We start from the raw sequence: 144,179 nt of genomic DNA, 5'->3' as shown, positions 1-144,179 counted from the left end.
ATCGGGAGTGCCGGGAGGGGTGTCGGGGACCATCAGGAGGGGTGTCACGCCCCAAGGGGTCTCATGGGCTATGGGAAGAGATAAACCAGCCCCTATTGGGCTAGAATAAGTTCCCACTAAGGCCCATAAGGTTTGAGAAGGAAAAAACACAAGGTGGAAAGAGTTTCCAAGTGGGAAGGTGGAATCCTACTCCAAGTAGGATTGGAGTAGGACTCCTCCACCTCCAATTTCGGCCAAACCTTGAGGGTTTGAGGCTGCCTCCTCCCCTCCCTCCCTCCTATATATACTAGAGGTATTGAGGGTTTTTGAGACACAACTTTGCCACGTGCTGCTCGACCCTATACCACGCAGTTTTTCCTCTAGATCGTATTTCTGCGGAGCTTAGGCGAAGCCCTGCCGGAGTATATCATCACCACCACCGGCGCGCCGTCACGCTGCCGAAGAACTCTTCTACCTCTCCGCCCCCTCTTGCTGGATCAAGAAGGTGGAGATCGTCATCGAGTTGTACGTGTGCTGAACGCGGAGGTGTCGTCCGTTCGGTACTAGATCGGAACGGATCATGAGACGGATCCCAAGACGGTTCGTGCAACGGATCGCGAGACGGTTTGTCGGACAGATCGCGGGACGGATCATGGGACGGATCGCGGGACGGTTCGTGGGGCGGTTCGAGGGACGTGAATACGTTCCACTACATCAACCACGTTTCTTAACGCTTCCTGCTGTGCGATCTACAAGGGTACGTAGATCCAAATCTCCTCTCGTAGATGGACATCACCATGATAGGTATTCGTGCACGTAGGAAATTTTTTGTTTCCCATGCGACGTTCCCCAACTGTGGCATCATGATCTAGGTTCATGCATAGATGTTATCTCGAGTAAAACACAAAAGTTTTTGTGGGCGGTGATGTGTGATTTGCTTCCCTCCTTAGTCTTTTCTTGATTCCGCGGTATTGTTGGATCAAAGCGGCTTGGACCGACATTACTCGTACGCTTGTGAGAGACTGGTTTCACTGCTACGAGCAACCCCGTTGCTCAAAGATGACTGGCGAGTGTCGGTTTCTCCAACTTTAGTTGAATCAAATTTGACAGAGGAGGTCCTTGGAGAGAGGTTAAATAGCAATTCATAGCTCTCCGTTGTGGTGTTTGCGTAAGTAAGATGCGATCCTACTAGATACCCATGGCAACCACGTAAAACATGCAACAACAATTAGAGGACGCCTAACTTGTTTTTGCAGGGTATGCTTGTGATGTGATATGGCCAACGACGTGATGTGATATATTGGATGTATGAGATGATCATGTTGTAATAGTTACTATCGACTTGCACGTCGATGGTACGGCAACCGGCAGGAGCCATAGGGTTGTCTTTAAACTAATGTTTGTGCTTGCAGATGTGTTTACTATATTGCTTGGACGTAGCTTTAGTAGTAATAGCATGAGTAGCACGACAACCCCGATTGCGACACGTTGATGGAGATCATGGTGTGGCGCCGGTCACAAGAAGATCGTGCCGGTGCTTTGGTGATGGAGATCAAGAAGCACATGATGATGGCCATATCATGTCACTTATGAATTGCATGTGATGTTAATCCTTTATGCACCTTATTATGCTTAGAACGACGGTAGCATTATGACGTGATCTCTCACTAAAATTTCAAGCTCAAATTGTGTTCTCCCTCACTGTGCACCGTTGCGACAGTTCGTCATTTCGAGACACCACGTGATGATCGGGTGTGATAGACTCAATGTTCACATACAACGGGTGCAAAATAGTTGCACGCGCGGAACACTCAGGTTAAACTTGACGAGCCTAGCATGTGCAGACATGGCCTCGGAACACATGAGACCGAAAGGTCGAGCATGAATCGTATAGTTGATATGATTAGCATAGAGATGCTTACCACTGAAACTATTCTCGACTCACGTGATGATCGGACTTGAGATAGTGGATTTGGATCATGTACCACTCAAATGACTAGAGAGATGTACTTTTTGAGTGGGAGTTCTTAAGTAATATGATTAATTGAACTAATTTTCATGAACATAGTCTAATGGTCTTTGCGAATTACGATGTAGCTTGCGCTATAGCTCTACTATTTTTATATGTTCCTAGAGAAAATTTAGTTGAAAGTTGATAGTAGAAAACTTTGCGGACTGAGTCTGTAAAACTGAGGATTGACCTCGTTGCTGCGCAGAAGGCTTATGTCCTTAACGCACCACTCAGTGTGCTGCACCTCGAGCGTCGTCTGTGGATGTAGTGAACATCCGACATACACGTTTCTGATGACTACGCGATAGTTCAGTGCAAAATACTTAATGGCTTAGAAGCAAGGCACCGAAGACATTTTGTGGAACATAAGAGGTGTTCTAAAGAGATGAAATTGTGATTTCATGCTTCTGCCCTTGCTAAGAGGTATGGGACCTCCGACAAGATTCTTTGTCCGCGAAGTAAAGGAGAAAAGCTCAATCATTGAGCGTGTGCTCAGATTATCTGAGTACGACAATCGCTTGAATCAAGTGGGAGTTAATCTTCGAGATAAGATAGTGATGGTTCTCCAAAGTCACTGCCACCAAGCTGTGAGAGCTTCGTGATGAACTATAACATATCAAGGATAGATACAATGATCCTTGAGCGATTCGCGATGTTTGACACTGTGAAAGTAGAAATCAAGAAAGAGCATCAATAGTTGATGGTTAGTAAAACCACTAAGTTTCAAGAAAGGCAAGGGCTAGAAGGGATACTTCGTAAAACGGCAAAATAGTTGTTGCACTAATGTAGAGACCCAAAATTAAACCCAAACCCGAGACTAAGTGCTTCTAGGGAACACTCACTGAGGCGGAGCTACCCTAGATGCTTGGTAGATAAGAAGGCTGGCAAAGTCGAAAGAAGTATATTGGATATACATGATGTTGATGTGTACTTTACTAGTACTCCTAGTAGCGCGAGGGTATTGGATACCGGTTCGGTTGCTAAGTGATTAGTAACACGAAATAAAAGCTATGGAATAAACGGAGACTAGCTAAAGGCGAGGTGACGATACGTGTTGGAAGTGTTTCCAAGGTTGATATGATCAAACGTCGCACGCTCCCTCTACCATCGGGATTGGTGTTAAACCTAAGTAATTGATATTTGGTGCTTGCGTTAAGCATGAACATGATTGGATCATGTTTATTGCAATACGATTGTTCATTTAAAGAGAATAATGGTTACTCTATTTGCTTGAATAATCACCTTCAAATGGTTTATTGAATCTCGGTCGTAGTGTTACACATGTTCATGATATTGGTGCCAAAAGATACAAGGTAATGATGATAGTACCATTTACTTGTCGCACTACCGCTTGAGTCATGTTGGTATAAATTGCATGAAGAGGCTCCATGCTGATGGATCTTTATACTCACTTGATTTGGAATCACTTGTGACATGCAAATCATACCACATGAGCAAGGCCTTGTTTTCATTGAGATGAAACAAGATAGTAACTTGTTGGAAGTAATACATTTTGATGTATGCAGTCCAATGGGTGCTGAGGCACGCAGTGGATATCATTATGTTCTTACTTCAATGACGATTTGAGTAGATACAGGAGTATTTACTTAATGAATCACAAGTCTGAAATATTGAAAAAGTTCAATTCTGTTTCAGAGTGAAGTTCGTCGTAACAAGAGGATAAACTGTCTACGATATGATCATAGAGATGAATATCTGAGTTGCGAGTTTTGGTACGTAGTTAAGACAATGTGAAAATTGTTTCGCAGTTCATGCCACCTGGAACACCATCGTGTGATGCTGTGTCTGAACGTCATAGCCACGCCCTATTATTATATGGTGCATACTATGATGTCTCTTATCGAATTACCACTATCGTTTATGGGTTATGCATTAGAGAAAACCGCATTCACTCTAAATAGGGCACCGCGTATTTCCGTTGAGATGACACAGTATAGACCATGGTTTGGAGAAACCTAAGCTGTCGTTTCTTGAAAGTTTGGGGCTGCGACGCTTATGTGAAAAAGGTTTCAGTCTGATAAGCTCGAACCCAAAGCGAATAAATGCATCTTCATAGGATATCCAAAACAGTTGGGTACATCTCCTATCTCAGATCCGAAAGCAAAGTGTTTGTTTCTAGAAACGGGTCCTTTCTTGAGGAAAGGTTTATCTCAAGAGAATTGAGTGGGAGGGTGGTAGAACTTGATGAGGTTATTGAATCATCACTTCAACCAGTGTGTAGCAGGGCGCAAGAAGTTGTTCCTGTGGCTCCTACACCAATTGAAGTGGAAGCTGATGATAGTGATCATTAAGCATCGGATCAAGTTACTACATACCTCGTAGGTCGACAAGGTCGCGTACTACTACGGAGTGGTACGGTAACCCTGTCTTGGAGGTCATGTTGTTGAACAACAATGAACCTATGAGTTATGGAGAAGCGATGGTGGTCCTGGATTCCGACAAATGGGTGGAGGCATGAAATATGAGAGAGGATCTATGTATGAAAACAAAGTGTAGACTTTGGAAGAACTACTTGATGGTCGTAGGACTATTAAGTAAAGATGGATCTTTAAAAGAAAGACAGACGATGATGGTGAAAAGTCACCATTAAGAAAAGCTCGACTTGTCGCAAAGATGTTTCTAACAAGATCAATGAGTTGACTATGATGAGACTTTCTCACTCGTAGTGATGCTAAAAGGTCTGTTGGAATTATGTTAGTAGTTGCTGCATTATTTATGGAATATTGCACATAGGATGTCAAAACATTGTTTCCTCGACGGTTTCCTTGAGGAAAGGTTGTATGTGATACAACCAGAAGGTTTTGTTGATCCTAAGGATACTAACAAGTATGCAAGCTCCAGCGATCCTTCAATGGACTGGTGCAAGCATCTCGGAGTTGTAATATACACTTTGATGAGATGATCAAAGCTTTTGGGTTTGTACAAAGTTTAAGAGAAACTTGTATTTCCAAAGAAGTGAGTGGGAGCACTATAGAGTTTCTGATAAGTGTATGTGGTTGACATATTGTTGATCGGAAGTAATGTACAATTTCTGTGAAGCATAAAAGGTTGTTTGAAAGGAGTTTTTCAAAGGAAGACCTGGATAGAGCTATTTGAACATTGAGCATCAAGATGTATGGAGATAGATCAAAATGCTAAACAGAACTTTCAAATAAAATGCATGCCTTGACAAGTTTTTGAAGGAGTTCAAAATAGATCAGCAAAGAAAGAGTTCTTGGCTGTGTTGTAAGGTGTGAATTTGAGTAAGACTCAAAATCCCGACCACGACAGAAGAAAGAGAAAGGACGAAGGTCGTCCCCTATGCCTTAGCCGTAGACTCTACAGTATGCCATGTTGTGTATCGCACCTGATGTGTGCCTTGCCACAAGTCTGTTAAGAGGTACAGAGAGTGATCCATGATTGAATCACTGAACAGCGGTCAAAGTTATCCTTAGTAACTAATGGACTAAGGAATTTTTCTCGATTATGGAGGTGGTTAAAGAGTTCGTCATAAAGGGTTACGTCGATGCAAGCTTTGACACTAATCTGAATAACTATGAGTAGTGAAACGGATTCGTATGGTAGAGTAGATATTTGGAATATTTCCGAAAAGCACATAGTAGCAGCATCTATAAGATGACATAAAGATTTGTAAATCTCACTCGGATCAGAAAGGTTCAGAACCGTTGACTAAAACCTCTCTCACGAACAAGACGTGATCAGACCCCAGAACTATATGGGTGTTGGATTCGTTAAAATCACATGGTGATGTGAACTAGATTATTGACTCTAGTGCAAGTGGGAGACTGTTGGAAATATGCCCTAGAGGCAATAATAAATTAGTTATTATTATATTTCTTTGTTCATAATAAACGTTTATTATCCATGCTAGAATTGTATTGATTGGAAACTCAAATACATGTGTGGATACATAGACAACACACTGTCCCTAGTGAGCCTCTAGTTGACTAGTTCGTTGATCAAAGATGGTCAAGGTTTCCTGATCATAGGCAAGTGTTGTCACTTCATAACGGGATCACATCATTAGGAGAATCATGTGATGGACAAGACCCAAACTATGAACGTAGCATATTGATCGTGTCGTTTTATTGCTATTGTTTTGTGCGTGTCAAGTATTTGTTCCTATGACCATGAGATCATATAACTCACTGGCACCGGAGGAATGCCTTGTGTGTATCAAATGTCACAACGTAACTGGGTGACTATAAAGGTGCTCTACAGGTATCTCCGAAGGTGTTCGTTGAGTTAGTATGGATCAAGACTGGGATTTGTCACTCTCTGTGACGGAGAGGTATCTCGGGGCCCACTCGGTAATACAACATCACACACAAGCCTTGCAAGCAATGTGACTTAGTGTAATTCACGGGATCTTGTATTACGGAACGAGTAAAGAGACTTGTCAGTAACGAGATTGAAATAGGTATGCGGATACCGACGATCAAATCTCAGGCAAGTAACATACTGAAGGACAAAGGGAATGACATACGGGATTATATGAATCCTTGACACTGAGGTTCAATCGATAAGATCTTCGGAGAATATGTAGGATCCAATATGGGCATCCAAGTCCCGCTATTGGATATTGACCGAGGAGTGTCTCGGGTCATGTCTACATAGCTCTCGAACCCGCAGGGTCTGCACACTTAAGGTTCGGTGATGTTTCGGTATAGTTGAGTTATAGGTGTTGGTAACCGGAAGTTGTTTGGAGTCCCAGATGAGATCCAGGACGTCACGAGGAGCTATGGAATGGTCCGGAGGTAAAGATTGATATGTAGGAAGTCCTGTTTTGGTCACCGAAAAAGTTTCGGGCTCATCAGTAGTGTACCGGGAGTGTCGGGAGGGGTGCCGGGGACCATCGGGAGGGGTGTCACGCCCCAAGGGGTCTCATGGGCTATGGGAAGAGATAAACCAGCCCCTAGTGGGCTGGAATAAGTTCCCACTAAGGCCCATAAGGTTTGAGAAGGAAAAAACACAAGGTGGAAAGAGTTTCCAAGTGGGAAGGTGGAATCCTACTCCAAGTAGGATTGGAGTAGGACTCCTCCACCTCCAATTTCGGCCAAACATTGAGGGTTTGAGGCTGCCTCCTCCCCTCCCTCCCTCCTATATATACTATAGGTATTGAGGGTTTTTGAGACACAACTTTCCCACGTGCTGCTCGACCCTATACCACGAAGTTTTTCCTCTAGATCGTAATTCTGCAGAGCTTAGGCGAAGCCCTGCCGGAGTAGATCATCACCACCACCGGCGCGCCGTCACGCTGCCGGAGAACTCTTCTACCTCTCCACCCCCTCTTGCTGGATCAAGAAGGTGGAGATCGTCATCGAGCTGTACGTGTGCTGAACGCGGAGGTGTCGTCCGTTCGGCACTAGATCGGAACGGATCATGAGACGGATCGCAAGACGGTTCGTGCAATGCATTGCGAGACGGTTCGTCGGATGGATCGCGGGAAGGATCGTGCGACGGATCGTGGGACGGTTCTTGGGGCGGTTCGAGGGACGTGAAGACGTTCCACTACATCAACTGCGTTTCTTAACGCTTCCTGCTGTGCGATCTACAAGGGTATGTAGATCCAAATCTCCTCTCGTAGATGGACATCACCATGATAGGTCTTCGTGCGCGTAGGAAATTTTTTGTTTCCCATGCGACATTCCCCAACAATGGTGTTGATTGGGTAGCCTTCGGTGTCTGAATGCCCCCTCCGGCAGGGCACCAAGACGTGCCCGAGATGGGATCTTGCGGAGACAGAAGCTTGCGGCGGCGGAAAAGTGATTACCATGCTCCCCTGATTTTTTGTAGAATTTTTGGGGATATATAGGCGCAAACCCTAGGGCAGACGTGGCCCACGGAGCCCACAAGCCTGGACGGTGCCCCCCCTCGCCTCTCCATGAGGGCTTGTGGGGTCCCTAAGGACCCCCTGCCTTGGTTCTCAAGTCTCCCGATCTTCTTCTATTCCGGAAAAAATCTTTTCGGAAGTTTTATTCCGTTTGGACTCCGTTCAAAATCCTCCTCTGAAAAGGGTCAAAAACATGGAAAACACAGGAACTCGCACTTGGAACTGGATAAATAAGTTAGTCCCAGAAAATAAATAAAAGGCATGCAAAACATCCAAAGTTTGACAAGATAATAGCATGAAACCATCCAAAATTATAGATACGTTGGAGACGTATCAGTTACATATCTCCCCATGTTATAACTGTTGCATGATGAATGTCATCCGGCATAATTATCCATCACCGATCCAATGCCTACAAGATTTTCGTACTAGTCCTTGCTACGTTACTTTGCCGCTACTGCTGTCACTTCTGCTACTATTAACGCTATTGTTGTCACTTCTGCTACTGTTACCGTTGCTACTGTTGCTTTCACACTAGTTTGCTACTGATACTTTGCTGCACATACTAAGTCTTTATGGTGTGGTTGAATTGACAACTCAACTACTAATACTCGAGAATATTCTTTGCCCTCCCCTTGTGTCGAATCAACAAATTTGGGTTGAATACTCTACCCTCGAAAACTGTTGCGATCCCTTATACTTGTGGGTTATCAAGACTATTTTCTCGCGCCATTGCCGGGGAGGCATAGCTATATTCTATGAGTCACTTGGGATTTACGTTTGTTGATCACTATGAGGAATCCGAGAGATCCAATACAAAAGTCTTGCCCTCAACTACAAGGACAGGTAAGGAACTGCCATCTAGCTCTGCACTTGATTGACCTTCAGTTATGAGTAAATTTGCGACACCACCTCCTACTAGAAATTTTGATATGTCACCTGTGCTTGATGATGCTACTTCTGCTATCCATGATGCTTGTGATGATGCTTTGCTTGATACTGCTTTGCCACTAGGTGCATTCCTTGATGCACAAATTGCTAGAGTTGCTGCTGAATGTGATGATACTTCTGAAACTGCTGAGATTATTGAAGTAGAACCTGCTATTTCGCCTGTTAGAACTAGCTCTCCTAGATATGAATTGCCTGATATGCCTTAGGGTTATGTTATGGAGGGAGAGATAGCTGAGGACTTTCTTGCATGTAAGGATAGCTATGATCTTGAGAAATTACTGTGCAAGTGGAAAGAAAAATCTTTGAATGCTAGGATGAAATACGACCCGAAGTTTGCTACTTCGCCTATCTTTGTGACCGATAAGGATTATGAATTCTCTGTCGACCCTGAGTTAATCACTTTGGTCGAATCTGATCCTTTTCACGGTTATGAGTGTGAAACAGTTGTAGCACATCTTACTAAGCTGCACGATATAGCCACCCTATTCACGAGTGAGGAAAAGATCCGCCACTACTATATCCTTAAGTTGTTTCCTTTCTCGCTAAAGGATTATGCTAAGACTTGGTTCACTTCTCTTGCCCCTGGTTGTGTGCTTAGTCCCCACGATATGATCTACTACTTCTCTGAGAAATATTTTCCTGCCCATAAGAAGCAAGTTTCCTTGCAAGAAATATACAACTTTGCGCAAGTTGAAGAAGAGAGTCTCCCACAAGCTTGGGGGAGGCTTGTCCAGCTACTGAATGCTTTGCCTGATCACCCTCTTGAGAAGAATGAAATACTTGACATCTTCTATAATGGACTAACTGATGCTTCTAAGGACCACCTAGATAGTTGTGTTGGTTGTGTTTTCAGGGAACGAACCGTAGAACAAGATGAGATCCTATTGAATAATATCTTGTGCAATGAGAATGCTTGGACTATTCCCGAACCACCTCCAAAGCCAACTCCTAAGAAAAGAGGTATCCTATTCCTTCGTCCTGAAGATATGCAAGAAGCTAAGAAATCTATGAAAGAGAAAGGCATTAAATCTGAAGATGTCAAAAATCTACCACCTATCGAAGAGATCCATGGTCTTGATAACCCGACACAGGTACTAGAGGTAAATTCTCTTCGTAGATTCAATGAGAGTGGTATTCCTTTTGATAAACCTGCTAGCTTATGCCTGGAAGAATTTGATAACTTTGTTGCCAAACAACAAAGTTTCAATGATTATGTTAGCAGACAATTGGAACGGAATGCTCGCATGCTTAGTCATTTAAGTGCTTGTGTGGATAGAAATGTCAATGATCTTAAGCTCTTGAGTAAACATGCCTCTATGGTTACTACTCAAGTAGAACAAGTACTTAAGGCTCAAACTGACTTGCTCAAAGAGTTGAATGACAATTCTGTCAGAGTCGTCAGTAGAGGTGGTAGAATGACCCAGGAACCTTTGTATCATGAGGGTCATCCTAAGATAATTGAACAAGATTCTCAAGGAGTTTGCACCGAGGCACCTAGTAATCCTAGAAAGAAAAAGAAAGATGATAGGAACTTGCTTGCTAGCAACCCCGTTGCTGTTACACCTGAGAACCCAAATGATGTCTCTATTTCTGATGCCGAAACACAATCTGGTGATGAACATGAGCCTAATGATAATATCGATAGTGATGTTCATGATGATTCTCAACCTAGCAATGATAAGGATGTGGAGATTCAACCTGTTGATCTTGATAACCCACAACCTAAGAATAGGACATACGATAAGAACGACTTCACTGCTAGGAAGCATGGTAAAGAAAGGGAACCATGGGTTCAGAAACCCATGCCCTTTCCTCCCAAACCATCCAAGAAAAAGGATGATGAGGATTTTGAGTGATTTGTTGAAATGATTAGACCTGTCTTTCTGCAAATGCGTTTGACAGATATGCTCAAAATGTCTCCTTATGCTAAGTACATGAAGGATATTGTGACTAATAAGAGGAGGATACCTGGGGTTGAGATTTCCACCATGCTTGCCAATTACACCTTCAAGGGTGGAACTCCTAAGAAACTAGGTGACCCCGGAGTGCCCACTATACCTTGATCCATTAAAGAAAACTATGTTAGAACTGCTTTATGCGACCTTGGAGCCGATGTTAGTGTTATGCCTCTCTCTCTTTATCGTAGACTTGAATTGGACAAGTTGACACCCACTGAAATCTCTCTGTAAATGGCCGACAAATCAACTGCTTTCCCTATCGGCATTTGCGAGGATGTGCCTGTTGTGGTTGCTAATGTCACTATCTTAACAAACTTTGTTATTCTGGATATTCCCGAGGATGATGCCATGGCGGTCATCCTTGAAAGACTCTTTTTAAACACTGCAGGGGCTGTTATTGATTGCAACAAAGGCAATGCCACTTTCCGCGTCAATGGTAATGAGCATATGGTGCACTTTACGAAGAAACAATATCGAGTACATTGCATCAATGCTATTGAAAAAACTTCATCAATTCTTATTGGGAGCTTTGAATGCCCTATACCTACTGTTAAGATGAAGTTTGATTTGATTGTTGGGGATATGCACATCCCCATTGAGGTAACCTAGTGACTATTCAAAAAATCTCTGGTTTTATGCGATTCGAAAAAAGTTTGTCGAGGAGACTTGATCAACCTCATTGACAGATTTCTTTTGATGAACATGAGATGGATGAATCTAGGAGTCACAACCCTCTGCTCCAAACCTTTACCTTCGGTTGTTTAGAAGAAAAATGATAGATTTAGCTTTAGTTTCTCTTGTTTTCTGCTTTTTCCGTCCCGTAGAAAAGTGTCCCGAAAATAGAAGTTCTTCAATTGCCCTGAAAATCAAGTATGATTTTTTCTGGATTTTTTGAAAAATTCTGAGATGGAGAGCTAGTCAGGGGGATGCACCAGTGGGCCACAAGCCCAGGAGGGCCCCCCCGGCTCGCCTACCAAGCTTGTGGGGCCCACATGTCCCCCTCCACTTATTCAAGCTCCCATCTCCTTCTCCTACCTCCAGAAAAATTCATTCTACAGCTCAAACCCGTGTTCTTGCTCTTCTTGCTGCATTTTTCGATCTCCTTTTGCAAAGCCCCATTCACCAAACTATTTTGGGGGAATTGTTCCTTGGTATGTGACTCCTCCATTGGCCCAATTAGTTTTTGCTCTAGTGCCTTATTCGTTGCGTATTTTTGCTGCCTTGGTGACCCTGTTCTTGAGCTTTGCATGCTAATTTTAGCTGGTCCCAAGTAGTTTTGATGCATGATATGGCCTCTAGGCACTTGTAGGAGTAGTTGCTACGAGTTTCGTTGGGCCTTGTTCACTTTTCCTTAGAGTCACTAAAAAATTCAGAAATTTTCAGAGAAATAAAAAGGAAAAGATGAGGAGGTTCCTAAGAGGCTCTTCAAGCCGTGACCCCAAGGATGATGAAAATGAGAAGAAGAAACCCAAGTATCTGGTCCCCCGAGTTGCAGAAGTTCGAGCGTGCGAGTGGCCAAGCGATGTGTTCTTACGCGCCGCTGGACTTTATGAGGGCTTTTACTACTTGGTGGAGAACGCGGGCCTTACCGCCTTCGTTGAAGATAAGTGTCTGAAATACCTCCTCCTCACTAATATTTTCGTGCAAAGCTTTAATTTCTATCCAAGGAAGAGTCCTCCTATGGTTGAGTTCAAGTTATATGATATCCCCCAGCGCATGTCACTTTAGGATTTTTGCAATGTTTGCAAATTACCTTATGTTGGGAATATTCATGAACCTCGTCCACGGGACTTGGAGGCTTTCATAGATACTATTGTTGTAGGAGAGGAGAGAGGAGTGTCTTGCGCTAGAGCTGCTAGCATACATTTTCCCATGCTTTGGTACTTCTCATTATTCGTGGAAAAATGTTTGATTGGCCGTGGGAAAGCTGGGGCCCTTAGCTCCCCAGATCTTGCGGTTTTGCGCGAAGCCCTTTATAATGATAAAACTTATAGCTTGGGCGCTATAGTGGCTCAACGGTTGAACACGAACCGTTCTAAAGGCGTTGTTTATGGAGGTATCTATGCTACCTGTCTTGCTAGACATTTTGAGATACCCATTAGACTGCACGAGGAGGAAGAGATTCTTCTTCCTGAGAGATATCTAGATTATGATAGCATGATTCGCCATGACTTTCTTGATAAAGATATAAATAAGAGGATGATTTATAACCTGGTATTTAGTCAGGGTACTCGTGAGACTATTACTTTGCCTGCTCCTTCTTTGTTCAATCTTCATCTAGGCAGGTACATTATTATGCCCTCGGACATCTACGCATATTGGGTCATAGCACCACCACATGCGCCCGTGCCCGAGCTACCAGTCGAGTACAAGACGCCAGTTTATCAATGGGAGCCAAAGGAGCTTGATACGTCCATTTTGCATCATGCTTTAATGTTGATATTTATCGCTTTATGGACTGTTATTATACTTTGTGGTACCATACTTATGCCTTTTCTCTCTTATTTTGCAAGGTTTATTTGAAGAGGGAGAATACCGGCAGCTGGAATTCTGGACTGGAAAAGGAGCAAGTTTGAGTCCTCTATTCTGCGCAACTCCAAATGCCCTAAAAATCAACGTGGAATTTTTTGGGAATATATAAAAAATACTGGGCGAAAGAAGTGCCAGAGAGGAGCTAAAAGGGGCCCACAAGCCTGGTAGCCGCGGCCTGCCCCCCTATTCCGTCTTCATCTTGGTGAACGTCATATGTTAGGGAAAGATCTATATTCATATATCAACTTGGAGATGAGTACTTATGCTTTATTATTGTTGACTTTACCCTTGAGGTAAATGGTTGGGAGGCAAAATTATAAGCCCCTAAGTTTCTCTTTGTCCAACTGAAACTTTGATACCATGAGTACCACGTGAGTTGTAACAATTGTGGAAAACAAAACAGATGATTGAGTATGTGGATTTGCTTTACAAGCTCTTATTTGACACTTTCTAATGTTATGATAAATTGCAATTGCTTCAATGACTATGGACTATTGTTGGCTACTTCTCGGTAAGGTTTTTGATTCATACTTTGCTTTGTGAAGGAATTGTTACTTTCCCATAAGAATCTTTATGATGTAATGATGTTCTATGTATGATCATGATGCCCTCATGTCCGTATTATGTTTTATCGACACCTTCATCCCTAAACATGTGGACATGTTTATGGATCTTGGCTTTCGCTTGAGGACAAGCGGGGTCTAAGCTTGGTGGAGTTGATACGTCCATTTTGCATCATGCTTTCATGTTGATATTTATCGCTTTATGGACTCTTATTATACTTTGTGGTACCATACTTATGCCTTTTCTCTCTTATTTTGTGACGTTTATTTGAAGAGGGAGAATACCGGCAGCTGGAATTCTGGACTGGAAAAGGAGCAAGTCTGGGTCCTCTATTCTGCGCAACTCCAAATGCCCTGAAAATCAACATGGATTTTTTTAGGAATATATTAAAAATATTGGGCGAAAGAAGTGCCAGAGGGGAGCTTCCAGGGGCCCACAAGCCTGGTAGCCGCGGCCTGCCCGCCTGGCCGCGGCTACAGGGCTTGTGGGCACACTGGTGGCCCACTGGCCCCCCTCTTCTGCTATATGAAGGGTTTCGTCCGGAAAAAATTCAAGGCGGAGCTTTTTCGAGGAGGCGCCGCCGCCACGAGGCAGAACTTGAGCAGAACCAATCTAGAGCTCCAGCAGGGCAATCCTGCCGGGGAAACTCCCCTCTCGGAGGGGGAAATCGTCGCCATCGTCATCACCAACACTCCTCTCATCAGAGGGAACTCATCTCCATCAACATCTTCATCAGCACCATCTCATCTACAAACCCTAGTTCATCACTTGTAACCAATCTCCGTCTCGCAACTCCGATTGGTACTTGTAAGGTTGCTAGTAGTGTTGATTACTCTTTGTAGTTGATGCTAGTTGAATTACTTGGTGGAAGAGTTTTTGTTCAGATCCTTGATGCTACTCGTTACACCTCTGATCATGATTATGATTATGCTTTGTGAGTAGTTACTTTTGTTCATGAGGACATGGGATAAGTTATGCTAATAATAGTCATGTGAATTTGGTATTCGTTCGGTATTTTGATATGATGTATGTTGTCTTTTCCTCTAGTGGTGTTATGTGAACGTCGACTACATAACAATTCACCATTATTTGTGCCTAGAGGAAGGCATTGGGAAGTAGTAAGTATATGATGGGTTGCTAGAGTGACAGAAGCTTAAACCCTAGTTTATGCGTTACTTCGTAAGGGGCTGATTTGGATCCACTAGTTTAATGCTATGGTTAGACTTTGTCTTAATTATTCTTTCCTAGTTGCGGATGCTTGCGAGAGGGGTTAATCATAAGTGGGGTGCTTGTCCAAGTAAGGGCAGTACCCAAGCATCGGTCCACCCACATGTCAAACTATCAAAGTAACGAACGCGAATCATATGAACATGATGAAAACTAGCATGACAGAAATTCCCGTGTGTCCTCGGGAGCGCTTTTCCTCCTATAAGACTTTGTTCAGGCTTGTCCCTTGATACAAAAGGGATTGGGCCACTTTGCTGCACCATTTCTATTACTTGTTACTTGTTACTTTTCACCTGCTATGTTTCACCTCACTACACCATCACTTGTTACCGCTACTTTCAATGCTTGCAGTTATTACCTTGCTGAAAACCGTTTATCAGAGCCTTCTGCTCCTCGTTGGGTTCGACACTGTTACTTATCGAAAGGACTACGATTGATCCCCTATACTTGTGGATCATCAAGACTCTTTTCTGGCACCGTTGCCGGGGAGTGAAGCGCCTTTGGTAAGTGGAATTTGGTAAGGAAACATTTATATACTATGCTGAAATTTATTGTCACTTGTCACTGTGGAAACTGTTCCTTTGAGGAATTTGTTCGGGGTATCTTCACCACGAACGGAAGCACGAGGAGTTGCTCCTCAACCTAAGGTACCTGCTGAAAATATCTTTTATGAAATTCCTTCGGGTATGCTTGAGAAACTGCTGGCTAATCCTTTTACACGAGATGGATCATCACATCCAGACTTGCATCTAATCTATGTAGATGAAGTTTGTGGTTTATTTAAGCTTGCGGGTTCACCCGAGGATGAGGTAAATAAGAAAGTCTTTCCTTTATCTTTGAAGGATAAGGCGTTTACATGGTATAGGCTATGTGATGATACTGGATCATGGGACTACAATCGGTTGAAATTGGAATTTCATCAAAAGTTTTATCCTATGCATTTAGTACATCATGATCGGAATTATATTTATAACTTTTGGCCTCGTAACATGGAAAGCATAGCTCAAGCTTGGGGGAGGCTTAAATCAATGCTATATTCATGCCCAAATCATGAGCTCTCGAGAGAAATTATCACTCAAAACTTTTATGCTCGGCTTTCTCATGAAGATCGTACCATGCTTGACACTTCTTGTACCGGTTCTTTTATGAAGAAGGATATTGAACACAAGTGGAATTTATTGGAAAGAATCAACCATAACTCTGAAGATTGGGAGCTTGAAGAAGCTAAGGAGTCAGGTATGAATTTCCAGTTTGATTGCATTATCGAGGAGAAGAGTTTATCGCGTTTTACGATACGGAAGCGCAGCCACCACCTATTCTTCCTCTGGAGGGCAGATCTGGAGTCCGTTCTGGGCTCCGGAGAGGGGAGATCGTCGCCATCGTCATCACAAACCTTCCTTCATCGTCAATTCCATGATGCTCTTCATCGTTCGTGAGTAATCTCATCATAGGCTTGCTAGATGGTGATGGGTTGGATGAGATCTATCATGTAATCGAGTTAGTTTTGATGGGGATTGATCCCTGGTATCCACTATGTTCTGAGATTGATGTTGCTACTAGTTTGGCATGCTTAATGCTTGTCACTAGGGCCCGAGTGCCATGATTTCAGATATGAACCTATTATGTTCTCGTCGATATATGTGTGTTCTTGATCCTATCTTGCAAGTTGTAGTCACCTACTATGTGTTATGATCCGGCAACCCCGAAGTGACAATAGCCGGAACCACTCCCGGAGATGACCATAGTATGAGGAGTTCATGTATTCACTAAGTGCTAATGCTTTGTTTCGGTTATTTATTAAAAGGAGAACCTTAATATCTCGTAGTTTCCATTAGGACCTCCCTGCCACGGGAGGGATGGACAATATATGTCATGCAAGTTCTTTTCATAAGCACGTATGACTACATATGGAATACATGCCTACATTACATTGACGAACTGGAGCTAGTTACATATCTCCCCATGTTATAATTGTTGCATGATGAATGTCATGCGGCATAATTATCCATCACCGATCCAATGCCTACGAGCTTTTCCTACTGGTCCTTGCTACGTTACTTTGCTGCTACTGCTGTCACTTCTGCTACTGTTACCGCTACTGCTGTCACTTCTCCTACTGTTACCGTTGCTACTGTTGCTATCACACTACTTTGCTACTTATACTTTGTTGTAGATACTAAGTCTTTCTGGTGTGGTTGAATTGACAACTCAACTGCTAATACTCGAGAATATTCTTTGGCTTCCCCTTGTGTCGAATCAACAAATTTGGGTTGAATACTCTACCCTCGAAAACTGTTGCGATCCCCTATACTTGTGGGCTATCACTCCCACTCACTTTCTTGTAAATACAGGCTTCTCCATAAGTCTGTACAAACCCAAACGCTTTGATCACCTCATGAGAGCGAATGTTCCAACTCCGAAATGCTTGCACCAGCCCATAGATGGAGCGCTGGAGCTTGCATACCTTGTCAGCATTTTTAGGATCGACAAAACCTTCCGGCTGTATCATATACAATTCTTCTTTAAGAAATCCGTTAAGGAATGCCGTTTTGACGTCCATTTGCCAAATCTCATAATCATAAAATGTGGCAACCCCTAACATGATTCAGACGGACTTCAGCATCGCTACGGATGAGAAAGTCTCATCGTAGTCAACTCCTTAAACTTGTCGATAACCCTTAGCAACAAGTCGAGCCTTATAGATGGTCACATTACCATCCGTGTCGGTCTTCTTCATAAAGTTCCATTTGTTTTCTATGGCTCGCCCATCATCGGGCAAGTCCACCAAAGTCCATACTTTGTTCTCATACATGGATCCTATCTCGGATTTCATAGCTTCAAGTCATTTGTTGGAATCCAGGCCCACCATCACTTCTTCATAGTTCGAAGTATCACTGTTGTCTAACAACATGATTACCAGGACAGGATTGTCGTACCACTCTGGTGCGGAACGTGTCCTTGTGGACCTACGAAGTTCAGTAGTAACTTGATCCAAAGTTTCAAGATCATCATCATTAACTTCCTATCTAGCCGGTACACGCACCCCAAAAACATTTTCTTGTGTTGCGCTACACTCTGGTTTGAGAGGGGGTACAATTACCTCATCAAGTTCTACATTCCTCCCACTCACTTCTTTCAACAGAAACTCTTTCTCTAGAAAGGATCCGTTATTGGCAACAAAGATCTTGCCTTCGGATCTGAGATAGAAGGTATAACCAATAGTTTCCTTAGGGTATCCTATGAAGACGCACTTTTCCGGTTTGGGTTTGACTTTTCAGGTTGAAGTTTCTTGAATAAGCATCGTCAAACTTTCAGAAACGATAGCTTAGGTTTCTTCCCAAACCATAATTCGTACGGTGTCGTCTCAACGGATTTAGACGGTGTCCTATTTAAAGTGAATGTGGCAGTCTCTAATGCATATCCCCAAAATGATAGGGGTAAATTAGTAAGAGACATCATAGACCGCACCATATCCAATAGAGTGCAATTACGGCGTTCAGATACACCGTTATGCTGAGGTGTGCGAGGCGACATGAGTTGTGAAACAATTCCACATTTCCTTAATTGTGTGCCAAACTCGTGACTCAAATATTCTCCTCCACGATTAGATCGTAAGAACTTTATTTTCTTTTCACGTTGATTCTCTACCTCACTCCAAAATTCCTTGAACCTTTCAAAGGTCTCAGACTTGTGTTTCATTAAGTAGACATACCCATATCTGCTTGAGTCATCAGTGAGGGTGAGAACATAACGATAGCCACCGCGAGCCTCAACGCTCATTGGACCGCATACATCGGTATGTATTATTTCCAACAAGTTGTTTGCTTGCTCCATTATTCCGGAGAACGGAGTCTTGGTCATCTTGCCCATGAGGCACGGTTCGCATGTGTCAAATGATTGAAAATTAGGAGACTCCAAAAGTCCATTTGTATGGAGTTTCTTCATGCGTTTGACACCGATATGACCAAGGCGGCAGTGCCACAAGTATGTGGGACTATCATTATCAACCTTACATCTTTTGGTACTCACACTATGAATATGTGTAACATCACGTTCGAGATTCATCAAGAATAAACCATTGACCAGCGGGGCATGACCATAAAACATATCTCTAATATAAATAGAACAACCATTATTCTCAGATTTAAATGAGTAGCCATCTCGCATCAAAAGAGATCCCAATACAATGTTCATGCTCAAAGCTGGTACTAAATAACAATTATTAAGGTTTAAAACTAATCCCGAAATTAGATGTAGAGGTAGCATGCTGACGGAGATCACATCGACCTTGGAACCATTCCCGACGCGCATCGTCACCTCGTCCTTCGCCAATCTCCGCTTATCCCGCAACTCCTGTTTTGAGTTACAAATGTGAGCAACTGCGCCGGTATCAAATACCCAGGAGCTACTACGAGCGTTGGTAAGGTACACATCAATAAGATGTATAGCATATATACCTTTGACGTTACCGGCCTTCTTATCCGCGAAGTACTTGGGGCAGTTCCGTTTCCAGTGACCGTTTCCCTTGCAATAATACCACTCGATCTCAGGCTTGGGTCCATTCTTGGACTTCTTCCCGGCAACTGGTTTATCGGGCGCGACAATTTCTTTTCCGTCCTTCTTGAAGTTCTTCTTACCTTTGCCTTCTTGAAACTAGTGGTCTTATTCACCATCAACACTTGATGTTCCTTCTTGATTTCCACCTCCGCTGATTTCAGCATTGAATACAACTCGGGAATGGTCTTCTCCATCCCTTGCATGTTGTAGTTCATCACAAAGCTCTATAGCTAGGTGGAAGTGACTCAAGGATCTTGTCAATAGTCAAGTCATCTGGAAGGTTAACTCCCACCTGAGACAAGCGGTTGTGCAACCTAGATATTCTGAGTATGTGTTCGCTGACAGAACCATTTTCCTCCATCTTACAACTGAAGAACTTGTCGGAGACTTCATATCTCTCGACCTGGGCATGGCTTGGAAAACCAGTTTCAGCTCTTGGAACATATCATACGCTCCATGTTGCTCAAAACGCTTTTGGAGCCCCGGTTCTAAACTGTAAAGCATGCCGCACTGAACTAGGGAGTAATCATCACTACGCGACTGCCAGGCGTTCATAACGTCTTGAGCCGCTGGGAAAACGGGTGCTTCACCTAGTGGTGCATCAAGGACATACATTTTCTTGGAAGCTACGAGGATGAGCCTCAAGTTACAAACCCAGTCCGCATAGTTGCTTCCATCGTCTTTCAGCTTGGTTTTCTCTAGGAACACGTTGAAGTTCAATGGGACATGTGCGTGGACCATTGGATCTACAATATAGATTGTAAAGACAATTTTAGACTAGGTTCACGATAATTAAGTTCATCTAATCAAATTATTTAATGAACTCCCACTCAGATAGACATCCCTTTAGTCATCTAAGTGACACATGATCCATATCGACTAGGCCGTGTGCGATCATCACGTGAGACGGACTAGTCATCAATGGTGAACATCTCCATGTTGATCGTATCTCCATACGACTCATGTTCTACCTTTTGGCTAGGCTCGTCAAGTCAACCTAAGTGTTTTGCATGTGTAAATCTGGCTTACACCCGTTGTATGCGAACGTTAGAATCTATCACACCCGATCATCATGTGGTGCTTCGAAACAACGATCCTTCGCAATGGTGCACACTTAGGGGGAACACATTTCTTGAAATTTTAGTGAGGGTTCATCTTATTTACTACCGTCGTTCTAAGCAGATAAGACATAGAAACATGATAAACATCACATGCAAATCATATAGTGACATGATATGGCCAATATCATCTTGCGCCTTTGATCTCCATCTTCGGGGCGCGGCATGATCATCATTATCACTCGCATGACACCATGATCTCCATCATCATGATCTCCATCAGTGTGTCTTCATGAAGTCGTCTCGCCAACTATTACTTCTACTACTATGGCTAACGGTTAGCAATAAAGTAAAGTAATGACATGGCTTCATACAATAAATTAAGACAACTCCTATGGCTCTTGTCGGTTGTCATACTCATCGACATGCAAGTCGAATCCTATTACAAGAACATGATCGATCTCATACATCACATATATTTCATCACATCCTTTTGGCCATATCACATCACATAGCATACCCTGCAAAAACAAGTTAGACGTCCTCTAATTATTGTTGCAAGTTTTACGTGGCTGCTATGGGTTTATCGCAAGAACGTTTCTTACCTACTTCAGAGCCACAACGGTGATATGCCAATTGATATTTACCCTTTATAAGGACCCTCTTCATCGAATCTGATCCGACTAAAGTGGGAGAGACAGACACCCGCTAGCCACCTTATGCAACAAGTGCATGTCGGGCGGTGGAACCAGTCTCACGTAAGAGTACGCGTAAAGTCAGTCTGGGCCACTTCATCCCACAATGTCCCCGAATCAAGATAAGACTAGTAACAGTAAGCAAATTGACCAAATCATCGCCCACAACTACTTGAGTTCTACTCGTGCATAGAATCTACGCATAGACCTAGCTCATGATGCCACTGTTGGGGATCGTAGTAATAATTCAAAAAAATTCCTACGTCACCAAGAATAAAACTAGGAGAAACCAGCAACGAGAGAAGGAGAGCATCTTCATACCGTAGAACATCACTACGCGGAAGCGTTACTATGAACGCGGTCGATGGAGTCGTACTCGCGGCGATCTGATCCAAGCACCGAACGAACGGTGCCTCTGCATTCAACACACCTACAACCCGGGGATGTCTCCTCCTTCTTGATCCAGCAAGAGTGAAGGAGAAGTTGAGGGAGAGCTCTGGCAGCACGATGGCATGGTGGCGATGGAGCTTGTGGATCTCCGACAGGGCTTCGCCAAGCGTCGGGGAGGAGGAGTGGTGGAGAGGTACGGTTGTGCCAAGGGTGATGTTCAAGGTCTCTGCAGCCCTCCCAAAACCCCCACTATTTATAGGAGGGAGGGAGAGGGGGCCGACCACCCTAGGGAAATCCTAGGAGGGGCGGCGGCGGCCAAGGAGGAGGGGGCGGTGGCACCCTAGGGGTGGCTTGCCTCCCAAGTTGGAGGGAGACAGCCCCACGCCCTAGGGTTTTCCCTAGGCGCCTTGGGCCCTCATCTGTCGGCTCGCACCAGCCCACCACGGGCTGGTTCCTTTCCACTTTCGGCCCATGCAGCCCTCCGGGACAGGTGGACCCCCGGTACCCTTTCAGTGGTCCCAGTACAATACCGATAAACCCCGAAACCTTTCCGGTGACCGAAAATGGACTTCCCATATATAAATCTTTACCTCCAGACTATTCCGAAACTCCCCGTGATGTCCGGGACTCCGAACAACCTTCGGTAACCACATATACAATTCCTATTACAACTCTAGCATCACCGAACCTTAAGTGTGTAGACCCTACGGCTTCGGGAACCATGGAGACATGACCGAGACATCTCTCTGGCCAATAACCAACAGCGGGATCTGGATACCCATATTGGCTCCCACATGTTCCACGATGATCTTATCGAGTGAACCACGATGTCAAGGATTCACTCAATCCCGTATGCAGTTCCCTTTGTCTACCGGTATAATACTTGCCCGAGATTCGATCGTTGGTATCCCTACACCTTGTTCAATTTCGTTACCGAGAAGTCTCTTTACTCGTTCTGTAACACATGATCACGTGGCTAACTCCTTAGTCGCATTGAGCTCATTATGATGATCTATTACCGAGTGGGCCCAGAGATACCTCTCCGTCACACGGAGTGACAAATCGCAGTCTCGATTCGTACCAACCCAACATACACTTTCGGAGATACCTGTAGTGCACCTTTATAATAACCCGGTTATGTTGTGATGTTTGATACACCCAAAGAATTCCTATGGTATCCGGGAGTTGCACAGTCTCATGGTCTAAGGACACGATACTTGACATCATAAAAGCTTTAGCAGACGAACTGCACGATCTAGTGCTATGCATAGGATTGGGTCTTTGTCCATCACATCATTCCCTAATGATTTGATCCCGTTATCAACGACATCCAATGTCCATGGTGAGGAAACCATGACCATCTATTGATCAACGAGCTAGCCAACTAGAGGCTCACTAGGGACATGTTGTGACCTATGTATTCACACATGTATTACAGTTTCCGGTTAATACAATTATAGCATGAACAATAGACAATTATCATGAACAAGGAAATATAATAATAACCATTTTATTATTGCCTCTAGGGCACATTTCCAACACCTCGGGCAGGCCGTCGGATTCCTCCTCGCAGGTCCTCGCCGCAAGTGATCCCAAGGATGGCTACTGCATGCTCTTCCCACACCGGTGATGGCCTTCATAGTGCTACTGGTGTGTCCGTGGTTGCATTTCCTATGTGTCAGAGCTTGTGCATCGCAGTATTTCAAATATCCGTTATGAGCCCAAGCTTGGGCAGCTACCACAAAATAAAGTCAACCTAACGATTGATACGTCTCAAACGTATCTACAATTTTTTATGGTTTCACGTTGTTATCTTGTCTTCTTCGGTTGTTTTATGTACCTTTTATATCTTTTTTGGGACTAACTTATTAATTCAGTGCCAAGTGCGAGTTCCTGTTTTTTCCGTGTTTTTGACTCTTTTCAGATCTAATTTTGGAACGGAGTCCAAACGGAAGAAAAACCCCGAAATGATTTTTCCCGAACGGAAGAAGACCGGGGGGCTTTTGGGCCAAGCCAGGTGGGCTCCAGGGAGCCCACAAGCCCCCACCCCGCCACCACGGGAGGCGGCGGTGGGCAGGCTTGTGGCCTCCCTGGCCGCCCCCTGACCTAGGTCTTTGGCCTATAAATTCCCAAATATTCCGCAAAAAATCACGGGGCCTTGAAAATACTTTTCCGCCGCCGCAAGCTCCCGTTTCCGCCAGATCTCATCTGGAGACCCTTCCCGGCACCCTGCCGGAGGGGACTTTGGAGTTGGAGGGCTTCTTCATCATCATCATCGCCCCTCCAATGACTCGTGAGTAGTTCACTTCAGACCTAGGGGTCGTAGTTAGTAGCTAGATGGCTTCTTCTCTCTCTTGGATCTTCAATACAAAGTTCTCCATGATCTTCATGGAGATCTATCCGATATAATCTTCTTTGGCGGTGTGTTTGTCGAGATCCGATGAATTGTGGATTTGTGATCAGATTATCTATGATATATATTTGAGTCTTTGCTGATTTCTTATATGCATGATTTGATATCCTTGTAAGTCTCTCCGAGTCTTGGGTTTTGTTTGGCCAACTAGATCTATGATTCTTGCAATGGGAGAAGTGCTTGGTTTTGGGTTCTACCATGTGGTGACCTTTCCCAATGACAGTAGGGGCAGCAAGGCACACATCAAGTAGTTGCCATCAAGGGTAAAAAGATGGGGTTTTATCATTGGTTTGAGATTATCCCTCTACATCATGTCATCTTGCTTAAGGCATTACCCTGTTCTTATGGACTTAATACACTAGATGCATGCTGGATAGCGATCGACGTGTGGAGTAATAGTAGTAGATGCAGAAAGTATCGGTCTACTTGTTTCGGACGTTATGCCTATAGAAACAATCATTGCATAGATATCGTCACGACTTTGCGCGGTTCTATCAATTGCTTGACAGTAATTTGTTCACCCACCGTCTACTTGCTTTCATGAGAGAAGCCACTAGTAAACACTACGGCCCCCGGGTCTATTCACATCCATCGTTTACATCTCTGCTTTTACTTTGCTTTGTTACTTTGTTGCTTTCAATTCTCACTTGGCAAACAATCTGTAAGGGATTGACAACCCCTTCATAGCGTTGGGAGCAAGTTTTTGTGTTTGTGCAGGATCTTGAGATACTCCTCCACTAGATTGATACCTTGGTTCTCAAACTGAGGGAAATACTTACCACCGCTACGCTACATCACCATTTTCGCTTCGAGGGAACACCAACGCAAGGGTCCAAGGCAACGGGGGAAATCCTTTGCATACTTGCCTAGGAAGTCCCTTAAGGCGTAGCCACAGCAGAAAGATCAAGCCAAGTATTCTCCCGTCGACGTGCTTATTTCTGGCGTCGTTGGAAGGTCTTTTGTTGCAGTAGCAGAAGTATTTCTGGCGCCGTTGCCGGGGATACACAGCAAACATCAAAAGTATTTCTGGCCCGTTGCCGGGGAGGAGAAATCAAGATCTATCCAAGTAGGTCTCACAAACTCTTCTCTTGCATTTACTTTTGTTGCCAGTTGCCTCTCGTTTTCCTCTCCCCCACTTCACATTTGCCGTTTTCATTCACCTTTCTCCTTCACCGTTTTCTTTTGCCATTTCATTCTCTCTTCCTGCTCGTTTGTGCGTGAGATAGTCCATCAATGGCTAGACCCACCACTCCAAACGACACCCCTGAAAATGGAGTTCTCAATTTCAAGCAGAATGAGGAAGAAAATTTGAAGGACGCTTGGTACAGGATTTGCAATGCTCAAAGTAGATCTACTCGTAAGCAATCCACTACCGTCCTCCTTCGCGGTTTCTATGTTGGAATTTCTCCTTGGAATAGGTATATCCTTGATACCATTGTAGGTGGGAACTTTTTGGGGAGCCATACTGTTGACTCCTATAGAGCTATCATTAATTTGGTAGGCTCACCCCCGCTCATGGTTAATGGAACTATCTTGACCTTGGAACACGTGATGTAAAGGCTTGACGCTATTGAAAACAAAATTGCCACAGGTGAACTTATTGAGGGTTTGGATAGAAAGATCCACAATTAAATTACTCAGTATGGATCTAAAGTGGGAAACTTTTTGAAAAAATTAAAGGAGAAGGAACTTATAGTTAATGATTCTTCTAGAATTGGCAAATTAGAATATGTCATAACCAACTTGGGTTTCGCTTTTGCCGCTGTGCAAAATACTGCAAATCTTACTCTCAAAAAGACCGTCAAGCCTGTTTTTGTTCCTAAAGCTAGTGGTGAGTCATCTAATAAAGATGAAAATCTTAAGATGATAAATGATCACGCTACTTATGGTTTGAGCACCAAAGTTGACTATACGTGATTCCATCACTTTCGCCTAGCTAAGGGCGTTAAACAATAGCGCTTGTTGGGAGGCAACCCAACGAATCTATCCTTTTTATTTCTGTTTTGTGTTTTCCACACTTTCATAATTCTGTTATGATTGTGTTTTTTGTGTTTCTTTTTGCGTTTCTGCCAAGCAAAACCATTATGATTAGTCTTGGGGATGATCGTTTGGTCATGCTGGAAAAGATAGAAACTTTCTGCTCACGAAAAGTATTTTCATTTTTTTTCTGTAAGATCTTTTGAGTTGATTCTTTTTGCTGATGATTTCTACGCACATTCTTCAGACTTCCGTAATTTTTCAGAATTTTTGAAGTACCAGAGGTATACGAAATATATAGATTGCTACAGACTGGTCTGCTGTTAACAGATTCTGTTTTTGTTGTGTTGGTTGCTTATTTTGATGAAACTATGGATAGTATCGGGGGATATTAGCCATGGAAGATTGAAATTACAGTAACCCAACATCAGCACAAGTAGAATTTAAGTTTGCTACAGTACCTAAGGAAGTGGTGGTTTGCTTTCTTGTACTAATGTTATCACGAGTTTCTGTTTAAGTTTTGTGTTGTGAAGTTTTCAAGTTTTGGGTGAAGTTCTTATGGACAAAGAGATAAAGAGTGGCAAGAGATCAAGATTGGGAATGCCAAAGGCACCCCAAGAGATTCAAGGATGCCGTAAAAGCCTAAGCTTGGGGATGCCCCCCTCTCCCGTCTTCAATCCATCGGTAATGTTACTTGGGGCTATATTTTTATTCACCACATGTTATGTGTTTTTGCTTGGAGCGTCTTGCATCGTAGGAGTCTTTTTATTTTTGTTGTGTCACAATCATCCTTGCTGCACACCTAGAGAGAGAGACATGCACTCACCGTGATTTTGTCGAGCTTCACTTATATCTTTTGGTAGACAATTCAGCTCACATGTGCTTCACTTATATCTTTTGAGCTAGATACTTTTGCTCTATGTGCTTCACTTATATCTTTTAGAGCGCAGCAGTGCGTGGCTTGGTAGTTGATCTATGCTTTGAAAGTAGTCTCAAAAGGGGTAGTTATCCAAAGGGATACGAAAACTTCCACCTTCATGTGGATTAAATAGTTAGAGAAGTTTGATTCATCTCAATTAGTTTTGAGTTCTGGTTATGGTAATATTGAAGCCATGCTAGTAAGGTGTTGTGAATCTAGAAATACTTGTGTAGAAGTTAGTGATTCCCGTAGCATGCACGTATGGTGAACCGCTATGTGATGAAATTTGAGCATGATTAGTATATTGATTGTCATCCTTTGTGTGGCGGTCGGGGTCGCGCGATGGTTTATACCTACCAACCCTTCCCCTAGGAGTATGCGTTGAATGCTTTGTTTCGATTACTAATAGAACTTTTGCAACAAGTATATGAGTTCTTCATGACTAATGTTGAGTCCATGGTTCAGATGCACTTTCACCTTCCACCATCACTATCTTCTTAGAGCCGTGCAACTTTCGTCGGTGCACAAAACCCACCATTAGCCTCCCTCAAAACAGCCACCATACCTACCTATTATGGCTTTTTCAAAGTCATTTCGAGATATATTGCCATGCAACTACCACCATGACATGTGCCACCACGTCTACTTTGCCTTTGCACGATCGTAAGATAGCTAGCATGATGTTTCCATTGATGTCTATGCCATGCTAGATCATTGCCACGGTACACTACCGAAGGCATTCCATATAAAGTCATAGTTGCTCTAAGTTTTGAGTTGAAAGTGTGATGATCATCATTAATGGAGCATTGTCCCATGTGAGCAAATAAAAGAGTCCAAAGAAGCCCATAAAAAAAAGAGGCCAAAGAGCCCACCAAAATAAAAAAAATGAGAGAAAAAGAGAGAAGGGACAATGCTACCACTTTTTCCACACTTGTGCTTATTAAAGCACCATGATCTTCATGATTGAGAGTCTCTTGTTTTGTCACCACCATATAGCTAGTGAGAAATTTTCATTATATAACTTGGCTTGTATATTCCAATGATAGGCTTCCTCAAAATTGCCTTAGGTCTTCGTGAGCAAGCAAGTTGGATGCACACCCACTAGTTTTCTTTAAGAGCTTTCGCATACTCGTAGCTCTAGTGCATCATTTGTATGGCAATCCCTACTCATTCACATTGATATCTATTGATGAGCATCTCCACAACTCATTGATATGCCTAGTTAATGTGACTATCTTCTCCATTTTTGTCTTGCAACCTCCACTACATTCCACACCATCTATAGTGCTATAACCATGGCTCACGCTCATGTATTGCGTGAGAGTTGAAAATGTTTGAGAAAGTAAAGGTGTGAAACAATTACTTGGCCAATACCGGGGTTGTGCATGATTTAAATTCGTTGTGCAATGATGATAGAGCATAGCCAGACTATATGCTTTTGTAGGGATAACTTTCTTTTGGCCTTGTTATTTTGAAAGTTCATGATTACCTTGCTAGTTGCTTGAATTATTATTGTTTTCACGTCAATAGCAAACTATTGTTTTGAATCTAATGGATCTGAACATTCACGTCACATAAGAATAATTACAAAGGACACCTATGCTAGGTAGCATGAAAGCATCAAAAATTCATTCTTATCACTTCCCAACTCGAGGACGAGCAGGAGTTAAGCCTGGGGATGCTTGATACGTCTCAAACGTATCTATAATTTTTGATGATTTCATGCTGTTATCTTGTCTTCTTTGGTTATTTTATGTACCTTTTATATCTTTTTTGGGACTAACTTATTAATTCAGTGCCAAGTGCCTGTTCCTGTTTTTCCGTGTTTTTGACTCTTTTGAGATCTGATTTTGGAACGGAGTCCAAACGGAAGAAAACCCCCGAAATGATTTTTTCCCGAACGGAAGAAGACCAGGGGGCTTTTGGGCCAAGCCAGGTGGGCTCCAGGGAGCCCACAAGCCCCCGCTTCGCCACCAGGGGAGGCGGCGGTGGGCAGGCTTGTGGCCTCCTTGGTCGCCCCCTAACCTAGGTCTTTGGCCTATAAATTCCCAAATATTCCGCAAAAAATCAGGGGAGCCTCGAAAATACTTTTTCGCCGCCGCAAGCTTCCGTTTCCGCGAGATCTCATCTGGAGACCCTTCCCGGCACCCTGCCGGAGGGGACTTTGGAGTTGGAGGGCTTCTTCATCATCATCATCGCCCCTCCAATGACTCGTGAGTAGTTCACTTCAAACCTACGGGTCCGTAGTTAGTAGCTAGATGGCTTCTTCTCTCTCTTGGATCTTCAATACAAAGTTCTCCATGATCTTCATGGAGATCTATCCGATATAATCTTCTTTGGCGGTGTGTTTGTCGAGATCCGATGAATTGTGGATTTGTGATCAGATTATCTATGATATATATTTGAGTCTTTGTTGATTTCTTATATGCATGATTTGATATCCTTGTAAGTCTCTCCGAGTCTTGGGTTTTGTTTGGCCAACTAGATCTATGATTCTTGCAATGGGAGAAGTGCTTGGTTTTGGGTTCATACCGTGCGGTGACCTCACCTAGTGACAGAAGGGGTAGCAAGGCACACATCGTGTTGTTGCCATCAAGGGTAAAAAGATGGGGTTTTCATCATTGGTTTGAGATTATCCCTCTACATCATGTCATCTTGCTTAAGGCATTACTCTGTTCTTATGGACTTAATACACTAGATGCATGCTGGATAGTGGTCGATGTGTGGAGTAATAGTAGTAGATGCAGAAAGTATCAGTCTACTTGTTTTGGACGTTATGCCTATAGAAACAATCATTGCATAGATATCGTCACGACTTTGCGCGGTTCTATCAATTGCTCGACAGTAATTTGTTCACCCACCGTCTACTTGCTTTCATGAGAGAAGCCACTAGTAAACACTATGGCCCCCGGGTCTATTCACATCCATCGTTTACATCTCCGCTTTTACTTTGCTTTGTTACTTTGTTGCTTTCAGTTCTCACTTGGCAAACAATCTATAAGGGATTGACAACCCCTTCATAGCGTTGGGAGCAAGTTTTTGTGTTTGTGCAGGATCTTGAGATACTCCTCCACTGGATTGATACATTGGTTCTCAAACTGAGGGAAATACTTACCACCGCTACGCTACATCACCATTTCCGCTTCGAGGGAACACCAACGCAAGGCTCCAAGGCCACGGGGGAAATCCTTTGCATACTTGCCTAGGAAGTCCCTTAAGGTGTAGCCACAGCAGAAAGATCAAGCCAAGTATTCTCCCGTCGACGTGCCTATTTCTGGTGTCGTTGGAAGGTCTTTTGTTGCAGTAGCAGAAGTATTTCTGGCGCCGTTTCCGGGGATACACAGCAAACATCAACGATCAACCCAACAAGTGAACGTGAGCTGTCATAATCTGAATTAATTTCAATCGACATGGCCACTTGGATTTTTTGGAACAACCCATCAATCTTGTTATAGCCTTTCAGAAAATTAAGAAAATAGATAGTTTTTTGTTACCTAACCTGTAATATGATAGCTTTTTGCTATTTACTCCGGTTTCAAGTGTTCAAGATACCATCAAGTGGATCAAATAGCGGCCACCATCTACCGAGAAGTTGCTTCGACCTAACGGTTTTGTACACTTAACAAGCAAGGAGCTCCCATGCACAGGGGCGGAGCTAGGCCCCGCGCACCCAGAGCCCAGTCCTGGGGCATGAGAAATGTTTTAGACGTGTGCCTATACATATTTTGTAATGGGCCCAGGCGCAACCAAGCACAACCTGGGCACACACAAGCTCGTATGAATTCTCCATCCCTTGCAATCAACCCGAACAACCAACCTAGAGATAGATCGCACGCACGCACCGCCGCTCGCCCTACTCGGTGCTGCTGTCAGTTGTCTTCCTCACGACCACGACTACCCCTGCCCTCCCCTCGGCGCTGCACACCCTTTTCTGTAGTCTTGATGGCAAATCTGCACGATGCGCGAGCCAAACCTTGACACCTGGCCATTGCCGCTCGGGCCTCAAACATCATATTGTTGCCATGTTGTGGGGCGCCTGTCCTTGCATCCGCAACATGCACACGATTCCGCCACTACTGCTAGCATCCCCAACCTAAGCATGGGCCCTTGGTTCCTGTGCTGTTGCTGCAGCCGTCAGGCACTCCATTGCTAGAGCATAATTCTCCATATGTGGTTTTGGTAATTGATGACAATCCTTATGGACAAATTGTTGCCTTAAGTTATATTTATAGGATTTGTCCATAGGCACTTCTAGAAGTCCATCTGTTGGGTTCAAGGAGTTTATATGATGACCAAGGTGGTATTCAAGGTATTATCCAAAGAATGGTCATAGAGACACAAGGTTGATCAGGATCGTCACACAAAGAGTAAATCAAGATGATCAACACACAAAGCGTACAAGATGTACCGAGAGGGATCAAGTGATCCCATGGTATGATAAGCATTGCCCATAACGCTTTTGTGTACTAACCCATGGTCCTTGTGAGAGTTCTATGTGGGGTTAGGTGTGTCTCCATGGGTTCGCGTCAAGAGGAAGATCTCATTCAACCTATGAAGGATGACATCAAGTGGTGATCGTCATCAAGATTGCGTTGTGCAATTTCAAGTGGAGCATCACGAAGATATCATGCTTCAAGCTTGTCTTCCATTGTGGTGGCAATGGACTTGTGAAGATGTGCTGAAGAATGGCTCACCCATAGAGAGTATGGGGGAGCAATCAACTAGTCTTCGTCAAACCAAGGCAATCAAGAAAGGTGCTCCATCTTGAGGAAGCCAAGATCATCATCATCTAGCTCAAGAGTACTAGGTGCAAGGTATAGGTTTGCCCTTGATAGGTTTTCTATTTTAGGATAGATTGTCGTACTATCAAGGGGGGCTCTCAAGTGAGTAGCTTGATCGTATCGTTTGTTGAGAGCTAAAACCATTTGCATCCTTGCATCATATTTCTTGGTTCTTGTTTGGTGTTTCTCTTTGTGAGTTTTCGAGCTTATGGTCATCTTCATTACAAGCTCGAGTTCATCGAAAACGGAGTCCATATGCATCTTCTATGATGTTTTTGATGTTGTACGTTTTTCTCGGTTCTTCATTAATAGAGGTCTCACTTCTCTATACCATTGGCATTTTCTAACTGCATGTTCTTAAGATTTTATGTCGCTGTTGGATAGCTCTTGTCGTTGTGAATTCAACAACCTTGATTTTGCTTGATTCGGAGTTCGTATGTGAAAGTTCGAGCAGTTTTAGTATCGAGCGGTAGTACCGCTCCTGGTGCGAGCGGTAGTACCACTCCTGTAGCGGTAGTACTGCCCCCGGAGCGGTAGTAATTTCCTACTACCGCTCCCTAGCGGTAGTACCGCTCTAGGAGCGGTAGTACCACTCCGTCGGACTGTTTTTGCGCATCCTTTTTGGCCTCAGCATGGTTCGTGAACCTACCGAACGGTAGTACCGCTCTATGCGGGTTGTGAAGCATAACGGTTGGATTATAAAAGGGGGTCTTCTTCCCTATTGAAACTTATCTCTTTAGCTCGTGTTCTTCCCCCATTGTTGACCTTCTTCGAGCTTGCTAACCCTCATTCCTCCAATGATTCTTGCTAGTTCTCGAGGGAAAAGAGAGAGTAGATCTAGATCCACATTTCCACCAATCACTTTCTCCTCTAAGTCAGGGGAACCCCTTGGGTCTAGATCTTGGAGTTCTTCGTGTTCTTCTTCGTTCTTCCTCTCATTTTCCTCCCTAACATTAGTTGCTTTGGTGGGATTTGGGAGAGACGGACTTGGGCACTCAGTGTGCCCTTGCCATTGCATTTGGTGCATCGGTTTGAGTTCTCCACGGTGATACGTGGAAATGAGAAGTTGAGAAGCTTATTATATTACCTTTGGGTACTTGGTACCCCTAGAAGCTTGGTGGTGCCTGCTACGGCAACAACAGTCCTTCCCCGGCAACGCCAGGAATTCTTCTTGCTACTTCTCTTGCTTGCGTCGGTTTTTCCCTTGAAGAGGAAAGGGTGATGCAACACAGGAGCAGTAAGTATTTCCCTCAGTTTGAGAACCAAGGTATCAATCCAGTAGGAGAATCTCGTCAAGTCCAGAGTACCTGCACAAACACAAAGAGCTTGCACCCAACGCTATAAAGGGGTTGTCAATCCCTTCAAGATTGATTGCAAAGTGAGATCTGAAGGCGGAAAGTGCAACGAAGAAAAAGTGTAAGGCTGAAAATATGGTGTGGAGTAGACCCGGGGGCCTTAGTGTTCACTAGAGACTTCTCTCAAAATAGCAAATATTACGGTGGGTGAACAAATTACTGTCGAGCAATTGATAGAACCGCGCAAAGTCATGACGGTATCTAAGGCAATGATCATACATATAGGCATCACGTCCGGGACACGTAAACCGATACTTTCTGCATCTACTACTATTACTCCACACATCGACCGCTATCCAGCATGCATCTAGTGTATTGAGTTCATGACGAACAGAGTAACGCCTTAAGCAAGATGACATGATGTAGAGGGATAATCTCAAACCAATGATGAAAACCCCATCTTTTTACCCTTGATGGCAACAACACGATGTGTGCCTTGCTACCCCTTCTGTCACTAGGTGAGGTCACCGCACGGTATGAACCCAAAACCAAGCACTTCTCCCATTGCAAGAATCATAGATCTAGTTGGCCAAACAAAACCCACAACTCGAAGAGAATTACAAGGATATGAAATCATGCATAAGAGAGATCAGAAGAAACTCAAATAAGATTCATAGATAATCTAATCATAAATCCACAATTCATCGAATCTCGACAAACACACCGCAAAAGAAGATTACATCGGATAGATCTCCATGAAGATCATGGAGAACTTTGTATTGAAGATCCAAGAGACAGAAGAAGCCATCTAGCTACTAGTTATGGACCCGTAGGTCTATGGTGAACTACTCACGCATCATCGGAGAGGTCATGGTGTTGATGAACAAGCCCTCCGTGTCCGAATCCCCCCTCCGGTAGGGCACCAAAACGTGTCCCAGATGGGATCTTGCGGAGACAAGCTTGCGGCGGCGGAAAAGTACTTTCGATGATCTCCTGATTTTTTCTAGGATTTTAGGGAATATATAAGCGCAAAACTTAGGGGAGAGGTGGCCCAGGGAGCCCACAAGCCAGGGAGGCGCGGCCCCCCTGGCCGCGCCATGAGGGCTTGTGGGGTCCCTGCAGGCCCCCTGCCCTGATTCTCCGGCTTCCCGATCTTTTTCTGTTTCGGAAAAAATCTTTTTGGCAGTTTCATTCCATTTGGACTCTGTTCAAAATCCTCCTCTGAAAGGGGTAAAAAACATGGAAAAACTGGAACTGGCACTTGGCAGTGAGTTAATAAGTTAGTCCCAAAAAATATATAAAAGGCATGCAAAACATCCAAAGTTTGACAAGATAATAGCATTAAACCATCAAAAATTATAGATACGTTGGAGACGTATCAAGCATCCCCAAGCTTAACTCCTGCTCATCCTCGATTAGGGTAGTGATAAAGAATGAATTTTTGATGTGGAGTGCTACCTAGCATAGTTGTCCTTTGCAACTTCTTTCATGTGACATGAGTGTTCAGATCCGTGAGATTCAAAACGATAGTTTGCTATTGACATGAAAACAATAATACTTCAAGCAAACTAGCAAGGTAATCATGAACTTTCAAAATAACAAGGCCAAAAGAAAGTTATCCCTACAAAATCATATAGTCTGGCTATGCTCCATCACCCTCACACAACTAATTTAAATCATGCACAACCCCGGTATTGGCCAAGTAATTGTTTTCGCACTCTTACTTTCTCAAACTTTTTATAACTATCACGCAATACATGAGCGTGAGCCATGGATATAGCACTAAAAGTGGAATAGAGTGTGGTGGTGGTTGTGAGACAAAAAGGAGGAGATGGTCACATTGACTCGGCGTATCAAAGGGCTATGGAGATGCCCATTAATAGATATCAATGTGAATGAGTAGGGATTGCCATACAAAGGATGCACTAGAGCTATAAGTATGTGAAAGCTCAAAAGTAGAACTAGTGGGTGTGCATCCAACTTGCTTGCTCGCGAAGACCTAGGGAAATTTTGAGGAAGCCCATCATTGGAATATACAAGCCAAGTTGTATAATGAAGATTCCCACTAGCATATGGTGGTGACGAAACGAGAGGCTCTCAAACATGAAGAACATGGTGCTATTACGAAGCACAAGTGTGGAAAAAGATAGTAGCATTGTCCCTTCTCTCTTTTCTCTCCTCCTTTTTTTTATTTGGGCTCTTAGGCCTCTTTTTTTATTTTCTCTTTTTTTTATTTTTGGGCTCTTTGGCCTCTTTTTTTATTTCCGCACATGGGACAATGCTCTAATAATGATGATCATCACACTTTTATTTACTCACAGCTCAAAGCTTAGAAATGACTCTATAGGAAATGCCTTCGGCAGTGTACTGGGATGTGCAACGATCTAGCTTGGCGTATGACATTGAAACATCTCGCTAGCTATCTTACGATCATGCAATGGCAATATGAGAGTGACGGCACAAGTCGTGAGACGGAACGGTGGGAGTTGCATGGCAATATATCTCGGAATGGCTATGAAAATGCCATAGTAGGTAGAATAGGTGGCTGTTTTGAGGGAGGCATTTGGTGGGTTTGTGTACCGGCGAAAGTTGCGCGGCACTAGAGAGGCTAGCAAAGGTGGAAGGTGAAAGTGCATCTATACCATGGACTCACATTAGTCATGAAGAACTCACATACTTGTTGCGGAAGTTTTTATCAGTAATCGGAACAAAGTGCTAAATGCATACTCCTAGGGGAAGGGTTGGTAGGTGTTAACCATTGCGCGATCCCGACCTCAACACAAAGGATGACAATCAGTAGATCAATTATGCTCCAACTTCCTAACATAGCGGTTCACCATACGTGCATGCTACGTGAATCACTAACTTCAACACAAGTATTTCTAGATTCACAACACCTGACTAACATAACTCTTAATATTACTAAATCCACGTCTCAAAACTAATTGAGAGGAATCAAAACTTCTCTTTCTACTCAATGCACATGAAGATGGAGGTTTTTGTATCCTCTTTGGGTACCTATCACCTTTGGGACTACTTTCATAGCATAATCCAACTACCAAGTCACGCACCGCCGTGCTCTAAAAGATCTAAGTGAAGCAAATAGAGCAAAATTATCTAGCTCAAAAGATATAAGTGAAGCACAATGAGCAAAATTATCTAGCTCAAAAGATATAAGTGAAGCACAATGAGCATTCTAGCAAAATCACGATGAGTGCATGTCTCTCTCTAAAGGTGTGTAGCAAGGATGATTGTGACACAACAAAAAGAAAAGACTCCTAAGATACAAGACGCTCCAAGCAAAACACATATCATGTGGTGAATAAATATATAGCTCCAAGTAATGTTACCGATGGATTGAAGACGAAAGAGGAGATGCCTTCCCGGGGCATCCCCAAGCTTAGGCTTTTTGGTGTCCTTGAATTTGGATTGGGATGCCTCGGGCATCCCCAAGCTTGAGCTCTTTCCACTCCTTAACACTTTGTCCATGAGAACATCACCCAAAACTTGAAAACTTCACAACACAAAACTTAAACAGAAACTCGTGATAACATTAGCACAAGAAAACAAACTACCACCACTTTAGGTACTGTAGAAATCTTGATTTCTACTTGTATTGGTGTTGGGCTACTATATTCTCACTTTTCCATGGCTAGTACCCCCCGATACTAACCATAGTTTCATCAAAACAAGCAACCAACTCAACAAAAACAGAATCTGTCAAAAACAGACCAGTCTGTAGCAATTTGTATACTTTGTATACTTCTGGTACCTCAAAAATTCTGAAACCTTACGACTGCCTGGGAAAAAAGTATATCAACCAGCAACAAAAATAATCAACTCAAAATCTCTTTCTGAATAAAAATTAAAAATCTTCTCATGAGCGAAATGTTTCTGTCTTTTTCCAGCAGGATCAAACAAACATCACCAAGACTAGTCATAAAGGTTTTGCTTGGCTCAAACACAAAAAGAAGCACAAAAATGCAATCACAACAGAGTTATGATGGTGTGGACGCAACAAAATAGAAATAAAAGGATAAATTCATTGGGTTGCCTCCCAACAAGCGCTATTGTTTAACGCCCCTAGCTAGGCATAAAAGCGATAGAATCACGTATCATCGTCTTTGGTGCTCAAACCATAAGTAGCGTGATCACTTATAATCTTAAGGTTTTCATCTTTCTTGCTGGATGATTCACCACTACTTTTAGGAACAAAAACAGACTTGGTGATTTTATTGTGGGCAAAATTTGGAGTATTTTGCACAGCGGCAAAAACAGACTTGGTGATTTTACTGCGCTGTTGGAGGCCCTGAGCCACGACGAGCCCGAGCACAACAACACAAGATCGACACAACACCTGCAACCGGCCGTTCTCTTCTCTGATCAGAGAAGCACGACGACGAACTTCTACGTAGCATCTATCGAGGGAGAAGGGAGGAAGGGAGCAGGCTCACCCTAGGGAAGAAGAAGAGGCGATCCGATCGGAGAAGAAGCACCTGAAGACGATCTGACGAAGACGTGTTGCAGAACCGAAGCAGGGGTCAAGGCCGCCGGGAATGTGCCGGAGACGATCTCCTTCCCGTCGGTGTGGTCGCTCCCCGTCCTCAACAAGGACGGAAATGGAGCGCGGAGGCTACCCCCAAGCCCCCTGATATGTTGGCCGGCGCCGGAGGCGAGGGGTGCACGGAGGACGACGGCGGCTACTTCTCTCTCTCTCTCTGCTAGCCGATCTACATAGATCTTACCTGGGGAGGAAGAAGGAGATGGAGGAAGGTGGCGGCGCTAGGATGGGGGGACGCGGAACCCTAGGCCAAGGGGGCACGCACACCGAGGATTATATGAGGGCCTCGACGTTCGTGAGCCTCACGGCGTGCTCTTCTCTCTCTCTCTCTCTCTGACGTCTGACAGAAAGCGTGCGCGGGGGGGGGGAGTAACACCGTCAGAGAAAGGAGAAGGAGTGCTTGGGCTGCCGATAGGAAAAGAGAGGAGTGCTAGGCCTCAGGAGGGAGAAGAAAGGCCCAAGCTGGCGCCTGATAGAGGAAAAGAAACCCACTGGGGTTTCTTATTTGAAACCAACACCAGCAAAGAAATAAAATCACAGGCTAAATTGAGATACTAAAAATAAAGCAAAAAATACTCCTGGTCATAAGGAATTATGACCTATTTGAATAAAATATAAAAGGAATATTTGGAGCAACTAAATATTTACAAAACAGAATATAATCCTCTGTTTTGTGAATATTTGCACCTCACAATCAAAGTTTCAAACAGCAACTACATAACTTCACATCCACCACAAAATATACTAAATCATGGACATTTTTAAAACAGGGAAGGAACAAGTGAAACTTGACCTTGAGATAAAAGAGAGGAAGAAATTTTATAAAACCTATAAGCAACCAACATAGCTTCCTACTATCAAACTACATCCACATCACACATGAGCATCATCACACCACAACACACCCCATACATATGATCACAAGACAACAAACACAAAGGCAAGGATGAATGGATGCATGAATGCAAAGGGAGACATGGCAAGGTGACACATGAAATAACACATGCATGGGCTCTCATTGCAATGACAAGATGGACCCACATAGAGAAGGTTCCAATAAAGGCAAGTTACACTCTTGGGGCATTACACTAGGTCTCTCTTTATCAGGTTTAAAGACCTAGAGAGTAAGGATCTGGACTAGGGGTTTAGGCTTCTCTGACACTCTTAGTTTCGATGGCACAAATTTTGATGTTTGGGTAATTCACATGCTTAATCACTTTAGGGTCATGGACCCAAACTTGGAGCGAATTGTAGATATGGTTTTTTATCCTCCAAAGGATTCTCAAAATATATCTTTAGAGGATGAGAAAAACTCTTATCTCAATGCTCAAGCTTCTAATGTGCTTTTTTATGCTTTGAGCAATGTAGTTATATTTCAACTCATGCCATTCCGGGATGCTCATGAGTTGTGAACAAAGCTTCAAGATAAATATGGTATGTCCAAGATTTGGCGGAATGATTGTTCTCCCTCCACCTCCGGTCGTGTGGTCTTCTCAACTTCATCTACTTCACCTACATGTGGATTTCCACAAGGTAATGGTATGGTGAGTAGTGGAGATCATTGCAATGATGATAGTGGGCTTATTGTTGATGATCCTTCATCACTATATTATTGCAATGGTTCATCTTTGGGCATTAACACTTCGAGCACTCTAAATGTTTTACATGCTTGTGTTGATAGTCCTTGCATATCATGTAAAAACTGCTTGACTAAATCTCATGATGATATGCTTCCTATATCTTGTTGCCATGATAAAAATGTATATATTTCCTCGAGTTGTTGTGCTAACAATGTAGAGGAAATTCATCACTCTATGGAACAAGATGTGGCCTTGAATGATGTTTCAAGGGATCCTACATCATCATATATTGTTACTCAATTTTGCCTTATGGCTAAGGCTTCAAAGGTATCTCCTACTTTGAATCCCAATGTATCTCATGATGATGATGTTGATGATAATGAGGATGAGAATAATGATGAAGAGAGTGATATTATTGCATCCTTGAAAATTAAGGGTGAAATGATTTTTAAATTTCTTTATAAGAATAAACTTGCTTGTTCTAACTTCTTGGAAATCATGTCTATTGCCATTGAGGGCAAGAAATATTGAGGAGTTGGAAGCTCATCTCGAGGAGCATGAGGCCACCATTGAGACAATGGAAGGTCATGAGCGTGATTACGCTAACGAGATCGCGAAGCTATCTCGAGCTCTTGAAAATGAACAAACCACCAAGGAATCTCTTGCGGAAACCTTTGCTATAGAATTATCTAGATTAAAGGAATCCCATGATATAGCTCTCGAGGTGGCTAATGATTTTAGAACTAAAAATGATAAGCTTGAAGTTGCACATGATAAACTCGTTGAGGACTATGAGCACCTCAAAAAATGGATCAAGGGCTATTAAGAGTTCGCTAATCGAACTCACCGAGTCTCATGCTCAACTTGAAGCTTCATATGCTAAAGAGCTTGCCAAGTTGTCTTCTCCTCTTATTGTTAATAATGATGCTTGTGCTACTAACTCTACTTCTTGTGAAGCATCCATTTTAAAGGAGAATGTTGAGCTAAGGGCTCAACTTGAGTTGCTATCTAGCAATTATGGGAAATTGGAAGAAAGTCATGTAATGCTCACAAGCTCTCATGATGATCTTCTAGTATCCCATAATGTGCTAAAATTAGCTCATGAGGCTATTACTACCAAGGTAACATCGAGTGAGCCTCATGTGGGCATTAGCACTACTTCTAGTCAAAATGCTATACTGCCATGTGCTAGTCCTCGTAATTCATCTACTCATAATGTTGCTACATCTTGTGATGAATTACTTTCCATGCCTTGTTGCTCTAACAATGAAGCTTATACTTCCTCTAGTACTTGTGTTGATACTAACCATATAGAGGGAATCAAAGAGCTCAAGGCCCAAGTCACTTCCTTGAAGAAAGACTTGGAAAAGAGTCATGAAGGAATGTACACACTCAACAATGTCTTGTGTGGGCAAAAATCCCCAAATGACAAAGATGGACTTGGATTCAACTCCAACAAGAAGAATAAGTCCAAAATTCAGCCAAGATAATTTGCTTCAAGTGCAAAATTGAAGGGCGCCATGTTAGATCTTACCCACTAAAGAAGAAGCCCCAAAGTCACAGGCAACAAGGGAAGCAGCCACAAGTTCAATCACATACTCAACTACAAGTTGAAGAAAGGCCCCTTCCCAAGAAGACCCAAGCCAACACTCCTCATGTTGAGAAATCAATAGGGAAGAAATTAAAGGGTAGATGTTGCTACTTATGTCGTGAGAAGGGTCACTTCGATTCTTCTTGCACGGGAGGTAATTTATCCAACCCAATCATTATTTATGATATCTATTCTCTTGGGAAGGATAAGGTTGGCAATGTGTTTGCCAAGTTTGTTGGTACTCAAAGTGGTGTCAAGAAAAGTACTATTTGGGTTGCCAAGCGTATTGTGACTAACCTCTTAGGACCCAACGTGGTTGGGGACCAACAAGCTCAAACTTGATCGATAGGTGAATGTGGAGGACATTCGAGACTTGGATACATAATTAAGAATTAAGGGGTATTCATCATTCATATTATCTCAAGCCAAGTCATTTGGATTATCGAGTTTCTATCTCATATCCAATGTGCCTCCTTACGGTAACTTGTACTTAAATTGTTTACATTGTTAGTTACTTGCCCCTTTGCATGTTGTGGTTTTGTACCTTGCATGTGTCTGTATATGTTGTGCTTCCAACTTGCTTATCTTGAGTAATCGAGTATGTGTATGTTGGTTTGCACATCATGTACATGTGAGTCCTGTATTGAGCCTTTTTTGCATCTTGTTTGTATCTTTGTTGGCTCTTGTGAGATATTAATGGATTATCCCATTATGGGGGAGTGACGTGCTTTGCACACCTCACAATCCTATAAATGTGTATACATGGGGAATACCACTTAGTATTGACATTTCAAGATTATCTAGTTTCTATGTGGTATGTCCTACTCATGAGAAATTCAAATTCTATATGGTCCATTAATTATCTCTTGTTGGTTTTAATTTGTCGTTTGTTATTATTGTTGGGTTATCACATTATGGGGGAGTAATATGCTATGAGCATATTACAAGCCTAGAAAATGTGTACATTTGAGGTATTGCCACTTAGTGTTGATATTGTAAATTATCTTGTTCCTAGGTGACATGTTATCTCTACAAGTGTCATTTGCTTGCGTTTTAGGGGTAAAAGATGATGTTGGATATATTTGCGATCTACCAATGAGTATTATTTCCAAAATACTTCTTGTCCTTGACAATTGGTATTCCCATCATGTGGCAGAAATTGCTAATCATATTTACATTTGATTTTGTGTTTCATTTGTCTTCCTTGCCTCTCTTGTGGATATATTTTATCATGTCTAGTGTTTTATAGATATAGAGAAAGTGATGATCCCATCTTGTGCATTTTGTACTTAAATGCAAATTCTATATAATGCACATCCCTTGGGGGAGCTATCCTATTTTCTTTAGAACACTCTCTTTATTCGTTTATCATAACATCTTTTGATCCCCATCAAGTACGTGTTTATGGGAGGTAAGTCTTGCTCTTTATGATGCTTTGTGCCATCATGAAAATTTGTTGAGGGTTTGGTTTGTTGGAATCTAGCTCTCTTTTGGAAACTAGATACCTCGTGTTTGTTTTCCTTCAATTGGTATCTTTTTTCCTTTTATTTGGCATGTGTCAATGAATATCTCACTCCTTGAGGTATCTTTTAATTGATATCCTTCAAGTGTTAGTTTTTCGTTTGGTATCTTATTATCACTCGATACCTTGTCTTTTGGTGTCCTATCAACTTTGTGTTGAGTTGATTCTTGAAAGCCTTGAGCATGCATATTTACTATATATAACTTCTTTTGCTTGCTTTCTTTCTTTGACCCAATATACAGGGGAAACTCCACCTTGTCATAAATTGGCTAAAGTGTGCATGAAATTCAAATTCATATCTATATGCACATATGTATGTGGAGTTTGTCCTATGTATTGTTGGTTTTCTAACTCTTTGGTCCCAATGAGTTTGGGCACCATTTTGTTTATTTTGTTGTTCCAGGAACAATTGGAGATGCGTTGGATGCTCGGCTCACCTACAAGGAAGGTGTTGAGACCATGTGATTATTGGAGCCAAGTTAGGATGATTAACGAATAAGTATCTACTACATCAATCCAACGTTGTCTCGGTAACAAGTATCTACTTCATGCATTCATTTCTTGCAAAGGCCTAAACCTCCCTTTTCTTGGCAAGGTTGCATCATGACATGAATCTCTTGATTCGTTCTTGTAGTACTTGTTTCCTTTCTCAAAGCATACGAACGATGATGTCTTATTGCTAGTTGGGATGTCTTTGATGTTCGTATGTTGGAAGTTCATATTGTACAATAAGAAAATATTAGGCCATGTGCTATGCTCCGAAGCAAAGATCTTATTGATATATTTATGACTTCCTTTTGGACATCTTGTTTGTTCCTTCTTGTAACCATGTCGTGTGTACATCCTTCTTTGTGGATATATATCATAATGATTGTATTCTACCTAGAATCTTTTACACATGAGAGAAGTTACATTTCTAATTGATATCCTCTTTTCTTTCACGTCCATCGTTGCATTTCCTTTTTCAGTTTTTGGTGGCTTCGTGAAAGGATTTGTCTTGAGTGTGTATCTTATATTCCTACATCTTGATGCACTTTTTGGCGGTGAAGGTTATTTTTCCCCATGCTTGTCTTGACAAGGGTTTTGCCATTTCGATTGGTATCCCTCCTCTTGACAAGGTTATTTTTTCCTATCTTCACCATGGGTTGTCACAAGCGTTGGTTCTTATTTTGTTTATTAGTAAGCTTGTGAAACCATTTTCTAGTGTGTGTGTGTGGGAATGATATGTCTTGCACTTTCTTTCTCATTTAATCAAGACCATGTTGATGAGCAATGCTCATCCTGATCTTAGTCTTCTCTAAGTGCTTTGCCATGACTCACACACATCAATTTGGTTGAGCCTATCCTTAAGTCACCTCTTTTACATGATGCTCAACCATATGTTTTGTGCAAGTGATATGCCTATTGTCTCATCTATCTTCGTGCACTCGTTGTGTCTTTTTATTAATTTCGGGGGAGCAATGATCCTATTTTGTATACTTGTATCAAATACAAAAAATTCTTATTAGTGCACAAGTCATGGGGAGCTTCTCTAGTTTTGATAAAACACTCGATTCATCATAATATCTTTTATTCATGTGGTTCGAAGGACCATGTGATTGTTTGTTTCATCTGGTATCTTTTGATTGCTTACTTCTATTTTTGTATGTCTTTGTGGCATACGATCCTTTTATTTGCAATCTTTGAGTCCTCGACATAGTTCGTTTTCCTCCAACTTATTTTCATTGTATATGTGTATTTCTCTATACTCATTTGTTGAGAAGTACACACTTTTTGGAGGACCACCTACTATATTGGCTTTCTAAACTTTTTGTCCATTTTGGCAATCGATGCCAATGGGGGAGAAGTTTAGAGAGTTTAGTTTGGTTATGCTTAGAGGGTTTTGATTTTATTGCTTAAGCATTTACATCTTGTACACATGCATTACTTCTTTGTATGTGTGTGCTTGGTTATGCTTATTTCCTTATATAAACTCTCTTTAAGTGGTTGTCATCAATTACCAAAATGGGGGAGATTGTTAGAGCATATTTCTCCATATGTGGTTTTGGTAATTCATGACAATCCCTATGGACTAATGGTTGCCTTAAGTTATATTTATAGGATTTGTCCATAGGCACTTCTTGAAGTCCATCTGTTGGGTTCAAGGAGTTTATATGATGACCAAGGTGGTATTCAAGGTATTATCTAAAGAATGGTCATAGAGACACAAGGTTGATCAAGATCGTCAGACAAAGAGTAAATCAAGATGATCAACACACAAAGCGTACAAGATGTACCGAGAGGGATCAAGTGATCCCATGGTATGATAAGCATTGCCCATAACGCTTTTGTGTACTAACCCATGGTCCTTGTGAGAGTTCTATGTGGGGTTAGGTGTGTCTCCATGGGTTCGCGTCAAGAGGAAGATCTCATTCAACCTATGAAGGATGACATCAAGTGGTGATCGTCATCAAGATTGCATTGTGCAAGTTCAAGTGGAGCATCGCGAAGATATCATGCTTGAAGCTTGTCGTCCATTGTGGTGGCAATGGACTTGTGAAGATGTGCTGAAGAATGGCTCACCCATAGTGAGTATGGGGGAGCAATCAACTAGTCTTCGTCAAACCAAGGCAATCAAGAAAGCTGCTCCATCTTGAGGAAGCCAAGATCATCATCATCTAGCTCAAGAGTACTAGGTGCAAGGTATAGGTTTGCCCTTGATAGGTTTTCTATTTTAGGATAGATTGTCGTATTGTCAAGGGGAGCTCTCAAGTGAGTAGCTTGATTGTATCGTTCGTTGAGATATCAAACCATTTGCATCCTTGCATCATATTTCTTGGTTCTTGTTTGGTGTTTCTCTTTGTGAGTTTTAGAGCTTATGGTCATCTTCATGACAAGCTCGAGTTCATCGAAAACGGAGTCCATATGCATCTTCTATGATGTTTTCGATGTTGGAAGTTTTTGCCGGTTCTTCATTAATAGAGGTCTCACTTCTCTATATCATTGGCATTTTCTAACTGGATGTTCTTAAGATTTTATGTCGCTGTTGGATAGCTCTTGTCGTTGTGAATTCAACAAGCTTGAGTTTGCTCGATTCGGAGTTCGTATGTGAAAGTTCGAGCAGTTTCAGTATCGAGCGGTAGTATCGCTCCTGGTGCCAGCGGTAGTACCACTCGCGTAGCGGCAGTACTGCCCCTGGAGCGGTAGTAATTTTCTACTACTGCTCCCTAGCGGTAGTACCGCTCCGTCGGACTGTTTTTGCGCATTCTTTTTGGCCTCAGCATGGTTGGTGAACCTACCGAGCGGTAGTACCGCTCTGTGCGGGCTGTGAAGCATAACGATTGGATTATAAAAGGGGGTCTTCTTCCCCATTGAACCTTATCTCTTTAGCTCGTGTTCTTCCCCCATTGTTGACCTTCTTCGAGTTTGCTAACCCTCAATCCCTCCAATGATTCTTGCTAGTTCTCGAGGGAAAAAAGAGAGGAGATCTAGATCCACATTTTCACCAATCACTTTCTCCTCTAAGTGAGCGGGACCCCTTGGGTCTAGATCTTGGAGTTCTTCGTGTTCTTCTTCGTTCTTCCTCTCATTTTCCTCCCTAACATTAGTTGCTTTGGTGGGATTTGGGAGAGAAGGACTTGGGCACTCTGTGTGCCCTTTCCATTGCATTTGGTGCATCGGTTTGAGTTCTCCACGGTGATACGTGGAAGTGGGAAGTTGAGAAGCTTATTATATTACCTTTGGGGTACTTGGTACCCCTAGAAGCTTGGTGGTGCCTCGGAGCTCAATCATTGTGGTGTAAAGCTCCGGGCAAGCGTCAGGGTCTCCAATTAAGTTGTGGAGATTGCCCCGAGCATTTGTGGACACCTCGAAGCCATATGCCATTGTGGTGAAGCTTCGTGATGTTGTTGGGAGCATCCAATTAAGTTGTGGAGATTGCCCCAACCTTGTTTATACGGGTTCTCTGACCGTCCTCAAGGGTCCCTTAGTGGAATCACGACATCTTGCATTGTGCGATGGAGTGAGGAGATTACGGTGGCCTTAGTGGCATCTTGGGGAGCATTGTGCCTCCACACTGCTCCAACAAAGATTAGCATCCGCAAGGGTGTGAACTTCAGGATATATCATCGTCTCTGCGTGCCTCGGTTATCTCTTACCCGAACCCTTTAATTATGCACTTTACTTTGTGATAGCCATATTGTTTCTTGTCATATATCTTGCTATCACTTAGTTGTTTATCTTGCTTACATAAGTTGTTGGTGCACATAGCTGAGCCTAGTTGTTTTAGGTTTTGTGCTTGACAAATTAAACGTTAGTTTTATTCCGCATTTGTTCAAGCCTAAACTGTAATTATTTTAAAGCGCATATTCACCCCCCTCTAGGCGACATCCACGTCCTTTCATCCATTCTCCAACATCGGTAGGTTCTCCACGCCTAGATTAAACATAAATTTCATTGAAATTACTGAGTATATGTATTGATTGATCTTGAGTTGATGCAGATTATATTAATTCCATTTCATCTTTCATGTTTTAGAAAAATAGACGAAGAAACTGTTTTTTCATCGGTGCTCATAAGTCATAACAGGAATGTCTATTTTCTTGGATCGTTATACATTGAGTTGATATTCTAGAGCAATTGGGTCATATATTTGTGTGCCTTTTATATACTGTATTTTTTTACGGTTGTGGAGTTTTTCTATGCCATGGAAAGTTTTCATGTTGCCAAAAAAAATTAGGCCCGGGGTTTACACCAATCCTGGCTCCGCCACTGCTAGTGCAACCAGTCCTACTCCTGTATTGATGATGATTTAGATGACCCAAATAGCAAAAAGTATCGCGGGAACAAGTTTCCCGCCGAGAATGAAAATGGGGAAGCAATTGTATGGGAACCAGAATGGAAGCCAGTCGTGAACAACCAGGCAACTCAAGTATGTGCCTCGAAAAGTAGAAATCACATCCGTGCAAATCAGGTAGCTGGTGTAGTTAAAATAAAAAAACTTGAGGGCACTGCTTTAAGTTTGGTGTTATGTTAATCTGAACCATGTGTGGCTGGTGCAGTTAAATTAAGTAGCTTGGAGTGCTGCTTTAAGCTTGCTGCTATGTTAACCTAAACCATGTGATGACGAACATTATGGCTTGATCCTGTCACCGTGATTGTTTTCTTGAAAGATCCAGCATAGCTTGCATTCATTGATAATAATAAAAAGCAACGAAAAAACAAGATGATGTAGGTCATAGGACCAGAAGATCCAAAGATCAAAGAAAAGGAAAAAACGGCATCCCTAATAACCGCATCAGAACACTACATACATTCCATACTAGACAAACGCAGCTTCGACTCCGACGGATGAACTACGTAGGAAACTAGGCAAGGTTGGTGTCACGGAGGACGACCGAACAAACCACCAGTCACATGTCATCGTATAACATCACCCCCTCCCCCGCGGCTTCGACTTCACAACAACGGACAATCGAGGCACTCCCACACACATGCCCTAAAGAGGGGAACGACGTTGGAGACGACGCCACCGATCGACCCTACAGGATCTGGGCCTTCACCCGAAGAAATTGATCCGGGAGCAAAGGTTGTGAAAATTCTCGACGATGCCTCCAAGGAGGATAAATGATGCCCTCGGGCACCGACACCGCCGACTAGCCAACACCGTCCAGACTTTCACCCGGGGCAGCCACTCCCACACAACAGGTCGAGGTTGACCCATGCCTCCACTCGACTGCGCACCCCCACGCAGCAAGCGTGCCACCGCTATGCATGGCCAACAGCTAGCCTCCTTGACGACGGACCTGCAAAGACCAGATCAAGCCTTGAACCCTGCATCCAACCGCGACCAGAGCCTCCCTGCTCCAACGAGCGGCATCCGGACACCACCACCAGCCGGTAGTACCCCTCCCGAGCCGCCATCCCATAGATGACTTGCCAAGCAGCCAAGCCGCCGCGCCACGCCCACCACAGTGACCGTCGTCGCCCTGCCGAATCGCCACCACCGCCCACGCTTGCAAACTGGCCGCGGTCACCACGCGCCAAATCCACGCTGCTTGGAGCACCCCGGCCCACCAGGCCTCCTACGTGCCAGACCCGCTCTTCCCGAAGCTCCACGTGCGCTACATCACCTTTTAAGCTTGGAGGGAGACCAGTGCACTCATTAGGAGTCAAGAGGCAGGGGGAGTATGTCTATGATATAGAGGAGTGAAACCTCCATCCAAAGAAGCATCGACATAAACTCCAACATCTTGAGACTTAACTTCTCTCTTCTCTCTTCATAAAGATGATTTCTCTTCCAATGCAAAGGACGACATATGTGCTACTTCCTTCGTCACGGTTTAGAAGGCACAGTTAAATTTATGTGTATTTCCATAATAGACAAGGTTTAGGACGCATTGCATTTATTTCTAGTAGCTAATTAGTAGGGGCCTGCTACGCATCCATCGGTGGATGTTTACTAAACATCCACCACTTGGAGGACCGTCCAATCTACACGTAGCCGTACGATCTGCTCCGGCCAGGCACCCCATAATTCCTGAAACGATGGCTGAGTTGCAGAAACTTTCGCTTTGTTGCAAGAAATAAACTTTGGATCCGTTAATTCCTGAAACAACGATCGAGTTTCATAAACAATTTGCTTGCTGCAAGATTTTTTTTCTTCGTCTTTCTGCAACATAGGTACTTTTTCGGGAGAATTTTTTACAACAAAGGTCAAGTTGCGGATTTTTTTTGCAACTTTCATGGGCGGCATGGGCGGCTGGCGGCGGCCGGATGGCCGGCCGGCGTCGCGGCCGAGCGGCCACGCTCCCTCTCCGCCTCCTCCCCTCCAGAACCCCACTCCTCCACGCCGCCGCCTTCCTCCCTGCGAGCACCTCCCTCTCCTTCACCGCGCCCGCGCCCCGCAACTGGCGCATCTTCGCCGCCGTCGAGGAGGCGCCCGCTCCGATGGAAGCCGAGGTGGAGGAGGTGGTAGAGGATGCCAAGGTTCCGGAGCGGCGAGGAACGCCTGGCACATGCCCACGTGTCGATCGAAGGAGGTGACGGATGTCCTCTGCTCGATCTGCCGGTTGAGGGACATATTTTTCCTAATTAGTACTCCATTGTACTACTTCTATGTGGGTGTTTCTTTACGGGGACTTTTTGTTGTAGGGACTAAAAAAAGTTCCTTTTAGTCTCATGTGAAAGAAATAAGAGGGACTTTTAGGACTAAAAGGGGGTATTTGGGACTAAAGGAAGAAGTCCCTATGAAAGGGTCTTTTTGGAACTTTTTTGACACTTTTCCAACAGTGCCCTTACTTTTAACATGTCATTTAATAACTTTTAGTAGATTACTAAAGGTAACATGTGCTTTTTGCACGTCATTTAATGACATATAGTCCCTGTTTAGTCCCTGAAAAGAAACGAGTAGGGACTAGGGACTTTTTAGTTGGACACTAAAAAAAGTCCTAGGACTTTTTAAAGAAACAGGGTCTGTATGCATGCGTGGTGTGAATGCTATTTTTCAGTCCATCTCACAGCCAATCAATAACCAACTAAGTTTCAGAAAACTTTCAAATACGCTTTCTAAACCGGAGGTAGTACTAGTAATAATAAAATGAAACAACGAAACAGTAAACAGGGCCCGCATACGACAGGTGGAAGACTCGACCGTACCTTCGTCACCAGGCTGGCCACAACCGTGGATGCTTCTGCAGCTCCCCGTACGGCTCGATCTGAACCGTCGCAGCAACGCGACCAGAGGAAGAAGAGAAACGCGGTGAAGCCTCGTTCGACCCGGCGAAATCCCGACCCATTTCTCCCTTCGTCCCGTCTCCTCGTCACAAGAAAGAAAGGGGAACACCTAACAAACCACCAATCTCTCTCCCCCGTCTCCAGCTCGATTCCTTCCCACCAAATCTCCCATCCCCTCCACCGCGTCTCTCCCCCGCCCTTCCTCCAATAATCCTCGGTGTGCAAAAGCAGCACCGCGACCGACCGAACCCGCCATCAATCCCCACACCCACCCGCCCGCCCGCCCTGCCCCCGAGCCCAACCGACGCGGCGGCCCAGATCCAGATCCGGCGTCGGCGGCGGCCATGAACCCGTCGCGGTCCGCCCCGGCGTCGTTCCGGGACCGCACCAACGAGTTCCGCTCCGCCGTCGAGAGCGCGCGCCGCCACGTCGCCCCGTCCCCGGCCGCCGCGTCCGCCAGCGGCAGCGCCGGGCCGCTCGACGACTCGCGCTCCGCCGCGTCGGCGCACTCCGAGTTCAACCGCCGCGCCTCCAAGATCGGGCTCGGGATCCACCAGACCTCCCAGAAGCTCGCCCGCCTCGCCAAATGTATAACCAGCCAACCGACTCCTTTTCTGTTACATTTCCATTCACTACCATACTACCTTCCTTCGTGTCGGCGTCGCCACGGGTTAGTTAAGCTCATAGATCCCTCCCTCCGCGCTGTTGGATTGGGCGTGTAGACTGTAGAGCTCATGCTTGATTAATTCGTAGCCCGAGGAGATCCCAACGCGCATGGATGACTATGTATATATATATATTTGTACGAAACATGCTTGTTTCTTACCTAGTGCTGTAATGACATTTGGATTAGATGCCTGCTATTTTTATCAATCCCTAAGTGTCTGCGTGCTTCCTGAAGATTGCGCTGCCATGTTGTTTGCTTTGTTAATACCCAGATGGTTGTTCTGCACTTGTTGATTCAGTTTGAAGCATCTGCCTCACTCCATTCCAGTTTATGAATTACTGCATCTGATAGATTCTAGTACTCGCTAGTAAGATGCTTCTTTTGGGCATAACCATGTTTGAAGCTAGATGAGCATAGCAGTCTCAATGGGATTATATGCATCAGCCATGTGCCTGTGTAATGCGGGTGCAAGGGTATTGAATGTAAATACCTTGGTGTCTCAGTGATATATGAAATGTCTGCATGTCTGCCTAACTGCTATGCAGTCAGGACTGCTGATTGTTCCTCTTATATAATCATTTGTGCTAGTATTTATCCCTGTACTACTAATGCTGTTGCCACTTTTAGAGTGCTCCTCTCCGCTTTAGATGTCCTTGGTTGGTTAATACCTTCTCCCAGAAGATTTTACGTCACTTTCTGCATTGCATTGTGTTTGTAACACTGCATGAAGGTAGAAAATGTAGACAGATGAACGCCTACCACAGCCAAATGTGGATTGAACATAGTTGCTACTTATTTGCGCCTTGTTGTTTGTATTCATAAGCACTAGATGCAGCTTACCAATTTTTCTTGCTCGGTTTGGCCTCCCAACAAGAATGTCTTATAGCAGTGTGAGGACTTAGCTGCACGGTCCTTGCAATTTGATGCAAAGATATTGGTACTAAAATTCACAACTATGATCATTTGAACGTGTAAATTTTGATATGACTTCTTGATACTGTTAAATGAGAAACTAATCTTCATAGTTATTTACTGCTGTTTTATTTCACCCATCACCAAGCTAACCATATTGATCTATGAAATATCTGCTGAGGTGCTAACTTGAGATATAGTCACACACACAAGTGTCAATTATGTCAAAACTTGAGTATAAAATATAAAGTATGGATTGATGCTGATTTTACAACATGATTGTTTACAGTGGCAAAGAAGACATCTGTTTTTGATGACCCTACCTTAGAGATACAAGAGTTGACTGCAGTTGTTAAGAAGGATATTGGTGCTTTGAATAATGCTGTTATGGACTTGCAAGTTCTGTGCAATTCACAAAATGAGAGCGGCAATCTTTCCAAGGATACAACAAATCATTCCACCACCGTTGTGGACAACCTGAAAAATCGCCTGATGAGTGCAACGAAAGAATTCAAAGAAGTCCTTACCATGCGGACAGAGGTCAGATAAAAATAGTGAATGCTTACCTGATTCAAATATATTGTCACCATGTTTCCTTTTTCGTTAGATAGTGTCTTCATTATAAATGGTGCACTAAGCGTGTTTCTCCCTGAATGTGCAGAATTTGAAGGTTCATGAAAATAGAAGGCAAATGTTCTCCTCCTCAGCTGCAAAAGATGCATCAAATCCATTCATTCGTCAGCGGCCCCTTGTTCCCAGAGAGGCATCCGACGCTGCCCCCCCAGCACCATGGGCCAGTGACTCTGCAACTACGCCATTGTTTCAGAGGTACCATTGCAAGTATCCAGTTTGATCATTGTGTACTTCCATTGTGAGTAGTTATGCACAACCGCCTTAGCTTAGGCCTTCACATGCTATGCTAGTAAAGATTGCACCGCTAAAACTTGGTGCTTCTTATTGCCAGGTGTCTGCTTTGCAGAAAATGTCACTTTTAATAAATGGCATAGACATGGTTTTGCAAAAAGAAAAGATTGTGATGCCAATACTTTGCTATGACAGACAATTCCCTGCTCCTAATAGAGCCAGTAGTATCGTGAAATTACAGCATTATTAATTCCTATGAGTATTATGGGGTTGAGACCCTGGACCCTAATGCCAATGGGCCATGATGGAACCTCGACGGAATGGTGTCTAAAGAGAAGGAAGGCAGGAAAAGGATGTTGTCACGTAAGGGTAACAGGGTAGAACAGTTCTTATTCCATTTATATATGTAGAAATGCAATGCTCCAAGGCTCATATAACCGTCTGCTAAACAATGAAATACTAAACTAATAACAAATATATACGTGCAGATCTTAACTGCTTAACGATACTAATGTAATTGAATTGGACTACTCTTTAATAACCGTATGAAGCTAAGCAAGTATTGCAGTGTGCTTCATGAGTTCGGTTTTGAATCCTGTGCTTCTGTTCACCAGGAAGAAGACTAACGGAGATCATGGAGCATCATCATCATCGTCGTCTCCTGCTTTCATGCAGCAGCAGCAATTGGCAGTACAGCAGGATAGTTACATGCAGAGCAGAGCTGAGGCTCTTCAAAATGTGGAATCAACCATCCATGAGCTGAGCAACATCTTTACCCAGCTGGCAACCATGGTGTCTCAGCAGGGAGAGCTAGCAATCAGGTGAAATTTACGCAAACCAAGTTTGTTCTATCTATTTTTGGAGTAGGCAATCTTAGACTTGAGTCATATTCGTACAAGTATTTCAATTTGAATTATTTACAACTTCAAGTTGTTGGATTTGATCACACCCTAAAGAATCCCATTATATTTTTTTTCTGAAAATAGTGAAGAATGCTAGTTGTTCTGCATGATGGTCTCACTTGAGTTATTTTTAAATCAGAAGGACACATTGTATGTGATGTTTGTGTAGGCACTTCTCCTGATCTTCTTAATTGACTACTCGTACTTTAGGCTGTCCCCTATCGCAGCATAAGATTCTGTTCCCTGATCTTCTGGTCGAGTATTATTAAGCTTGCTAGGCATACATATTCTTTATTTATTATTCACGGTAAAATCAGTTCATCTCTGTGGACTATGTTTTGTGTGCCAATTCTTTGTTCATGTTTTTTTCCCTTCTATTCCATTGTGTGAAGAGTCTTCCCTTAAATGTGTACTTGTGTGTTATGTATGGTAGAATCGATGAGAACATGGAGGAGACGGTAGCCAACGTCGAGGGAGCGCAGGGCCAGCTCCTCAAGTACCTCAACAGCATTTCGTCGAACAGGTGGCTGATGATGAAGATATTCTTTGTGCTGATGGTGTTCCTCATGATCTTCATATTCTTCGTGGCATGATCCCCACACCCCTTGTAACGCATGCATGTTGTGCCCAAGTACATTCTTTAAGTTTTACCAAACTACATACACCATGTACACAATTTTCACTGGGATGATGATGATGATGATAAGCGGGAGGCAGTCTAGTAGCCTCTGGTCATGTAAATTGGGAGGAGCATCCAGGATGGATCTGTTGTTAGTACCGACCGGGCGGTGATATTATATTTTATTACAGTATGTTTTATAATACTGTCTCATTGCGCTTCATGATATAACTTGCGTAATCCTGACAGAAAATGTTTGTTGCTGATAATAAAAGCCTCCATTGGTCCTGCCCTTGCGCACTCCTGTCTCTCTGATTCCGGCTCTCTATGTGTTCTTTTGTCTCGGAAACTTTTTCTGTTTTTGGTTCAAACGATGTATAGGCATCGCTGGTTCTATCTGTCCCGTCCTGTGTTCCGGGACCCTTTTGCTCTTTCCAGTACGCCCGGTGCCAGTGGAAGAGATTGGTAGCGGTAGCGGTAGGCAGAATTCCCAACAGAAGCAGTAGTGGCAGCCAACACTAGCCTTGCTTTCCTGTGCATCGGAGCACACACACACGTGCAGAGATGCTGCAGACCGTAACGAAAACTCGAGGACGCATCCTACCTAGGACACGGCTCCGGCTCCGGCTCCGGGCGGATAGAGCTCGCCGCGGAAAGATAAGCCGTGCCCGTGTAGGGCAGCAGGCCAAGTACCCAACCCAACCCCCAATCCCCTGACCCCGCTCCTGCGCGGCGCAGACCAGAAACGGCTGCTACCCGTCCGTCCGTCTCATCCCATCCCGTCCCTCTATAAACCACCAACAAAGGCAACAACAACAGAGCACGCCGTTTCGCCTCTCTCGACACACCACCGCAGAGCCCAGCCCAACCCCACCCCACCCTCCCCGTCTCAAAACCCTAATCCCAACGCCGCCGCGGCGACCCCCGATCAGCCGACGACGAGCGACCCCACCTTCCCGGCCTCTCCGTACGCACGTCGCGCGCAGATCGGCGGCCGTCTCCCGGGCCCGTGGCCGCCGCGGGGCTAGATTTAGATTCCGATTTCGGGGGCCCCTAGCCGCCGCCGGATTTCCTCGCGTCTCCGGGCAAGGTAAGAGAGACTATGGTGGGCGGAGGCAGGAGGGGAGGGGCCGCGGACGAGGCCAAGCTCAACACCGGCAACGTGTTCGCGGCGCTCGAGACCCTCAAGAAGAAGAAGAAGGGCGACAAGGCCAAGGGGGGCTCATCCAAGGGAGGGAAGCAGGGGGACGAGCCCACGCCGCAGCAGCAGAAGGAGCTCTTCTGGGCGCCCGCGCCGCTCAACACCAAGTCGTGGGCCGACGTGGAGGACGACGACGACGACGACTACTTCGCCACCACCGCGCCGCCGGCGCCCATCTGGGGGAACGACCACGCCAACGCCAAGACGGCCAAGGAGGAGGAGGAGGACGAGGTCGATGCCGTCCACGCCGCCCTGCCGGAGGTCTATTCTCTCTCCCTGTTACGCACGCACCTGTTTGTTTGTTTGTTTCTGCTGTTCATGATCTGCTTATTTTGCTTGAGATGACCACGGTTTTTGTTGTGCAGCGTATGCCTGCCGATTGATTAGTTTAGGTATGGGGCTAGTGTTGATATGCACATGTTTGGTTGAGTGAGGCAGGGGAGCATCTCTAGTCTATGGGTGTATTGATGCCTGCTAGGTTAATTGTGAACGCTAGCCCCCATCGGCGAGCATTGTTTGCCCAGTGGACAATTGGGCTTTGTGTTATTTTATGGTTATCATTTGAAGCAACGAATCCGAATCGGAAGCGGCTTAGCTGTATTCCGAATGGCCGTGTACTTGTTGGGTTGAGTGAGCCAGGGGATAAGGCTGCTGGATTATTGATAACGGTATCTTGATTGTTGTGTAACGTATGTTCAGTGATTGCGATTATTGATAACGGCATCCCCATCGCTGTGTAACGTATGTTCAGTGGGCAAGGAGTTTCAAGTTAGGTTTTGTTAGGGAAGTGGTGCATCGCGACAAGAATTTGTTAGCTGTATGCACACTGTCGAGTTGTTGGATTGAGTGAGGGAGGCCAGGGAGTATCCTGTAGGCGTGGCACACTAATACCTGCCAGATTAATTTTGTGGACGGCATCCCCTGTTATTTCTGAACGGATGTTCAGTGCGGCAAATGGGTTATAAGTGAGTGTATTTACTTCTGCCTGTTGGTGTATTTACGGCCTGTGAGTTTCTATTTGTGTTGATGTGATATTCCTTTTTTGTCAGTGTATTCTTTGTTAATTTATTATTGCACATGGCAAGTGTGGGCATGGTATGCATTAACGTTGTAGCATTTCCTTTACTTATCACTCATTGATGTGGTGTTCTATCCACGTTGCACACTATGTATGACAAATTTGTGACTAGCGTGTAGAGGCACATAATGCACACACAAAATGCAATGAAAGACCACCTATTTGGTACGATGCCATCAGTATCTCCCTCATTTATTCTTTATTGACAATGTCACACAGTTCTTCTCAATTCTTGTGAACGTACTCCCCAGGCAGGATAGTTAACGCGTTAGCTACAACACAATATGCCATTTAGTCACACAGCACCCAGTATCCATGATTAAGCACCCCAAACACAATGGAAACATATGTTAAAAAATTGATTGATAGTAACTTGGTCCAAAATTCTGTTCAGCTTGTCTAGGCTAGTCATAAGGAACCGCCTCTACTTGCTAGATTCCTACCAGAATTTATCTTTGTTTGAACTTTGTTGGCCAGAGGTTTGCTGATGTTGAATGTGGCAACAGTTGTATCTATGCACCTTGGTGATAGTATTCTTAGATTCATTTGCTTCTACACACTGCAGGAAATTGAGAGTGAGGATGAAGAGCATGATGATGAGGCTGAGGATGGTGCTGAGGATGAACCTGAGCATGAAGTGGAAGCTGCTGATCCTGAGGTGAAGAAAGCTGCAGCAGCACCTAAAGAGACAGAAAGGCAGCTGTCCAAAAAGGAGTTGAAAAAGAAGGAACTGGCTGAACTTGATGCTGTGTTGGCTGAGTTGGGAATTTCTGAAAACGCAAGCGATGCTGCACAAGATGGAAACAACAATGGTGATGCTCCTTTTAAGCGATTCCCCCCTTTCTATATTTCCCTATGTAGCACCGTGGAGGACTAGTAAAGCTGAGTACCTATATGTTGTTTCGTCGCTTTTATAAACCTTGTTCTTACCTGATAAATATTGTTGCAGCTGAGAAGAAAGGTGCGAATCAAGCTGGTGATGGAGATAGAAAGGAAGACGCACCTGCCCCTTCAGAGAGCAAGAATGCCAAGAAGAAGAAGAACAAGAAGGACAAGAGCGCAAAGGAGGCAGCAAAGGAAGCTGAAGTGTCGGAGGAGGCTGCCAGTGCAGAACCCGAGGAAGACACGTCCGCTGTGGATGTCAAGGAGCGCCTAAAGAAGATGGCCTCGATGAAGAAGAAGAAGTCGGGCAAGGAGACGGACACAGCTGCAAAGATTGCCGCAGCAGAGGCGGCAGCCAGGACCGCGAGGCTGGCGGCGGCAAAGAAAAAGGAGAAGAACCATTACAACCAGCAGCCCGTGCGGTAAAAACGGGGCGGGCCGCCCAAGTTTTGAGATGCTCTGAGTTTCGATAATGATGATCCCCTTGTTCGTTTTGGACCCGTGGCAATAAACTTTTTCCCCGTCCCGCCCCCACCCCCAGAGTTGTGTATTTATGATGACCATGGAGCGCCTTTCTGATATTCGGTTTCGGAATTCTGGAAGGCCTTCGTGGTCACCAGAACGGTCGTTGTAATTGTGCTTTGAATTGTGTTGATCCGGTTGAACTTATGATAGACAACAACATGGCCAACAGGGCCTCTTGGGTACTTTCTCTGTGTCTGGATGGTGCTTCATGGTTTTCTCGGATTTTCAGTGCCTTCTTTGGTAGTGTTATATCTTTGTTGTTATGTTTATATATATATGCCTCCTAAAAATTATTCATTCCATATGCTGCTGGTAGGCCATTTGTGTACGAAAAGAGAAGTGAAAGATATGCCTCCTGAAAATTATTCATTCCATATGCTACTGGTAGGCCATTTCTGTACGAAAAAGAGGAGTGAAAGAATAAGCTTGTCTCGTCTTTCGCTTTCATCGCAAAGGAGACAAGAAGGGGCGAAGGAAGGGAAGACAAATCATCTGCGGCAAATCCAAAAAGAAGCGAGCACGGCAAGTAGGCAACGACCCCCAGCGAGAGGCAAGCATCTCTCTCTCTCTCTCGCCTCGCCCACTGCCGGTGGCTACTCCACCCACCCATCCAATCTCTCTTTCTCCCGCCGCACGCAAATGGTCACCTAGGCCGCCAGCCCGGCGCAATGTCGCACTGCCTCCGCGTCTCGCCCTTCCTCGCGCCGCCGCCGCTCCTCCCCTGCCGCCGGCCCCGCCGCGCGCGCTGCCGCCGCCACGCCCCGAGGCCCGTCCTAACCCTCGCGCGCCTCGACCCGCCCCCTCTGCTCCGCCTCAGGGTCTCCGACTCGAGCGACTGCCTTCCGAGCCACGGCCACGACCACCGCCCGCCGCCGCCGCTGCGGGCCCTGATCGCCCCCCTGGCCTCCGTATGGCGGGAGGGCCTCTTCCTCGTGCGCTGCTCCGCCTTCGCCGCCGCGCTCTCCGTCGCCGCCGCGCTCGCCTGGTACGCGCAGCACCGCGCGCGGGCCTTCGTGGAGGCGCGCCTCCTCCCGGCCGCCTGCGCCGCGCTCGGGGACCACCTCCAGCGGGAGGTCCGCGTCGGCGGCGCGCGCAGCGTCTCGCCGCTCGGGATCACGCTCCACACCTGCTCCGTCGGCCCGCGCGCAGACGAGTTCTCCTGCGCCGAGGTGCCCGTCATGAAGATCAGGGTCAGGCCCTTCGCCAGCCTCAGGCGGGGCCGGGTTGTCGTCGACGCCCTGCTCTCCGACCCCACCGCGCTCGTCGCGCAGAAGAAGGATTTCTCCTGGCTGGGCATCCCCGCGCCGTCCGAGGAGGGGAGGCCCAAGAGGAACTCGTTGGAGGAGGGCATTGACTACCGTACCAAGACAAGGAGGCTCGCCAGGGAGAAGGCCGGGGGGCAGTGGGACGAGGAGAGGGACGGGGCCGCCAGGGAATCTGCTCAAAGGGGATACATAGTTCCCAGTGGCCAATCCACTTCACGTTCGGCTGACGAGATGCTGGGGGATGATGGACCTGTCGGAAATGGGAAATCCGGCAGCCCGCCCCTCTGCGCCGATGAAATGCACAGGAACGACCGACACATGGATCCAGGCATTATTGACTCTAGCTCAAAGCATGCGGATTTGGAGATATCGTTCGGTGTGAAATCGCGTATCCCGGGCATCAACTTGTGGTCTAGGATGATCCCGAACCCTACCAAGCGAAGATACAGGAGAAAAGGTCACAGCAAGATGGTATCGGGCATCGACAATTCCTCTCAGGAAAGGATCCTCCGGCGTAGCGCACAGGCTGCTGTGGCATATTTTGAAAACATGGATAGTGGTAATCTTGATAACTCATCCCCTGGGAATAATTCACCTAACGGAGGAGGTCATGCGAATGCTGGTTCTGGCAAAGCCACTTCAAATGATGTATCAATTGTCAGCTCTGATACGGCACCAGAGAATTCTGGTGAATTGCCATCGAATAGTAGTCGTTGTCTGGACTATCCAGGTGAAGGCAAATCTGCAAGTGCAATGCCAATCATCAATGCACATGATATCTATGCGGAGCATTCTCATAATCAACAACCTAGCCAGCATAGTTTGCATCACTCCAGTAACAAAATGTTGGTATGCAACCATTTGGAAGATGTGCAGCATGGCGAGGGCAACTTGTACCAAGGCCACATGTTGGAGGAATTTGAGAGTCTTTCTGAAGATAATATTGGTCAGTCATTTTGGCCTTTCCAGGCAAAGGACTCCCGTGTTAATTTTAATGCACCATATGCTTCTCTGGGTGTTGAAATTCAAAAGTTGAAGTCGCGATTTGCTATCGGTCTTGAAGACGCCCCTGCTGGACTCGTACAAGGGGTTGACCAGATAAATCCTGGTGGGGCTCAGCATATGCTTCCTATCACACTGGATTCTGTTTATTTCAGTGGAGGGAATTTGATGCTTCTAGGATACGGGGATCAGGAACCAAGGTTTGACCTCATCATTTGCCATTTCTATTGCAAGTATATGCTCCTCTGTCCTTTCTTGTGCATTTTCAAAATATATTAGTGTATCACTGTTGGAACTTATATTGAGTTGTTTTTGTGATCATCTGTCTCTTCCCATGAATTTACTGCATTCCCCAACAATTAATTTTCTGTGAACAATAAATATTCTCATAACAGGTGTTCGGATTTATATTGTTAATTCTTATTATCAGGAGTTATATTGTCAAGTAAATTACTGTAATGAGGGCACACTATATTTCAACTTATCTTACTTGTATTATTCAGTTAATTATTATAGGCTCTTCTAAAAGGGGGTTGGGGTGCAACTGCGGCATTCTAAATGAACATCAACTAAGTTTGTAGTCGTTGCCTTACTATTGTAGGGAAATGAAACAGGCTAATGGACACGTCAAGTTCAAAAACTCCTATAATCGTGTACATGTGCATGTCACTGGGAACTGCATGGAGTGGAGACAAGATCAAACTTCTCAAGGAGGGGGTTATCTTTCTACAGATGTCTTTGTTGACATAGCTGAGCAAACATGGCATGCTAATCTGAATGTAGTCAATGCTTTTGCCCCGGTAATGCACCTACTTTTATTATTATGTATACAAGATGCTACACTTCTTAGTTCTTGTGTTGAAAGACAATTTTCATGTGCAGTTGTTTGAGCGTATCCTAGAAATACCAGTTGTCTGGCACAAAGGAAGAGCAACTGGTGAGGTGCTTTTCTAAACTTAATCTTTTACATGTTCTATTTCACTATTAATATCAGCCACTTGTGCATAAAATTTAGACAATACCTGGACATGACTTCCGCATGAATAACTGAACTTGCCACAAGGTTCATGCTACATTTAGAGTTCTAGACATACATGCCTCATGAACTGCTTTTTTTTTTCATGCTTGAAGATACTAAATGCGTACAGCAATATTTCTCTTTTTTCCTTCTCCAGGTGCATATCTGTATGTCGAAAGGTGATAGTTTTCCGAGCATTCATGGCCAGCTTGATGTGAAAGGCCTAGGTTTTCAGATATTAGATGCTCCCTCATCATTTTCGGTATATTTATGCCTTACCTCATTAGTTTTTCCAACTCTGCATGTTTGTAACAAGTAGGGTCTAATGAGGATTCCGTTTTCATAGGCACGGGACAGATTAACATGGCTTTAATGCCTTCTTGTTGATTTGCCATTAACCTGAGCTACCAATATTCTCGTAGATCATTGACCCCTTACTTTACCAATAACTAGAGTGTTGTGTTGCGGGTGAAAAACGAGTGCCTAGTTACTTCTTTAAAAGTAAACACAATTGCTCGCTGGTGAATATTGTTGAAATGACTAGAATCAGGGGTATAGCTAAAAATTCATGAGGATTTCCAGGAATAATAGATGAATCATCAGGTGGGCCAGTTTCATTATTGTTGAATTTCCTGGAAACAACTCCTGTACTATGTGGGTTTGCCTAGCATTTTCTAAAACGTGAAAATTTTATCGACCAAAATTCTGGATTTTGATGTGCAACAATTGGCCATACTTCATTATAAGCAACATTTTATACTTACGGTTTCCAGTATTGACAAATGATATCCATGGTGTTAAGCTTCGGCGAAGTTAGAGTCGTTTGCTCAGAGTGTAGGGATGGTGATGACGCCTGTAGGGGAGGAGTGATGACGATGACGCCTGCGTGCTATCTCGCCAATGCCCTCCTTGGAGCGGTGTGTGGGGTTTCTTTGTGTGCCGCTCAGCGGTTGTGATGGTTTTTTCCCGGTTCTCCATGATTAACTGGGCAATCTGGTTTTCGCTTGGTTTTCCCTAATTAACCGAGCAACTCTTTTCTTCTTAATGAATGCAGGATAACTGCCATTTCGAAAAAAAGTCCGAACCCATGGAAAGGGCTAGGCAATCCACATATACCATGTTAAGCTTCATGCACTAGCCAACACAACCAAAAGTCTGAACTGATGGAAAGCCAGAAAGGGCTAGGCATACACTTCAACACATGTATGCTGGATGTACAAGTTTCTGGCATAATGTATTAGTTAAGGGAGAAAGAGACTGAAGAATGAGGTGTTGGAGAAGCGACATTGTCATATTAGCGGCTGCTATATAGCGTGTTCTCAGGGCGCCTCAGGGTGGGTGCTGTTGATCTGCAGTGTAGTAAGAAAAAGATCAGTCATTAGAATTTCAAATTAAGCATCTAGTTCAGACGCTGACATTTGGCTCTGATGTGAAAACTAGGCCACATGTGCTGAGATGTCTTCCGAATTTCCGTACTTTGATATGCAAACAGTAACTACTTTCCAAATATTACTGCTGCACACATTCCAAGTGATTATAGTTTTTAATGGAAGCCTGAACATATTCAGGAAATACTGGCAACTCTGTCATTCCGTGGTCAAAGAGTATTTCTGCATAATGCAAGTGGTTGGTTTGGTGATGTTCCAGTTGAAACTTCCGGCGATTTTGGTTTAAATCCTGAGGATGGAGAGTTCCATCTAATGTGCCAGGTACCTTTAAGTTGCTAATTACATTGTATATACATGTAGTCCCCTAAACAGCAACTCATACATTTACTTGATATCATTTTTTTTCAGATTCCATCTGTTGAAGTTAACGCGCTTATGAAGTCGGTGAAAATGAAGCCTCTGATGTTTCCGGTTCGACATACTTTATTTGACTTATTTGGAAATATTAGATTCCTGCATGCAGCGAAGTTTAGAAACAATAGACTGCATACTGTTTTGTACTGCCAATTCAATGTGATGATCCATCTGAACTCATATCTGGAGTTAGCTATGCTGAAACCACATATATGGCACAACACAACACAAAAAATAAGTTTGACTTTAATATAAAATGAACTGCACAACCCGACTTATTTATGTAGGTGTATGATAGATGGTTTATTCCACTCATTTTGAATTGCCCGACAATGACACTCGTGATTTATCTTAACATACCAGTTATCATGGTTCTTAGCTTTAAAAATCAACTTGCTTGATGAAGCAAAATGACCACTCTCGTGTGGATAGTGATAATCCCGTTTGTCAGACCAGCTTAATATTACCATTTCTTCAAATCAACCTTTTCTTTTTTCTGTAGCTATTTTCTGCAGTACATATAAAATATTAAAATATGATCAACGCATCGCAGTTCAGCAACCGCAAACTGTGCCTGAAATACCATCTAAACGGTTCTGTCTCATTTCTTTCTTAATAATAGCTTAGGATGATGTATGTGTTCAGAAAAATCTTTTGGCTAAATTTTCATGTTCATCCTTTAAGACTTAACCGCTGATACACTTCTTATCTTATTTAGGTGGCTGGTGCTGTTACTGCTGTATTTAATTGTCAAGGACCTCTTGATGCTCCTGTTTTTGTTGGAAGTGGGATTGTCTCAAGGAAGTCCCTTTCAGTATCTGGTATGCCTCCATCTGCAGCTTCTGAAGCTGTGATCCAAAACAAGGAGGCTGGTGCAGTTGCCGCGTTTGATCATATTCCCTTCTCTCATGTATCTGCGAATTTCACTTTCAACCTTGACAACTGTGTGAGTACAAATAGAGTCACTATTTTTTTTTCCATTATTGAAGTTTGTGAAATTTGGACAACTAATTTCGCTTTGTTATCACTGGCTGCAGGTTGCAGACTTATATGGTATTAGAGCATGCCTTTTGGATGGTGGAGAAATTCGAGGGGCTGGTAATGCATGGATTTGCCCAGAGGTATTGTGATTATTGATTATTTGAGTACACTTCCAGCCAGTCATCTTTTCATGTTTGCGCTAATTGTCAGCAGACCTTTTTCTACATCTATAGTCATCCAAGCATTTGTTCTCTCTGTATTATTGTCAAGAATAAGATGGAAGATCTCAGATCACAATGATATTTGAAAACGTAGAGTATCCATCAGGACTTCGTAAATTGAAAATACATATGGAAACGAACTATGCAAATGCATTCATGAAGAACCTTCCAAACTCTTAGGTCCATTATTCACAACTTTGGCTTCGCCGTAGACATGATAATTACATCCTAGCTAAGACATTTGGTTGTTTATTTCTCTGGGCTTACAATGAATGTCTACAATGGAGCCCCTGGAACATTGGAAATAACAACTACTCCCTTCGTCCCCAAAAAAGTGTCCTTTGTACTAAATCAGTGACACTTATTTTGGGACGGAGGGTGTATAACTTATCAGTCTGTACTTGACGGGGGGATAACCCCAGGGTAGGCTCATCGAGCCTATTCCTTTGCACCCAAGTATAAAGGGAATATTCAGCTTCCTCCAAACGGCCAACTCCTCCTGATCGGCTAGGAAGCGCCTGCCGGCTAGGGGCGAGACGGCCATTCCACCCGCCGGCTAGGGACGGGACGACAACTTCAAGGCCGGCTAGCGAGGCCGCTAGCCGGCTAGAGAGCTCTTGTCACATCCAATCCTAGGCTGTGACGGGACTCTATGATTAAAGGTGAAGACGCGTCAGCACGGGTACAAGGTTGAGGCGCACGGCAGATACAGTATCAGCGGCCATTGCCGCTGACCTACGTCGACTCCGATTCATTAACCCAGCACAGTACCAGCCTGCCAGCACCCACTCCATTACCAAGCCCGGCGTGGTAACAGTGGAGACGGCCGCGACCCATGAAGAATCTCGCAAGACGACGCTGGACGTACCACACGTGTCCTGCGTGTGCCTCACGCGAGAGCCCCATTGGCTTGCCGGCGGGTCCCATAGCCAGATGGGACTTCACAGCCGGCGGGCCCATCCAACGACAAGACTAGACTACGACGGGCCCCCTGACCAGCCGGCGAGGCTGCCAGGCGGGTCCCTCTTATGTACTTTTATCCATATTGTAGGTCGGTGGGTTCGTCTATAAAACCCCCCGATCCCCCTCCATGCAGAGGGTCAGCCAACTATGCACACACACTCACCCACTCATACAGGAGAGGTAGACGCGAGCCGGCTGCTCCTTCTTCCTCCTCCATCGAATAGCTCAAGGAGCACATTGTAATCTCTCTGGTTCATCAACCATTCCGGCAGGACTAGGGGTATTATCTCCCACGGAGAGCCCCGAACCTGGGTACATCGTGCGTCTATCTCGCTTGTACCAATCCCGTTTCCGGAGCCCGCCGGTGTCCTTCGGTCCCACCACTCTCGATTAGCCTACCCGTGAATACTGTCGTGAGTAAACGACGACAGTTGGCGCCCATCGTGGGGCCGTCCGCGGCACCGGTCGGAGTTACGCTCCGGGCGGGACCCTTCGCCAACACCACCGGATGCCTCGCGTCCGGATCGATCAGCATGCCCGTGGAGCCTGCCCTTGCGGAGGTTTTCACGATGCTGACCGATGATCCAGGCCGTCTCACGGACTCTGATGAGGAGTTCGCCAGCGGGCAGCTGCCCAGCGATGTCTCCGGTAGCCTCGCCGGCTGGTCAGGGGGCCCGTCGTGAGTATAACTTCGCTTACGGCTTCACTCCGGCTGCTGATGGCCCCAGTCGGCGCGGCGAAGTCCGCGGCCGCGGCCGGGTCATCGCTGAAATCTTAGGTGGCAAGCAGCCCATCTATGATACTCCCGTGGCCAACATGCAGGCCGCCCAGGCGGCCATGGCAGAGATGTCTGGTTTGGAGGGCGAGGAGCGCGCCCTTCAAAAGAAGCGTGTCAGGGATCTCCTTGACGCTGCCAGCGAGCAGCAGGCTCATTTCGACCCCAGTCACGCGCAGTCGATGTCTCCGGTAGCCGACCCCGAGGCTCACCGCAACCTCAGCGGCCGTCATCACACCCAAGGCTCCTCCATGCATCGCACTTCAGGCCGAAAGGGCGAGGGCAACCAAGACCGGCGTTCCCAACGCAAGAGCGAGCCGGTTTCCAGCCGGGGCCGCAAGGAGGCTGGCGACGAGGGTGATTCGGTGCACGAGGTTCCCCCGCCGAGGCATCGGGAGAAGGCCAAGGCGACCGAGTCCCAGGGCACCCTTGGGATCTCGGCCCGGATCGGCCCTCGCGTCCCTCACATCGACAACGACGCTCGCAAGCGCATCAACCTTCTGGCGCAGTCGGCCCTACCGGAGGAGGAGGGTCCCATCGGCCCGGCGTGCTTCGGCCTCCGGATCCGAGGGGAGCCGTTCCCTAAAAGCTTAACTCTCCCTCGTGACACCCCCAAGTACAGCGGCACCACCAAGCTGGAAGACTGGCTGATCGACTACACCACTTCAGTCGGCATAACCTGGGGTAACACGCGCGTAGCGGTCCGCTACGTGCCTCTCATGCTGACCGGCTCGGCCAGGACATGGCTCAATAGCCTGCCAGCCGGCAGCGTCAACTCTTGGGTTGATTTCGAGGAGGTATTCGTCCGTAACTTCACTAGCACCTACAAACGCCCTGGCCGGCCTCGCGAGCTGGCCATGTGCGTCCAGAAGCCCGACGAACCCCTTCGCGACTACGTCACTCGCTGGACAGAGCTGCGCAACTCCTGCGAAGGAGTTCACGAGGTACAAGCAATTCAGTACTTCATTGACGGCTGTCGAGACGGCACCCTACTCAAGCACAAGCTCATGTGCTCCGAGCCCACCTCTTTGGCGGTGCTCATGGCCAAGGTGGACAAGTACGCCACGGCCGACTCCGTCATGCAGGTCAAGATCACCGCCTAGGACAAGCTTGTCCCCATGCCGTCCACTCCCAAGCCGGCTGGCGACAACCGAGGCGACCAGAACAACAAGCGCAAGGCGGATCAACTTGATTCGTGCTCTGCAAGCAAGCAGGTGGCCAACGTGGAGGAAGAAGCGTCGGCTGCTCAGGCCGGTTCTCAGCTGCAGCGGACCGACAAGAATACCTGGCAGCCCAAGCTCACCTTCGAGCAAATGCTTGATGCGTCGTGCAAGATGCACACCGGGGCGAAGCCGGCACCCATACACTCCGACAGTGCAGCTTCGCACAGCGACTGTCTCGAGGTGAGGGTCTGCCGGCTCCCCCAGCGGCAGCTGCAGCGCCTCGCGCTCCGGCTCCACCACCGCCGCCTCCTAACGACGGCCGTCTCCACGACCAGTACCCCAAACAAGATGGGGCCTATGTCGTCTTCACCAGCGAAGGCGGCGACAAGCACAGCCAGCGACAGCGCCGACGTGAGGTAAACGCCACGGTCCCCTCGGTTCCCCAATTCATGCATTGGTCTAAAAAGCCAATCACATGGAGCCGAGCCGACCATCCCGCGGTGATGCCAAACCCTGGCTCATACGCGCTCGTCCTCGACCCCACCTTCTCCTCCAAGAGGCTCACCTGCCGGTTCTCCCGGTTGTTGGTCGACGGGTGGCAGCAGCATTAACATCCTCTACCGCGACACCCTGCTCAAGCTTGGCCTGAAAGAGAAGGACCTCCAGCCGACCAACACTGTCTTCCATGGCACTGTGCTGGGACAGTCATGCTCGCCGATTGACAAAATCCAGCTGGATGTCCTCTTTAGCGACAAGGCGCACTTCCGCCGCGAACCAATTTGGTTCGAGGTGGTGGACCTCAACAACCCCTACCACGCGCTGCTGGGCAGGCCGGCTTTGGCCAAATTCATGGCCATCCCCCACTACGCCTATCTCAAGATGAAGATGATGGGTCCCAAGGGCATCATCAGCATTGCTGGCGACTACAAGAAGTCGTTCGAGTGTGCACGCGTCAGCAGCCGTTTGGCCGACGCCCTGGTGATCGCTGAGGAGAAGAGGCAGATCGACCGTCTCGTGGCTCAGGCTACCGAGCAGTCGGCGATCCCTACTCCACCGTCCCAGTCGGCCGGCGAAGGCTCATTCGAGCCGGCCAAGGAAACCAAGAAGGTGCCGCTCGACCCTGCGAACCCCAGGCAGTGCATCACCATTGGCGCTAACCTCAGCGCCAAATAGGAAGGCGAGCTCATCGACTTCCTCCGTGAGAATTGGGACATCTTCGCATGGTCCCCAAAGGACATGCCGGGAGTTCTGAGGAAGTATGCTGAGCACAAGCTTCATGTGCGTCCGGATGCCAAGCTGGTGAAACAAGTGCGAAGGCTGCCAACGCTTCAGGACGCAGAGCCACCTGTCGGCTTCAGCCCTCAAAACCATCCCCTTGTCATGGCCGTTTGCCGTCTGGGGGCTGGATATGGTGGGGCCATTCAAGACCGCTCGAGGCGGCATGACGCATCTTCTGGTCGCTGTTGATGAATTCACCAAGTGGATTGAGGCCAGGCCCATCAAGAAGCTTGACGGTCCCACGGCCGTCAGGTTCATCAAGGACATTGCTGCCCGCTACGGCGCCCCCCATAACATCATCACCGACAACGGCACCAACTTTGCCAAGAGTGCATTGGCGCTCTTCTGTGCCAAAGAAGGCATCCGGCTTGACTTGGCGTTGGTGGCGCACCCGCAATCCAACGGTCAGGTGGAAAGGGAAAATGGCCTGATCCTAGCCGGCATCAAGCCAAGACTGGTGGCGCCACTAGTCAGGTCAGCCGGTTGCTGAATCGAAGAGCTGCCGACTGTGCCGTGGAGCCTCCACACCACGCCGAACCGGTCAACCGGCTTCACACCATTCTTCCTGGTATATGGGTGTTGAGTTCGACTCTCCTCGGGTCACCCTGTACACGGAGACGGAAGCGAAGGAGGCAAGAGAAGACGACGTCGATCTGCTCGAAGAGGCACGTGAGCTGGCCTTGAGCCGGACGGCCATATATCAACAGAAGCCGAGGCACTACCACAGCAAGAAGATCAGGCATCTTTCCTTCTGGGAGGGGGACTTGGTGCTTAGAAGAATCCAGCGAACAACCGGCCAGCACAAGCTCTCCCCCCCATGGGAAGGACCTTTCATCGTCAGCAGGGCATTGCATAACAATGCATACTATCTAATAGACGCCCAGAAGCCAAGGAAGCGCAAGAGAGATGACTCCGGCCAGGAAACGGAGCGTCCATGGAACGCGGCTTTGCTTCGCCCGTTCTATTGCTAAAAAGCAAGAAAAAAAGCATGTACGTATGTATCTTCTTCCCTTTTCGGGTTTTTTAATGAATGCAATGGGTGTTTCAAGCTGGTGCTTGAGGCACACCTCTTTCAGATTCATGACAAGAGTTGTTCAATCGACTGTGAGTTCCCCTGTCTGGCTCCACGGGCTCGGGGGCTCGCTAGCCAGCCCGAACAACTTCCTTAGTCATAGACGGACGTATAGTGTACGCCAGGTTGAGCCCTTACCGCCTCGCACAAGCCATAGTCCAGCTCCCGGCTGTCCGCCTAACGAGACCGTGGTAAGGAAGGCCGACTACATCAAAAGTTCGACTACGAAAGAGGTTGCCGGCTCGGGACGGTTTGATCGCTTCCGATCTTACTTTCAAGCCGGCCTCTGCTGGTTCGCTTTGAGTCCAAGTGTCTCGGCGGCTTCGAAAAATCTAGGTCCAATGTTTTCAAAGGCAGAAGCCCCGTCCCAGTCACAGACCGGCTCCCGGCTGTCGGGCTGGCGGGGCGGATGCTAGAGAAAGCAACGTAGCTGGATAAACAGGAGCCAAAAGGGAAACGAAAGACAAAAAGCGAGTCGGCAAGCACAACACTTACAAGTATAATGCAGAATAGATAGCATATATCACATTCAGACCATTCAAAGGCCCACGGCCGGAGTTCATTACAATAAAAACACCCCTAGTGGGTGGAACTGTTGGACTGACAGCAAAATGCAGAGAAAAAGTGGAAAAAGGAGAGCTAGTGGGTGGCGGCTCCGTCTGTGGCCCCAGCAGCGACACTTGAGGTGGTGGCTCCGGCATCGCCGGCTCCGCCTGAGGTAGAAGCACCGTCTCCGCCTCGGGCGCCTCCGGCACTGTCCCTCATGGCCGAGTCCGCGTAGGCCTCACCGCGGAGTCGGCGGCTTCTTCCTCAAAGGCCGTCTCGGCAGAGCTGCCTTCGGCGTCGTAGGGATGCAGATGGAACAGATCCTCAGGGACCACGTTGCCGTCTGCGTCACGCTCCAAGCCGAGCTCGTCTCAGGCGGCGAAGGTGGCGATGCCACTGGCTCTCACCTGTAGCTCGTCCTCCAGGGCTACCGGTTCCTCCTCTGAGCCGGCGCGCTGCGCCGCGAGCTTGCCCAAGTCCAGGTTCCGATACCAGGACTTGGCCAGGCAGAGCGCCATGTACGCTCCAGCACGCGCGGCCGATGCGCGCCAGGCGTCTAGGCGAGAGCTGCCGGCTTCAAGCCAGCGGGATAGCCGACTCATGGACGTCGGCTCCACCGCATTAGGCCACAGGGCCTTTACCATCCCCAACCCCGCGCTCTGGAGCCTCTCCAGGGAGCGCGCCAGCTCGTACATGCGGGCCTTGGCGCTAGTGGCCATTTCCTCCACGGACCAGCCGGCGTTGGCGTCCACCTCTTCGCCAGCGGCGCGATGCTCTTCACGGCTGGTCTCCATGACCGCTTCTGTCGCCTCTCGTGTCCCGGGAAGAGCCCTGGGGGATGGGGGTGTGGTATGAAGGATAAGGAGGGGGAAACGCCATCAAGAATGAAGACAAAATCAAAACGAAAAAGACTCACGGTTGAAGTGGATGTCGGTTTCGTGTGCCTCCTCCAAAGCCTCGTGGTCTCGTGCGACCTCTCTTGAGCCAGGCGGGTGAGCTCGCCCTGGAGGGCCTGGGCCGCCTCGGTCTCCTTCGCCAGCTGAGCCTGCACCTTGGTCAAGGCGGCGTCCTTCTCCTCTAGGGCGGCGTCCTTCTGCTTCGCCTCCTCAAGATGAACCTTCTCCAATCGCTCCAGGTCGGCGATATGGGAGGGATCCTTCTCTTGCAGGGCGGCGCGCAGCTGCTCCAGCTTCGTTTGATGGGCCGTCTCACGGTCCTTCTTCTCCGCCTGGAGAAGATCCAGCTGCAGGCGGAGCTGCTTGTCCTCTTCGCGCAAGGCATCACGCTCCGAGACGACAGCGTCCAGCCGGCTCTGAAGGTCGCTGGTTCGGCCCTCGCCCCCTGGATCTGGGTTAGCAGCGCGTTGTACGCCTGCACCTTGGCGTCATGGAGTTCCTACGACCAACACAAACAAAGCAAAGAATGAGATTTGACCTGGCTAACTCTCTGCCGGCCCGATTCTCGGGGGCTACACCAAGTGGGTGCGCTGGCGCGCCCCCACCAAAAAAGAATCAGCAAGCAAGGCGATAACGAGATTCGGCCCGGCTAACTCTTAGCTGGCCCGATTCTCGGGGGCTACACCCAGTGGGTGCGCTGGCGCGCCCCCACTGACTCAAAAACAAGGAGAAAACGCCAAACCAAATCAACTGAAAGACGCGGGCTTGAAGACTTACTGCGGTTCGTCCTTCGAGGCGCTCCAGGTCACATTTGGCCACCAGGGCCGCCTGCGCCACCTTCTCGCGGCTACGGGAGAATTCTGCCACCAGCACCGGGATGCCGCTGAGAGCGGCGCCTGGAGGTAGGGCTGCGCGTTCGGCGTTGGCTACGCGCCAAGTCTTCATTGGCCGGCTCCCGGAGATGAGGCCGGCTCCGGACGCGGACGAGCCACGGCCGACTACGACAATGGTGCCGTCTCCGGGCGGTGTGCTTGTGGCCGGCTCCTTCGACGCCTCGGCCGACACGGTCTCCGTGGCAGGAGGCGGATCCGCCGCTTCCGACACCTCCATCGTTATCTCCGGCGCGCCGTCTACCCCAGCATCAGGAGCGTCGGGGATCACGTCGAGGTCCACAAATGTGGAGGACGCCGGCTCGGCGGTCTTGGCTGTCCTGGCCGCCTCGGTGCGGTTCTGGGCCGGCTCGCTGGCCGGAGTCTCCACACGTGTCCGTGGGGCGGGGTCGTGCTTCGTCTTTGACCGCCTCTCCTTGGTAGTCGGCTTCTCGACCGGTTGGATTGTGTTTGACCCTCGGCCGCCTTCCGAGCCGCCTCCTCCCACGGGCGATTCTCTTCCTCAAGCAGAGCCTTCCTGGCGGCGTCGGCGGCGGCCCAGGGGGCTCGCTCGGCGGCGGAAGCAGTATCTTCCTCCGCCGTCTCGACATCCCTGCCGGTTGCAAACCGGTAAGGGAAGGTCCTTCATACCAAAAAACCAAAAAAGGGGGATAGGTGTTCCCTCACCCGGCGACGACGGGCACCGTCCTCCTGCCGGTGGTGGCCCGCTGCTTCTTCGTGCCACCGCCTTGGCCTCCAGCCGGAGGTCCTGTTGTGGCACGCTTGGGAGCCGGTTTGGCAGTGGCAACCTTCTTGCCCTTCTGCTGGGCCGCTTCGCCCTGCGCCGCTGTCTCACCGGCGGCTCGACGAGTTCGTGTCAGGGGAGGGCTGGAGACCTCCTCCAGGTCCTCTTGATCCTCTTCGTCAGCTGCGTCACGCAAGGGAGGTGGTGTTTCGTCATCATCTGTCCAATCAAGAAGAGCGGACTTACGATGCTCACCAGGCGGCTCGGTGCCCTCCGACTCCGTCGTCCCTTCCACGTCCGCAGAGGCGGAGATCTGCGGCTCCACCACCCCCTCATCCTCTATCTCAGTCGGGTCCGACGCCTCCACGTGTTAGACCTTTCAGCCTGAGCATTGATAGTTGTGGATGACACTAGGAGAGTTGGGACAATTTTCGTTGGTTTATTTCTCACACAATGCCATGCCAACCTGAGGGGTCGGGGATACATATTTATAGGCTGCTAGCCAGCCAAGCATATGCTAAGATGCTAGTCTAAGATGCTATCCTAACTGCCAGTCCTTGGTGGTCAAGGATTCTATCCTAACAGCCACAAGGACCATGTGCTGCAGCCCTACAAAGGACCATGTGCTGCAGCCCCACAAAGACCCTAGTACAGAGACTTATCCATCATTCTCCCCCTAAGTCTTGTACGTCGTCTTGTGGGAGAGTCGAATCATCCCGATCCTGGAACAAAGTTCAAGGAACTTGATCCTCCCAAGAGGCTTGGTGAGCAGATCTCAGAGCTGGTCCGTGGTGTTGATGTAGCTCGCCTCGATGCCCCCTTCATCCAAACAGCTTCGGATGAAGTGGTACCTCAGTCGAATGTGTTGCTCCTTTCGTGGAAAACAAGGTTCTTTGCTAGGGCCAGGGCGGACTTGCTGTCCACCAGGAGCTGCACCGTTCTGGTGTCTCGGACGCGGAGATCACCATGCAGTCGAGCGAGCCAGAGCGCCTGAGTGCAGGCGGTGGATGCCGCTATGTACTCGGCCTTGCAACTGGACAGGGCCACCACCTGCTGCTTGACCGACTGCCAGCTCACGAGGCACTTGCCGAGGAAGAAGAGGATCCCGCTTGTGCTCTTGCTGGTGTCAATGTCGCCGGCGTGGTCGCTGTCGCTGTACCCGACGAAGTGTGCCGCCCCCGGGCACCTAGGGTAGTGGAGGCCGTGGTCGAGGGTCCCTGCCACGTAGCGGACTATCCTCTTCACTGCCTGCTGGTGCTCCGACGTCGGTCGCTCCATGAACCGACTGACATAGCCGACGAAGAATGCCAAGTCCGGCCGCGGGTGGGCGAGGTAGTGAAGGCTCCCCACAAGGCGCCGGTACTGCATAGCGTCAACTTCCTTCGTCGTGCTGTCGCGGCTCAGCTTCAGCCTCTCCTCCATTGGAGTGAGAGCTTGGTGGTAGTCGGTGAGCCCAACTAGCTCAACGATGCGCTTGGCGTAGGCGGACTGTCGAAGCGCGATCCCGGAGTGATCCTGGTGCACCTCGATCCCTAGATAAAAGGAGAGGAGCCCCAGATCACTCATCTGGAAGGTGGCCTTCATTGCCTCCTTGAAAGCCACCACCTCTGCATCCTTGATGCCGGTGATCACCAAGTCGTCAACATAGACGCCCACCAGCAGGGCATTTCCTTCACTGCCCCGTCGGTAGACGGTCGCCTCATGCGGGCTTTGCTCGAAGCCCATCTTCTTTAGCGTGGAGTCCAGCTTGGCGTTCCATGCTCTAGGTGCCTGCCGTAGGCCATAGAGAGCCTTACGTAGGCGGAGTACCTTGCCCTCCTGGTCGGGGATCGCAAATCCCGGCGGCTGATGTACGTAGACTTCCTCCTTCAAGTCGCCGTTGAGGAATGCCGACTTGACATCCATGTGATGGACACGCCAGCCCTCCTGGGCAGCTAGCGCAAGGAGAAGTCGCACGGACTCCATCCGTGCCACGGGAGTGAAAGCGTCGTCGAAGTCGACTCCTTCCTGCTGCAAGAAGCCTCGGGCCACCAAGCGAGCCTTGTGCTTGATGATGGCGCCGGCTCCATCCCTCTTCAGCTTGAACACCCACTTAAGGGTGATTGCCCGGTGACCACGAGGGAGGTCAGCGAGCTCCCAGGTGTGGTTCTTCTCGACCGCATCCAGCTCCAACTGCATCGCGGCGCGCCATGCCGCGTCTCTCTCGGCCTCTGCAAAGGACCGAGGTTCGCCGTCCTCACACGCGAGTTGTAGCTGCGCCTCCAGGTCGCGGGGCACCAGTCCCGGCACCGGCTGGTCACCGAGTAAATTATCCATCGTACGATACCGCAACGGTTCGCCGCCATGATACGCGTCGATGCGCTCCTCGTCGTGAGTGAGCGGGGAAGCAAACTTCATCGGGCTGTGCTCTGCGTGAGCTGGTGCTGATGAAGACGAGCCCGGAGTGGTGACTACTGGGGCTGGAGTATGCGGCGTTGCCGGTTGTGGTGCCATCGGCGTAGCAGGCACCAGAGTCGATGGAGTTTTGGGGGCTGAGGTAGACGTGCTCGGCGAAGAGGAGCTGCTTGCTCCCCCGGCTTCCTTGGAGTGGACGTACTCGACAATGAAGTCGTCATACGTCGGCGTCGAGCCGTCGTCCACCGCCTTGTCCCATTTCCACCCTCGCCCTTCGTTGAACACGACGTCTCGCGTCGTGCGCACACGCTGTGTCTTTGGGTCGAGGATGCGGTAGGCCTTTGAGCCTTCCGCGTAGCCGATGAAAACTCCCGGAGTGCTCCTGTCGTCGAGCTTGCCAATGTGGCCGAGCTCCTTGGCGAACGCAAGGCAGCCAAAGACCCGCAAGTGGGAGACCGCCGGCTTCCGCCCATGCCAGGCCTCGTACGGCGTCCTGCCGTTGAGTGCCTTAGTAGGCGAGCGGTTGAGGAGGTAGACGGCCGTCAGCACCGCCTCTTCCCAGAAAACAGCCGGCATCCCTCTCTGCTTGAGGAGAGCCCGAGCCATCCCCACAACCGTCTGGTTGCGTCGCTCGACGACGCCGTTCTGTTGTGGGTTGTACGGCACGGAGTAGTGGTGCTGGATACCCTCATCAGCGCAGTACGACGCGAATTCAGCCGCTGTGAATTCGCCGCCGTTGTCGGTGCGCAACACGCGCAGTTTGCGGCCGCTCTCCGCCTCCGCAGCAACCTGCGCGCGCCTGATAGCGTCTGTCGCCTCTCCCTTGGTGCCTAGGACTATCGCCCACATGTAGCGAGAGAGGTCGTCGACGAGCAACAGGAAGTAGCGTCGACCTCCTGGTGTGGCTGGCGTCACCGGGCCGCATAGGTCCCCGTGCACGACTCCAACTTCTCCTTGGCCCGGAAAACCGCCTGCTGGGGAAAGGGGAGTCGCCTCTGCTTCGTCAGCACGCAGATGTCGTAGAACTGCTCCACATGGTCAAGGCACGGCAGGCCTCACACCATCTCCTTGGCACTCAGACGCTTCAGGGCCTCGAAATGAAGGTGCCCAAAGCGCTCATGCCATTGCCACGCCTCGTCGTCCTGACGGACAGCGAGACAGACCGGTTGTGCCACCTGCACATCAAGGACGTAGAGTTGATTTTCACCTCTGGGTACCTTGGCGAGAAAGCGACGCTGGCGATCCCAGATGCGTAGGACCCCATGCTCAATCAGCATGCGTGAGCCGTTCTCATCCAGTTGTCCCAAGCTGATGATGGAGTTCCTTAGCGCGGGGATGTAGTAGACACCGCTGAGCAGCCGGTGCTCTCCCGTCTTGGTGGTGAAGATGACGGAGCCGACACCCTTAATTTCCACAGCAGAGGCATCCCCAAACTTGACGGAGCCTCGCGCGTCGGAGTCGAGCTCAACGAAGAATTCCCTTCGACCGGTCATGTGGTGGGTGGCGCCGGTATCGAGGCACCACCCCGCCGTCTTGTCCTTCCCGGAGCCATCGCCGAGAAGAGCGTGTGCTTTTGGCTCGTCAAGGTGGAGGAGAGCCTTTGCGACTGGTGTCGCTGAAGGTAGCTCGATGCTTGCATGCGCCATGAACAGAGCCGTCTCCTCCTTCTCCGCCTGCGCGACGTGAGCCTGGCCTTGTTGTGGTTGTCGACACTCATTGGCCTAGTGGCCAAGCCGGCCACAGTTGTGGCAACTGTTGTCCTGTGCCGGCTTGGGCTTGCCAGCGGCGCCGTCCTTGGCGCCTCCACGGGCGTCACCTTCGGCACGTCCTTGTGCCTTGCCCGGGGGGCCTCTTCGCGCCTTGCGCTGCTTGCCGCGCTTGCGGCCGCCCTTCGTGGAAGAAGGCTCCCCCTTCTTCCTGTCACCAAGGCTGGCATCCCACTGCTCCTGAGTTAGGAGCAGCTTCCCGCCGGTGGTGATGAGCCTCGAGGAAGGTTGTGGCTCGTGACCTTGAGGCGACCTATCGCCTCCTCGGTCGTCATCGTGGAGAGGTCCAGGAAAGACTCGATCGAGCGAGCCATCTGCTTGTACTTCTCGGCAATGCACCGGAAAAGCTTCTCGACAGCTCTCTCCCCGGTGTAGGTGGCATCGCCGAACTTCACCATCTTCTGCAGCAAAGTGTTGAGACGGAGAGCAAAGTCATCAACGTCCTCACCTGACTTGAAGGCCAGGCTCTCCCACTCCTTACGAAGTGCCTGCAGTGTGGACTTGCGAGCACGGTCGCTGCCGATGCGTGCCGCGGCGATGGCGTCCAAGCCTCCTTGGCAGTCCGCTTGTTGGAAAGTGAGAACTGCATCTCGGGCGGGACTGCGGCGATGAGGGCGTCCAGCGCCCGTCGATCCTCTTGGTGGTCGACGTTGCTGTCCTGGACTGCCTCCCACAGGCGCCGCACCTGGAGCCTGATCTTCATGATCGCGGCCCACTTGACGTAGTTGGTTTTAGTGAGGGTAGGCCACCCAACACTGGGACCAACATCCCTGACCACAGTCCGGACCTCGTAGAGGCCGCGGTCCTGGTCGTTGCCGTCGCCGTGCGCACCTACACCTGGAGCGCGGGCGTGCTCGGCTGCCCACTGCGCCGTCCGCTCTTGCGCCACTTTGGCGCGGTCTGCGTCGGCGCCGTCGTCCGCAGGCGCGGAGCCGTTGGAGCTGCCGGAGCCGCCACGGAATGCCTTGGCATCCGCCGTAGCCTCCGCTGCTGCCTCCGCTGCTGCTGCTGCTGCTTCTACCTCCGCCCTGGCTGCTTCTACCTCCGCTCTGGCTGCTGCCAGCTCCGCTGCAGCTAGCCTCGACACCCTTGCTGCCGCAGCAGCGTCTGCTACAGCCGCTCGCTCATGCTCCTCTGCCACGACGCGCTCGGCCTCCTGCCGGCGCCGTATGCTCGAGGTAGCCGTGTGCTGAGAGCGACCTGCAGACATGGCTCGCTGCAGGGGGCTGTTGCGTGAAGAGGAAGCTGTTTCTGACGAGCTGCTGCTCGACAATCCGGAGGGAGGGAGGTAACCAGGGGCAGTCGGAGCAGCTGCTGCTACCGGCTTGGGCTGCTCAGCTCCTGGTGAGAGAGGTGAGCAGGAAATGCTCAGGGTACAAGATAACGAGGCTCTGATACCACTTGTTAGACCTTTCAGCCTGAGCATTGATAGTTGTGGATGACACCAGGAGAGTTGGGACAATTTTCGTTGGTTTATTTCTCACACAATGTGGTATCTCCTAGTGTCATCCACAACTATCAATGCTCAGGCTGAAAGGTCTAACACCACGTCGGCAGCCGGCTGCCGATAGCCCTGCAAGCGCTCGAACAACTGGAGAATGGAGCCGGCGTCCGGCGTCAGAAAAAGGGAAGAATACTCAAGGAGATAAGAAAAAGACTCTGGGAGGGGTTCACATTCTTCACATAGAAGAACCCCTTCTGCCATTTCTTTATAGAATCCTGCAGCGGCAGCTGCGGGAAGCCGGGCGTCGTTCGGTGGTGCACCAGCGCGGCGCCGCAGGGGGTCATCTGCTTGGTGCCGACTTGTCCGCCGACGCGGATTTGTCCGTCGCCATTGACTGCTGCTTGAAGGAGAAAAGCTTGCGCCATAGGTCCAGGCGGGGTTCAATCCCTATGAACCCCTCGCACAGGACGAAGAAGGTGGCAAGCTGGAGGACGGCATTGGGTGCCAAGTGATGCGGCTGCAGACCGAAGGAAGTCAGAAAGCGTGAGAAGTTGCTCGCCGGAAGCCCAAAGCCGCGGTAGAAGTGTTCCTCGAACACCACCACCTCGCCTTTTTCAGGGGTCGGGGCTGCTTCGACGCCGGGCACCCGAGCCGCCACGAGGTTCGCTGAAGGAAGCACGTGGCGGTGGCGAAGCGCCTCGAAGTGCTCGGCGCTGACTTCGCTGCCCACCCACGCACCTCGGAACTGCCCCTTCTTGGGGGCGCTGCTAGACATGGCGGGGTGGCGGCGAGGAATGAGACGGAGTCCCGACGGTGAACGGCGGCGATGACACGAACAACGGCGAAGGCGAGCAACGCTCTCTTCTTTCTCTGGCTCAGGGAAGGAAGGGGCGTTTGTGCGAGGCGAGAAGGGGGCGAATGGTCTCCTCGACACCCCCGCACACCATTTAAACCCTCCAAAAGATCGTGGGGGGGGGGGATCCGGTGCGCACGATCCCCACCTCCTTCGATTAATGCGGGAGCATCTACGCTCCTCAGAACCCAACCGCCGTGGGGCGTTCCACAAAAGATCCGCGTGCGCGTGGGCTGAGGAGGCATAGTGGCGGGACCCAGGGCGCAGGCCCCATCCCGTCACCCGCGCAGTTAATCATGATGCCGGGCCTAGCTCGTGACGCGGCGGTGTTGCCTATGTCGAAGCCGAGGCGTCCGTTGGAAGCCAGCCGGCTTCCGACTCGGCGTCTCCCGCAACAAGCGACCCTTGAAGATCGTCAGCAAGGAATTCAAGCCGGCGAGGCCCTCCACCTCGAGGCGGCGGACCTCCCCTGCTTCGGGGACTACTGACGGGGGGATAACCCCAGGGTAGGCTCATCGAGCCTATTCCTTTGCACCCAAGTATAAAGGGAATGTTCGGCTTCCTCCAAATGACCAACTCCTCCTGACCGGCTAGGAAGCGCCTGTCGGCTAGGGGCGAGACGAGCATTCCACCTGGCCGGCTAGGAAGCACCTGTCGGCTAGGGACGAGACGACAACTTCAAGGCCGGCTAGCGAGGCCGCTAGCCGTCTAGAGAGCTCTTGTCACATCCAATCCTAGGCTGTGACGGGACTCTATGATTAAAGGTGAAGACGCGTCAGCACGGGTACAAGGTTGAGGCGCACGGCAGATACAGTGTCAGCGGCCATTGCCGTTGACCTACGCTGACTCCGATCCGTCAACCCAGCATAGTACCAGCCCGCCAACACCCACTCCATTACCAAGCCCGGCGTGGTAAGAGTGGAGACGGCCGTACCGGCGACCCATGACGAATCTCGCAAGACGACGCTGGACGTACCACACGTGTCCTGCGTGAGCCTCACGCGAGAGCCCCATTGGCTGGCCGGCGGGTCCCATAGCCAGATGGGACTTCGCAGCCGGCGGGCCCCTCCAACGACAAGAGTAGACTACGGCGGGCCCCATAGCCAGATGGGACTTCGCAGCCGGCGAGCCCCTCCAACGACAAGACTAGACTACGGCGGGGCCCTTGACCAGCCGGCGAGGCTGCCAGGCGGGTCCCTCTTATGTACTTTTATCCATATTGTAGGTCGGTGGGTTCTTCTATAAACCCCCTTCTATAAACCCCCCGATCCCCCTCCATGCAGAGGGTCGGCCAACTACGCACACACACTCACCCACTCATATCGGAGAGGTAGACGCGAGCCGGCTGCTCCTTCCTCCTCCGTCGAACAGCTCAAGGAGCACATTGTAATCTCTCTGGTTCATCAACCATTCCGGCAGGACTAGGGGTATTATCTCACACGGAGAGCCCCTAACTTGGGTACATCGTGCGTCTATCTCGCTTGTACAAATCCCGTTTCCGGAGCCCGCCGGTGTCCTTCGGTTCCCACCACTCTCGATTAGCCTACCCATGGCTACTGTCGTGAGTAAACGACGACAGTACTCTACCGAAATAAATGGAATACTAGCAGCGTATTCCTAAGAGCTTACACACAAATTTGCTGTACCAGCTGTACAAATCCAATAGATATTCTGCTGTTCTTATCATGCAAAATAAATTTACCACCTTATGCAAGTATAATACATATTTAGATCTCTGCAGGGAGAAGGTGATGATTCTGCTATGGATATTAATTTATCTGGGAGCATTTTGCTTGATAAGGTTTTGCATCGGTACATACCTGGAGGCATTCAGCTGATCCCACTGAAAATTGGCGAGCTCAACGGAGAAACTAGACTTTCTGGCCCCCTTATTAGACCGTGAGTATCTTACGTCTATCATCTGGAATCCTAATGGCCATGTAGGCTATGTATTTTCTGGTATTCTAACGATAACAAAAACTTACAACAGGAAATTTGATATCAAATGGGCTGCACCAAATGCAGAAGATTCCTTTTCTGATGCACGGGGCAATATTGTTATTGCACATGATTATATCATGGTTAACTCATCATCAGTTTCCTTTGACTTAAATACTCGTATTCAAACATCATATATTGATGACTACTCGCTGTACAAGGACATGTATCAAATGAAAAAGATTATGCCACTAGTTGTGGAGAGTGTTGATTTGGATTTACGTATGCGAGGCTTCGAGTTTGCTCATATAGCTTCTTCAATACCTTTTGATTCACCAAGGCCATTACATTTGAAAGCATCTGGAAGGGTCAAATTTCAAGGAAAAGTGGTGAAACCTAGCCAGGTAGTTGATGACAAGATTTATGGTGCTTTACAAGGTATCATGGACCAAAGTAAGCTTGAGAATGATGTGTCAAGGCTTGTTGGGGAGATTTCTCTTTCAGGAATAAAACTTAACCAACTCATGCTGGCACCTCAGTCTACTGGTTTTCTTTCATTGTCACGAGATTCTGTGATGGTAAGTTGCCGTTTTGTTGTTTCGTCCTCTGAATTTGACTTGAATTACTTGTATGTGATTTTATAGCCTAATTCAATTTGCTTGTACATGCCTCGGTTGTGTGCACTAAGTGCTATAATTTGGATCATCAATAGTAGCATGCACAGAGCCACAGAGACAGATCTCTAACAGTCTGTAAAGTGGAATTTTGGATTTAAATACTTCCCGTCTTTTACTTCTTCAAATTACTAAAATGTGTGCCCATTACCTTGCAATACAAAACGAGAACCAAATAAAATAGAAAGAATGGATGTCTACTTAATACATTCACTATTTTTTCCAAGGTTTGAGGTCCATTTGTCCACTTAAAGGTACACTTTGCTATCCAAATTGATTCACTTCTGTTACCATTTTATGCTGCTTAACAGATTGCATTGCAACAATAGCATACTCTGACAAATTATAGCAATTTTTTACCCAAGTAACCTATTCTGGCAGCAACTATTTTACTTATGCGAGCAACGGGCATAATTTCAGAAACTGCATGGTTTGACACGATAATTTCAACTCTTTAAGAAGCTTTAATTCTAACTGCACGGTTTGACACGATATAAATATTTCCTGCCTGGATATATATGATGTGATGATTTTCTATGTCAAGCGTGTACCTTCCAAATAATTGAAGAGTGATGTATGCATTTGGTATTTATGTTGTTTTTTGTTACTGTTTATCTGCATAGACTCCATGTTGTTCTATTTCCCTTCCATCTTCCTCTTACTATCTCTATTCCCCTGCAACATAGTTACATGCTACCGGCAGGCCTGATGAAAAGATTTCCATAGAAGTGAACGGGCCATTGTTTTTTGGTACAAATGAGGCCACTCAAGATGAAAGGCTTCTATCAATTTTCCTCCAAAAGGGGCAGCTGAAGTCTAATATATGTTATCATCCTGAAAGTTTGACTAATTTGGAGGTACTCTACTACTGTTAGTGTTAGTGTAGTGTGTGTATTTTCCTTGCCAGCAATCTCTCTTGAGCATTATAAGACTTGTAGAGTCCGTTTCGATATTGTTGATACTTGTCTTCTGGTCGTAAAGGTTCGGAATTTGCCACTTGACGAGCTGGAGCTTGCTTCATTACGTGGATTTGTTCAGAAGGTAATATTGTCCTAGATGAGAGTATGGTATATTCCATGTTTTTTTGGTTAGGTAATCTGTTTCCAGGTTCTGTATTGTTGGTAGCTCTGTTTGGTTGATTCTATGTCTCGTACACGTTGTTAGGAAAGCAACTTATCTGTATTGAAGGCCCAAGGGGCATATATATATATTACACATGACTTGAGGTGCAAGGAAAGTAAACATAGACTAATAAGGACTCCTAGACTAATACTAATAGACTAATAAGGACTCCTAGACTAATACTAATACTTCCTAACACCCCCCTCAAATGCAAAGCGTATGCAATAGCATTGCATTTGAAGAAGTGTAATACTAAAAAAAATGATAATCCAAATCCGCGTCTTGAGAGTGTCGTCGTAGCATGAAGAGTCTTCAAAACTTGTCGAGTCGTCGAAGGAGATAACGAAGAGATGCCACATCAGAGGTAGACACCGCATCACTTGAAGATACAAGATAAGTATCAAGAGAAGATGGGTTGTCAAAAGAAGATGGCACATCAGAGGAATACACCGCATCACTTGAAGATACAACATAAGTATCAAGAGAAGATGGGTTGTCAAAAGAAGATGGCACATCAAGAGAATAAAGCATTGTGCAGAAAATCATAGTCCACGACAACCGACGGCGAAAGAAGCTCGGCGGTTAAGGCACGATGGACGTAGACCGACAATGCAAAAGAAGTCCAGAAAATCCTATAGAAAACAACAAGGGCAAGTAGGCCGCAAAAGTTGCATAGAAAGGATCAGGACCGGAGAAAGGCTGACGGACTAAGGTATGGTGGACTCGCATGGCATGAGAAACACATAATATCGACGGATTTGGTGGACGCAACGGAAAACAAGAAAGCTAAAAGCTAGGAAGCATACACGACACAAAGATGCAAAATCCATCATGTATGCAGAAGACATTGTATTTTTTTTAAGCTAAGCTGCAAAGTAGCAACAGAAAGCAGCTAGCAGTAGCAGCACGTAAGCAGCTAGCAACAGGTAGCACCACGTAGCAGCAGGCAACACCGTAGCGAGTAGCAGCTAGCACCAGCAGGCAACATGGGGTGCAGCGGGAACAGAGCATGCAGATGGAACGGACGGGCGGAAGACTGGCGGCGGGATCCAGCCTGGGACGAGGAGCGCCGAGGCAGAGGGATGAACACGGACGACCGTCTTGCGGAGGTCAGACCTGTAGATCGAGGCCTAGCAGAGAGATGACGACCGGAACGGACGGATTCGGCTGGATTGCGCGCACGCACCAGTGGAACGCCGGCTCGCGCAAGCCCAGCGCGGCCGCCATCTCGCAGTCGGGGCAGGGCGTCGAGGGGCGGGCCGGCCAGCGCGCCGCCGGCCGGTCGTCGAGCAACGGCGGGAGGAGGTACGACTGCAGGCACCAGGGCGCCATCACCTGATCCGATCTGGAGGAGGAGCAGAGCCGATCCGGCGGGAGAGGACCTAGAGCCGTAGTGGGCCGCCGTCTTCCTCCAGCACGGCGCCGTCGAGGCCCTCCGTGACCGCGGGCCATCGCCGAGGCCGTCGACATCCTTCCGTAGTGGGCCACCGTCTTCCTCCAGCACGGCGCCGTCGAGGCCCTGAGCGATTCGGGGCTGCCGCGGCCTGGAGGTGGAGATGCGCGCGAAGGAGCGCAGCCTCCGCGAGGCGCATGTTGGCGCGTGCGGCTGCCACGCCCGCGACGTGGATCGGCGCCTCGATCCAGCGACGAGCCCCCTGCTTCGAGCGAGCAGGGCGAGACGGGATCCAGCGGGGGCTGGAGCGGGAACAGGAAAGAAAAAGTTGGATCGTGAGGACGAGTTGCGGCGTCCGGAGACCTAAACCTAGGCTCTAATACCATGTTAGGAAAGCAACTTATCTGTATTGAAGGCCCATGGGGCATATATATATTACACATGACTTGAGGTGCAAAGAAAGTAAACATAGACTAATAAGGACTCCTAGACTAATTCTAATAGACTAATAAGGACTCCTAGACTAATACTAATACTTCTTAACACACGTGAGTTGTAATTAGTCATGATGCTTGCATACCATTAGATAGTAAAGCACTTTTGCAATTTAAATTTCGCAAGAGATATGTTAGTCCAATTAACTACATGATGCAGTCTAATAAAATGTTATATTATGCTGATGTTAAGTTATGGAGTTTTCGGATTGAAAATGTGCATCACTCATTTTCTGTGCTGCACCTTCTGGTTTTCTGCTATTTAATGCCATGCTATTTTTCCATAGCTTATGTATTCTGTGCCGTATACATTTTTTGTAATTGATGTAAACTTTTTTGAACTAACAACTAAGTAGTCTACTTTTTCCTTTTTCTTTTCTTGCTTTTCATGAGAAGTTGTATATATTGAATGTGGAGGCTCCAATTCTGCTAAATAAATAAATAAATGTGGAGGCTCCAATCTCCAGTATTTGTTGTAGATCAATTGCGATCAATTGCTAAATGGAAAATCCACCAATGATGTCTAATGTAGCAGATCCTTTGTTGTTACAGGCAGAAGTTCAGCTTAATTTCCAGAAAAGAAGAGGTCATGGTCTGTTATCAGTGATTCGTCCCAAATTTAGTGGTGTGTTTGGTGAAGCACTTGATATAGCTGCTCGATGGAGTGGTGATGTTGTGAGTTTTTTTTCTCCCACATATATTTTCTTGTTTTGTGTGGTTGAAGCCATATCTCATATGTTACCTTTAGCAGGTGTTTGGCATTATTTGTAATCAAGAATTTTGCCACCTCTTTGGTAGTTATTTAGTAAAAAAAATGGAGCAAGGAAACTTCAAACACATGATAACTCAGTTTCGTGGTTCCTACCATCCCCCATGTTAGCCTCTCCTAGACGACAAAAATAAAACAATTGATGTATAGGATGCATTTGTTGTTTTTCTTGACACTAGTTATACATTCCAGTGAGGTTATTATCTTATTTTTAGTAGCTAGTTGTGAGTCCTCGTTGTGTTGACTTACTAGCTATTCTTTGTATTGTCAATACCCAGATTACAATGGAGAAGTCAGTCCTAGAGCAATCTAATAGCAAGTATGAGCTTCAAGGGGAGTATGTGTTTCCAGGAACACGTGATAGATTTCCTATGGAAAGTCATGGTAATGGGTTCATACAGAAAGCAATGGGAGGGCATCTTGGTAGCATTATGTCTTCAATGGGCAGGTGGAGGATGAGACTAGAAGTTCCCGATGCTGAAGTAGCTGAAATACTTCCCCTGGCAAGACTTCTTTCACGAAGTACAGATCCAGTTATTCGTTCTAGATCGAAGGTGTGCAGTTTGTTCTGTATTTGTGATTCTATCTTTCTTTTCCTTTGTTGGATATAATATTCGTTGGTGTTTATGGTCTGCTAGATGGTAGTAGCCATTTGATCCTATATTTGTTTGCAGGAACTTTTCATGCAATGCTTGCATTCTGTTGGGTTCAATGCTGAAAGCTTACGTGACCAGATAAAGGTACTAATTGTTAGGAAGTATTAGTATTAGTCTAGGAGTCTTTATTAGTCTATGTTTACTTTCCTTGCACCTCAAGTCATGTGTAATATATATATGCCCCTTGGGCCTTCAATAAAGATAAGTTGCTTTCCTAACATGGTATTACAGCTTAGGTTATTTTTTTCGGGCGCCTCAACTCGCCCTCCCGATCCAATCTCGCGCGTCGGCGCTGCTTTTCTTGCGTGGTCGGATCTGGTTGCTCTCCCGTCGCAGTCCTCCCCGTCGTGCTCCCTCACCCCGGCCGCGTCGGCTCCTCCCTGCCGCGCTGCCTCGTCTCCCGTCGCTGGTCCAGGACCCGCCGCCGCAGGTCGCGCCGGTCTCCTGCCTCATATCCAGCCGCCGCCGCCCCCTCATCAGATCCGGTCGCGCTGCCTCACGCCTTGGATCCTGACGCCGCCCCAGTCCACCCAGATCGAGGCGGCCCCAGACGCGGACGCAGATCCGGTGCTGCTCCAGATCGAGGCGGCCCCTCATCAGGTCCGGTGCTGCTCCAGATCGAGCGACACCGAGCCATCTTGTCAGCCTCCTTGCTCTCCGCTCAGGCCAGCGCTCGGCTGCGCATGAAGGCTGCTGCTCCAGCCGAACAAGATTGATCTGGATGGACACGGGTAATGCCCGTGGCTGCTTCTCGTCGTTCCACCAAAGCGCTGCTGCCTTACGCCTGTGCCTCATGCGTCCCTTTTGCCACGATCGTGCACAAGGCTGCCTTCTTCCAGCATGTATTTCTGCTGCTACCTCTGCCCAGTGCTTGCGTTCTGCAGCTACAACGCATGGTTGTATGCTGCTACTAGCTGCTTACAGTTGCTACGTGATGCTGCTTGCTGCTGCTATGTGATGCTCCTGTCACTTGCCGTTCTATAGTCTATTATGTGCTTTTTAGTTTTTCTTTTTTTGTTTTCCGCCGCATCCACCAAATCCGTCGATATTATGTGTTTCTCATGCCATGCGAGTCCACCATACCATTGTTCGTCAGCCTTTCTCCGGTCCTGATCCTTTCTATACAACTTTTGTGGCCTATTTGCCCTTGTTGTTTTCTATAGGATTTTCTGGACTTCTTTTGCATTATCGATCTACGTCCATCGTGCCTTATCCGCCGAGCTTCTTTCGCCGACGGTTATCGTGGACTATGATTTTCTGCACAATGCTTCATTCTCTTGATGTGTCATCTTCTTTTGACAACCCATCTTCTCTTGATACTTATGTTGTATCTTCAAGTGATGCGGTGTCTTCCTCTGATGTGCCATCTCTTTGGTGTCTTCCTCTGATGTGCCATCTCTTTGGTGTCTTCCTCTGATGTGACATTTTCTTTTGACAACCCATCTTCTCTTGATACTTATCTTGTATCTTCAAGTGATGCGGTGTCTATCTCTGATGTGCCATCTCTTCGTTATCTCCTTCGGCGACTCGACAAGTTTTGAAGACTGTTCATGCTACAACGACACTCTCAAGACGCGGATTTGGATTATCATTTTTTTTAGTATTACACTTCTTCAAATGCAATGCTATTGCATATGCTTTGCATTTGAGGGGGGTGTTAGGAAGTATTAGTATTAGTCTAAGAGTCCTTGTTAATCTATGTTTACTTTCCTTGCACCTCAAGTCATGTGTAATATATATATGCCCCTTGGGCCTTCAATAAAGATAAGTTGCTTTCCTAACACTAATGATAGTGAGTTTAGGAATATTGTATCACAAGCATAGAGTTATGGTTTCCCTTATTAGCAGGTTCCCTTGTTATTATGACATGCTACTTATACTAACTTCATCCCATTGCTTGCAACAGGCAGTCGAAATGTATCATGACTGGTTGGATGATGATACAGTTGAAGATATAACTCTTCCGGCCTTAGCTGAACTGAGAGGTTACTGGCGTGGTTCTCTTGATGCCAGCGGAGGAGGGAATGGAGATACTATGGTGAGCATGTTCAAATATTAACTCTATCAGACTTTTGTCCCGGTAATTATTGATGAACTCCTAATAGTGGTCTTTACACTAACACTTATAGCATTTTGGTCGAGCTACAATGCCCCCCCCCCCCCACCCCCCCCACCCCCCACCCCCATTTGCACCATGTTTATTTCCTTCAACCTTGTCTCCTATTTGTGCGGGTTATTTCCACTACATCTTTTGATATGTTGGAAGAAATATTTACAGAAGTTTGACTTCGTAAACGACACTATCAGCAAGACAATCTTCTCTGAATTATATGTAAACATGATTCCTAATGGCTTTATGTATACAGGCTGATTTTGATTTCAATGGTGAGGATTGGGAGTGGGGCACATACAAGACACAGCGTGTTCTGGCATCCGGTTCTTATAGCAATAATGATGGCCTGCGTCTTGATAAGTTATTTATTCAGAAGGATAACGCCACCCTTCATGCTGACGGATCGATTCTTGGCCCGCTAACGAATCTTCACTTTGCTGTGCTTAATTTCCCAGTTGGTCTTATACCAGCTCTAGTTCAGGCTCTAGAATCATCAACTACAGATTCAATTCACTTTCTGAGGCAATGGGTGACACCAATAAAAGGTATTTTACACATGGAGGGAGATTTGAGAGGCACTCTCGCAAAACCAGAATGTGATGTTCAAATTAGACTTCTTGATGGCACCATCGGAGGCATTGATCTGGGAAGAGCTGAAGTATTGGCTTCTGTAACCCCAACAAGCCGTTTTGTTTTTGATGCAAATTTCGAACCAACTATACAAAGTGGACATGTAAACATTCAAGGGAGTATTCCTGTGACTTACGTCGACAGCAGCTCCACGGAGGAACATTTGGAAGCTGAAGATGGTAAACAGGGTATTATAAGAATCCCTGTTTGGGCGAAAGACAGAGGATCATCTAATGATATCAGTGACACAAGAATCGTGAGGGACAAGCCAGAGGATGGTTGGGAATTTCAGTTAGCTGAAAGTCTAAAAGGTTTAAGTTGGAATTTGCTAGAACCAGGTGAAGTGAGGGTAAATGCAGACATAAAGGATGGTGGCATGATGTTGATAACTGCACTTAGTCCTTATGCAAACTGGCTTCAAGGCTATGCTGATGTGCTCCTTCAGGTGGCCCATCCTTTTTTAATTCCCATAATTCCACTAAGGACAACGTAACATATTGCTCTTTTTCATAAAAAAATTCATAGATTAATTGTGATTGATGAAAATGTCTGTTGATTTAAACTATGAAGCATAATGTTGTGTTTTATAGGTAGTTCTCTGTTCCACCTATGCAATCCACAGCTTTTTTTTTATTTGGATCTAACATGAAGCAGTTGATTAACATTTTCCTCCTGTTTTGTTTGCCATTTGGATGGAAGGTTAAAGGCACCGTTGATCAGCCTGTTGTTGATGGGTCTGCATCATTTCACCGAGCAACTGTGACTTCTCCTTTCCTTCGGACGCCGCTTACAAATTTCGCTGGCAATGTTAATGTTATATCCAACAGACTATTCATCAATTCCATGGAAAGCAGGGTTGGGAGGAAAGGAAAATTGTCAATGAAAGGGACCCTACCTCTGCAAAATAGTGAGCCATCAGCCAATGATAAGATTGAGTTGAAATGTGAAGTTCTGGATATACGAGCAAAAAATGTTTTAAGGTAATTATTTCTACTTGTATCCTTTTAGATTTCTGTACTATATGTTGAAGCTTAATTTCTGACTAGCGGCTTCTGAGTGATGTAAAGCACCCCACGATCTGGTTGATTGTCAAAACAGTTAACAGTACCAAAACCTGAAAACCATCTCATAAGTTCATATTGAACATGCAATATGTAGGATCCCAAATTATGTCTTCTTATCATTTGCTAAATTGTTTTTGTTTTGATTTGTACAGTGGCCAAGTAGACACCCAGCTGCAGGTTACAGGCTCAATATTGCGGCCGGATGTCTCTGGGATGATCCGGTTAAGCCATGGTGAAGCATATTTGCCTCATGATAAAGGCAATGGTGCTGTTGCGACTAGGTTGGCTTCAAACAAGTCCAGCTATCTTCTTGCTGGCTTTGGTCAAACAACTACTTCGCAGGATGTCTCACGTTTCCTGGGTGCACTGTCAACTTCTCCAGACAGTACGTATTCCATTAATTTGACATTGACTAATTATTTCACAGCAAAATGTTCTTGACCAATACATGTAACTTAACTAGTTAACTGGTTACATGTGACAATTCGTTACATTTGATGTGAATATCTAAAAGAAGCGTATGCTTCTCCCTTTCTCTGTCCTGCTGTTTTTCTAAAAAAAAAATTGATGCATTTTTTCTAATTTTCTTTATGGGCTTACTGGAGCTTTCAATTTTTTTGCATCGTTGGTCAACAAACAGAAACAGAAAGGACTCTTGAGAATGGAAGTTTTAAGCCAAACATTGATGCCCGACTCAATGACTTGAAGCTCACGCTGGGACCAGAATTAAGAATTGTTTATCCTTTAATTCTGAACTTTGCTGTCAGTGGTGACCTTGAGCTTAATGGCATGGTACATCCAAAGTACATAAGACCGAAGGGTATATTAACATTTGAAAATGGTGAGGTCAACTTGGTAGCTACTCAGGTAAGCTTTATAGTGTGACTCTTGTTTGGCACAGGTTCTATTTTCTTTTCCACTTTGAAAATGGTTTATGATAGGTTGTTTCACATTTCTGTACCTAATTGCAGGTTAGACTTAAAAGTGACCATTTAAATGTAGCAAAGTTTGAGCCTGATCTTGGTTTAGATCCTGTTCTGGATCTCGTCCTTGTTGGATCTGAATGGCAATTCAAAATCATGAGTCGAGCCAGCATGTGGCAAGATAATCTGGTTGTAACGTCAACACGCTCCGTGGACCAGGATGTTCTGTCACCTAGTGAGGTGAGATACATCTACAATTACAGCTTAACTTTTCTGTAGTCCTGATAATCTCATGATTTAGTTTCTTGTCTTAAAAAATTGAACGGTTTCGAACCTTTTGCTGGTTGTTTGCCAGTTCTCTACTGGAATAAGGAGATTAAAACATTGACTTAACTGAGGCTGAGTTATTTTGTTTTTTCTATTTTGTGTAACTCTTACAACTCTGGTTTCTTGCTGTACTATAGGCCGCAAAGGTTTTTGAGTCGCAGCTTGCGGAATCGCTATTGGAAGGTGACGGACAGCTTGCATTCAAGAAGCTCGCAACTGCAACGCTGGAAACTTTGATGCCAAGAATCGAAGGCAAGGGTGAGTTTGGACAAGCACGGTGGCGGATGGTTTATGCTCCGCAGATTCCGAGTTTGTTGTCCGTAGATCCAACGGTTGATCCACTCAAATCACTGGCAAACAATATCTCTTTTGCTACGGAGGTTGAAGTGCAGCTTGGAAAACGTGTTCAGGTATGGTTCTTTATGTCTTCCTGAAAGCTTAATAAACAATTTGAGCCGAACTGCACACAATTTGCTGCGGGAATAGAACCTGATCTGAATTACCACCGCTGTTATGCAGGCCTCTGTTGTGAGGCAAATGAAAGATTCAGAAATGGCGATGCAGTGGTCGTTGATATACCAGCTAACCAGTAGGCTCCGTGTCATCTTCCAATCCACACCGTCCAATCGGCTTCTCTTTGAGTACTCGGCAACGTCGCAGGATTGATCGATTTTCCCATTTTCTTTCATTGCACAGAGCTAGGGCTGCTGTTTTAGCCAAAAGGTTCCGTGTCCCCCTAACATTTGTTTCTGTAGATAAAGCAAGTATTGGCAAGCTACACTTGCTGCGTTTTTGTTTCTTGTTGGTAGCTATATTCTTTCTCTCGGAAACAAAGTTTCTGAGGATGTACATATGTAGCAAGTTAGCTCTCTATCTTAGCGTCAGATGTAAATTTACACCCGTACAAAGGACAGCGTTTTCCCATCATCTTGGTTGAGTGGAATTCTCTTATGTGGCTAATAAATGTAGTAGGAGTAGCAATGTTGCCTATCGCGGGTGAAGGAAATCGGTTGACAATTAGGTGACTCCCAACTTGCTAGCCGTTAAGGCCTTTTCGTAAAAAAAAAGGGCAGGTGACTCCCAACTCCATGACTAGTAGCAGATCGTTATTTTTTGATTGATCATTTGCATATTCGAAGTTCCAAGCTCCATTCATACAATTTGTTTTACACACAAAAAAGGTTTTTGTCACACGAGCAGTTCGTCAAATCGGCCCATGGAGAGGTTGTAGGCGTACGTGTCACGGGAACAACTCCCTCCTATTGCCTGTGATAGGCAAAAATGAGAGCTCCTACTCAGCGCGCTGGGCGCTGGGGGGAGATTTTTTTTTTTAGGGGAGGGCGCTGGGGGAGATGCAGCGTGCATCCCCTGGCTCCTCCCACGCCCCCTCAACGTCCTAGAATTACATGGGCTCGCGAGAGGTGTGGGGGGGGGGGGGGGGGGGGGGGGAGGGTGTTTCTTTTTTGGAAGGCACATGGGGACCGACTGCATTTTTTAAGAATGCCTTTTCATTACTAGTAAATATGCACGTGCAATGCACGTATTATTATCAATGTTTTTAATTACTGGTTATAGCACCGATATAGTCCATTATAATGCATGATTTGAGCAGATGGCGCTAGCTACGTAGTATTCATATACAATTATCTACTAAAGTTATGAAATAGTCGATTATAGCCTTATTGTAGCTAATTTGAGGCATCGCTATTTGACGTAGCACGCTATTTAAAACTATGATTATTATGTGAAAAATAAATACATAAGACACCCAAGAAAGAAAACATAGCAATAAAGTAAACAAAAATATAATAATGTACTAACATAAGAGAGGCCATAGAGAGATGTTTAACAATGTTGTAATATAAAATAATGTTACTCAAACTAAATATTTGTTATCATTTTGTCATCAATCATTAGTGCACCAACTATGTTTGAGTGATATTTTAATAAAAAAAACTATCCTCGTTTTCTTGATCAAATCCTGCCGAAGGTAGGCTAGGCAGGCTATGTTGGCCTTCTTTTATCGCTTTGTAACCTAAGTCGATGGGGAAGCAAATAGTTGTTTTTCTTCCTTTCAGGATGCAAACGGATTTGTCTAATTCAAGGTAAACAAAATTTGTTGCAAGGTGCTCAAAAGCAATTAGGTTTAGGCCTCAGTTTCCTTCTTTATTTTCTAGCTTTAGGTTGGGAAACTTTTGCGAGATGCTTTTAGGACTTATTTTTCTTTAGAAGAAAAAAATGGAAAACTGAGAAATGAAGGAAGTACCGATGAACAATAGTTAATTTAAAGATTTGATGTTATATATGAGGATCAAAAGTTTCATGTGTATACAAATTAACGTGTTTTTTAAAAACAAAACATCACACGAGCTATTGATAATAATTTGATAAGAAGCCAAGAGGCTGCATTCTTCACAATCTTCCAAAGAATGACGTCTTTTTCCCTAGAAAAATGAAGGAAAGACTGATCTTGTTGTTTTTCTTGCTATAAAATACCTGATAGTAATATTCCACCATACAGACGGACTTGAGTGACCAAGATCACACATTTTGACATGAAATGATAGTAACTTAAAATGTACACCAGAAGTATAACAAAACAGCAGGTAGCAACTCAAAAAAGATTCAGATGTTTCTTCATGCACTTTTTGCACTTTCTCTTGAACTCAACCATGTCTTTTCTTTTTATACCATCAATGCTCCGAGGAACTTAAGACTTCAGAATGAGGCCTAGGCAGTCATATGTGCATCACCTAAATGAGAGAACAGCTAGAGAAGCATGAGGAGCCGTTGCACAACCTTGATCAATGGTGCCAAAGTGTCCGAGAAGCCTCATGATCAGTACACCAGCGACGCACGACATCCCGGACAAGCTCATGACGATGGTAAGGTAGTAAATGAGTCTTGAAGTATGTCATGGCTCTTGTGTGGCCATAACCTTCCCGAGCGCTAGCAGAGCGATGCAGGCGAGCGAAGCACCGGCGACGTCCATCATCTCGTTCTCCCTGTCATAGCTCTCACGGAACTACAACCCACAGAGCACTGGTGGAAGTAGCCTGAACACCATGCATGAGAGCGGTGCTAGGACCATGTAGAGCCTGGCTTTCGACCACCTCCAAGCTTGAGTGAGTAGTGGTCGAACTTCTCATTTGTCATCATTCATGACTCGGTTGTCTCGCAAATCAGTGATATGTTATCCACAAGAAAATGACATGTTAGTTTTTGGAGTTTTGGATACCAGTTTTCTGTAATGGTCACTAAAATATTTTGAAAATTCAGCCAGGAGAGAAGTTCTTTACATTGTGAAAAATCAGAGGAAGTCCACCAATAAGGTTGGTTATGCCAAAGATGAAAGTAACTCACATGTTTTGGCGCCACTTGATGTTGCTGTTTAAACAATGAAGATGTTGGTGACTGACTGTCTGACTCCACTAAGCCTCTGTATACTGACTTTCAGTATCCCAATCATCCCTTTGTTGTAGTCTAGGAGCAGACGGATTCACATCTTCAGAGACTGACAACACTACATTTGTTGCTCCAGGAATCCGAGACTTTGGTCTGTCGCCCATTCACATGATACATGGTATAGGAAAAAAATGGTGTTCACATACACAAGAGAGATTTAGACGGCACGGAAAATAAAGGCAGCAAGTTTCATAGAATTGGTTGTTCTCGCAAGTTTGTTTGTTCAGTACATTCATGTGAAACTTATATTGATAAACTTATTAATGACATGCAGTGCAGAACTGTGGAATAATAAATCTAAAAGGAAAATAATTTGGCATGTTACAATATTGGTCACAATTGGGCTGAAAATGAGCCATTATTTGCAGTTCTGTGAGCATCTAAGCAAATTAAGTTACTACTGTCAGACTGTATCTCTGAATAACAGTCAGTAGCTGATGTATTCATGTTGATCACTTAATCGGACCTACCTTTGTGGCCAATTAGGTCGTGAGTTGGATCCATGATAGCTTCACCAGCAGGCATTTCATCGATTACCACTTCAATCACCTCTTTCTTGAAGATTTCTGCATGCAATGTTTCTACTCTCTAGAAACACTCTATTTTAGTACGGGTGTAAGGTGGATTGACAAGTCCCTTCGTAGAAATTTAATGGCGAATAAACCTGAATGTGACAGTAGGTCTTAGCACACTTGAAGAATTTTCAAGCATCATCAGGAGCATTTTAAGCCAAATTCATGGTCAGGATTCCAAGCATCATCAGGAGCATTTTAAGCATCATCAGGTGCAGGTGGTTCTTGCCTACTTTCATAGTTTTGTACATCTAAATGCCTAAAGCTACCACGACACGGTCAACAAACATAATTTGCAAGTATTATTCTACAGTTAGTTAGCACAGGGTTTTCAATAAAAAATGCAGGCAATAGTGCAATTAGGATCTAATTCAGGCTGGTAGTCAGAAGATTTCCATAGCAAATTGAACAAGTAGCAGGAAGAAACAAACAAAATGTAAATAAAGAATAGCTAACCTTGAGTACATGATTTTCCTAAGAAGGAAGGCGAGATGAACACAATATGTATACTCAGTATCCTGGCCTAATAAATTAACAACCTAACATTAAAACAAAAAAACACATTGGAGTCACAAATCATCTATTGTAGCAAGCCATGAATCCAACATTTGAATGATCTATCAAGGATAACGACAATAACAACAACAACATACATTAGAGTCACACACTCACACACCACGAACTGATGCATAGGGCTAATTAGTTTATTCAATCCAACACACTCAAGTAAGTATAAAAAAATCTACTTCTCGGATAGTAGTGTCATACAGCAAACTTCCGAATTTGGTACATCTCTGATATCAGGACATTCTCATAACATAAAATCGGTTTCAGTCTCATTATTCATGGATGAACACTTGTATAGCATTGATGGTTAGTATAATATTGAGTACATGCCAGATAATAGTGTCGTAGAACAAATAGTTGGCATCTTTCCAATCACACGTATGAGTAAATTAGTTGAGAGATACAGTCTGTTGCTTGCTATCAAACAAAAGGGAAACCATATAGCATACAGTCAATTGCTTTCTCTGAAACACAAGGGAAACCAAAATAACATCACTCTCAAAGCTTTAATACCTGAATAATCTTGAGAACATGAGGAGCCTTTAATGTGAAGATCCTTCGCAAGGGCCACTAAAACATACAAAGATCATCAGCATCATCTAGTACATGTGCAAAACATTCTCATATGAAAGTACTCTATATCTTACCTGCTGCATTTCTTCAATGCAGTAATTGGTCCACCTTTATCAACATCAATTGTACCGAATTGGTACTTCAGATCCGGTAGATTTTCCTCATTGATTGTACTTGTTAATGCTTGAACAGGCAATGATGCAATACTACAAGAAATCAAATATGAGTATGAATCATAAACTGGATAAACAGAAATTGTCTTGTCAATACTGAATCATAAACCGAAAAAACATAAATTGTCTCGTGTATGTGTATGAATCATAAACTGGATAAACATAAATTGTCTTGTGAGTACTGAAACATCAAATTGTCTTGGGTATGTGTATAGTACCTCACCATTCACCATGAATGATAGGGAGAGGTTTGGGCCTCCAGCAAGCCTTGGCTTGGTTGACCCATGACACCCGGGCGGCGCACAGAGGGAGGTAACAGAATTGATAGGAGAGAATAGGGTTTAGTCAGCTCACTGGGGACCAGCAACACGCCAGGATACCACCTAGCCCGCTCCCTGTTTTACAATTTCAAGATAATAGTAATATACTATGTACTGCACAAACTGCCCAAAAGGTGATATTCAGGTCTGACCGCCTTGAGATAAAGAATGCTGTTAGCCGAGTTATAGCTACATTTTTATTTCATGCCACAAGTGGTATTTGTTCACAAGGTGTTGCAGGAAAATTACCTTTAGTTTCTACAAAAGGACAGGGGACTCCTTTTACAGAAAAAAAAACTGAGTAAATGTGTTGCACATAATTCAAAGAAAACAAAATAATTGGTCAATCCATATGATTTTTATCATCCCCGATTTAAGTTAATCAGTTCTCTATCACGTTAAAATACAATGTGGACACCAGGATTCAGTGAAATCCTTTGGCAACTGAAACATGAACGAGACAGCGTCTTCTGGGGTGGCTAGCTAGAGCGGGGTGAAGTGCTCGCAGCCCGCCGACCCGTGTTCGAGGCTCAGCCTCCGAAGGGTTAGTGCCCGTCTTTCATTTTAAAAAGAATGCCACAAAAGGCTACTCCTGGTTGATCGAGTTTTTTTATGGTGAATCATTAGCCGTCATATCTGATACCAGAATTCATTTAAAACTATTGGGAAAACTTCAGGCAAGCGAAAAATTCTAAAAAAAATGCAACACATGCCATCCAAATTTGTGCCATAAATGGAATTTTTTCCCACACTCCATGTTAATGTTTTGGGTATTGAGAAAACACAGTAGTATTTGAAATCATGCAAACTTCAGAAGAAGTTGCAAACAAAAGAAAAATAAGAAATAAGTGGCAGCTTCAGAAGGTCCAGTTTTAGGTGTAAACATACATTATGTGAACAGGTTTTCTTATGTTTTTTTCTACACAATGCCAGAGTTCCCCAAATTGTGCGACATCCCTAGAACTCAGAACAACATATGCAAACAGATTCCTCAGGACCTTTGCCTTTATGGCCTTGGAAAAAATTAGCTGTATCTTTAGTAATCAATGAAATCCTTAATGGTGCCTGGTATGGTGAATGATGGCACCCGCTATAGTGAACCATGGACAAGACCGAGCGTCTGCTTGGGTAGCTAGCTAGAGGAGGCTGAAGTGCTCGCAGCCTGGCAACCCGCGTTCGAGGCTCAGCCTCCGCAAGGTTTGGTGCTCACCTTTCTTCCTAGCAAAAGATGCCACCAAGGGCTAACCTGTTCTCTTTTTTTACAGTGAACCATGAACCACAATTGGATATGAGAAGTTATTTGACACTATGTTGATAACTTCATTCATTTTGTTCAAGATCAATCAGGCAAGCAAAAAATCCCAACGCAAATCATTTGTGCTACAAATGGGTATTTTCTTGCAAATTCCATGTTAATGCTTTGGATATTGAGAAAAAAAATACTATTTGACATCATGTAAATTCAGATGACTGAAACTATGGCCACAATGAGTAAGTGGTAGCTTCAGAAGATCTTTCTAGATATGAACACATACTATGTCAACAGGTTTTGTTTAGTAAAACAAGACTTTTACACAATTCCAGAGTTTCCCCAAATTGACCGACATCCCTTGAACTCAGAACAACATACGCAAGACATATTTCCCAGGACCTTTGCCCTTACGGCCTTAGAAACAGTGAACCACATCTTTAGTAAGCAATATACGTAGCAAGACAAAAAAAAAGTTAAGGCTTGTTTCATTTACAGAGCTCTGCGCAAGCTGAACTGCAATGCAACTTAGCACCGGTGCCACGTGTCGTGTGGATATTGATCGACCGCTCTCTAGAAAAGCAAACATATTTATCATGCCCCAAAAGGTCATAACTTTTTTAGAACCAGACAGACAAATTAATTCACAGCGGCATATAAAAAATAATAATGGGACCACCAAGCAGGCATACGCCGAAATGGCGCGAAAGATGACATTTTTTTTCTTCCAAAGCACGTACCTTGACAGTAACCTTGCTCTTCACTTGGTTTTCCAGCGCCTCCGTCATAGACTGCACACACGATAAACACAGGCAAACCACAAATCAAATCATCCGCAAGATACGGCAAATTATTATGTTCCCCACTCTGAAGGGGAAGGCCAACTGGACGGTAACCGAAGAGAGAATGTGGCAGCAGAGCGGGTAGAGCACCTTGTCGAACTGGACGAGCACTTGGATGGTGAGCTCGGGGCTGAGGGTGCCGCTGGAGACCATCTCGTCGAGCGTCTCGGTGAGGCAAATGCCGATGGTGGACCGCCTGTAGAGCTCGAAGGTGGCCATATCGCCTCGCCTGCCGCAAACAAGCACGATTTCATCAGATGTTACATACAGTCTAAGGCTAGTGGTATAAGCACCAACAACCAGAGCACAACAAAATATCAATCTTGCTGGGAATCAATAAGAAGATGTCTTGTGAGGAAGAGCATCCACATATTTTGTGGATAGAAGCGGAGCGTGCAAATTGTGAATTGAAGTACCAGCTGAAACACACGTGTATAAAAATAGACCTAGAGTCCAACATGGCTCCTATTGGTGGGCCAAGAAAGAACTATTACCAAGTATCTTATTTGAGTACCAATCCAAGTAATCTCTATGGATTTGCCTTGGCTCAACCTACTCGAGAGACGTTAGGAGCAAGAAACAGTAAATATCTCACTTATGCTGGTGACATCACTCGGTCAGGAGGTGATGCTTCCCTTAGCTGTTCTTCAAGCACCAGAGGGTACACTACTCTCCTAAAGAATTTACAGCATGGCCATGTCCTAACAGGCTTGGAAAAAATAACCACGCATCGCCATGCGCATCTGCCATATGTTGATTTACTGATAGTCATGAAAACAATGGGCATGGGAATAAATGATGCCCAATCCACAAGAGAAAACTTCTACAGAAATAAATATATTACCTGCAAGACATCTTAAAGCAAACATGCCATGAAGTTATAAGATGGATAAGTAATTTCTAAATGAATATGAACATTTGATGCTGGATCTGCACATGTATATGATGCAGACCCATATAATGGATCGACAAATGTGAAAAGAAGTAGATGCTAACTCTACTATTTAGGTAGAGAGCAATTGCCATCTGTGTGAGTAAAATAAAAATGTAGGATCCTCACAAATGTCTTTTTCTTCACCTCCTTCTCTCTTGCCAGTACATGTTTCAGGATTTGTCGTGATCATGATCTCTAGAAATATATACTATTTACAACGGTAATAAATAAATATTCGATCAATAGTTGCACATTCTAAATATTTGTAATGGTAGAAAGAGATGCAAGTCCAACCTGTTCACACTGCTTTTGAAGTCATCTCTTCTTATGTCGTACATTTTTCTCCTCCCTCTTTTCTCTTCTTAATTGGCTGAACCATTTGGAGAAGCGCTAAGAAACTTAATCAGAATGAAGAAGAGATCAAATAAATCAATTTGAGATATTGGAAGGAGCAGAAGGAGGGATTTCCTGCTTATTGCTGTACAGGTACCCCCAAACATTCCGTAGCAAGATCATGGTCAAGGCCAGCACAAATCCTACAGATAAGGCCATGTACATGACCACTCGCATCGCGAGCTTTGCTGCTTCTGGGTGGCCTGCCCCAAGTTCGTTTGAGACGCGCATGCTACCGACGAGAAATTATGATAGCAAGAATCAGCTGAGTAAATTAGCAAGATTCCGAATCGGTCTTTCTTCTGTTGAGGAATGACAAACTGACCTGATAGAAGAAGAAAGGCCAAGTGGTACCATGTACAACAGAGCACCTGTGTTAAGGCTGCAAAAGGGGGCAACTAAGTACAGAGAACACGCTATATAGGTGTGCTTAATTTGTGAAGCTGAAATCACACATGACATGAACATGTAACACATTACGCTTACCATATTGACAGCACTGATGTCTCTAGCTGAGGATTGGGCAGAAGCCCAGAGAGAAGCACAAGGACCTCAAATGACCACCACTCCAAGCTGCACACAAGCAGTAATTAATTATTGCAACTTGCAAGTGAAAAATAATTTGCACCAGAGAAGAAACGGAGATAAAAAAAATTCTCTTTTGTTTTGTATATACAGTATATGTATACCGACCAGATCATCATGGCGGACGGCATGGCGAGCGCGGTGAACTGGCGCAGCTCCTTGAAGGCCTCCCGGGAGAAGCCGCTCCAGGTGTTCTTGCACGTGGTGGACAACCTGACGTACAGAGCCAGTATGACCAGATTGATGCTGTAGGAGACGGCGTTGCTGAGCGCGGCGCCCTTGCTCCCCAGGCCGGCCTTGAACACCAGCAGCCAGCACACGAGCGGGTGGCAGAGTGCCGTGGCGCCGGAGCTGGCCGTCACGGGCAGGACGGTGGTCTGCGACTGCAGGAACCGTATGTGGCACTGCAGGGGCACGTACACGAGGAGCGACGGGATCGTCCACCGCGCGTACTCGCCGGCCACGGCCGATATGGCCGGGTCCTGGCCGAGGAAGACGAGGATCCTGGTGGTGTTGACCCAGATGAGGACGATGGGGACGCAGGCGAGCTAGAGCACCACCATGGCGCACTGCTTGTAGACGCCGAGCCGGTGGTACATCCGCGCGCCGTATGCCTGGCCGCAGAGCGTGTCCATCGCCGTCGCCATGCCCGCCTGCAGCCCGCCCGCCCACCCACCGGCCCCGAGATTAATCAATCAGGCCGAGGGCAAGAAAAAGAAACCGATAAAATATATGGGGAGTAGGAGGAGGACGTACGAGGAGGCTGTAGCCGGTGACGTTGGCGAGGGAGGTGGCGAGGGAGGCGCCGGCGAGGGGCAGCTCGCCGAGGTGGCCGACGACCATGACAGACACCATGTTGACGACGTTCTGGAGGATGCAGCTGGCGACGAGGGGCCCGTCGAGCCGCACCAGCCGCTTCACCTCCGCCGCGGCGAGGCCCTGACGCGCCGCCCCGTCGTCGTCCTCGGCCGCCGCCCCGTCGTCGTCCTCGGCCGCCGCCGCCGCCGCGGAGTCCTTGCCGGGCCGCGCCGCCGCGAGCAGCGGCTCGTGGACGGGCGCGCTGGGCTTGGCGTCCATGGATGGGTCCAATTAGGAAATCGGGTGGGGGGCGACGGGAGGGGGGTCGGCTGGCCGGCTTCAGGGGCGGAGGGGTTGGAGGCGGGGATGAGCGGCGGGTGCGGGAGCGCCGAGGTCGTGAAGGAGAGGGAGGCGGGTGCGCGAGCGGTTCGCCAGGCCATGACGTGCGGATGAGAAGAAGCGATGGGATGGAGATTAGCGTTTCGTAAGTGAGCTTTGTTTCGTTAAGTACTTTTTTAAACCGTTGATCATCTATCTACATCTACACTATAAAAAGGACGAATAGGCAGATCCAACTCGCCATTTTAGCCGTCTAATCATGTAATCAACGGTCTAAAAATGTTGTTAACGAAATAACGAAGCCTTCGTTAACGCTAACGCTAATCCTAGGCACGTTTTTTCGCCATCCACTCAGCCACGTCCCCCTTCACGTCGCCCGCCCCGCCCACCCTGCACTCTCCGCTCTGCCCCGTCTCCACCTACTCGCCCCGCCCGCCGCCTCCCCTTCACGCCGCCGCTCGCTCGCCCCGCCCGCCGCCTCCCCTTCACGCCGCCGCTCGCTCGTCCCGCCTGCACCGGTTGCCGCCCAGCTCGAGCTTCTTCTGCTTCTTGCGCCGGTCGCTGGGGCCCGACCAGCTGACGAGGCGCGCGGGCAGGGTGGGCGCCCTGGACACCGTCTCCTCGCCCTCGAACGGGGTCCGCAGGGACAGCGCCTTCCTGGCCTGCTCGAAGGGGTCGACGCCGCCAAGGGTCGGGCCCTCTGGCGAGCCCTCGGCGCCGGCCATGCCCCGGGCGGTCATGCGGGGGAGGGGCGCATCGCCGGGGGAGGCGCCCGCGACGGGGGACGGGGCCTCCGGCGGGGCGGGACGGCGGGGCGGGGCGGGGTTAGGGTTAGGGTTTCGTTCCGAGCGAGCGAGCTCTGCTCAGTTACCCGACCGCGCCTTCGATTTCTCTCTCCGGCCCGGTATTTTCAGTCTACTCTGGCTTCGATACTCGAAAGTGTCAGAAGCAAATGTTATTTATGCGTGTTAGCTTCCGTCGTTGCTATTTAGTTCGTCTACTGCTATAGTTTTTCTGGGAAGGTGACTCGCTCTATGGGGGTTATGCTTATTCATCTATCACCTATCTGTCTTTGTGCTGGTTTGACTTTGGACATGCCTGCTTTTCTGTACACTCTCATGTCCATCTTCCGGTGAACCAATGTATCATAACTGTTCTAACTGGTGAGATTTGTATGCTTTGGAGAAGTGTTTTTCTCTTCCTCTTTTTTGTCTTGGAAGGATGACTAAATGAGTATTAATGCTTATTCGTCCACAAAATAGGTGTGTGTGAGTGTGTATATATATATATATATTGTTGGAAATATTCCCTAGAGGCAATAATAAATTAGTTATTATTATATTTCTTTGTTCATGATAATCGTTTATTATCCATGCTATAATTGTATTGATTGGAAACACAATACTTGTGTGGATACATAGACAAAACACTGTCCCTAGTAAGCCTCTAGTTGACTAGCTCGTTGATCAAAGATGGCCAAGGTTTCCTGGCCATAGGCAAGTGTTGTTACTTGATAACGGGATCACATCATTAGGAGAATCATGTGATGGACTAAGACCCAAACTAATAGACGTAGCATGTTGATCGTGTCATTTTGTTGCTACTGTTTTCTGCGTGTCAAGTATTTGTTCCTATGACCATGAGATCATATAACTCACTGACACCGGAGGAATGCTTTGTGTGTATCAAATGTCGCAACGTAACTGGGTGACTATAAAGATGCTCTATAGGTATCTCCGAAGGTGTTAGTTGAGTTAGTATGGATCGAGACTGGGATTTGTCACTCCGTGTGACGGAGAGGTATCTCGGGGCCCACTCGGTAATACAACATCACACACAAGCCTTGCAAGCAATGTGACTTAGTGTAAGTTGCGGGATCTTGTATTACGGAACGAGTAAAGAGACTTGCCGGTAAACGAGATTGAAATAGGTATGCGGATACTGACGATCGAATCTCGGGCAAGTAACATACCGAAGGACAAAGGGAATGACATACGGGATTATATGAATCCTTGGCACTGAGGTTCAAACGATAAGATCTTCGTAGAATATGTAGGATCCAATATGGGCATCCAGGTCCCGCTATTGGATATTGACCGAGGAGTCTCTCGGGTCATGTCTACATAGTTCTCGAACCCGCAGGGTCTGCACACTTAAGGTTCGACGATGTTTTATGCGTATTTGAGTTATATGGTTGGTTACCGAATGTTGTTCGGAGTCCCGTATGGGATCACGGACGTCACGAGGGTTTCCGGAATGGTCCGGAGACGAAGATTGATATATAGGATGACCTCATTTGGTTACCGGAAGGTTTTCGTGCATTACCGGAAAAGTTTCGGGCTCATCGGTAGTGTACCGGGAGTGCCGGGAGGGGTGCCGGGGACCATCGGGAGGGGTGTCACGCCCCAAGGGGTCTCATGGGCTATGGGAAGAGATAAACCAGCCCCTAGTGGGCTGGAATAAGTTCCCACTAAGGCCCATAAGGTTTGAGAAGGAAAAAATACAAGGTGGAAAGAGTTTCCAAGTGGGAAGGTGGAATCCTACTCCAAGTAGGATTGGAGTAGGACTCCTCCACCTCAAATTTCGGCCAAACCTTGAGGGTTTGAGGCTGCCTCCTCCCCTCCCTCCCTCCTATATATACTGAGGTATTAGGGCTGATTTGAGACAACTTTTGCCACGGCAGCCCGACCACATACCTCCACGGTTTTTCCTCTAGATCGCGTTTCTGCGGAGCTCGGGCGGAGCCCTGCTGACATTAGATCACCACCAACCTCCGGAGCACCGTCATGCTGCCGGAGAACTCATCTACCTCTCCGTCTCTCTTGCTGGATCAAGAAGGCCGAGATCATCGTCGAGCTGTACGTGTGCTGAACGCGGAGGTGCCGTCCGTTCAGCACTAGATCGGAGCGGATCGTGGGACGGATCGCGGGACGGTTCGTGGGACGGTTCGCGGGGCGGATCGAGGGACGTGAGGACGTTCCACTACATCAACCGCGTTTCTTAACGCTTCTGCTGTGCGATCTACAAGGGTACGTAGATCAGAAATCCCCTCTCGTAGATGGACATCACCATGATAGGTCTTCGTGCGCGTAGGAATTTTTTTGTTTCCCATGCGAGGTCTGACAGAGAATGAACTTCACCTTTTGTAAGGTTTCCGTCCTCATACTTGGCGGAAACCTTACAAAAGGTGAAGTTCATTCTCTGTCAGACCTCGCAGCGGTTGAAGCACTCCATGCTCATGTTTGCAAAAATTTGCACGGCCAGGCAGAGGCAGGAAGACGCTCAAGCCACTGGTGGTCGTGTCGATCATCGCGATACGCTTCGTCATCCTCCCCGCCTGCGGAATCGGAGTGGTGATGGCCGCCAGCGAGCTCGGGTTCCTGCCAAGATCGCCCCTGTACCGCTACGCCCTCCTGCTGCAATCCACGGTTCCCCCTGCCATGACCGTCGGTCTTGTCGGCTTACCACCACAGCTTATTCGGACATAGGGGTGCTATGCTCTGAGGTGTTGGTTTCTCCTCTCCTATGTTGCAGGGACGATAGCCCAGCTGTTAGATGTTGGGGAGGAGGAGTGCTCCATCATCTTCCTCTGGACGCACCTGGTTGCAGCCCTGGCGCTAACACTCTGGTCGACTGGTGAACGCAAAGCAGCAGGGTATGATAGATTTTTAGCATCAATAAAGAGATTTTTACACAGCTCTGTAAAGAGGAATTCCAGACTGATTTGACAATATCATAAAATCACCAAAATTTGTTGAATTGAAGAATGGACCCTGGTACAATGCCGTAGCGGAAAAAGGGTGAATGCACTAATGTTGCTCAAACGTAGTACAGAGAAAACTTCACTCAGAACGAGACTTCAGAGTTGATTCATACAGAACCAAATGTGTGCGGAAGAACTGAATCAAAGCCTAGTAGTTGACAACAACCATGAGAATTTGAACTAACTAAGAAGTTTGGAGCTGAGAGAAACTAAGCGAAATATATACTATGAGCTGCAGCATGCAAAATTGCGAACACAAGGTTCAGAACAATGATAATAGGAGCAGGAACAACAACAGTTTTAGTAGCGTGCATGAACAAGTGCAAGAGTACTGCACTTTATCAATCACAAAACTTCGGTCTGGCCTTTTATCCTCCTTATTATTTGAAAATTTTGTGACGCACGAAATGCAAAAACTTTTAGCAACCTAGATGTCTCTCCCCTTGATGTTATTAGGGGTATAGTCGCGGACCTAACGCCGTGGTCTCACCGCCTTAACAAGGTGGGTGAAAAAGTTCACGCCGGCTTGTGGCGGGACTACTTTACTTCTCACCTTGTCTAGCTTGTTTCAAACCTTTTGAAATATATTCAAGTGGGGAGCCTTTCCCGCCGTGATAGTTTGAAAAAAAAACAAGCTAGTTTGGCTAAGCATCGATCAACCTGCAAGTTATGCAATAGAACAAAGATAATGTCCATTTGGCAAGAACGTTCTGGAGGCATGGGAAATTTCTGAGGCCTTTTTGGTACCTCTGACAGAAAAGAGAAGCTGTACAAGATCATGTATGACCAAGTCATCATATTTAACTATGCTAAATGATGTTCACAATTCTGTAATACTTAAAACATGATCTTATAAAATAATGAGCAATGAACTATATACAATTGGTGATGGACCAGAACATACGATAAAGCACTCAAGCAAGCTGAGATTGATTCTACGACATTGACTGATTGTGAAATAAAAGTTGATATATGCGACAACAGTTTGCAGGGAGCTATACGATTCTTGGTAGAAAACTGAAGGCAATTACACTGCTAAGGCTATCATTGTGAAGAGATGACGAGGATTATTTTTTATGACATTAACTGGGTATGAAGGTTTTCTGAAATACACAGTGCGGATTTTTTAACAGTTACCCCGCCTTTTCAGTTAAGCTATTGCACAGGTTTAGAAAAAAAGTAGCAATCACAAATTCATAGGTACGTGTACATCTGTTGTCACATCAACTTTCATCCAAATTTCCATCGATGATGTTAACAGTAGAAGTAAGCTAACCGTTGCTTCAGTGCGTGCAAAATGGATCAGCCTAGTGAGAACAAATTAGACAGCGGGGAGGATTCCATAAGAAAAGGGTTTATTTTTTATGGAAAGTAAATCTCGAATGCGACCAGAAGCGTATATGTATTGAAAATGATGTGTAGTAAGAAAAGATGCCCTTTTCTATATACAAGGGATTTTCTAAACCAGAGAATGGAGGGATATGTCGTGGTATTCTTCAACAAAATTAATCTAGCAGGAATAAATCCTGGATTGTGGTGTTGATGTATTTGAAAGGGTTTAGCTTCCAAAGCGTACTGCCTCGTATGGTGCATGTCAAGACTTACCTCGTATGGATTTTGTCTTGCCTAGGAATCTGCCAAAAGCCTTTTGGTATTCTTGATGTATGATATCAGTCTAGCAAGATAGCTTGAATTAAGTCGGCAAACCTGCACAATGAAAACTTTAGTAGGAAAAGAACAATCTTTATTTTCATACCGCTTTGCTAGAGCATATCTATGCTTGACCAATACACCATACCAAAATTGGTAAAGGGAGACGTGATAAAGCCTGTCTGAAACTGGAATATGATGTGGAGTATATAAAATATATCTGTGAAAGAGCATGGGACACTTGTTGTGATTTCAACATCTGATTCTGATCCAATACCATTTGATGTCTCTCCCAGTAATTTAGTTAACAAGAAAAATGAAGAACAAGAACTTTAAGAACGTTGTGCCTTCTATGCACATATATATATATATATATATATATATATATATATATATATATATATATATATATACACTCACACACACCTATTTTGTGGACGAATGAGCATTAATACTCATTTAGTCATCCTTCCAAGACAAAAAAGAGGAAGAGAAAAACACTTCTCCAAAGCATACAAATCTCACCAGTTAGAACAGTTATGATACATTGGTTCACCGGAAGATGGACATGAGAGTGTACAGAAAAGCAGGCATGTCCAAAGTCAAACCAGCACAAAGACAGATAGGTGATAGATGAATAAGCATAACCCCCATAGAGCGAGTCACCTTCCCAGAAAAACTATAGCAGTAGACGAACTAAATAGCAATGACGGGAAGCTAACACGCATAAATAACATTTTCTTCTGACACTTTCGAGTATCGAAGCCAGAGTAGACTGAAAATACCGGGCCGGAGAGAGAAATCGAAGGCGCGGTCGGGTAACTGAGCAGAGCTCGCTCGCTCGGAACGAAACCCTAACCCTAACCCCGCCCCGCCGTCCCGCCCCGTCGGAGGCCCCGTCCCCCGTCGCGGGCGCCTCCCCCGGCGATGCGCCCCTCCCCCGCATGACCGCCCGGGGCATGGCCGGCGCCGAGGGCTCGCCAGAGGGCCCGACCCTCGGCGGCGTCGACCCCTTCGAGCAGGCCAGGAAGGCGCTGTCCCTGTGGACCCCGTTCGAGGGCCAGGAGACGGTGTCCAGGGCGCCCACCCTGCCCGCGCGCCTCGTCAGCTGGTCGGGCCCCAGCGACCGGCGCAAGAAGCAGAAGAAGCTCGAGCTGGGCGGCAACCGGTGCAGGCGGGACGAGCGAGCGGCGGCGTGAAGGGGAGGCGGCGGGCGGGGCGAGCGAGCGGCGGCGTGAAGGGGAGGCGGCGGGCGGGGCGAGCGAGCGGCGGCGTGAAGGGGAGGCGGCGGGCGGGGCGAGCAGGTGGAGACGGGGCAGAGCGGAGAGTGCGGGGTGGGCGGGGCGGGCGACGTGAAGGGGGACGTGGCTGAGTGGTTGGCGAAAAGACGTGCGTAGGATTAGCGTTAGCGTTAACGAAGGCTTCGTTATTTCGTTAACAACATTTTTAAACCGTTGAGTACATGATTAGACGGCTAAGATGGCGAGTTGGATCTGCCTCTTCGTGCTTTTTATAGTGTAGATTACCGGGGTTTGTGGTTTAATATGGCATTGTTCTTTAATTTCACCCCTTTTCTTTCATTTCTTCATGAGAATCTTCACCTTTCGATCTTACCAAATTTTGTGATTTATGCCACTGTCCTTTAATTTCGCCCTTTAAAATATCATACACTGTACATTTGACTACCTAGGATCATCCTGCTAGGGATACACCTCGGGAGTTGAAACACACCTTCCACATATTTGATAATTTCAAAATTCGGTAACGACTGTTTGACCTCAATGAACATGTATGTCTAAGTTTAACAGTAACAAAAATATACTGAATTAAACCATGCAAGTCACACACCATATATAATAATGATATTTCTAAGTGTATCAAGAAAATTACATTGTTAACCAGAGTAACCACACAGGAAAATATATAAAATCACGAAGATGCACACTATTACAATAATTCTGTTGTGATGAAATTAAAAACAAATAATTATTGTGCAATTGGGAGGAAATGAGAAAGATAACAACAGTTTGATATTGTGCATTACATTTGACTACCTAGGAAGATATCCCTTTGATCTGCAGGGAGTATCTTTGTAACTACTCTACCATGAAGAAGCTAGGAAAATTATTAAAAAAGGATACTGTGTGAAACGCACGTGTAATATAATCTTAAAAAAAGGATTTGCATTAAGTTTATTCAAAACCCTAAACTTGTAAAGAAATATGTGCAAACATTAGTAGCTACATTCTGAACGAAGATTCTGTTTAATAACACACGTCTCAAACATAAGTGCGGTGGGCGAGCGGCACGGTGGCCCGGGACAACCGGCGCTGAACCGGCGCGACGAGTGGGGCAAGGGGGCGACGACCTTCGTTGCAAGTGGGGCGAGGGGGCGGCAACCTTCGCGGCGAGCGGGCGGGGCGAGGGGGTGGCGACCGGCGAGCATGCTGCACTCACACACTACAGAGCGCATATTTCTCCTCCTCGACCTCCCAACACTGTCTCCAAGCTCCAGCCCTCCACCATTCCAACTCGCATACCTCTCCTCTTCCTCATAAACTTCCGTCGAAGCTTGGACGACCCCGACCTCCCTCCCCACCGTGACATTGGGCTACGGCCGGTCATACCACCACGGCTGCATCGTGGGCATGACGGACGCGGGCATGGCGGAAGGTCCGTTGGTGGGGAAGCGCAAAAGTAATATGTAGGAGGAGAGGAGGCGCGAGGGTGGTCACTGGAGAGGTGAGACGTAACACCTTAGTTTCTGCACCAAATATAGAACAACATCGAGTCAGGGAAACAAAACAATAAGAGCAGAGTTAGAATGTAGATGTAAAATCAGCTTCCCATATGGTCCAATTCCCATAGAACTGCAAGAGCTACACCCATGGTCCTGAATGATATAAGTTTTGTATGCTAATATATTCATGGATTAAGGAATACGACAATACCATAGAAAATTAAAATGGAGGACAGTGCAAATGATTTTCTTAGTTTGATAGTTTAGAAAAAAACAGTCGACGGGTTACACAAGAGTGTCCCCATGTCCCAGCTGACCCTTCTGCTAGAAATAACAGTAGTGTTAAGTAAGACACATAACAAAAATTAAGCATCGACTCATACCTCATTTCGACCCGACGAGAAACAACAACTGTCAGAACTGAAAGCAAGACTGTAGCAAGCCCCTGGCAAAATACAGGAATCCATTAGAAAAATCGATATGACCATAACTCAATTTTACTACTTGACAACATTCAAGAAACACGATGACAATCCAGTAATACTTCCGCGCATAAACTGGACGACTTTCCATGCCTCCTTATATTAGATGAAGAAATACAATGGAGTATAGTAAGGAACTCACGAAGGAGGAAAGTAAGGACGCCGAAACGGATGTCCAAACCCACGAGCCACGAGAGGGCACAACCGTGTTGGGGACATCAGGTTGTAGGCGCTTACATGTATAGGAGCCCCTGCTTCCAATGTTGCATGTACTTGAACACTGGAAAAATACCATCACTCACTTTAGAATATAGCTGGCACCCGACGACTGATTAGGCACCGATGCAAACGAAAATCCTAGTCCCGTCTAGGAACACGGCCAGGAAAAGTAACAAATCACCCCGGAAGATAAAGCTGGTGCTTGACATGGCCTATGGCATATGTATATTCACCTCCCATGTTCGTCAGAGACATGTTTCCATAATTTTCCATGTCTAAAAATATATGAGGTGATCATCAATTCTCAAAGAGGAAAAGTGAAACTACACATCATGAGAGGAGAGAAAAAACTAAACTTCCCTAAAAAATGAACACCCAATATTACGTCAAGACAGGAGTACTGCCCCGATTCCTTCATTTGATTTTCATAATTCTCCATAATTTTCCTTGATTCGTCGTGGACTCTTTTACCACTCCGGTCCATATTAATTGTCGCTTATCTAGTAGGAAGTTGGTATATGCATCAGAGGGACCAAGGGAGTACTTCTTAGTATTAAAATTTTCTAACTCTGACTTAGCATATTCATATAAAAAAGTAAGGGTCGATCAAGAACACACTGTTCTAGATTCCACTTCACACTTACTTTCAGTTGTCGAGCATTAGGCAGTAATTGTTCTAGAGACCAAGTCGGTATGCTGCACAAGTAAGGGCCGATCAAGAACACACTGTTCTAGATTCCACTTCATACTTACTTTCAGTTGTCTAGCATTAGGCAGTAATTGTTCCAGAGACCAAGTCGGTATGCTGCACAAGTAAACAAGAGGACGCAATGATCATCATGACAATAGTGACAACACAATAGAAAAAAATAAGAGCACATGCTTGTAAACGTCAAGTGGTTGTTGATGTGTGGCATCCAACAACAGCGATAGCGATGGAGGAGGATCTTATGTGTTCTACAGCAAAGAAGAAAAGCCTCAGTAATCTGAAACCCAGCCCACTGGCTACAGAATGCCTACAATCTCTCAGCCATAGAACGGTGAAAGCGTGCATTTGTGGAGATCAAAACAAATTGCAGCCAACGGAATGGTTAGAAGCATATGATGGAACGAGTGAATCACCTGGCTGGGAGAGCGCAAGATTACTTCCCCAATTCCTATTCTGCTTCAGATTGACTTCCTCTTGATCACGGCTTCTGCTTTATCTGCCTCCCTGATTTCCTGTCAATTTTTGTTTAATGGCTTGCCGATGCCGGCAAACTTGGCACCAATGGACCCCAATGCCTGTAGTGTTGTGCCTGCAGCAATGGGAAGCCCGGCACCGCCAGCTGCAGAAACCTCAGATGGCCTTCTGAGAGTCCACCCACCTTCTATAACAGCAAACATATTGTCACATCCATGAGCTAAACAGGTTTAATATCGGACAAATAAGTGAAATTAAGAAGAGCGCTGCTGCAGCGCTACAGCGGTAGGTTGCAAGAGCATCACAATTATTTTTCATACTACCAAATAAACCAAAAAATCTTTAAAAGAAAGTTGAACAGCAGGGTGAAGCAGTTCCATACCTTTAACTCAGAGTCATCTACTCCAACATAAACAAGTTTTCGTTGTCTTCTCTTCCTTTTTCCCAAACGTAAAATTTGTAAAATCTTCAACCTGTGGGATGACACGACATAAGCATTGCCGCCGAAAAAATTGGGGAAAATTTGAATAGGCTGAATAATAGATCCCCTAACGTCCTGAGTCTGTGTGGTAGAAAAGAGAACAGTTTGCCTATTCTGCATAACAATTCCAGGATCTTTCATTAGAAAACAAAATTTAGTATTGGTGATGGCTATAGAAAAACAAACAACATTTATAGAATAACAAACTGTAATTAGTTCCCGCTAAATTCGATTTAGAGAATAACAAATGACATTTATATCCACTGGAGTTTATATGTATCATCTGAGTTTTTCGTGAAGCCTGATAAGCAGATATAGTGACTATGGGTAATATGAAGAAATATGTTTCACTTGCTCCATCAAATATGGGAATGGTAAATTACAAAACTTGCATGAAGAGACCTACTACTCGGCCAATCAGTACCAAATCTTCCAGATCCCAGGAATGGCTATACATCATCAGTCACGCCAACCTGCTGATGGTTCAAAAAACGCAAGCATGCAAATCTTAGTGATAGCTACAAGATTAGAAAATAAATTCAAATAGAACCGATGAACTTGTAGCATCATCAAGTGGGGATTATAAAGAACAATTCACTCATGTAAGATCATTGAAACCAGTATAAGGCAAATTCTTACAATAGATGGCCATTCCAAAGTTTATATGGATAAAAGTGGACATGCCTTGCATTGGGACTTACAGCATCACAAGCGCCCTAGTCGTCATCGGGACATAAAACCTTCTCCCGCCTGCTCGGTCGCCATGGGCAAGAAGCCAACAAGGGCTAGCGTTGGCGATGCTTCATGAACAGAGAGATGTTCCCCTGCAATAGAGAAGAGAGGGAGCTTCAGGAACAAAGCACCAACTCGAAAATTCCAAATCAAAAACCAGAGAGAGAGAGGGAGAGAGAAGTGCTGGAGAAGGCACCTTTTCCATGGCGTTGACATAGGCAGTATGAATCTGACTATGTTTACTTCTTTCTGGAAAGCCACTTAAATTGTGCTCTGTGTTTTGGTTTACAAATTTCTGACGATTATGTATGGCTTAATGTTTATACCTGTCGATTTCAAGGGTCTTCTGAACATATCGGTTCTTGATCTTGCATATGCATGCATCTATTGAAGATAAATAAGGCTAATTAGTCTGCCCCTGCTCAAACTTCAGTTATTCTGTCTAATTTCTAGTTAGCCTCCTTTCAACCAGCTACGGACTGTTGAGCAACTTGGGTATATAACATATCTTTCTCTGAGGTACGTCCTTTCAAGAGAAACATGCACGGTTCGGCTGACCTCACAAAGCGTGACACCAAACTGAGAATCAACGAATTCATCACAGTGCTCCTGTTTGGCTGGCCTCCTGTACTTATTGCCATTTTCTATAAAGCAAGTGTAGCAAAAGCATACTGATAAAAAAGAAGGTTCATCACTTTTGGCAACACATGCACTTTAGTTTCCCATTGGAGTAGGCAGCCAAAAATATGTTTTGAAACTGAAATGGAACTAATAGCAAATAAGACCATAGTTGCAATTCACAGTGTGTGTGTCTTCTAGTAAGTGCAATCTCAGCTATCATTCAGCAAGGCTAACTGTTGTTAGCATTGCAACAACTGTCAGACAGGTTATCCAACACATTAGAGATATATGGCTGTTCAACCAAAATATCATACTGAACAACAGAAGTTCAGTGGTAAGTTACAGATCCCAAACGCATACTCTTGAGTATTTTTTCAAATGTCATCTACCATAAGAGACAAGGAAATGTTTTTAGAAAATATACTTGAGGGTCATCATAACTTCCAAATAGTCAATCAGAGGTATGCTCCAAGAATGTAATAGCACCACCAAGATTCTTCTCATTCACACTCATCTGATATCACTTCCTCCTATATATAAATGTTATCAACTGACATTGTATCTTTAGTTTAGATTACTTAACAGACAATAATGTTCCATTTGCATGCCTTTAGGATACAATTGCATGCGATTGTTTTAGTATCAGCAGGCAGTCATGTATAAGTATTGCAGAAAATGCAACCCTGAACTCCAAATGTTCATATGTCATGAATCAGAGAAGGTGAAGTGTTCCAACCTTCACTAACAAGTCCAAGGGTCTCATACTAGATTGATGAATCTTGGGTGCACGACTTCAGATCCTCATCTCTGGTTTTCTTACTGCTACCTTTGATATTTTCATGCAAAACAAATTTATCTTTCACCCATACACACTCCAGGATAGTACCGGGATCGTTGCTGGAGGGGTAGTACTCTCTGAAAGCCTGTGACACAAAGAGGCAAAACCAAGGAGTTATGCACTGAGGTAAATGCAAGGTCCAGCTACTGCACTTCTGTGTGAAAGCATGATCTTACGCAATACATATTTTTCCATGATCAATAAGGATACAAGTTACCTAGGCCATCGTCGGTTGCCGTTGCCGCTGCACCATCATGCTCATTATCCTCCCCGCATTGAGCACCTGCTGGACTGGGTGAACAATAAATGAGATGGCAAGCGACTCCGATCTAGATCGAGGTCGTCGTATGCGAGGAAGGTCGCTCCAGGTCTCCGTAGACGGGGAAGGTCGATTGGATGACGACGACGGCTGGATGAAATTGTCGAGGAGGAGATGCCGCCGATGGCTCCGTTGAGAAGGCAAGTGGATCGGGGACATGTCCCTCTGGATGGAGAATGGAACCGGGGCAGGTGTTGACGATCAGAAAGCTAGATCCCATGGGTGAGAGGAGAGAAGGGGGGCCCGTCAGAGGCCTGCGCCAACGCGACCGCGGCGCCCCACGCGCCAGAGCCGAACACGAAGGTGTCATCGCCGACGACGAAGTTGACCTCGTTGGGCCCGACCACCTCCTCAACTGCGGGGGCGTCAGGGCGGCTCCAATCGACGGCCCCGTCGGAGGCCTGCGGCAGCGCGACCGCGGCGCCCCCCGCGCCGGAGTCGAACATGAAGGTGTCATCGCCGATGACGAAGTCGACCTTGTTGGGCCCGACCACCTCCTCCACCGCGGGGGCGACAGGGCGGCCAGATGGAGGTGGCCTCTTTCCTCCCGCGCGAGCATGGCCGACGGCGGCCTCCCTCCCCCCGCGCGAGCACGGCTGGCGGCGGATCATGAAACGGCTTCCCTGCCTGGCCGGGTGGGAAGAAGAGAGGGGAGATCGTGGGCATCACGAGATGGAGGGGATCGGGATCGAGGAGGTTGGGAGAAAACGGGGTCATGGTCTGTGGATGCGGCTCTTTCGTTTTTTTCTAGTATCCAACCGAGGAAACGAGAAGGGTTAGCAGGAGCGGGATCGCTAGACTGGGAGGTACATGTTTTGTCGTGGGCTAACCGGTTTGGTTTAAGGAGGGATAAAAAAATCGATTGGTTTAAGGAGGGATAGAAAAAAAAATCAGTGGAACTGTGCTGGTACAGACGGGGGATCACACGAGGTCAAACCATCACGACGACGGCAGATCCTCCTTTAATAGTAGAGATGATAGAGAAGCTTGATCGCACCAACGGGGCACCAAGCGCTGGCTAGCCGCTTCCATAATTAATCTGCTCAAAGTCCGTGATCCTTGCCTCTCAGTGTCATGTCTTCAAATCTACTCATACATGATGTATTTAGATGGGTGGTATACACTTCGGAGATTTTAAGGTAGAGTTTTGTTTCCGATCAACAATACAATCTTAAGGTTTAAATAAGACTATGTGCCAAGGGATTACATTAGTACATATCTCCGCCATGTTTTGTACTGTTGAGTTCCGGGATGTAGCATGCTCTAAAATCTTTAGATTGTGTGAACGCCCCTCCAGTACCAGGGGCGACCGACAATATCGACAAGGAGGACCCACACGGCAATGACTCGCTGCGCTCGTCTGTTCTCCAAGGCCGACGCAATCAGGAAGCCCAACCTGCGTGTGGTTGGGCTGGAGTGGGCATAGGAGGCCGAGGAGTGTCCAACCGCTACTTAAGGGCAGGGGCAACGATGCGCACGTCATCGAGTGGATCACGAACCCGACGGCGGCTGCACTTGTACCTCTCTTCCCCTAATACCCTTCTCTCTATCCATGTAACCGAGCTTGTAATCGAGATTGCTACCTGAATTTGTGAGTGTTGTTGCTAGATCGAGAGATATACCACTGGGTTCCTAACATCTGGTACCAGAGGTCAGTCCACTACCCTTTCCTCCCTTCTATCTGGCGCAATTCATGGAAACTAGGAGTCTGCGTCAAGCCCGATCTCTCCTGGAAGCTATGGACGTGATACGTGTCCAATGTATCTATAATTTTTAATTGTTCTATGCTGATATATTATCATTCTAGGATACATTTTTGGTATATATTTACCAATTTATATTACTGTTGAGCACTAACCTATTAACCGAGTGCCTAGTGTGAGTTGTTGTTTTCTGCATGTTTTTTCACTTTTCAAGTTTTCAATACCAAACGAAGTCCAATTGAACCGAAACTTTTTGGAGATTTTTTATGGACCAAAAGAAGATCAAGAAGTATCGGAAGAAGGTGGGGGCCTCCGAGGGCCCCACAAGCCAACACAGCGCGACCTGGGGGGCGCCCTGATGGCTTGTGGGCCCCTCGAGGCTCTCCCTACTCCGTTCTCTGGCTTATAAATTCTCATATATCCCAAAACCCTAGGCCCGAAACACTTTTTACGCCACCACAAGTCTCTGTTCCGACGGGAGGCCATCTGGAGCTTCGTTTCGGCACCCTGCCGGAGGGGGATCGATCACGGAGGGCCTCTTCATCAACCTTGCTGTCCTCATGATGATGTGTGAGTAGTTCACCACAGACTTACAGGTCCATTGGTAGTACCTAGATGGCAATCTCTCTCTCTATCTATCTATTTATTTATCTATCTCTCTCTCTCTCTCTTGATCTTCAATACAATGATCATCGCATCTTTGCTTTGATCCATATGATGCAATCCTTTTGTGCGGTGCGTTTGTTGGGATCCGTTGAATCGTGTGTTTATGTTCAGGTTATTCATGATAAGTATTTGAGTATTTTCTGAAGTCTAATATGATTCTTATGTGTATGATTATGATAGCTTCATAATTCTCTCCCATCTATTGAAATAGTGTGGCCAACTAGATTCATATTTCTTCGATGAGAGAGGTGCGTTGTAGTAGGTTCAACCTGACGAGTTTCTATATCTCAGTTCTAGAAGGGGACAAGATGCGTCTTTGTGTTGCTGGTACTAAGGGTAACACGATGGGGTCTATTCATATTGCTTGATTTTACTTTGTCTACATCATGTCATCGTTCTTCATGCATTACTGTGTTTTACTTAATACTCTAGATGCATGCTGGATAACGGTCGATGAGTGGAGTAATAGTAATAGGTGCAGACAAGAGTCGGCCTATTTGTTTATGGACGTGATGCCTATATACAAATGATAATTGTCGTGAATATCGCATAACTATCCGCTTTTCTATCAACTGTCCAACAGTAATTTGTTTACCCACTTTATGTTGTTTTTCACGAGAGATGCTACTAGGGAAAACTATGTCCCCGGGTCTATTCACCATATATTTACAAAACCTTCAATACCTTGCTTCCATTTACTTTTATTTTATTTTATTTCGCAACTTACAATTATCTACACATCTCACTTGCTTGCAAATAACGAGACCAAGGGGATTGGCAACCCACTTGCCCACGGTGGGTGCAAGTTATTTGTTCTTTTCTGTGCAGCTGCTGAAGACGGTTTTTGTTGATATTCCTATTGGTTCGATAAACCTTGGTTTCATAACTGAGGGAAATATTTACCCACATCATGCTGCGATAACCCGCTCCTCTTCACGACAAACCAACGCAGATCACAAGTATGAGGAAAGATTTGTGGCGACATTGCCGGGGAATATCATCACCAACTACCAAGTAACTTCACACAAATTTTCATTCACCTGCTCCTATTTTTATTTGCTGGTATATTTAGTTTGTCTCATAAAAAAATAAAAATAAAAAAATATTTACCTTTGCTCGCTTAGCGTGTCACTAGTTTGCACCTTTACTCTCTAGTTTACTTGAAAGTTGCTATCATGTCTCAGTTTGAAATTAGTGATGCCTCCGCCTCTACTGCGGAAGCCCTTGATTTTCCAACTTCACCTTGCGATGAGAATGGTAAAAGAAATTTTCATGAAGTTTCTAATGCAAATTTTTATAATCTTGCGGATGATGATTCTTCTAAGGTAGAATCTATTGTGCAAACTAAGAAACTCCGCATAGGTAGTGGTAATATTATTCGAAAGAGTGTGATTCAAGATTTTTTCACTTGTGCGGGATCATTACCATTAATAGGAGGTTCTATTGTTTCTAGAACTACAAGTTATGTGGATGCTATATCTTTGCTTATAGTACAATTGGAAAGACAATTTGTGCACATGCATCCTTTCGTACAATGGTTCTTTCTAGAATTCTCTAATATCCATGAAGCTTCCACCAAACGTCTAGCTACTATATTTCTTTGTCAAGAATTTTGTAATATCGTACAAGAATCTAGAGATATATTTGCTCATTATAGGGTTAACGGTGAGTGCCCACCCATAGAGGGGATTCTTTATGAGTTGGAAGAAATAATAAAACTAAGATTCACGGACTATGTTGCTTATGATGAGAATCTTAGAAAGAAGGTTCCGCTTAATATCTTAGTTGATAAGATTTTTTAACACAATGATCAATTTTCTATACCAAAACTTGGATTGGGTTATGAGCTTGAAATAAAATTAGTAAAATACCTTTATCGGAACTTATACAATGGGGAGCTAACTATCACTTATGAAAAACCTAAAGAAGAGCCTCATGTTCCTCCTGAGGTAGATCTTTCAGATCCTAGTGTTGTGTTATTTAGTCCCTTAAGTTATTTTCCGCTTAACTATCAAAAAAGTTTGCTACTAAAAGGAGGGAATATTATTATAGCATGATGGGTGATTCTCGCAAGGATGACAACACTTGAAACTATGCAATATGCCTAGCTAGGGGCGTAAAACAATATCGCTTGTTGGGAGGCAACCCAATAGTTATGTTTTTTTTTTGCTTTTTTTTTGATAACATGATTGTTGCTACTGTAATTGTTGTGTTTTTATATTTCAATTAGTTTTTGTGCCAGGTAAAGCCTTTGAGATGATTTGTATGATGAGTAGAATTGATACAGTGCAAAAAACAGAAACTTTGACATCCAGTGGAGAATTTCTCTGCTTTTACTGGAACGTCTTTTTAAGCTGATTTTTTACACATTACTGATATACAAAATATTCAGGTTGTCCTAAGGTTTCAGAATTGTTTGAGTTACACAAGTATGGAAACTAAATGTATCTTCACAAACTGTTCTGTTTTAGGCAGATTCTATTTTTGCTTACATAGTTTGCTTGTTTTGATTATGCTATGGATTGTATCGGGGGGGGGGGGGGGGAGGTATATGCCATGGAGAAGTTATAATGCATTACCTTATGCTAAAATAAAATAAGAATCAACTTTAACAGTACCTATGGTATTTGATATGTTGCTTATACTAACGGATCTCACGAAGTTTTGTTGAGTTTTATCTGATTGAACTTTTCAAGTTTTGGGTATTATCCCGATGAACAAAAGAATGAGGACCAGCAAAAGCCTAAGCTTGGGGATTCCCAAGGCACCCCAAGGTAATATTCTAGGAATACTCAAGCCCCTAAGCTTGGGGATGCCTCGGAAGGCATCCCCTCTTTCGTCTCAACCCATCAGTATGTCACTTGGAGCTACATTTTTATTCATCACATGATATGAGTTTTGCCTGGGGCGTCATTTGCTTTTGTTTACTTCTACTTTTAGTTTGCCACAATCATTGTTTGATCGACATACTTATTTGAGAGAGACACACCATCATCATAATTTGTTAGAATACTCTATGTGCTTCCCTTATATCTTTTGAGCTTAGCAGTTGCTCTAGTATACTTATATCTTTTTGAGAGCGGTGGCGTGTAAATTTTATAGAAATTTATGTTCTCATTCTCCACTTATATTTTTCGAGATTTAATTAAATAGTGACAGTAATTTGCATGGGTCATAAGACTAGACCAAAAATAATAGGTGTTCAATGAGTGATAATTAAAACCATCATGTAGCACATATAGAGAAGTTATGGAGTAGTGATATTGATGTGGTGGTATGAAAAAGGTGTGAGATCATTATTATTAATTCATAGAGGTGTCGGTATTAAGAGATGTTAATTTCTTGTTCGTCTAAGAATTAAGAAAGGCATGGTGATGATGTGTGAGCATTTCTATTCCTCGTTGAAATCCTAGTGTTGTTTCGGGTCTGGGCGCGCGATGGTTAACTCCTACTATCCCCCTCCCTGGGTCCCTCGAGGCATGCAAGTACTACTTTGATTTGTGATAAAAATAATAAAACTTTGCAATAAGTATATGAGTTCTTTATGACTAATGTGAAACCATGGACATACGCAATCTCATCTCCTCATATTTGCTAGCATCTTCGGTACCGTGCATTGCCGATTCTCACCTCAAGGATCGGTGCAACTTTCGCCGATGCATCCAAACCCCGTGACATGACACGCTTTGTTGCACATAAGCCTTATTATATATTCCTCAAAACATCCACCATATCTACATATCATGGCATTTTCATAGCCATTCTGAGATAAATTGCCATGCAAATTCCATCATCACTTAACATGACTACTTCGTTCATCATCATATTGCTTTGCATGATCATATAGAGATGACATAGTATTTGTGTCAAAGCCAACATTCATCATATTTTTGATAGATGTCATGCTAGATCTTTGCACATCCTGGTACACTGCCAGAGGCATTTATACAAAGTCGTACCATCTTATCAGCCTTCATATTGAGTTGTAAGTAAATAAAAGTATGATGCTCATCATTATTAGAGCATTGTCCCAATGAGGAAACAAAATAGGGGGGGGGGAATGAGCCCACCATAATAATAATAATAATAATAAATGAATGATAGAAAAAGAGAGAAGGGACTTTTCTACCATCCTTTACCACACTTTTACCTCAAAGTGGCACCTTGTTCTCATATAGAGAGTCTCATGTTATACCATTCATATGCTAGTGGGAATCACTTTTTCAAAAACTTGGCTTGTATATTCCGATGACGGGCTTCCTCAAATGCCCGAGGTTTTCATGATCAAGCAAGTTGGATGCACACCCCACTTAGCTTCAGTTGAACTTTCATACACTTATAGATCTAGTGCATCATTTGTATGGCAATCCCAACTCCTTGCATCGATATCTATCGACGGGAATCTCCATAAGCCGTTGGTACGCCTAGTTGATGTGAGGCTATCTTCTCCACTTTTTAACCATTTGATACCTACCACCATATTCTATTCCACCTATATGCTATGTCCAATGGTTCACGCTCATGAATTGCGTGAATAATAAAAAGTTGATGCACATTGAAAAAGTACGATCCAATTGCCTGACTTGGGCACCGTGGTGCTTGACATTTGTATTAATATGGTGAAGATGGGGCCATGACTTACTGATATAATAAGATGAATGGGGTTAAAACAATCTTTGAGGATCGTATACTTTGAAATATTAATAATTTTGTTTCTAATACTTATAAGTATTGGTATGTTAATTTTGTTAATTCATCGTTTCTGAATAAGCATACATGCATAAGGTTACATAATGGGTAGCATGTGATATGTATTCATCGTATCTATAATTTTTTATTGTTCCATGTCAACATTATACAACTTTAACATATCTTTGGCAACATTTTATATGATTTATTGGACTAACACATTGATCTAGTGCCAAGTGCTAGTTCTTGTTTGTTGCATGTTTTTGTTTCATAGAATATCCATACCAAACGAAGTCCAAACGCAATAAAAATTTATGTAGAATTATTTTGGAATATATGTGATTTTTTGGAGGTGGAATTAACGCAAACGGAGGCCCACATCATCCACTAGCCATGAGGGTGTGGCCCGATACCCCCTGACACATGGTGGTGCCTAGTGGCCACCTCGTAAGTCGGTTGGGGCTCTTCTCCACGCGCAAGAAAGCTAATTTATGGATGAAAATCCCATCAAATTTCAGCCCGATAAAATTTACGGATCTCTCGGAATTTAAGAAACGGTGAAGGGCCAGAAAACAGGAACGCGAGAAGAGAACATAGAGGGAGATCCAATATCGGAGGGGCTCCTGCTCCTCCACTGCCATGGATTCCATGGACCAGAGGGGGAACTCTCCTCCCATCTAGGGGGAGGCCAAGGAAGAACAAGAAGGAGGAAGGCTATGTCTCCCCCTCTCTCCCGGTGTCGCCGGAGTGCCACCGGGGCAAGGAGTGTGACGACGATCTACATCAAAAATCTTGCCACTGTCAACACCAACTCTCTCCCCATCTATGCAGAAGTGTAACACCTCTTTTCACACTGTAAATCTCTACTTAAACATGGTGCTCAACACTACATACTATTTTCCAATGACATGTGGCTATCCTATGATGTTTGAGTAGATTCATTTTGTCCTACGAGTTAATTGTGATATGATGTTATTGATATGAGTTGTGTGTTGATATGGTGATGTCCTAAGGTGCCTTCCGTGAGGCACACACATGAAGGATACACACTGTAGGGTTTGTAATATGTTCATGATTCACTTATAGTGGGCGACGAGAGTGACAAAAACTTACACCCCAGTAAGGGGGTTGTGCGCGTATGGGAGTAAAGAGGACTTGATGTTTAATGCTATGGTTGGGTTTACCTTAATCATTTCTAGTAGTTGCAGATGCTTGCTAGAGGTCCAATCATAAGTGCATAGGATCCAAGTACGAAAAGTGTGTTAGCGTATGCCTCTCCCTCATTGCACATGATAATCATCAATTGTTTTATATTCAATTGCCTATGGAAAATCTTTCTCTTGCATTACACAAAAAGCTTTGTACTAAACATCCCCTAACTTCTATTTACTTGCTCTTTATTTTCTTATAAAGTACTTCTAGTTTTATTCTTGTTTTAGGTAAAGCAAACATTAAGTGTGCGTAGAGTTGTATCGGTGATTGATGGAACTTGAAGGATTATTTGTTCTACCTTAAGCTCCTCGCTGGGTTCAACACTCTTACTTATCAAAAAAGTCTAGAAACGATCCCCTATACTTGTGGGTTATTAAGACCTTTTTCTCGGGCCGTTGTCGGGGAGAAATAGCGTGGGGTGAATATTCTCGTGTGTGCTTGTTTGCTTTATCACTAAGTAGTTTTTATTTTGTTATTGTTTTCTATCTTTATTTATGGGTAGGAAATGCAAAATACCAAAAAAAACTAGTTGTACCTACTGAACCAATGGTTGAAGAGCCACCCAAAATCTATCATATTGCTGAAGCTTTTTTACTTGGATCATCTTTGATCCCTATGTGCTCGTTCTGAAACCCCAACTAGTTTAGTTGAGGGAAAACCATTAGATGAGCATGCTTATTATGTGCGACACTGCTTGTCTCAAAAAGGGAAACTTTTATGGCATTATATTAATGCTTTGCATTGCTATGCTTCGAATTTATGTGAAATATATGATTTTACTTGTTGTTCTTAAGACCCTAAGAAACACCTTCCCTACCAATGTGAGTTTAGTGATAATGGAATCTTATCTTCTTGTGCTAAAGGTGTTTATAGTTATTATGATGTTGAACAAATTGAAGAATTTGTTGCTTTTAAGGGTGCTTATGAAATTGCTTCTTTGATTGAAAAGTATGATGGTACTATCTACAAATCTATTTTTTTGCCATACTTAAATATTGATATGAAAACTATGCTTTTTATGCTTATGTTAAACTATATATTGAGGACTCCTTTGTTGTCCAAGAAGAGATTAATATTTTGCAGGAGTTTATGGAAGAAGAAATTCATGAAACTGTGAGCTCATTGGATGAAAAAGATGATGAGGAGAGTGAAGAACAAAAGGAGGAAGAGAGGATTAGCTACCCGTGCCCACCTTCTAATGGGAGTAACTATTCAACTCATACATTGTTTAATTTCCCTTCGTGCTTACCGAAGGATGAATGCTATGATAACTGCTATGATCCCATTGATTCTTTTGAAATATCCCTTTTTGATGAAATTGGTGCTTGCTATGCTTGTCTCCAAGATGCCAATATGAATTATGCTTGTGAAGATGAACTTGCTATAGTTCCTCATGTTAAGAATGAAGTTGTTGCTATTGCACCCACACATGATAGTCCTATTATCTTCTTGAATTCTCCCAACTACACTATCTCGAAGAAGTTTGCTCTTATTAAAGATTATATTGATGGGTTGCATTTTACCATTACACATGATGATTTTGATGGATATAATATGCATGTGCTTGCTGCTCCTACTTGCAATTATTATGAGAGAGGAACTACATCTCCACCTCTTTATCTTTCCAACACGATAAAATTGCAAGAAACTACTTATGCTATGTATTGGCCTTTACTTGATGTACATGAATTGTTCTTTTATGACATGCCGATGCATAGGAAGAGAGTTAGACTTCATCATTGCATGATAGATGCTGCTTTTTTGCTCATTACTAAATTACAAATCATTGTTAATTAAAATTGGCTTTGATATACCTTGGGATCCGGGTGGATCCATTACTTGAGCACTTTATGCCTACTTTAATGGCTTTAAAGAAAGCGCTGCGAGGGAGACAACCTGAAAGTTTTAAATAGTCATTTATTTATGTTGAGTGATTTTAAAAAGTTTAAAAACAAAAAAAATATAGAGGGGAACTAAAACTTTTTCAAAAAGAAAAAGCGATTGGAAGGTTATGCATTGGAGAAGTGAGGGTCGACCTTGAACACTTGTGTTCATGCTCATGTGAAACAATGTAGAATTTTTCATGAGTTTCTCACAAAAATAATTTTACCCTCGTACAAATACATTTTATTATAAAAATACTGTGCCAAGATTTTCCTTTAGGATTATTAGATTGCTTGTTGGTATGTGCGGTGCAAAAAACAGAAACTTTGGCTGTAGTGCGTGAATTTACATTTTTTACTGGAATGTCAAAAGTTTCTAAAACTTTTACACAGTAATTATATGCAAATTGTCTATTTCTTCCTAATTTGTAAGAATTTTCAAAGGTACAAAAGTATGGTCAATGTTCAGATTACTACAAATTGTCCTGTTTTTGACAAATTCTGTTTTTTGATGCATTGTTTTGCTCGTTTTGATGAAACTATTGATTTTATCGGTTGTATAAGCCACGTAGAAGTTATATTATAGTATATATAATGAAAAAACAAAATATGAATGGTTTTTCAACAATACTTAAGGTAGTAATTTGCATTATTATACTAGCGGATCTCATGAGTTTTCTGTTAAGTTTTGTGTGGATGAAGTGTTCGAAGATTGAGGAAGTCTCGACATAAGGAGAAGGAGGAGAGACAAGAGTTAAAGCTTGGGGATGCCCAAGTCACCCAAATAAATATTCAAGTACACTCAAGCATATAAGCTTGGGGATGCCCCAGAAGGCATCCCATCATTCTTCAACAAGTATCAGTACGTTTTCATCTTTGTTTCGTTCACATGATATGCATAAATCTTGGAGCGTTTTTTGTGTTTAGATTTCACTTTTCTTTTATGCACCATGATGGTATGAGATAGTCCATGGTTGATTTATATAATGCTCATTGCACTTCACTGACTCTGTGCTGATTTGCGTTGGTTTCCCTCCAAGCTTAAAGGGTGATGTAGCACAACGACGACACATATTTCCCTCAATTATGAAGCCAAGGTATCAATCCAGTAGGAAGATCCACAAAACTATGTAAGCGGTACCTGCACACAAATAACAAATCCCCACAATCCAAAGCGTGTAGGGGTTGTCAATCCCTCATGGGTAAAGCAAAAGATAGATTGATAGATGCAAATAAGGTGATAGCAAATAAAAAGAACAAGGTATTTTTGGTTTTTTTGATAATATATATATGAAAATAAAAGAGCAGATAAAATAGAAACGCGAATAGAAAAGTAGAGATTGCAAATAGATGATGTGAAAGACCTAGAGGGCGTAGGTTTCACTAGTGGCTTCTCTCGAGGAAATAGCAAATGGTGGGTAGACAAACTACTATTGGGCAATTGATAGAACAAAGAATAATTATGACGATATTCAAGACAATGATCATGTATATAGCCATCACGTCCAAGAGAAGTAGACCGATTTCTACCAGCATCTACTTCTATTACTCCACACATCGACCATTATACAACATGCATCTAGTGTATTGAGTTCATGGAGAAACAGAGTAATGCCTTAAGAACGATGACATGATGTAGACAAGATCTATTCATGTAGGAATAGACCCCATTGTTTTATTCTTAATGGAAACGATACATGCGTGTCATGTCTCTTTCTGTCACTGAGATTGAGCACCGCAAGATCGAACCCATCACAAAGCACCTCTTCCCATTGCAAGATAAAAGATCAAGTTGGCCAGAAAAAACCAAATATAGGAGAATAAATACGAGGCTATAATAATCAAGTATGAATATAATTTCATTGGTCTGACCATAAACTCACAGTTCATTGGATCCAACAAACACACCGCAAAAGAAAGAGTTACATCAAATAGATCTCCAAGAGACCATTGTATTGAGAAGCAAAATGAGAGAGAAAGCCATCTAGCTATTGCCTACGGACCCGTAGGTCTGATATGAACTAATCACGCATCATTGGAGGAGCACCAATGAGGATGATTGATAACCCACAAGTGTAGGGGATCGCAACAGTTTTCGACGGTAGAGTATTCGACCCAAATTTGTTGATTCACCTCAAGGGGAAACGAAAGAATATTCTCAAGTATTAGCAGCTGAGTTTGTCAGATTCAACCACACCTGAAAGATTTGTGTCTGCAAGAAAAGTATCAGTAGCAAAGTAGTATGATAGCAACGGTGTCAGAAACAGATATGTTGACGGCAGACTATTCCTAACTGTTGTATCAATGGCGCCAGTAGTTGCACGTGGGCGGAGGACTATTCTTCCCCGGCAATGGTGTCGGAAAAGGGTCTTGCAACAAGTAACGGCGAAGTAGCAAGGAACAGCAGTAGCATCAGCCGTAGAGTAACGGCAGTAGCAACAGTAGTAGCAAAGTGGCCCAATCCCTTTTGTAGCAAGGGACAAGCCTGGTCAAAGTAACATAGCAAGGACCAGTAGTAAAAAACTCGTAGGCAGTGGATCGGTGATGGATGAGTATGTCAGATGTGATTCATCACGTAACGGCTATAACACGGAGAGATATGTAACTAGCTCCCGTTCGTCAATCTAATGTAGGCATGTATTCCGTATGTAGTCATACGTGCTTAGGGAAAAGAACTTGCATGACATCTATTGTCCATCCCTCCCGTGGTAGCGGGGTCCTAATGGAAACTATGGGATATTAAGGTTCTCCTTTTAATAAATAGCCGGACCAACGCATTAACACTTGGTGAATACATGAACTCCTCATACTGTGGTCATCTCCGGGAGTGGTTCCAGCTATTGTCACTCCGGGGTTGCCGGGTCATAACACATAGTAGGTGACTACCACTTGCAAGATAGGATCTAAAAGACACATATATTGGCGACAACATAATAGGTTCAGATCTGAAATCATGGCACTCGGGCCCTATTGAAAAGCATTAAGCATAGCCAAGTAGTAGCAACATCAATCTAGAACATAGTGGATACTAGGGATCAATCCCCGTCAAAACTAACTCGATTACATGATAGATCTCATCCAACTCATCACCGTCCAACAAGCCTACGATGAGATTACTCACGAATGGTGAAGAGAATCATGGAATTGGCGATGGAGGAAGGTTGATGATGATGATGGCGACGATTTCCCCTCTCTGGAGCCCAAAACGGACTCCAGATCTGCCCTCCAGATGAAGAACAGGAGGTGGCGGCGCCTCTGTATCGTAAAACGCGATGAATCCTTCTCTCTTATTTTTTCCGGGCAAGACGGAATAAATAGAACTGAGTTTCGAGGCGGTGGAGCCATGTGGGCCCCACAAGCCCTCACGGCGCGACCTGGGGAGGGGGGGGGGGGGTGGCCGCGGCCCAGGGGCTTATGGCCCACTGGTCCACCTCCTCCGGTGGATCTTTGCGCAAGTATTTTTTTTATTCCAGAAAAATTCTCCGTAAATTTTCAGGACATTCCGAGAACTTTTATTTCTGCACAAAAACAACACCATGGCAATTCTGCTGAAAACAACGTTAGTCTGGGTTAGTTCCATTCAAATCATGCAAGTTAGAGTCCAAAACAAGGGCAAAAGAGTTCGGAAAAGTAGATATGACGGAGACCTATCTATGATGAACCCCTCCGTGATCGTGTTCCTCTCCGGAAAGGCTCTAGATTGGATTTGGTGGCTTCTAGAACTTGCGGCGACTGAAACAATTTTTCATCGACTCCTCTAGTGTTTTATGAATATTGGGGTATTTATAGAGCTCAAAGGTGGTGGAGGAGGCGCCTGAGGCCCCCACTAGGCACCAGGCCGCACCCTGGTACCTAGTGGGCTGCCTGGGTGTGACGCCCTCTGTTTAATCGTACGCTAATCATACACGCAAATGCGTACGATTAAACCCAAGGACTCACGGGAAGATATCACAACACAACACTAGACACAAATAAAACAATATCAACTTCATATTACAAGCTAGGGGCCTCAAGGGCTAGAATACGAAAGCTCGATAAACACACGAGTCAATGGAAGCAACAATATCTGAGTACAGACATAAAACATGGGGTGCCTTAGAGAAGGCTAGCACAAAAGATACAACGATCGAACGAGGCGAGGCCTCCTGCCTGGGAACCTCCTAACTACTCCTGATCATCAGCGGCCTCCACGTAGTAGTAGGCACCGTCGGGGTAGCAGTCGTCATCGGCGGGGACCTCCATCTCCTGGGCTCCATCATCTGGTCCCCGCAGCAAATGGATCAAGGGGACAAGGGGGAAGCAAAGCAGCGGTGAGTACTCATCCAAAGTACTCGCAAATCTTACATCAGAACTATTCTAAATATGCATCAGTTTCAAAGGAGGGAGGGTGTTTATATGTGGACTGACTGCAGCAATACGAGAATAGAGAGAGAAGGCCTAGTCCTATCGAAGACTAGCATCTTCAGGGTCTTGCAGCAATAGACGAGAGTAGAACAGGGGTAACACAAATAATAGTCATATTGTTGCAGCATTATTAAAGTGAGGTCACGCCTAGAGATCCTCCCTCGACTCCCTGCGAGGAAGCAATCCCGAGGCAACTAATTCCAGTTAAGTAACAATTGTAGTTGTATAAGATCAGGGCACAACTCCAAGTCGTCCTCTAAACATGGACACAGCTATTCGAATAGTTAATTTTCATCCCTGCAGGGGTGCACCACATGTCCCGACGCGCTCGATAACACTCTGGCCGGACACACTTTTCTGGGTCATGCCCGGCCTCGGAATATCGACACGTCGCAGCCCCACCTAAGACTAATCAGAGAGGCCAGCCTGTCGGTCTAAATCCTAAGCGCAAAGGGATCATGGGCCCAGTTCCCCTCCGCGCTCCTGCACGATGCGAGGGCGGCCGACGTCAGTCCTAGCATCCCTTAATCACAAGCGCAACGCATCTCGGGACCACTCGGTGGTGCGCCACTACGTTGCTGACATCTGAAAAGCTTCGGCTGATACCGCGACGCCGAGTACCCATAATTCTTCCCGTGTAGCCGGTTAGTGCAAAAAGTCTCCGACCAACCTAGATCAAATACACAAATCCATTAACATTTTAATTAGGCCAACGACATAATCTCGCGGGAATCCACCTGTCTTACAACTAATCACCAAATGATCCCAGTAACATGATCGAGTAACTGTGTGGTTGTAACATCAAGGGGAATCCGAGGTATCACCCTCGTTGGATTCCGAACGATGTATCCATCAAGGTGGGCTTAGAGGAATCACCCTCGGGGGTCCCACACTTGAGTGGTTGCACGACAGAGGCATCGTCGGGAATGGTGAAAGAGGAATCACCCTCGATAACCATGACCGACTAGCTATACTACAGAGATATCATCAGGAGTACTTAGCGAGGTGTCACCCTCGGTACCCGATAGTATCTCTGTAGCTCGTACAACTAAGGGGGTGTATGTGCTGTGTCGGGTCTGGCTCGTCGATCAGGGATCGAGATTTTAAAACAAGCGGGGCAACTGGACCACAGGGTTAGAGGGGATGACTGCTCCACCTATACTAAGTAGATTTAAAGTACAGGACTGAAAGTAGCAGTTCATCAAAAATAGGCTATGCATCAGATATAGGAGCTAACTACAACAGTAGCAAAATACTAATGCAAGCAGTAGGAAGAAAGACATATGCGATATAGGAATGATCAAGGGGGGTTTGCTTGCCTTGCTTCTCTGCGGCAAAGGACTGATCGGCAGGGTCATAGATGTACCCAGCAGCAGCGTCAGTCTCGGGGTCTACCGGTAAGAAGAGGGGGAAGAAACAATAAATAATAGCAATGGTGCAACACAATGCATGACATGGCAAGATGCAGGCTAGACATGAGCTAACGCTGCAACATCCGTCATAGACGGGTCGAAAGAATATCTGACGATATTTCCCGGGTCTCGGGCTACTACCGGTCAGACTAGAAACGATGGAAATGTTCCACGTTTTCTATGCTAGGGACGTGTGACACACGAATGGACCGTGTATCCGGGTTCGTCTCGTTCTGCTTATCAACTTTCATGTTGAAAATATTTTGATCTGACTTACGAATTATTTTATATTAATTTTTAAAGTTTTATTCAATAATTACGAATAAAAATAGATTTAAATTATTTAATTAAATGTTATTATGACATCAACATGATGTCATGGTGACATCAGCAGTTGACTGGTCAACTGACCAGTGGGTCCCGAACGTAGGCACAACTTTTAGCTAAGATTAAATATTAATTAATCAGATTAATTTAGTGGGGGACCCACGTGTCATACTCTAATTATTCTAATTACCCAATTAATTAATTAACTAATATATCTATTTATTTATTTACTAAAAACATTATTTTTTTATTTATATTTTCATTTTCACATTTACTCAAAAAAGGGGTGTGGGGCCTCCCTGTCATAGACAACGGGGGGAGTTGGCCCCACCGGTAAGTGGCTTAGGCCACATACCCGTATTTACGCAAATAAAACATCACATATTATCCATATACCTACATACATAAATACATACATCGTGCATCTCATACATACAAAATACGTATGACATTTATACATACTTACATACGCAAATACATCGTTTATTTTTATTTCTTTCTCACATCTCACAACTCCCACCTCTTTGTTTAACACAGAACTCAACATCACAGAGAGAGGGACAGATCTCCACGATCACCTACGCGAACCTAACGACGTCGGATCGGAACGCCGTTTGCCGGAACGGAACCGGGACGACGCGAGCAAGGAGATGGTGGGAGGAACCCGAGGAGGGGCTCACCGACGTTGACGAGAGGGCCCGGTGAAGCCGGAGTTCTCGTGAGGCAGAGGTGACGGCGAGGAGGAGGACGAGGCGGTGACGGTGGTGACGGTGGTGCTGGCGAGGATGGTCGCTGGAGAGGTCGCCGAGAGGGGCCCCGGTGAGGAGGGCCCCCGGGATGGAGCCGCCGACGGGGAGCTCCGGCCGGCGAGATGGGGGTTCCTGGGGGTGTGGAGGTCGACGGTGGGGAAGGGGCTCGGTGGAGGTGGTGTCGTGGGGGGAGAGGGGCTCGACTCCTGGAGGGCGGCTCGGTCACTGGGAGGCATTGGGGCCGACGAGAGGGGGGATCTGGGAGGCTGCGGGAGGCGAGGTGGGGTGCTGGCTGCCGATGTGGGAGGCTATGGGGCGGTTCGGCGCATGGGAGAAGGAGCCGAGGGGAGGGGAGTCTCTCGGTCTCAAGGGAGGGTTGGTGGGGAATCGGGGGGAGTAGGGAGGTGTCGGTGGGGAGTGGGGGGGTGTACCGAGAGGGAGCGCCGGGTTTGGGGACACGTGGGGGTCGCTGGGGGTAGGGAGCCCCTCGAGGGGTTGGTGGCAATTGGGGGGGGGGTGTTTCCCTGGCGGCGGCGGGGGGGGGGGGGAGCGAGGGGAGCCAGGTCGGTCGCTAGGGTTCCCCCCCGTGGGTGGCTGTGGCCTGGCCCGCTCGGCCACTAGGCCTAGTTGGGCCAGGGGGTCTCTTTTTCCTTTTTTCCTTTTTTTAAATACTTTGTTTTCATTATTATTTCTAATTCTTTTTATTATTATTTTTATTATTAAATCTTATTTACTTTCTTTTATAATTTATTATATATACTTTTAATTCTTTCTTTTATTTACTTATTTTCATTTACTATATTTACTTTACTTATTTTATTAAAAACTCCTTTTTAAATATATTGGGATTACCAATAATTCCAAAAGTGCCTCATTCATTTTTATACTTCGCTAGGTAATCTTTATAACTCCCGTGACATTTTTATTTTCACAACCGAAAACTTTTCTCGTTTGACTCCATAATAAAGCTTCGAATTATGATTCGGTTTCAACCAACACGAGATCATTGATATAATTAATGATGATGTGGCATCATTAGCGCGGGATCACTGTCGCTTAATTACAATCATCAGTGTAGCAAAAGCCGAGGATGTCACAATTCTCCCCTACTAACAAGAATTCTCGTCCCGAGAATTAAGAGGTAGAAGGAAAGAGTCCGGGGTATTCATCACGAAGATGATCCTCGCGTTCCCAAGTGGCTTCATCTTCAGAATGATTTGACCAGTGCACTTTAAGGAACTTGGTGACCTTGCGACGAGTCTTACGTTTAACTTGGTCGAGAATGTGGACCGGATACTCTTTATAAGAGAGGTCTTGTTGCAGCTCAAGCGTACCATGATCCACTGCTCGAATAGGATCCTTGAAGCAGCGACGGAGCTGAGAAACATGGAAGACATCGTGGACCTGAGAAAGGTTCGCCGGCAGTTCCAATTGATAAGCCACTCTCCCACGCCTTTCGAAAACAGTGAAATGACCAATATAGCGAGGAGCTAACTTGTCCTTGATCCCAAAACGATGTGCACCTCTAATTGGTGTGACACGAAGATAAGCCTTTTCGCCAGGTTGATAGACCATATCTTGATGATGGCGGTCATACCGACTCTTCTGACGAGACTGAGCAGCCTTCAGATTCTCATGAATAATGCGGACTTGATCTTCGGCATGTTGAATAATATCCGGACTGAAGAGTGATCGTTCCCCAGTTTCTGACCAATTTAGAGAAGTTCGACACCTTCGTCCATACAATACTTCGAAAGGGGCCATCTTCAGACTAGCTTGATAGCTATTGTTGTAAGAGAACTCGACATACGGGAGAGATTCCTCCCATTTCTTACCGAAAGAAATGACACAAGCTCGAAGCATGTCCTCGAGAATTTGGTGGACTCCTTCAACTTGTCCCTGGGATTGAGGATGAAATGCAGTGCTGAAGGACAGATGAGTCCCCATAGCCTTCTGAAAACTTTCCCAGAATTTTGAAGTGAACAAGTTGCCACGGTCCAAACTGATTACCAACAGAATACCGTGAAGTGAAACAACCCTTGACATATAAAGATCTGCCAGCTGACTAGCATTAATTGTTTCATTGACGGCGAGGAAATGTGCAACTTTGGATAGTCGATCAATGACGACAAGAATAGCATCATTACCTTTCTGAGATCTGGGAAAACCAGTGACAAAGTCTATTTCAACATGGTCCCATTTCCACTCAGGAATAGAGATAGGTTGCAGAGTTCCAGCAAGCTTTTGATGTTCTGCTTTGATGCGCCGGCATATATCACATTCTGCCACATAGCATGCAATGTCTTGTTTCATATTGGGCCACCAGAATCTTTGTCGGATGTCTTGGTACATCTTGGTACTACCCGGGTGAATAGACAATGGTGTGTCATTAGTTTCTTCCATCACCTTACCGGTCATCCTGAGATTTTCCTTCTTATTTGGGACGAATAGGCGACCCTTGAAATACAAGGCGCCATCTTCAGCAACAGTGAAAAAGGAGGGTTTACCCTTCGCAATATAGCTCTTAATCCTGTCGACATCATCGTCAAAACCTTGCAGATTCTTTATGGAGCTCACAAGATCTGGTTCAACCACTAGGTTACCGAGGGAACCCTGATTAACAACATGAAGGTTCATCTTTTGACACTCTTCACGAGGGGGAACAAGGTAACCCTGAGGAACAATATGGAGGTTCAGCTTACGGAATTCCTCTTGCAGACGATCGTGAACCTTATGAACCTGGAGGTGGTTGCAGTATGACTTGCAACTCAAGGCATCAACCATTACGTTAGCCTTGCCAGGGGTATATGATATACTACAGTCAAAATCTGCTATACGCTCCATCCATCTTTGTTGACGTAGATTCAGCTCCGGTTGAGTGAACAAGTACTTCAGACTTTGATGGTCGGTGTAGATTTCATAGCGATTACCGACAAGGTATTGGCACCATTCTTTCAGTGCATGAATAATTGCGGCAAGCTTGAGATCATGAACTGGGTAGTTCTCTTCATGAGCACGCAGTTGACGTGAAGCATAAGCAATCACCTTGCGATCCTGCATCAGGACACAACCTATTCCTTGACGAGAAGCGTCACGGTATATGATGAAATCCCTTTTCGTATCCGGAGGAGCAAGTACTGGAGCGGATGTCAGTTTGTCCTTGAGTGCCTGGAAACTTTCCTGACATTTATCAGTCCACTCATACTTAACACCTTTGTGAAGCAGGTTCGTTAAGGGCTTCACAATCTTGGAGAAGTTCTCGACGAATCGACGACAATAGCTGGCGAGTCTGAGAAAACTTTTGACTTGCTTGACATTCTTCGGGGGAGTCCAGTCAAGAATAGCTTGAATTCGTTTGGGGTTGACTGCAATACCATCCTTGGAAATCACATGACCAAGGTAAGTCACTTCGTCTAGCCAGAATTCACATTTCGAATACTTTGCATAGAGTTTATGCTCCCGAAGCTTATCCAATACAAGACGAAGATGTTCGGCATGTTCCTCTTTATTCTTCGGAAATACCAGAATATCATCCAGATATACCACGACGAATTTGTCGAGGTAGTCCATGAATATATAATTCATCAATTGAGAGAAGGTTGCCGGTGCATTGGTTAAGCCGGAGGACATGGCGGTGTACTCGTATGATCCATAGCGAGTAACAAAGGCGGTCTTTGGAATATCCTCTTTGCAAACACGGGTCTGGTGGTATCCCAATCTCAAGTCGAGCTTAGAGAAGACGGTGGAACCATCAAGTTGATCATACAAATCATTTATCCGAGGGAGAGGATATTTGTTTTGAATAGTGGCCTGGTTGATAGGACGATATTCTTGAACCAATCGATTTGTCCCATCCGTCTTCTTAACAAAGAGATAAGGTGCTCCCCAAGCATAGGAACTCGGACGAATGAAACCCAGACGAAGCGAGTTGTCAATTTCTTGCTTAAGTTCAAGAAGTTCATGTGGCGGCATTTTATAAGGATGCTTGGCAATAGGAGTGGTACCGGGTACCAAGTCAATGACAGACTCGACAGCTCAAGCAGGGGGAATCCCCGGAAGTTGTTCTCGAAAGACATCTTGGAATTATCGGACCATTGGAATGTTTTCAATCCCTTCAAGAGGCGACACATTTAATGCATTCAAAGCGTATAGCCGTGCCTCAGCATTTCGGACGAGATGAGCATGGCAGCTTATTAATTCATCTGAAGGGTGTAGGAGGTGGATGGTCTTGGTGGCACAAACGACCGATGCCGTATGAGCTTTCAACCAGTCCATACCCAATATGAGATCAATGTTGGAAGAACTTGATAACATGGGAGAGGCAAAGAATTCCAATCCTTCAATTTCAATGGGGACATTGGGGCAGACCATGGAGGGTCGGCATTGGCCCGAGGGGGTGCTTACCACTATTGGGACGTTCATCTCTTCGTACTTAATGCCATGGATGAATGCAAACTTTTCCGACATAAAGGAATGCGATGCTCCTGTATCAAACAATACAGAAGCAGGTACTGAGTTAACGAGAAGTGTACCCATCACGGTAGCAGGCTGGTCTTGAGCTTGACCCATATCAATGTTGTTGGCTTGACCACGAGCATAAGCAGGCTTAGCGTTGAAGTTGCGGTTCTGGTTGTTGCCACTGCCAGTTGAGGGAAGTGTCAGCTGATTCGGATTTTGCCTGTAGTCTCTGGCACGGTGACCTGGACGGCCACACTTGAAGCACAGCCCGTCCTCAGGACGGGAAGGAGGAACTCGAGGTGGTGGAGCTGGAAGCTTCGGCTGCCTAGGTGGTGGAGGAGGCAGGCGAGGTGCAGCATAGGACGGCCTCGGAGCAGGAGCAGGTGCATGGTACATGTTGTTGGGAATCCAGATCTTCTGCTTCTGTGTAGATGAGCCCGAAGATGAGCCCATGTCACGGTTGCGCTTGCTGCTATCCTTGTATTCCTGTAGACCAGTCTCAACCTGAATAGCCTTGTTCACCAGGGTGGCAAAATCAGTGTTAGTCCTGAACGAGGAGTGTCAGCTTGATATCAGGTTGGAGGCCTTCACGGAACTTCTCCTGTCTGCGTGCATCAGTTGCAATGTCTTCTTCAGCATAGCGAGATATGTCCAGAAATTCCCGCTGATAAGCATCCACAGTCTTGTTGCCCTGGACCAGGTTGCGGAACTCACGCTTCTTCCGGTCCATGATTCCCTGAGGAATGTAGCGAGCACGGAAAGCAGCCTTGAACTCTGTCCAAGTGATGATAGTTCCATCGGGCTGAGAGCGCCTGTGGCTGTCCCACCATTGAGCTGCGAGACCCTTCAGGAAGTAGGCGGCAAAGTTGACATAGCTCGCCAGGGGCACATTGGCAGACTCAAGCTCATAAGAAATGTGACGGGGCCAGTCATCAGCATCAAGAGGCTGAGTTGAGGTGCCGTAGATCGCAGGGTTGAGACGGCAGAAGTCTTGCAGTGTCACGCCTTGCGGTTGGTTCATGTTCGGCCTTTGGAACTGATCCATGAGCCCTTGCATAAACTGGCGGTTTAGCTCAAACTGTTGGATCATCCCCGCCATATACTCAGGCGGCAGGGGTGGTGCATCGTTGGGAGGGGCACGTGGGCGGCCAGTTGGTCTAACCATCCTGTTAAGTATTTAACAGGGATAGTTTAGCTTAAAGTAATTGCAACGGCATCACACGCATTCATGATGTAAACAAGCATGATGAAAGGGAAATGCGATAGATACTTCATAGTAGTTGAGTTCGACATACAGACACATACATAAGTTCGATTACAGACCAACAATTACAAATTCGAAATTTGGCGATAGCCTGGACGCATTAGGCGATACCCCGGACTCACTAGGCGGCACGCAGGCACGCGTTGGAAGAGTACCACAACGAGATATAGCGATAAGGCTACATCAACGTCGGAGAGGACGAACGAATCCTGGTAGCTGGCGACGATAGAAGGTAGGGACAGGACCTTATGTCCCGTTGTGACTCTGGTGAGGGCACCGCATCCAGTCAAGGAGCTGAGGTCCAAGTGCAGGGGTTCTACCCCCAACATCAGTCCACCCGAGAGCTGATGGTAGCTATGTCCCGCTCGGCTCGCGGATGCGCATAGGGGGAACCCTCAGGCAGTGTGATGGCTGCAGCTGTGTCAACGCGTCGTAAAGACAGAGCTCGGAAAGCACGATCCAGTGCATCAGTGTACCGCACCAGAAACCGCGCGTCGTAGTGACGCGTCACGTAGGGGGCGCAGACAGCAACGTAGGAACGGTCGCTGCGCTCCCGAACGTCAGAAGCGTAGGCGGTGAGATCAGACCCAGTCTCATCCCGATCAGGAGCATGCGGGATGTATCTGAATGGGCTCTCCCCAGGTGAGGGTACGCTCCACGGAGACGGGTGATGGCGATGTAGGCCGCATCATGGATGGCCATCTCGACCGACACTCCAATACCATAGAAGACGTGGCGCTCGAGGGTCTCGCCGCCTATCTGGTTTGAAGATGCGAACCTCAGCCTGGTACTGGTACTGGTTGTACTCGCGGAAATCCTCGAACATAGTGTACTCGGGGTACCAGCGATATCCCAGCCTGTTCAGGAGGTCGACCAAAATGGCCGGGAACCCAGTCATCTCAGTGGCATGGGTCAGGCGTACGTGCTGTCTTGCGGGACGCATCTGAAAATAAGATTGACGGATGTCAAATGACAGTGTGTGTAATATATATTCAGGAGAAAAGAGTAGATAGTCCAGCGCTCCGGGTCGATGTGATTACAAGAACCTAATGTTAGAGTTAGTAAAATCTTTGACCCAAAAAAGAAGAGAGAGTAGAGCCGAGAGTATAGGAAAGGAGTAAAAGGTACTAATACCACCCAATTGAGATGTGGGCCCGTAAGCCACAACATTAGTGTTAGTAAAGTTTTCCAAACACTAGACTCAACTTCGGCCAAGGAGTTAGAAATGGGGCTACCTATAGGCAGTCGGCTCTGATACCAACTTGTGACGCCCTCGGTTTAATCGTACGCTAATCATACACGCAAATGCGTACGATCAAACCCAAGGACTCACGGGAAGATATCACAACACAACACTAGACACAAATAAAACAATATCAACTTCATATTACAAGCCAGGGGGCACGAGGGCTAGAATACAAAAGCTCGATAAACACACGAGTCACCAGAAGCAACAATATCTGAGTACAGACATAAAACATGGGGTGCCTTAGAGAAGGCTAGCACAAAAGATACAACGATCGAACGAGGCGAGGCCTCCTTCCTAGGAACCTCCTAACCACTCCTGATCATCAGCGACCTCCACGTAGTAGTAGGCACCTTTGGGGTAGCAGTCGTCGTCGGCGGGGACCTCCATCTCCTGGGCTCCATCATCTTGTCGCAGCAAACAGATCAAGGGGACAAGGGGGGAGCAAAGCAGCGGTGAGTAATCATCCAAAGTACTCGCAAGTCTTACATCAGAACTATTCTAAATATGCATCAGTATCAAAGGAGGGGGGTGTTTTTATATGTGGACTAACTGTAGCAATACGAGAATAGAGAGAGAAGGCCTAGTCATATCGAAGATTAGCATCTTCAGGGTCTTGCAACAATAGACGAGAGTAGAATAGGGGTAACACAAATAATAGTCATATTGTTGCAGCATTATTAAAGTGAGGTCACGCCCAGAGATCCTCCCTCGACTCCCTACGAGGAAGCAATCCCGAGGCAACTAATTCCAGTTAAGTAACAATTGTAGTTGTATAAGATCAGGGCACAACTCCAAGTCGTCCTGTAACCATGGACACGGCTATTCGAATAGTTAATTTTCATCCCTACAGGGGTGCACCACATGTCCCGACGCGCTCGATAACACTCTGGCCGGACACACTTTTTTGGGTCATGCCCGACCTCGGAATATCGACACGTCGCAGCCCCACCTAAGACTAATCAGAGAGGCCGGCCCGCCGGTCTAAATCCTAAGCGCAAAGGGTTCATGGGCCCAGTTCCCCTCCGCGCTCCTACATGATGCGAGGGCGGCCGACGTTGGTCCTAGCATCCCTTAGTCACAAGCGCAATGCATCTCGCAACCACTCGGGCGCGCACCACTACGTTGCTGACATCTGAAAAGCTTCGGCTGATATCGCGACGCCGAGTACCCATAATTCTTCCCGCGTAGCCAGTTAGTGCGAGAAGGTCTCCGACGAACCCCGGTCAAATATCCAAATCCATTAACATTTTAATTAGGCCAACGACACAATCTCGCGGGAATCCACCCGTCTTACAACTAATCACCAAATGATCCAGTAACATGGTCGAGTAACTGTGTGGTTGTAACATCGAGGGGAATCCGAGGTATGTATCACCCTCGTTGGATTCCGAACGATGTATCTGTCAAGGTGGGCTTAGAGGAATCACCCTCGGGGGTCACACACTTGAGGGGTTGCACGACAGAGGCATCGTCGGGAATGGTGAAAGAGGAATCACCCTCGATAACCACGACCGACTAGCTATACTATAGAGATATCATCAAGAGTACTTAGCGAGGTGTCACCCTCGGTACCCGATAGTATCTCTGTAGCATCGTACAACTAAGGGGGTGTATGTGTTGTGTTGGGTCTGGCTCGTCGATCAGGGATTGAGATTTGAAAACAAGCGGGGCAACTGGACTACGGGGTTAGAGGGGATGACTGCTCCACCTATACTAAGCAGATTTAAAGTACATGACTGAAAGTAGCAGTTCATCAAAAATAGGCTATGCATCAGATATAGGAGCTAACTACAAGAGTAGCAAAATACTAATGCAAGCAGTAGGAAGAAAGACATATGCGATATGGGAATGATCAAGTCGGGTTTGCTTGCCTTGCTGCTCTACGGCAAAGGACTGATCGGCAGGGTCGTGGATGTACCCGACAACAGCGTCAGTCTCGGGGTCTACCAGTAAGAAGAGGGGGAAGAAACAATAAATAATAGCAACGGTGCAACACAATGCATGACATGGCAAGATGCAGGCTAGACATGAGCTAACGCAGCAACATCCGTCATAGACGGGTCGAAAGAATATCTGACGATATTTTCCGGGTCTGAGGCTACTACGGGTTAGACTCGAAACGATGGAAATGTTCCATGTTCGCTATGCTAGGGACGCGTGACAGACGAATGGACCGTGTATCCGGGTTCGTCTCGTTCTGCCGATCAACTTTTATGTTGAAAATATTTTGATCTGACTTACATATTATTTTATATTAACTTTTAAAGTTTTATTCAATAATTAGGAATAAAAACAGATTTAAATAATTTAATTAAATTTTATTATGACATCAACATGTTGTCATGCTGACATAAAGAGTTGACTGGTCAACTGACCACTCGGTCCCGAATGTCATAGGCACAAGTTTTAATTAAGATTAAATATTAATTAATATGATTAATTTAGTGAGGGACCCACTTGTCATACTCTAATTATTCTAATTACCCAATTAATTAATTAACTAATATATCTATTTATTTATTTAATAAAAACATTATTTTTATATTTATATTTTCATTTTCACATTTACTCAAAAAAGGGGTGTGGGGCCTCCCTGTTATAGACAGCGGGGGGAGTTGGCCCCACCGGTAAGTTGCTTAGGCCACATACCCATATTTATGCAAATAAAACATCACGTATTATCCATATACCTACATACATAAGTACATACATCGTGCATATCATACATACAAAATACGTACGACATTTATACATACATACATACGCAAATACATCGTTTATTTTTATTTCTTTCTCACATCTCACAACTCCCACCTTTGTGTTTAACACAGAACTCAACATCACAAAGAGAGGGACACATCTCCACGATCACCTACGCGAACCTAACGGCGTCGGATCGGAATGCCGTTTGCCGGAACGGAACCGGGACGACGCGAGGAAGGAGATGGTGGGAGGAGCCCGAGGAGGGGCTCATCGACGTTGACGAGATGACCCGGTGAAGCCGGAGTTCTCGTGAGGCAGAGGTGATGGCGAGGAGGAGGACGAGGCGATGACGATGGTGACGGTGGTGCCGGCGAGGACGGTCGCCGGAGAGGTCGCCGAGAGGGGCCCCGGTGAGGAGGGCCCCCGGGATGGAGCCGCCGACGGGGAGCTCTGGTCGGCGAGATGGGGGTTCCTGGGGGTGTGGAGGTCGACGGTGGGGAAGGGGCTCGGTGGAGGTGGTGTCGTGGGGGGAGAGGGGCTCGACTCCTGGAGGGCGGCTCGGTCACTGGGAGGCATTGGGGCCGACGAGAGGGGGGATCTGGGAGGCTGCGGGAGGCGAGGTGGGGTGCTGGCTGCCGATGTGGGAGGCTATGGGGCGGTTCGGCGCATGGGAGAAGGAGCCGAGGGGAGGGGAGTCTCTCGGTCTCAAGGGAGGGTTGGTGGGGAATCGGGGGGAGTAGGGAGGTGTCGGTGGGGAGTGGGGGGGTGTACCGAGAGGGAGCGCCGGGTTTGGGGACACGTGGGGGTCGCTGGGGGTAGGGAGCCCCTCGAGGGGTTGGTGGCGATCGGGGGGGGGGGGTGTTTCCCTGGCGGCGGCGGGGGGGGGGGGGGAGCGAGGGGAGCCAGGTCGGTCGCTAGGGTTCCCCCCCGTGGGTGGCTGTGGCCTGGCCCGCTCGGCCACTAGGCCTAGTTGGGCCAGGGGGTCTCTTTTTCCTTTTTTCCTTTTTTTAAATACTTTGTTTTCATTATTATTTCTAATTCTTTTTATTATTATTTTTATTATTAAATCTTATTTACTTTCTTTTATAATTTATTATATATACTTTTAATTCTTTCTTTTATTTACTTATTTTCATTTACTGTATTTACTTTATTTATTTTATTTAAAACTCCTTTTTTAAAATATATTGGGATTACCAATAATTCGAAAAGTGCCTCATTCATTTTCATACTTCACTAGGTAATCTTTATAACTCCCGTGACATTTTTATTTTCACAACCGAAATCTTTTCTCGTTTGACTCCATAATAAAGCTTCGAATTATGATTCGGTTTCAACCAACACAAGATCATTGATATAATTAATGATGATGTGGCATCATTAGCGCGGGATCACTGTCGCTTAATTACAATCATCATTGTAGCAAAAGCCGAGGATGTCACACTGGGCCTCCTCAAGTGATCATCCTTGGCTCCCATGTTTCCTTCTGGTCCAAAACAAATCTTCGAAAAGTTTCATGGCACTTGGACTTCATCTGATATTGGTTTTCCATGAAAGAACAAAACAACAAAAAATAGCAACTTGCACTCGGCATTATGTCAATAGGTTAGGCCCAAAAATGATATAAAGTTGCTATACAGTGATCATAAAACATCCAAGAATGATAACATAACAACATGGAACAATTAAAATTTATAGATATGTTGGAGACATATCATTCACTTATATCTTTTGAGTATGGCTTTATAGAATGGTTCATGTGCTTCACTTATATCATTTGAAGTTTGAATTGCCTGTTTCTACTCACATAGAAAGCCGCTATTTGAAGAATGCTCTTTTTCTCCACTTATATTTATTAGAGCGTGGTATTTTGTAGAAAGAATTAAACTCTCATTCTTCACTTATACCTATTTAGAGAGTCAAAAGGAATTGGTCATTTACATGGTTAGTCATAAAATCCTACATAAAACTTGTAGATCATCGAGTATGATATGTTTGATTCCGTGCAATAGTTTTGCGACATTAAGATAGTAATATGCGGGTGCACTAGTTGATGATTGTGGATTAGTAAGAATATTAATGTTAAGGTTTGTGATTCCCGAAGCATGCACGTATAGTCTTTGGTTATGCGATTAAGTTGGAGCATAATTTATCCTTGATTGAAATCCTTTGTGCTGTTATAGTCGGAGTCGTGCGATGGTTAACTCCTCCTAACCTTCTCCCTTGGGGCATGCGAGTAGTGATTTGCTTTGAGAGAGCTAATAAAATCTTGTAATAAGTATGTGAGTTCTTTATGACTAATGTGAATCCATGGATATACACACTCTTGCGTTTCCGCAATATGCTAGCCTCTACGGTACCGTGCATTGCCCTTTCTCACCTTGAGAGTCATTGCAAACTTCGCAGGTGCATCCAAACCCCTTGATATGATACGATCTATCACACATAGGCCTTATTATATCTTCCTCAAAACGACCACCATACCTACCTATTATGGCATTTCCATAGCCATTTCGAGATATATTGCCATGCAACTTCCACCGCTTCCGTTTTGATGACTTGAGCATTCATTGTCATATTGCTTTGCATGCTCGTAAGATAGCTAGCATGATATTTCCATGGCTTGTCCATTTTTTATGTCAGTGCTATGCTAGATCATTGCACATCCTGGTACATTGCGAGAGGCAT

The 144,179-nt window shown here is 45.8% G+C and overlaps 5 protein-coding genes and 1 pseudogene across 11 annotated transcripts; 3 read left to right on the top strand and 3 right to left on the bottom strand.

The window, feature by feature from the left end:
- Positions 1 to 50,177: 50,177 nt before the first annotated feature.
- LOC123442985 (syntaxin-32) lies at positions 50,178 to 54,295 on the top strand. The gene is made up of 5 exons (XM_045119191.1): positions 50,178 to 50,716; positions 51,997 to 52,247; positions 52,369 to 52,535; positions 53,186 to 53,392; positions 53,907 to 54,295. The coding sequence occupies exons 1-5, from the start codon at positions 50,473 to 50,475 to the stop codon at positions 54,064 to 54,066; spliced, it is 1,029 nt and encodes a 342-aa protein (XP_044975126.1). The 5' UTR covers positions 50,178 to 50,472; the 3' UTR covers positions 54,067 to 54,295.
- A 619-nt stretch (positions 54,296 to 54,914) lies between these two features.
- LOC123442984 (nuclear ubiquitous casein and cyclin-dependent kinase substrate 1-like) lies at positions 54,915 to 57,960 on the top strand. The gene is made up of 3 exons (XM_045119190.1): positions 54,915 to 55,554; positions 56,937 to 57,183; positions 57,321 to 57,960. Exons 1-3 carry the CDS (start codon positions 55,195 to 55,197, stop codon positions 57,677 to 57,679), a joined length of 966 nt encoding a protein of 321 aa, XP_044975125.1. The 5' UTR covers positions 54,915 to 55,194; the 3' UTR covers positions 57,680 to 57,960.
- A 310-nt stretch (positions 57,961 to 58,270) lies between these two features.
- LOC123442983 (protein SUBSTANDARD STARCH GRAIN 4, chloroplastic) lies at positions 58,271 to 91,861 on the top strand. The gene is made up of 23 exons (XM_045119189.1): positions 58,271 to 60,245; positions 60,647 to 60,845; positions 60,928 to 60,987; positions 61,221 to 61,325; positions 62,632 to 62,772; positions 62,860 to 62,922; positions 63,584 to 63,811; positions 63,903 to 63,986; positions 80,573 to 80,730; positions 80,822 to 81,347; positions 82,130 to 82,300; positions 82,425 to 82,484; positions 85,005 to 85,127; positions 85,500 to 85,775; positions 85,896 to 85,961; positions 87,784 to 87,915; positions 88,244 to 89,065; positions 89,320 to 89,600; positions 89,837 to 90,069; positions 90,325 to 90,551; positions 90,656 to 90,847; positions 91,072 to 91,344; positions 91,454 to 91,861. The coding sequence occupies exons 1-23, from the start codon at positions 58,447 to 58,449 to the stop codon at positions 91,598 to 91,600; spliced, it is 6,366 nt and encodes a 2,121-aa protein (XP_044975124.1). The 5' UTR covers positions 58,271 to 58,446; the 3' UTR covers positions 91,601 to 91,861.
- A 1,526-nt stretch (positions 91,862 to 93,387) lies between these two features.
- On the bottom strand, positions 93,388 to 100,182 carry LOC123442981 (transcription initiation factor IIA subunit 2-like). 7 transcript variants are annotated; one of them, XM_045119183.1, is made up of 10 exons: positions 100,098 to 100,182; positions 99,924 to 99,999; positions 98,786 to 98,924; positions 98,594 to 98,644; positions 96,503 to 96,679; positions 96,186 to 96,317; positions 96,052 to 96,108; positions 95,428 to 95,510; positions 94,870 to 95,063; positions 93,388 to 94,492 (listed from the first exon to the last, which is right to left on the bottom strand). In XM_045119183.1, the coding sequence occupies exons 2-5, from the start codon at positions 99,965 to 99,967 to the stop codon at positions 96,668 to 96,670; spliced, it is 246 nt and encodes an 81-aa protein (XP_044975118.1). In that variant the 5' UTR covers positions 99,968 to 99,999; positions 100,098 to 100,182; the 3' UTR covers positions 93,388 to 94,492; positions 94,870 to 95,063; positions 95,428 to 95,510; positions 96,052 to 96,108; positions 96,186 to 96,317; positions 96,503 to 96,667. The 7 variants fall into 7 exon arrangements, with proteins under 7 accessions (XP_044975118.1, XP_044975116.1, XP_044975120.1 ...); XM_045119181.1 differs by lacking the exon at positions 100,098 to 100,182 and having other exon boundaries at positions 99,924 to 100,014; XM_045119185.1 differs by lacking the exon at positions 100,098 to 100,182 and having other exon boundaries at positions 94,870 to 94,987; positions 99,924 to 100,014.
- LOC123442980 lies at positions 100,102 to 101,889 on the bottom strand (annotated as a pseudogene).
- Positions 101,890 to 114,981: 13,092 nt separating this feature from the next.
- Positions 114,982 to 115,468, bottom strand: LOC123441490. The gene has a single exon (XM_045117903.1). The coding sequence runs from the start codon at positions 115,381 to 115,383 to the stop codon at positions 114,982 to 114,984; it is 402 nt and encodes a 133-aa protein (XP_044973838.1). The 5' UTR covers positions 115,384 to 115,468.
- Positions 115,469 to 144,179: the final 28,711 nt, after the last annotated feature.

The sequence above is a fragment of the Hordeum vulgare genome, chromosome 3H, assembly GCF_904849725.1.
Source record: "Hordeum vulgare subsp. vulgare chromosome 3H, MorexV3_pseudomolecules_assembly, whole genome shotgun sequence".
NCBI lineage: Eukaryota > Viridiplantae > Streptophyta > Magnoliopsida > Poales > Poaceae > Hordeum > Hordeum vulgare.
Note: the sequence above shows the minus strand (reverse complement) of the source record. Positions and strands in the feature narration are given on the sequence as shown.

Excerpts from the sequence above, each read along its gene's own strand:
- LOC123442985 (XM_045119191.1), top strand. The coding sequence starts at position 50,473 with ATGAACCCGTCGCGGTCCGCCCCGGCGTCGTTCCGGGACCGCACCAAC. Across the intron at positions 52,248-52,368 it reads TCCTTACCATGCGGACAGAG|AATTTGAAGGTTCATGAAAA; the intron begins GTCAGATAAAAA and ends CTGAATGTGCAG. Across the intron at positions 52,536-53,185 it reads ACTACGCCATTGTTTCAGAG|GAAGAAGACTAACGGAGATC; the intron begins GTACCATTGCAA and ends TCTGTTCACCAG.
- LOC123442984 (XM_045119190.1), top strand. The coding sequence starts at position 55,195 with ATGGTGGGCGGAGGCAGGAGGGGAGGGGCCGCGGACGAGGCCAAGCTC. Across the intron at positions 55,555-56,936 it reads TCCACGCCGCCCTGCCGGAG|GAAATTGAGAGTGAGGATGA; the intron begins GTCTATTCTCTC and ends TACACACTGCAG. Across the intron at positions 57,184-57,320 it reads ACAAGATGGAAACAACAATG|CTGAGAAGAAAGGTGCGAAT; the intron begins GTGATGCTCCTT and ends ATATTGTTGCAG.
- LOC123442983 (XM_045119189.1), top strand. The coding sequence starts at position 58,447 with ATGTCGCACTGCCTCCGCGTCTCGCCCTTCCTCGCGCCGCCGCCGCTC. Across the intron at positions 60,988-61,220 it reads AAGGAAGAGCAACTGGTGAG|GTGCATATCTGTATGTCGAA; the intron begins GTGCTTTTCTAA and ends TTCCTTCTCCAG. Across the intron at positions 82,301-82,424 it reads AAAGTTTGACTAATTTGGAG|GTTCGGAATTTGCCACTTGA; the intron begins GTACTCTACTAC and ends CTGGTCGTAAAG.
- LOC123442981 (XM_045119183.1), bottom strand. The coding sequence starts at position 99,967 with ATGTACGACATAAGAAGAGATGACTTCAAAAGCAGTGTGAACAG. Across the intron at positions 98,925-99,923 it reads TTCAAAAGCAGTGTGAACAG|GCGAGGCGATATGGCCACCT; the intron begins GTTGGACTTGCA and ends TGTTTGCGGCAG. Across the intron at positions 98,645-98,785 it reads TGCTCGTCCAGTTCGACAAG|TCTATGACGGAGGCGCTGGA; the intron begins GTGCTCTACCCG and ends TCGTGTGTGCAG.
- LOC123441490 (XM_045117903.1), bottom strand. The coding sequence starts at position 115,383 with ATGATCCGCCGCCAGCCGTGCTCGCGCGGGGGGAGGGAGGCCGCCGTC.